This window comes from Diospyros lotus, chromosome 12 (genome assembly GCF_014633365.1).
Source record: "Diospyros lotus cultivar Yz01 chromosome 12, ASM1463336v1, whole genome shotgun sequence".
NCBI classification, from domain to species: domain Eukaryota; kingdom Viridiplantae; phylum Streptophyta; class Magnoliopsida; order Ericales; family Ebenaceae; genus Diospyros; species Diospyros lotus.
Genome location: NC_068349.1, coordinates 6,249,717 through 6,392,771, shown reverse-complemented (window position 1 = coordinate 6,392,771; position 143,055 = coordinate 6,249,717). Strand labels below are relative to the sequence as shown.

At 34.7% G+C, this 143,055-nt stretch overlaps 13 protein-coding genes across 29 annotated transcripts in view; 5 read left to right on the top strand and 8 right to left on the bottom strand.

The window, feature by feature from the left end:
• LOC127787693 (vacuolar protein sorting-associated protein 32 homolog 2-like) overlaps nt 1-12,918 on the top strand; it is a 15,268-nt gene extending 2,350 nt beyond the window's left edge. Inside the window, exons 3-8 of one of the 2 annotated variants that reach the window (XM_052315758.1) lie at nt 2,093-2,192; nt 3,480-3,565; nt 3,641-3,732; nt 11,393-11,507; nt 11,586-11,771; nt 12,602-12,918. In XM_052315758.1, the coding sequence (XP_052171718.1) occupies nt 2,093-2,192; nt 3,480-3,565; nt 3,641-3,732; nt 11,393-11,507; nt 11,586-11,768 (576 nt within the window). In that variant the 3' untranslated portion in view covers nt 11,769-11,771; nt 12,602-12,918. Of the gene's footprint in view, nt 1-2,092; nt 2,193-3,479; nt 3,566-3,640; nt 3,733-11,392; nt 11,508-11,585; nt 11,772-12,596 lie in introns of both variants that reach the window. The other variant, XM_052315759.1, reaches the window with a different exon arrangement.
• A 3,894-nt stretch (nt 12,919-16,812) lies between these two features.
• On the bottom strand, nt 16,813-19,525 carry LOC127814077 (transcription factor MYB36-like). The gene is made up of 3 exons (XM_052355314.1): nt 19,275-19,525; nt 18,193-18,322; nt 16,813-17,970 (listed from the first exon to the last, which is right to left on the bottom strand). The coding sequence occupies exons 1-3, from the start codon at nt 19,408-19,410 to the stop codon at nt 17,358-17,360; spliced, it is 879 nt and encodes a 292-aa protein (XP_052211274.1). The 5' UTR covers nt 19,411-19,525; the 3' UTR covers nt 16,813-17,357.
• A 6,676-nt stretch (nt 19,526-26,201) lies between these two features.
• LOC127814027 (zinc finger CCCH domain-containing protein 20-like) lies at nt 26,202-27,826 on the bottom strand. The gene has a single exon (XM_052355246.1). The coding sequence runs from the start codon at nt 27,631-27,633 to the stop codon at nt 26,572-26,574; it is 1,062 nt and encodes a 353-aa protein (XP_052211206.1). The 5' UTR covers nt 27,634-27,826; the 3' UTR covers nt 26,202-26,571.
• Nucleotides 27,827-48,849: 21,023 nt separating this feature from the next.
• On the bottom strand, nt 48,850-57,409 carry LOC127786810 (inositol oxygenase 1-like). Its single transcript, XM_052314476.1, has 12 exons — nt 57,249-57,409; nt 57,058-57,149; nt 56,020-56,101; nt 54,031-54,112; nt 53,160-53,364; nt 52,105-52,164; nt 51,948-52,000; nt 51,202-51,324; nt 50,843-50,912; nt 49,174-49,252; nt 48,975-49,056; nt 48,850-48,876 (listed from the first exon to the last, which is right to left on the bottom strand). Exons 1-12 carry the CDS (start codon nt 57,407-57,409, stop codon nt 48,850-48,852), a joined length of 1,116 nt encoding a protein of 371 aa, XP_052170436.1.
• Nucleotides 57,410-61,018: 3,609 nt separating this feature from the next.
• LOC127814120 (RNA polymerase sigma factor sigC) lies at nt 61,019-66,546 on the top strand. The gene is given in 8 exon segments (XM_052355385.1): nt 61,019-61,332; nt 63,650-63,810; nt 63,911-64,483; nt 64,571-64,801; nt 65,230-65,370; nt 65,473-65,625; nt 65,627-65,674; nt 65,849-66,546. Coding segments are annotated over 8 exon segments (1,683 nt in total). The 5' UTR covers nt 61,019-61,238; the 3' UTR covers nt 66,131-66,546.
• On the bottom strand, nt 65,848-69,700 carry LOC127814123 (glutamyl-tRNA(Gln) amidotransferase subunit C, chloroplastic/mitochondrial). Of its 5 annotated transcripts, none has more exons than XR_008026285.1 (6): nt 69,263-69,700; nt 69,112-69,152; nt 68,849-68,904; nt 67,801-67,852; nt 67,610-67,711; nt 65,848-66,853 (listed from the first exon to the last, which is right to left on the bottom strand). XR_008026285.1 is itself a non-coding variant. In XM_052355397.1 (6 exons), exons 1-5 carry the CDS (start codon nt 69,497-69,499, stop codon nt 67,620-67,622), a joined length of 462 nt encoding a protein of 153 aa, XP_052211357.1. In that variant the 5' UTR covers nt 69,500-69,697; the 3' UTR covers nt 65,848-66,926; nt 67,610-67,619. The 5 variants fall into 5 exon arrangements, 3 of the variants coding, with proteins under 3 accessions (XP_052211357.1, XP_052211354.1, XP_052211358.1); XM_052355397.1 differs by having other exon boundaries at nt 65,848-66,926; nt 67,610-67,695; nt 69,263-69,697; XM_052355394.1 differs by having other exon boundaries at nt 67,610-67,695; nt 69,263-69,692.
• A 276-nt stretch (nt 69,701-69,976) lies between these two features.
• On the top strand, nt 69,977-79,580 carry LOC127814121 (uncharacterized). Of its 10 annotated transcripts, none has more exons than XR_008026283.1 (9): nt 69,977-70,386; nt 73,084-73,206; nt 75,500-75,529; nt 75,625-75,711; nt 75,836-75,974; nt 76,054-76,182; nt 76,258-76,348; nt 78,143-78,275; nt 79,223-79,371. XR_008026283.1 is itself a non-coding variant. In XM_052355386.1 (8 exons), the coding sequence occupies exons 2-8, from the start codon at nt 73,142-73,144 to the stop codon at nt 79,393-79,395; spliced, it is 714 nt and encodes a 237-aa protein (XP_052211346.1). In that variant the 5' UTR covers nt 69,983-70,386; nt 73,084-73,141; the 3' UTR covers nt 79,396-79,580. The 10 variants fall into 10 exon arrangements, 8 of the variants coding, with proteins under 8 accessions (XP_052211346.1, XP_052211348.1, XP_052211351.1 ...); XR_008026284.1 differs by having other exon boundaries at nt 69,978-70,386; nt 78,149-78,275; XM_052355386.1 differs by lacking the exon at nt 78,143-78,275 and having other exon boundaries at nt 69,983-70,386; nt 79,223-79,580.
• Nucleotides 79,581-80,795: 1,215 nt separating this feature from the next.
• LOC127786993 (serine/threonine-protein kinase Aurora-2-like) lies at nt 80,796-84,424 on the top strand. Its single transcript, XM_052314813.1, has 9 exons — nt 80,796-81,003; nt 81,840-81,956; nt 82,646-82,792; nt 82,899-82,994; nt 83,147-83,242; nt 83,334-83,430; nt 83,657-83,774; nt 83,979-84,051; nt 84,152-84,424. The coding sequence occupies exons 1-9, from the start codon at nt 80,968-80,970 to the stop codon at nt 84,251-84,253; spliced, it is 882 nt and encodes a 293-aa protein (XP_052170773.1). The 5' UTR covers nt 80,796-80,967; the 3' UTR covers nt 84,254-84,424.
• A 1,343-nt stretch (nt 84,425-85,767) lies between these two features.
• On the bottom strand, nt 85,768-103,087 carry LOC127787336 (ATP-dependent 6-phosphofructokinase 6). The gene is made up of 13 exons (XM_052315318.1): nt 102,566-103,087; nt 100,695-100,741; nt 100,545-100,584; nt 100,069-100,131; nt 99,848-99,985; nt 97,843-98,001; nt 97,465-97,518; nt 96,665-96,733; nt 96,293-96,422; nt 95,057-95,322; nt 93,796-93,844; nt 93,469-93,623; nt 85,768-86,181 (listed from the first exon to the last, which is right to left on the bottom strand). The coding sequence occupies exons 1-13, from the start codon at nt 102,665-102,667 to the stop codon at nt 85,996-85,998; spliced, it is 1,458 nt and encodes a 485-aa protein (XP_052171278.1). The 5' UTR covers nt 102,668-103,087; the 3' UTR covers nt 85,768-85,995.
• An 8,271-nt stretch (nt 103,088-111,358) lies between these two features.
• LOC127786650 (profilin-1) lies at nt 111,359-116,513 on the top strand. Its single transcript, XM_052314183.1, has 3 exons — nt 111,359-111,611; nt 114,366-114,503; nt 116,026-116,513. The coding sequence occupies exons 1-3, from the start codon at nt 111,489-111,491 to the stop codon at nt 116,158-116,160; spliced, it is 396 nt and encodes a 131-aa protein (XP_052170143.1). The 5' UTR covers nt 111,359-111,488; the 3' UTR covers nt 116,161-116,513.
• Nucleotides 116,514-117,201: 688 nt separating this feature from the next.
• On the bottom strand, nt 117,202-122,880 carry LOC127786651 (early nodulin-93-like). Of its 2 annotated transcripts, none has more exons than XM_052314185.1 (4): nt 122,658-122,880; nt 122,470-122,531; nt 121,864-121,915; nt 117,202-117,629 (listed from the first exon to the last, which is right to left on the bottom strand). In XM_052314185.1, the coding sequence occupies exons 1-4, from the start codon at nt 122,770-122,772 to the stop codon at nt 117,526-117,528; spliced, it is 333 nt and encodes a 110-aa protein (XP_052170145.1). In that variant the 5' UTR covers nt 122,773-122,880; the 3' UTR covers nt 117,202-117,525. The 2 variants fall into 2 exon arrangements, with proteins under 2 accessions (XP_052170145.1, XP_052170144.1); XM_052314184.1 differs by having other exon boundaries at nt 121,840-121,915; nt 122,658-122,874.
• Nucleotides 122,881-123,501: 621 nt separating this feature from the next.
• Nucleotides 123,502-130,579, bottom strand: LOC127787411 (endoribonuclease YBEY, chloroplastic). 2 transcript variants are annotated; one of them, XM_052315448.1, is made up of 12 exons: nt 130,099-130,579; nt 128,601-128,852; nt 128,402-128,497; nt 127,672-127,874; nt 127,488-127,552; nt 127,302-127,402; nt 127,096-127,188; nt 125,971-126,042; nt 125,450-125,569; nt 125,293-125,343; nt 124,620-124,808; nt 123,502-123,971 (listed from the first exon to the last, which is right to left on the bottom strand). In XM_052315448.1, the coding sequence occupies exons 1-12, from the start codon at nt 130,480-130,482 to the stop codon at nt 123,804-123,806; spliced, it is 1,794 nt and encodes a 597-aa protein (XP_052171408.1). In that variant the 5' UTR covers nt 130,483-130,579; the 3' UTR covers nt 123,502-123,803. The 2 variants fall into 2 exon arrangements, with proteins under 2 accessions (XP_052171408.1, XP_052171409.1); XM_052315449.1 differs by having other exon boundaries at nt 127,488-127,556; nt 127,697-127,874; nt 130,099-130,577.
• Nucleotides 130,580-133,423: 2,844 nt separating this feature from the next.
• LOC127787345 (receptor-like protein kinase HSL1) lies at nt 133,424-137,028 on the bottom strand. Its single transcript, XM_052315339.1, has 2 exons — nt 134,309-137,028; nt 133,424-134,192 (listed from the first exon to the last, which is right to left on the bottom strand). The coding sequence occupies exons 1-2, from the start codon at nt 136,941-136,943 to the stop codon at nt 133,741-133,743; spliced, it is 3,087 nt and encodes a 1,028-aa protein (XP_052171299.1). The 5' UTR covers nt 136,944-137,028; the 3' UTR covers nt 133,424-133,740.
• Between the last annotated feature and the right edge of the window lie 6,027 nt (nt 137,029-143,055).

Genomic DNA, 143,055 nt, shown 5'->3' with positions numbered 1-143,055 from the left:
TCTTAAATTTTGAAAATAAAATTATATATTTATTTAAAATTTTAAAAATATAGTATATCTATATTATAATTAAAAATATAGGATAACATATAGTATATTATTAAGTATATAATTTAATATAAATTATCGCTAAGATATATGTCAGCAATTCATTAATCAAATTTATTGTTTTATTTTAATAGTAGAATTTTATTAAAAAGAGTTAATTTTATTATTTAATGATCAAATTCAATGTATAAAATATCATACAATATTTTTTGTTTTTCAAAATTCCAAAGTAAACGCATTTTCTAGTTATTTGTTTTAAGAAATAGTTTTTCAAAATGACAAAAAAGAACGTGTTTTAAAAAATTTCAAAACAGACACTCAAAACACAAAACTGAAGATGAATTCAAAATTGAAAATTGAAAACTAAAACACGAAAGAGAACGCAACCTTAGTTTCTTTTGCAGTTAATTTCTTCTAACTATAAAATAGATTTGAGGAAAGAAAAAATTATAGCAAAAACACTACAAAAAACAATTAGAGGAAAATAATTAGTTTCTTCTAATTTCTTTTGCAATTAGAAGAAAAAAAAAGTTATTGCAAAACAGTTAGTTTCTTTTAAATTTGCAAAAGAAAATAGAAGAGATAGAAAAAAAATCAGTAGATCACACAATGAAAACATTTGTTTCTTAGCAATTAGTTTCTTCTAAATTTCTACATAAATTAGAAGAAAGAAAAAGAATAGAGTAAAACATACAACTAAAAACAATTACAACATAGAATTAGTTTATTCTAAATTGCAAAAGAAATTAGAAGAAATAAACAAAAATGAAGCAAAATGCAGACATGAGTAGTTCTCTAGCAAGTGCTAGTGGGAGATCCGACAGACCTCCATCTTACACTGCTAGGTTTGTCTCTCACTGATATATACAATAATATGTAATCAAATCAACAAAAAATAAGATCTAAAATGGCAAATGGACAGGAAATAGGGTTTTAATACACTTATATATACAAGGAATGGTGCCTCATGCACCTTGAGCCTTGTGCCTCAAGCATGGCGCTGCGCCTCAGTGGTGATGTTCTATGTGCCTCGTGCCTAGGTGCGGCTCAGACACGCGTTTGACTACTATGGCTGGATGTGTTCAAACTGATCAATGGGCCTTCCAGCGAGTATGCTGTTGTGAAGCCCTTGTGATGGCTTAATCTTCTAAAGGTGACAATATACATACATACATATATATATATATAGGGAGTGTAAAGAAATTCACAAGAGAGATAATAATGGCGGCTTTAGGGAGAAAGAAAGATTACAATGCATCGAAACCCAAAATTATTTGTGTATAAACTTTCAGTTGTCTGTTATAATGATCGTAAAATCATGAATATAAGCTCTCCACGGTACTTAATTTGGCATTTGGGTCTTATAATTTTCATTTGATGCATGCTCCATGAAATGAATCCAATTTGGAGCTGTCTGCTCATGTAAGATATTTAAACCAAAAGGCATGGGTAAGAACAGCTCACATTAAACTGACCAATCCAATCTGAAAATAGATTCTTCTACTTTACAAGTTATGGGAATGTATTTCACAAGTTGAATGGGTATTGGTGTCTTTTCGAATGCCATTTGAAACTTTTCATGAAGGAGTATTCAAGTTATCCAATTACATTAGTCTGCCTTCTCATGCCATTTTCTGTAATTAGGTAGCACATAGCCATCCTCCTTTGTTCTTATGGTACATTTTGTCCAGGACCCAAGTGATATTGATGTGGTCTACTTCTGTTGGTAGAAGCTTTTGTCATCTAGCTTCTTGCTCTATTCATGAAAATATCCAGATAAATTAGGCTACTATTCCTCTCAGTGGGAAAGAGCCACAGGAAATTATGAGATATAATCTCATATTGCTGACTGTTGGCTGTTTGTAGGTAAAATATTTATTAGGAACTGATATACCCTTTTTTTAAAGACATTTCTGAGGGACATATATGTTACTTTTCCATGAAAGACTAAATTATTCCATTTATTCATGTCGGTAGAATGCTTTGATCATCTATGCCTGAAGATATTCATTTTTGCTGAAAATCTCTTTGGCACTGTGTACAGACGCTTGAAATGCTGGAGAAAAAAGAGAAAGTCCTTCTGAAGAAGGCTGCTGCAGAGGTTGAAAAGGCTAAGGAATTTACCCGAGCAAAAAACAAAAGAGGTATGATACTGTAGAAATATTAAATATTTAAGGAACTGCTTTCTGTTTGACATTTCATTTGAGAATGACCATCTGTGATTTTAGGCTCTATTCTCCGTTGGGTTCTCAATTGTTGGTCTTAGTTACACTAATACACCTCTTATCTGCACGGTCTTTTTATTAAGCAAGGAATTTCTATGTTTATGGCAACATGTTCCTTCATATGTTGTAAAATATCAAACATGTGTAATTTTTATGTCTTCTGGCATTTGAACATGTTTTCAGACTTCCTCATGCACTTAAGATATTTTTATATTCTAGGAATGAGATTTTTGCTATTTCATTCTAAATTTTTTTATTTTCCCCAAAAAAAGGTTTGAAAAGTCTATGATGGCCATACTATTATCAGTATGAAAATCTATACATGCATATTTTAATTATTTGATTTGCATTTGAGCTTATTTCTACGTTGAGGAATATTTTAACTAGCTAAAGTAATACTATGATGGCCATGCCATTATCAGTATGAAAAATCTATACATGCATATTTCAGTTAATTGACTTGCATTTGAGCTTATTTCTACGTTGAGGAATATTTTACTTCTTCCTGAGTAAAATTCAAGCTGATCCCACCTCATGGAATAAAGGCTTGTTGTTGCTGTCTTGTTGCCTCTGAGTAAAATTAGAGGTAGATATAGTGTACGGTACATCCTGCAAAAATAGTAATTAGTACAGCAACAATGGAGCTTTTTCCATGCAATAAATAGTTGAAATGTTTCTATGTCAGTAACTTTTGCATGCTTTCCATTTCAGGCCTGCTCTTATCTCTATATGACCTTATCATGAGCACAGCCCGTTTTTGGCTTTATAATGTTATCTTTTGGCATTTAGGTTTTTTATCATGTTCGACAATTAGAAGAAGGAATAAATAAGCTGGAGGATTTTGTTATGTTGCTTCTTTCATTTGAGCATAATTGTTAAAAGTTTTGCTGCAAAGACCATTCTTTGAAGTATTTTTCCTTCACCAAACTTTTATAACACCCTTTGTTGTAATGTTTTGTCATCTTCCACTCTTTCTATTAAGATGAACATAGCACACACAAATAACTGTATCATGCTTTCTCAGCTGCACTCTGAGTGTTTTGAAATTTCTTTACTAGGATAACTTTGAAAGCATGAATGTGCAAACATGACATTTTGGGTTCACTCCTTTTGGATAATAAATGTTAATAAGTTGTACTAGGAAGCCTTATAGCAAGGTTCAATTATTTTGTTATTGAACTTTGTACCTTAATTGCTGTTGTTCAGCGGCAATACAATGCTTAAAGAGGAAGAGACTTTATGAACAGCAAATTGAACAGCTTGGAAACTTCCAATTACGCATCCATGACCAGGTGCTGTTTTCAATGGCTTGCTATCTCATGAAGAACTCTTTTTCTATGATAACCATTCTTGTTTTTTAATTTTAGATGATAATGCTGGAAGGTGCAAAAGCTACCACAGAGACTGTTGATGCTTTGAGAACCGGAGCTTCTGCAATGAAGGCCATGCAGAAGGCGACGTAAGTTGCTTCTTGGTTTTTCATGTTTCTGCCATGGACTTTATTGTTCATCTTTTTGTTTACAATATCTGAATTCAAGTTCATGCTAGAGTGCTGTTTCAAATGTACCACTTTTCATACACTTGTTTTGTTGGACCCGACCCAGCCTTGATGCTCAATCTCATAACATTTTATGAGAAATCACAAGGAATTGTAACTTCTGGACTGTGGGTGTCCAAATTGTTTTGTTTGCATGCAACAAATTCCACCCTATTCTGAACTCCTAGGCTTTCTTGGCAAGCCCAGTATTATCTGCTGAGGTTCCCTTTCACCAACACAAACAATTAATGACATAGTCCTTGTCTTTACGTGTGCCTAGGCCCTTGAATTTTTGTTGCAGCCTTGAACTTTGGAAGCGTAAACCACAACTGTTGACAGTCTACTCCTTTCTGTTGATAGTTTAGAATGCGTAGTCAAGAGTTTTCAGGCACCCTCTTGGTATCTGGCATTTTCACTAAAATTGTGGAGTCTTCACCATTTTTAACTGCGAACTGTCAGCTGTTATCTTTAGGTTGTTGATGGTTTGCTTTCCTTCTCTCAGTTTCTGCTGTATTTTTACATAAACTGTCAACTGTGGAATCAACCTATTGACAATTTGGTTTAGTCCCAGACTGCAGCTACTGAGGCTCTAATTTCCTTATATTCTTGTCTTTTACGGGCAATTCTTCCCCTGCTCTATACCTAGGTATGCACCATGTTAACCTTAAATTCCATAACATGTATTAAGATCAATTAAGACAGCCATTACACATGAACTTTTCATCCTCATGGTTTCATCAAGCCAATTCATAGCCTCAATGAGGAAAATATCATACATGCATATGCATTCTAAACTGAGAGTTTAAAGAAATATACAACACTTTATCAGGGTTTATCTATACAATTCCGACCATATACCAACAACCCAAGGCATATACAGAATATGATCTAACCAACACAAAAGAGCATGATACGTGAGGAGTATAACAAAATGTATATCACATACCAGCATATAATTAATCTGTGCGGTCCAATACAACCACATGAGTTGCAAAGCTCAAAAAGGATGGCCATGCAAATGCCGCACACATCTACAAATGGTCATGCACATATTCATAATGTAACATCATACTGTCATGCAAGTATATAAATCAGTGAGTAGCCTGGGTCTCACAAGAATCTTTGTTGCCCACCTCAGTCCATTCAAAGATTGATTGCACGTAATGCATTATCATCAGTCCACCTTCAACCTCTCAATCCAGCAGGAGATTGGTGACTGGGTTATATATCTGTGCAAGTGCTTTACATGTGTGGTGCCATCACATAATAGCAACAGCAAGATATCTTTACCTCAAGCAAGCATTGGCTGGTTCACGTTGGGTATATCTTATTGTCTTCAGCTCCATCTTTCCTTCCTCTCATTGCTCTTTCACTTCATCAACCTTTGCAGAACCTTTTGAAACATTCACAGTTCTAGTAACCTAAGTTTTTCTCCTTTCTTCCATGAGATTATGTCTCATCAAATTTCAATAGCTTCTCCTGGAAGCCTCTTCACTTGGTTAAGATTAAGCTAATGAGATAGTTTCTAGAAGACTTTAATAAACTTAGTAGTTGCTACCAACAAATATTATTCTGGAAGCTCTGGACTATCAAAATCCCTGTGTTGCATACAGATACATCAACCACCACCACCACATGTCAATCGTAGTCCTACCATATGAGGTTGGCTACATAAATTTTAGCTTATCAATCAATTCTATTTATGGCATTATCTTCTTTGAGGCCTTATAACTCATATTATTCCTATATATCCTCTTCCTCTTCGTATTTTTGGTTCCACCTGTTTTGTTCATCTTTTATCACTAGGAAGGGACAAACTATTACCTTGATCTGTTAAATGTGTCTTCTTGGGATATTCTTGGTTTTAGAAGAGTTATAAGTGTTGTTCCCTCTATCTTAATCAGTATTTCCCTTCTTTTGATGTTACTTTCTTTGAGTCTGGTCTGTTCTTTATTTCTTCTTCCTCATCTCTTGATGATGTTCTTCGTGTTCCTTCTTTTTCTTCTTTGGTTCCTCCTATCTCTTCTCCCATTACTTCCTCTGTTCCTTGTCTTCTCTTGACATATCAGTGTTGTTCTTGGACTTAATTCTATTCCTCTAGATGGTGCGGTTTCTCCACCTCATGTTTCTCCAAATGCTGTAGTTCCTTCAGATGCTTGTCTCCCTACAAGTGCCATTATTCCTTTAGTTTTCGATCTAACTCAGCCTTCTCTAGGTCAAGGTACTGATAAATGTGATACAAAGGTGACTAGTTATGCAGATGTTGATTGGACAGACTGTCCATTTGATAGACGGTCCACTTTTGGTTATTGTGTTTTGGTTGGAGGCAATTTGGTTTATTGGAGGAGTAAAAAGCAGCATGTTGTTCAATGTAGTGTCGAAGTTGAGTGTAGAGCCCTGACATTAGCTACATGTGAGCTGATTTGGTTGAACAACTTCTTAAGGAGCTGCAGTTTAGTGATTTGGGTTCTGTGCAACTTATTTGTAACAATCGGGCTATTCTTCATATTGGCTCTAATCATATTTTTCATGAAAGGACCAAGCATATTGAAATAGACTGTCACTTTGTATGAGGAAAGCTGGTTTTTGGTGAGATTTTGACGCAGCGTGTAGCGCGTGTGTGAAAAAACACACCAAAATAAGCCTTTGAAAGAGCAAACTTCAATGGCCGAAACTTGGCTTTTAAGAAGACGCAAAAACAAGACTGTTTTGCTAAGAAACCCAAATAGGTTGCTGAAATTTAATTGAGAAAAACTTGATTACAAACTCTAGATCCTAGGCATATTTATAGTGTTTGGCTAATCCAAATCCATCTAATATTTGTAAATAAAATTCAATTAGAATTCTAATAGAAATAAATCCTAATCCAACATGAAGTAGAATTCTAAATCAAGTAGAAACATGAAATTGAATCCTAAATCAAGTAGAATTCTAAAACTTAAGAAGTATTAAAATAACATAAAGTAGAATCCTAAACCAAGTAGAATTCTAAAACTTAAGAAGTATTAAAATATTGTTCCAGCGCTACTATTCCGGTGATACTGTTTTGGTTTGGTCGGGTCGGTCTTGGGCCGAGTCTTGATTGGTGACCGCTTCATTCACCTCCACTTGAGAAAAAATTCGACCTCGAATTTTGATCCTGGTAGGACAAATCCACGTCCGGTAAGTACGAAGAGAGATTAGCCACATTGAATGTTTGGAAATACCCATATGATTAGGCAAATCCACAACATAAGCATTATCATTGATTTTCTTTGTAATCTTATAAGGACCATACTTCTTTGGCTTGAGCTTGTTCTGTTGTCCTGCTGGAATCCGTTCCTTCTTTAAGAATATCATGACTTTATCTCCAATCTCAAATACCTTGTGTTTCCTATGCTTGTCACCTGTCGTCTTGTATTTTTTATTTGTGCAACATTTGCTTGACATCTTCCTGAATCGCTTGAACTTTTCTGCTAAGGGAACATGAGCAAAGACATTCCTCCCTGTTAAAGGTTGTATCGAGTATATGGTATAAGAAGAAGATGATGGCAGTAGCAGTGAATGATGTCAGTTTGCTAGAGTTCCTTTTGAAGATTTTAGATAGAAGTTGTAACCTAAATTGTAATTAGTTATAGTTTGGGGGTTAAACTGTAAATATCTATAATATTCATTGGGACATCCACCCACTATTATAAATAGAGGGCAAGGGGTAGCAAATGGAGAGAGAGTTCTCATTTTTCTGTTTGTAACGAGTGCTGATTGTTTCTGAGAGAAAGGCTAGGGCTGTTAGCTTTGTAATCTTGGGGGAAAACAATTGGGGCGCTCGGGAATAGAAGGGAGAGAAGGGCCGCTACTGTACTGATCATTTTCTGGAAATAAAGACTGCTCTCAGGAGGATCTTAGAGGCTGGATGTAGTGCCATTCACATGGCATGAACCGGGATAATCTTGATGTTCTTGTGGATGTGTGGTTTGTGTTTCTTGTTTGGTTTAATTCTGTTTTCTATTTTATTTTCTGTTGATTCTATTAAATCTGTTCCTCAGATCAAATCCGTGAGTGTGTGAGAGTAAGTGTGGTAGAATTTCTATCCAAGAAATTAGTTCCAGCAACCTTAGATATAACACTCCCCTTCTTAGCCATATCTACGTTGGCATGGGTTCAACCATCGCCATGTTTGTTGCCTTCTACCTCCATTGCATTATTACTGTTAGATTGAGGACGTTGAACATTCCATCTTGAGCGCTTCTCTAATTTTGTAGATCTTATCACAAGTCTTTCTCCTCTCATTAGCTTTCTTGATTTTGACTCCTCAATGGCTTCTGAATTCATTTGTAGATTTTTCTTGCCTGGAGAAGCATTCTTTTGTAACTGTTTTGAATAAAGGCTTATTCCATGACTACCAACAGTCTCTCCATCACTTAAGATATTGATGCTTGAATCCTCCTTTGGTCTAAGCACTTGATCAGCTATAGCAGCAGCTATTACAACATTCTTAGTTTCGGAATCTAATTTTAGATTAATATCAAAAGCTGTTGCACTACCCAAGTTAACTAGCTTGGGAGATCCAACACCCCTATCCACAAAGAGACCCATGTGACCATCTTGCTTTTGCAATTGCGAAGGTGAATACGTTCTTATTTCCTTAGATTCAACAATGCCAGAGCTTGAATAAACTGTAGAAGGATTTGCTACCATGACCTCCATCTCCTTTATAGTCGCAAGTCGATCAGAAGAAACGCCACCATCATTGGGTTGCGAAGCAATGCCTGAGCCCTCGGAACTGGAAAATACCCCAGTATGAGTCAATAACCTTGGAGTTTCTGTCATGTTAGCAGCATAAATCAGACCTGAGTTTGTAGACGTTGAGGTTGCTGGGACAACATAATCTTCGAAATCAAGCTTCAAACTCATCAAAAAGCCATTCTTTAGTTTATACTCATCGTTTCCCCAATGGTTGTGTTGCTGCGCATTCCTTCTAACCCCTTTACCATTAGGGTTGGCTATTATACGACCAAGATCATCCTCATCGTCGCTATCATCCATCATTGGTCTTCTAGGATTAATGAGGACAAGATTAATGGCTGGTCTTCCCGGTTTAACATAGCCGGCTTGATTCATGCCATTAGTTCGGTTCGGATTATCCTTAACTCGTTGTAAAACGCCCAGTTGGTTGCGGATTCGCTCCAATTGCTGCTCCATTGTACGAGTTATTTCCCGTTGTTTTTCGATTCCTCTCCAAACCGCGGGCCCCCGATCACTGTCACGAGACTGATTGCTACCGTTACCTTCAAGATTGGCCATCTGATTGGTTGATAAACCGCTCTGATACCACCTAACACAGCGTGTAACGTGTGTGTGAAAAAACACACCAAAATAAACCCTTGAAATAGCAAACTTCAATGGCCGAAGCTTGGCTTTCAAGAAGACGCAAAAACAAGACTGTTTTGCTAAGAAATCCAAATAGGTTGCTGAAATTTAATTGAGAAAAACTTGATTACAAACTATAGATTCTAGGCATATTTATAGTGTTTGGCTAATCCAAATCCATCTAATATTTGTAAATAAAATTCAACTAGAATCCTAATGGAAATAAATCCTAATCCAACATGAAGTAGAATCCTAAATCAAGTAGAAACATGAAATTGAATCTTAAATCAAGTAGAATTCTAAAACTTAAGAAGTATTAAAATAACATAAAGTAGAATCCTAAACCAAGTAGAATTCTAAAACTTAAGAAGTATTAAAATATTGTTCCAACGCTACTATTCCGGTGATACTGTTTCGATTTGGTCGGGACGGCCTTGGGCCGAGTCTTGATTGGTGACCGCATCAGATTTCTACAGCATTTGTTGGGACTATGGATCAGCTGGCTGAGTTGTTTATGAAGGCTCTTCGAGGTTTGAGGATTGACCATATTTGTTTCAAGCTAGGCACATATGATATGTATGTGCCGGCTTGAGGGGGAGTGTTGAGAATTCATATTAGCTTATATTAGGTTTGTTGTATTGACTAGTTCTACATTGTGCTTACAGTACGTAGCTTGTACATAGCAGTTACAATGTTTTGGTTACAAGTACTTGTAATAGCTTAATAGATTTGATTAGTTCTTTTCCATCCCATTTCTCTTTAGCTCTCTTCTTTTTCTGTCAATTCCACATATCAATTTTCAAGAATCTACTATGAAATAAAATGTTTTGGTATATACAGCCTTTAATTTTAACAATCTTAAATTCCAAAACTTTGAAAAAAAAGTTTTATGTAATATAATTAAGATTTTATCACATTTATTTCTTATTGCATGGAATGCACTTTATTTTATGCATGTATCGTAAGATGTATAATCTATTATCTGATGTTTATCCTGAGGGCTATGTCCTAACTATTTTGAAGCATATCATATATAATCTCGTCCTCATCTTGTGTCTGTATTAATTAATGCTTCATAGCTCAAAATTTTGAATAGCTATCTAATTTCTTTAGCGCAAATATATCAAAATTAAACAAGGAACTGACCTCTAAAGAGAACAGAGCCTCCCACTAGGATGGCCCAACTCCAAGAATCCAAAAACATAATCACAAGGGCTGGAATCACTGATTGAACAATAGAAAGCAAGGAAAACCCGGTTCAAATTTATCTAGCCACTTAACAATGTGAAAGTAAATAATTCAGAAGCCTTATCCCTCCTACATTGCACCAAATAACTGCTACTTGACCCTTAAATTATCAGAGGTAAGATCAAAGCTAAGAGTAGAGGTATAAAGAAAGTGTTAGCCTAGATCTCACCTCTTAATATGATCGCCCAACTCTCAAACACACCTGAACAATCTCTTACTCTCTCAACACAAAAGTAAAACAGAAAACATACAAGAATTTAACCAAGAACAGGAAAGAACACAAAATAATTTATCCTGGTTCAGTCTCATATGAGACCTACATCCAGATTGGCTTTGCCCTTAACTTTCTCCACTATCTTTGAATGATGATACATGATTACATGTGCCCTGAACAGCCAACTCTCTCACAGCCCTAAAACCAGGAAGCTATACAGAGTTGAAACCGAAAGAAATACCCTCTTTCACACACAGCACATACTCGCACAAGATAGAATGAATACACAATGAAAAAGCTCTACCAAAGCCTACCTCTCAACCCCTATTTATAAGTTATAGGGGCGGCCCCTAAATGGCGGTTAAAACAAATCCAGTCAGCCTTCTAGACACATACCTTTCTAGAAGAAAATGAACCTTGACATCTCTCTTACATTACAAACCCTTAATCTAGTACAAATGCCTTTTAACAGAAAGAAAACCACTCTGGAGGAGCTTTAGACCTTCACAAAAATTTCTAAGGAAATAACATTCTACCTTTTCAATACAAAGATCACCATGCCAATCATGTGCCAGTTCTTATGACAGCTTTTGTTTTAACCTTTTATGGTGCCTAAACGTTCAACTGCGTTTACTTTCATTTTTGGGAGGTGGTCTCACATCTTTCTAATGTCCTATGTTACTTGAATTATACATCACTCAATGTAATATGTACCCATCTTCTTAGAAATTCCCTTGACCTAAAGATCTCTGATTGCATCTTCTAATGCAGGAATATTGATGATGTGGACAAAACAATGGATGAGATTAATGAGCAGACTGAGAACATGAAACAGATCCAGGAGGCTCTTTCAGCACCCATTGGTGCAGCAGCTGACTTTGATGAGGCATATAACTTTGCAGTTTTTTCATTGAATGCATTTCTTTTTCCAATGAGGATTAATTCTAGAACATCACTGTTGCAGGATGAATTGGAAGCAGAGCTTGAAGAGCTAGAAGGAGCCGAGCTGGAGGAACAGCTTCTCCAGCCTGCCACGACTGCTCCAGTCCATGTTCCAGCAGGCAGGGTACCCATTCGTCCAACTGCTCACAAGAACGTAGCTGAGGAGGATGAGCTTGCTGCATTACAGGCAGAAATGGCACTTTGAAAGGTTAATGCTTATTTCTCATCCTTGAATTTTGACCCCCATGCACAAAGTTCTATGAGAATTTGTAACGCCCTTTTTCTGGGCTACTTCCTGCTATTGGTGATGAGTCAGTTACTGTCACTGAAGCATTTGCAAATCTTGTGGACTGAAAAATAGTTGAGTCTGCAACCCTTGAGCTCATTATTATGCTGGAGTTATATTTTCCATAGAAATGAAGTCTATATAAAACAGGTTGAAAGAAATTCTTAGCTGAAGAATTTATATCTTGTTTATCCAAAATTATAACAGTTGAGGTCACTTTGGTGCATGTAGGATTAAAAAAAGAGATAAATTTTGTTACTGAATTGTTCTGCCTCATAAAGAATGAGAGTAGATTTTACCAATGGATCATGGATTGCAGATTTTCTTAATCTTTTTCTCAGGAACTTTTTCTTTATTTATTTCCTACTATAAGTACAGAAGTAACTACGCTTTATGTCTATCAAAAAAATAAAAACAAAGAAAAGGAAAAAGAAAAACAATTACCCGCAGTTTTAGTATGTCAAGTAATACAATAATCATTATTCATTTCATGCTATCTGTATGCTCACCTACTTGTGTTCATTTAATGTTAAATGTAGTCCTGGTTTGACATATTTCCTAAATTAACTGTCCTCATCAAGTCAAGTGGCTTGATCTCTTGCAGTTTGAGTTGTGTCAAATGGACTTCTAACGTTTTCATGTGTGGAATAGTTCTTAAGGCTGCCTTTACTTTGAAGTATGTTACAGTTAAGATTCATTTGAAGTATTTAGTTTGAAATGAGACTGTCCAATGTTGTTGTCTGTCAGTGCAGTTCTCCATGAAAGGAAGAAGACACTTGTGTAAAGGCTGGATTAATGTATGATCATAGTTGTTTGCTGGGATGCCTCTACCTTGCATGTCCTGGTTTAATCTTCTTTGTGTGCATGCACCAAAGGTACACAATGTATAGGTAATATTCAGTAAATTGGTTTCATCTTAACTGGATAACTGGATTCTACCTCTGGTTTTTGTTGTTTTTTTGCCTTCCTCCAATATCTACATCCTTCCGAAGTGTAAAAGAATTCTCTATACACTAGAAATTCCTTAATAAACCTGGAAGTTCAAGGTGTCGTTCAATTGTGAAACCATGTTAAACGAGGGTTCCTGTTGATATGTTTGTTATAAGGTGGTTGTGTTCAGGTTTATTTGGAACGAAGGTTATCTACGGTCTTTGGAAGTTAGTACTGAGTTGAAAAAGAAAGGAAAATAGTAATTTGAACAATACTTTTGTACAAGAGTTATTTCCAAAATATGATGTGATGGTGTCAAATTTTTGTAAAATACCCAAATTGATTTGGCCAATATTCGAACCCTTTAACGTAGACGTGACAAATTGATGTTAGAACAAAGATAACTCATTTCATAAAAGGCTGGCTTGTTCAGTTTGTGGCTTATTTGGTTTTTATTCCGTACCCAAATTATTCGATGATGTTCGCAATTTTATGGAGCATTAACACCTCTAATCTAAGCTAGGTGTAAAAGAGGACATCATCTTAGTTTATTAAGGTTGGATTTGGTCTCAGCAGGAAAGTTCTATTTTTTTTTCTTTTCTTCTTTTTGGGCACAAGTTCTATTTTGATTTGTGGATAATAGGAGAGGAAGAGTGCTAATCAAGGGATTAAATGTTGCGTTGTTTGCAAGTTTCAACCCCCGCCTCTGTCTCCTTGTGTATTCAAATGCCCTCACCAAACTTGGCGTCATCCGTAGGCATAGGGGGAAAACATTTCAAATGATAGCCATTGACTGGAATAGCATATATTTGACTCTCCATTATGAGCCAAGCAATAAATTTTAAGGAACAAACTCTTTTTTTTCTTGAGTGTGGGGGAATATTTATGTAGTGAGTTTTCATCCTTCTTTATAAACGAAATTGTTATGTTACCTGTATTGACTAACATAACGTTTGCTTGGTGCAAGCAAAATCAGAGGGAGGGCATGGGCCCCACCCCCGTATGCTCTCATTGGATTTGCCCGACGCAGGCAGGAGAACATGCCTCTGTTTATAAATACTATGTTCAAACCTAATCATTAGTCTTAGTCAATTTTGTTTAATTGAAGTTGTCAAGTGACAACTACGGTGGTGGTACTTAAAATAAAAATATGAGAGACTCGTGTGCTTTTGGAAATTCACATTATTTTATGGGATCAATTCTGGAGGCATTTGGTATTTCAATTATTAAAGTACCATTGCATTGAGCAAGTCATAATTATAAGATAGATATAGGAGTTGGGAAGTTCAATCAAATTATATGAAATAAAACAGTACCAACTTGCTTATTATATGTTTATGATTTGCTTATGTAGGCTTGATCTGGGATATCATGGAATGTGACCAGTTGGTTACGTCTTCTGCTTTCTTTCCTTCTTTTCTTTTCTTTTTTTCTTAAATTAACAAGCCTGTATATAGAAAAGTGCCAAAAAAGCTAAAGGAAGGTTCTCAGTCCTAGACTATTAGCTTTGAAAATTTAGGACAATTTATTGAAACAGGGAATAAAGTAGGATGGCAAGCAATTAAGAAAGAAAGAACCCTGTTTAGCCAAATATATTATAACTAAATTCTAAACAGAGTTTAGGGTTTTTCATCCGTCATAACGGTTGATTTATGCTAAACTTGATGGTGGGTTAAGTGTACCTTCTTTTCTCTTGACTAAGTTGTATTTATATTTGTCCCTGCGTCAAGCCTTTCTGTACAATAGGAATGACTTCTATCATAAATAATGAACTTGAAGAATTTAATCCTTCTAGTCGTCCATAGTGTAATAATCAATATAATTGTAGTTGCCGTCACATGGGTATGATGGTTAAATATCTTCAACTTTTTGGGTCCTTAATTGAACTATTTTCACTGTATGCGTAATCTTTTTCGATCAAGTGTACCCTTTCTCTAAGCATTTTATGAATTATATGATCCCTTTAAAGTAAAAAATAAATATTAACAGTTAAAACTAGCTCTGTTATATAGCATAATATATTAGGCAATTAAATATTAACATGTGTAAAATACGACTGTAACTAAAATAAGAATATTACCACAAATGTGCAATCATACATGAAAAAATGGAATTAAAAATAAATTATTTGTAATAAAATTAGTGATAATTTATTAAAAAATAAAAGTGCAAAAATATGATTAATATCGTTCGTACATGTAAGAGAGAGCAGGTGAAATTGAAAAAAAGAAATCGTAAATAGATAAAGATTATCTCACAAAAAAAAGAAAAGAAAAAAAAGTAGAGAAAGATTAACGAAAACTTGGTTTTTGGCATGCCGTGGAATAGAACTTACCTAATAAAATATACAAATTATGCAGTTTGGACTTTGGAGGCAAATTAAAATTTATATAGTTAAGTTACGAACAGAGATAATCGACAACCTAAAATTATAGCTGATTTTAGCTAAACAAGATTAAGATTTGGTGGTGGGTGTTTTTGTTGTAATTATATTCGTTTTAGAGCTTCAGGTCACTAAGAACATAACCTGCATCAATCCAAAAGTCAATTGCGTGGCAAAAAGATATTAGTATGGTGAGAGAGAGGACTGTGTGGTTTTGTATGTACAATCAGGAACCTTGCATTGAAGAGATTGTGAGAAGTGGGCAGTTGATAGTTACATCACATTGCAAGAAGAGGTCTTTGTTCGCACTTATAAGAGCTGATTTTTCTGTTCTCCCATGGAGAAGCTGCCATCGATATTATTGTACTTGCCTTCGTGTTGTCGTCAAGAGGATGCAGTTTTATCTTTTATTTTTCCTTAAAATTAATTAAAGTTTTTCCTTCACGTGCCTAGTGCTTTCTTTCCCTTAGCAATAAAATAAGATTACATTTTGATTCCATAGGTTTCCGCTCGCTAGCTATTGGCTACTCTCTGAGCAATGAAGTTACGAAATTAAATGTCAAGACACTGCATTACTAAATGTACATTAATAGGAAATGTTGAAAGGGCATCTCGTTAAACATGTGAGGCTTCCCACTTTACAAGGGCATATTTTTATGCGATCTTATCTTTGTCCTTTTGCAAAGAGATTACCACCTTAACTTGAACCGGTTCTAGGTCATATTTTTCTAGCATGAATGCTCTGACAACAATGTTTTTGAAAAGTAAAACAATATGTTACTAAAAAGTTTCATATAAACCTCACAACAAGTATGATGCAACAATTACAGTCTATAATTTATAAACTACTTCGACGATTATTAATTTGAGTCATGCTATTTGTATAGAAGATGTGTTACAGAAACACTTGCAGGGCAATGAAAATACCCATTTTGCCCCTGCAATAAATGACCCAAATGCCCAATACCATCTCTCTCTCGCTCTCCCTCTCACACTGTCGGCCCCAGCGGCAAGGCGGTGGAGGTTGTAGCGGCGAGGTGCTGGCGAGAGCAGACGAAGGCAAAGAATGGCGACGGGTGAGGTTGCAGCGGCAAGGGAAGGGGGGAGAGAGAGGGAGAAGGGGATGAACAAAATATATCACGAAATATTGCGATATTGATGTCAAAATATCACGATATTTCACGATATATCATCTCTGTAAGTATTCTGTAAGGATGCTTCTGTACAAATAGTATTTTTTTTTATTAATTTATAGCAAATAAATCAGATCCAAAGGTGTCATTAATTTGATACAGAATTTTGATTGTTTCTTCATTTGTATAACATTCCCCTTTTTGAAAATATCTATCAAATGTCAAATAATTGTCTAAATATGTAGAGGAAATCCTTAACGTATATGACTTCCATATTAATATTATTTCGTGCCCAAAATCTCACCTGGGAGTTGGGACATTGACAATAGAGCTTCATTATATTTCGCATACAATTTCTTGAGATAACTGTGTTATGTCCAAGAGTGATTATCAACATTTGCTTGAGTGTTACCATCTACACACATATCAACAAATAAATGTGGTATAATTAAAAAAATCTACTTAAAATTGGTCCTAATATTCATTTCTTTTAAACACATGAGAATTTTTAACGAGAATATTGTACATTACATGAAGGTTGGTTATACACTTGAAATGAAAGTCTCTTGACATATTGAAAGTTAGAATGGCTTAACTTTTGAATAGGCCCCAATCCCACGCTAGTTTCATGACACTGACCTTCAAGAAACAAACACAACTGCGTGTTGTTTCCCTCACATTCACGTCCCATCATCTTACCCTCTAAAAAGTATACAATATTGCAAGCATGTGCGATGACCACTGCATCTTCCATGAAACCCACATGTGTGTATATATACATATATATATATATATAGAGAGAGAGAGAGAGAGAGAGCCACTCTAAAATGTGCTTCCTAAGTTTGAATGATTTCAATTTGATTTACACAGAACGCACATCAATCTCTCTCTGATTAGAAACCAGAGGTCCAGACCCTAGCTTTCAACAGGCTAGCTAGAATGAGATTTCATTTACATATATGTAGGTAGTAGGTTCCTATGAAGTTTAACACAATAAGCATATATAGATCAACCTCTTAGAAGGCCCTTAATATCAAATCCCTGGTTAGTTAGTAGTTCTCTTCATATATAGAGCCCTCGTGGGTTTGTGTAAGAGGCCCCAATTTCACTTATAGTACTCTCTTGAGACCAAATTCCACTCATAGTATTCTCACAAGGCAGGACTGCAGTGCCAAAATCCATAAAAACCCCATCATTTTCACTGCCTGAAATGCCGGACAATGGCATGTAGTTGCCATCCATGGTGACCGAAAAACCCAAAAAGCTTGTGAGGTCTTCAGATGATGGAGCGCCATGAGTTGTCTTCATGGTTGCTCGAAATCCAGATAAGTCTGCAAGATCTGGAAGAGGGTAGTGGATTTGGTGATGCAAGAAGCTTTGGGTATTAATGGTGCCTAATCCATAAGCAACTGTAGCGCTGGTTACTGATGAAATTGATGGAGAACTAATTTGATCATTTAGCAAGGCTGAAAAAGCCATTGAAGAAGGTGTTGAGTTCTGAAGATTAAGCATGTTGGTGTCAGGGTTTTGGTGGTGGTTGATGGTAGCTGCAGTGTTGGTTTCTGCTGCTGCAGCTGCCATTTGCTTCTTCGTCTTCTTCTTCAGTTTGGTATTCCAGTGATTCTTCACATCGTTGTCTGTTCTTCCTGGTAATTGAGCAGCTATGACAGACCATCTGATCAAAAACCATAAATTAAGCTCAAATAGATTGGTTAAGTATCACTATTAATTTTTTTATACAGAATTCTTCATTAGCAATAATTGTAAGTTATTATGACCAGGTTAAGGTTTCACTTCTTTGTAAAAATATTAAATAATTAGATGTATAATCTTGTATAAATTAAATTTCTATAAAAAAAAATTATATTCCTGCAACATGACAGAAACAGTAACTTGCCTGCTGCCCAATTCACTGTAGAGGGTACAAATGATGTTGTCTTCTTCTTCAGTGAAACCACCATGCTTGATGTCTGGCCTAAGATAATTGAGCCATCTCAGACGACAACTCTTGCCACAGCGCTTCAATCCTGTAATTGCCAACAACCAAATGATTCAGTAATTCGGTCAAGTATTAGAACAAATTAAAAGGAGCAATTTTGAAGTAGAGCCTAGGGCTTTTTTAGCGTGAATTTACTTAAGAAATTGAACGTGCAAATATGTAAAATGAACCATAGGGAAGTGTCCTTTAATTACTATACATGTACAAAACCATCAATTATATATGACCGGATACCAACAGAAATTATGAAGTGAGGGGTGGATACAGATTATACAAGCGTATGAATGTTATTGTTGTTGTTTTTTTTTTTTTCTTTTTTATGGAAGGAAAAACCCAAGTAACAAAAAACATTGAGAATTGACATTTAGAAACATTTTTTGTATATTACAGCTATTTAAGATAATATGATTGATTAGTTCTCTATTTTAAAGTCTTTGAATTGTATGACAGACAATTTAAGGTTTGGAATTTAGGATTCAGACAAAACCCAAATATGAGATTTTAGGTTGTCTTCATCAAAATTACCACCCACGTACTAAACCTTCAACATCAATTACATGACAATGTATATGTATGGGGTAGAATTTGAAATTTGGAAAACCAGAGGTAGGTAGAGGAGAGGAGAAATAGCCAAAAATCAGATTTCTCATATAGAAAGTGCAAAATCTATTAAATATAGGGATCCAAGAAAATTAACTTAAAAGCAACGAAAAATCATTTTTATATTAAAAAAAAAAAAAATCTAATCTGCCAGAAAATGGGTCCTTAGCCGTTGCTCAGAACTGTTGGGAAGAAATATAGAACATAAACAGACAAGCTCCCAAAAGCTAGAATAAAACAAGTTTATTCTCAACAAGCAGGCCTTAAGAGTATAGGTAACAACACATAACACACACACACACACACACACATGTATATATATATATATATAGAGAGAGAGAGAGAGAGAGAGAGAGAGAGAGAGAGAGAGGGAGGTAAACCAGCTTTGCGAGGCAATGCAATCCAATTGCCACCAGTGCCATGCTTCTGAAGGTAGTCTCTGAGAGCAGCATCTTCTTCAGGAGACCAAGGCCCTTTCTTCACCTTAGTCTTGTCACAGCAGGGAGCTCTTCCCATGGCTGCTACCCAACAAAACCAAGGGGGGGAGAGAGAGAGAGTCTTTATAGAGGGAGAGAGAGAGGAAGAAAATTGAGACACGCAAGAGACTGTTAACAATTGATATTCTATGTTCCTAGTTAAGGCAAAGCCAATCTTCTCTCATTGACGGCTGGCTCTTCAACTGTTTAATATATATAGCCCCCTTTGGCCTTTTTGCCCTTTTCCCCCAGTTTTATTATTTACTTGATTTCTTGTTGGTTAAGCATGAACGACCGAGTCTACTCTGATGAAACCATCATGATGCAATATTTTACTGGGTCAATTCTGCTCCACTCTCAATTCATTTACACTGTCAAAACTCTAAATATTTACATTTTTTTTAGTTTCTTTTTTGAGACGTTAATTACAAATGGCAAATAACTTTAATTTGCTTGATGACTGTTTGAATTTTAATTTTTATCACATTTATCATCTTTAACTATTTAAGTTAGATATCCATACACTCAACCTCCAAGATTAATTTATAGGCTCCTTCCATTATGCAGGCCTATATATATATATAATATTCATTTAGTACTAATCCAAACAACCCAAGCACTTCCAAACTCATATTTATCTTAATTATTTACTAATCAAGTTTAAAGGAGCTCATATATATCAAACTAAACAGATGTGTTCACTTGCTCTAAAGATATCCTAAACTATTTCAATCTTTAACTCCTAACAATAATTTGGTATTTACTTCTTAAGCAAAACAAAAAAAAGAAAGAAAGAAAGGTATTTTCTTCTCCAAATTCTGATAACAAAAACACAATTACAAAAATATTAATATTATTATATTATTCAAAGAACATTTTCTATATCAAAATACTGCACAAGAATTAGTGTGTTAGAGGCTTTTAAATTTTAACCATGACATGAGTGACACTGAAATGGGCCCATCATGCGGCCCAGATCAACTGTGCCCAGGCCCAGTTCTTACACTAATTGAGCTTGCAAGCCCAGTAAAGTGGACACTTTCTACAAATAAAATTGCCACCATTATGTGAAAACAGAAAACCCAACAAATAGAATCTTTTAACTAAAAATAATAAAATCACAAGAAATTTCGTGCGAATAACACAATCACATAGAGGGCTATTTATGTCTACATCATGTGATGCATGATAGGTCCAAAGTGGGTCCCACATGAATCCATTATCATATCACATTGTGAATTCAGATTTATATTTGTTATTTTGTTAAAATGGGAAAGATAAGATTATATTAAAATAAAATTATAATATTTTTTAGATTAAAATATAAAATAATTAAAATAAGAATATAAAATATTTTAAATTTTTATCAAATTATTTGTTAAATTTTTAAAAATATACTGGAGAACATATACGTAGTTTTTTCTTTTCTATAAAGATTAAGATAAATTTATCTAGATAAAAAAAATAAATTTATTTAAAAAAATTTAAATAAGAACTCACATAACTTCTTTTTTAAGAAGTGACAAATAAATTTAACAAATATAATAAAAAATACTTTTGATTGAAATATTTTTCATATTTTATTTTTTCCGACCTATATTTTAATTAACAAACTCTAGTTTAATGTAAAATAATTTACAACAAAAATGCTTCTAAGTGTCTACCTCGTATTTTAAAAAATAACAAAAACCCAAAAAAATATACATTAAAGCAATATATTCTAGATATAGTTTGCAAAAATACTTTCAATTACAAAATACTTCTTATAAAATGTAATGACTCAATAAACCTAGTTGCGACTTGAAGACGATTTTTTTTTAGATACCTTAATAATGTGTTAATGTTGATTAATTTAGAAGATAATACACTACATTATTCGTGACTTAATTTTTCTTTTATCCAAAAAAAATAAAATAAAATATTAACGTTAGGATGTTTTTGTTGATACTTTGATTAAAAGAATGAAAAGTCATAATCAAAAAGCATAGTCAAAGTGAACATTGTCTGCAGTTGAAAATGAATGGACAGTAGTTAATATTTGTTGTTAGTCAGCCGCTGATTATGATTGGATTAAATTTATCCTTATCTAATTAATCAAATCATAATCAGCAGCTAACCAATCATATTCATAAACAATTCAAATTCACACACACAACAAGATGGCCCCTCTCCCCTATCCCCTGTGTGAAATGCATCAAAAGTACAAATTCTGTCAAATCCATTCAATCCACAGCCAAATAATCCAACCAAGTTGCTTAATTATTATAACAAATGTTAACAACTGTTTGTGTCTATTATTTGTTTTCTGCATCGCTCTAGTCCACTCACTCCTTTGTTTCTTGGACTTGGGAGTACATGATGAGATGAGACACATAATCAAGCTGGATTCCACATCTTTGTTCGGCTGTCGCTATTATTTAACTATTGTTTTTGGTAAAACCTGGCCAAATCTATCGGAATATCAGTAATTTAAAGATCACCCTGTTGATAGACTAAAGAGTAATTTCATTTCTCATAAAAACCCAGCAAATTTGCCTTAGCTTCATACTGAACAGACTAAAGAGTTTGATCATCATTCTATATCATGAGGCAAAACCTTATATCTGTGATTTACTTTCTTTGATGTAATCAATGGTACGAGTACCAGAAGAAGTGCAAAAATGATCATCTCAAGACATGTTATGTTGCTCGATATGAGCTGTTAAGTTTGGAAGATGTCACCTTCTTATAAATTTATTTGCATCAGACAAATATTATATTATTTAACACAAATAATATAGTATTTTCGCTCATGTATACATAAAATGAGACCAATCTACAAAACTGAAAAATATAACAGTTATGTACTTATATTTTTAAAGGGAATGCCCAACACTTAGTTCTTCTGTTGTTCACTATGAGAGATTAATTAGTGCATGAATTATTTATAGGAGTATGTGTTTGTGTATACATTCACATAGGATGCCCAATTTCGAGATAAAAGATGAAATGGCCTACCACAAGCCCATGACCTCTACTATAGCATTATAAATTCTCATTTTATTGAAATTATGAACTATAAACATCACAAAACTAAGGTGAAATTGCTCTTCATAGTCCATCTCATGTAAAATTCTCCATTAATTTTAAAATTTCAATTTTAGCCCCCACAACCCACTATCTCCTCCAATCACCCTTGATCGCCGTCTCACCTTTATCTTTCTTTCCTGCACCATACACACACAAACACATACATATATATATATATATACACAGGCGATAACCATGGTTGTTGATCCACCGCCATTAACCCCCCCCACACATTCTCGCTCTTCCTCTCTGTACAATGGCCACGAGCCGTAGTAGAGAGAAGAGAGAGAGAGTGGGTCGACTGTCATGACCGACCCATACACATACACACACACATAGTGGTGCGGAAGATCTTCCGCACACATAGGCGATAACCATGGCAGTTGCGACCATCAAAAACCTCCGCACCTCGTGGTGCGGAAGATCCTCAAACCTTCGCACCACAAGGTGCGAAAGTTACTGAAACCTCCGCCCCGACCCCTCCCCACCCCGGTGACGATGGCAACATCGCTGCCTTCATCAGCCGTGATGCCACCATCGTCTCGAGTCGAGGAACGTTGGGTTCCCTGACTGCAACCATGGCTAGGTTCATGATCACGACCATGCATGTGTGTATATATATATAGGTGTATTTGTGTGTGTATATATATATATATATGTGTGTGTGTGGGTCAGCCACTTTTTCTCTTTCTTACTTTCTCTGTGACGACTGTCAGGTGGGTTGATTTTCATGGTCGAATCGTGTGTGTATGTATGTATATATATATATGTGTGTGAGTCGGTCATGGCAGCTGATCTACTATCTCTCTCTCTCTTCTCTTTGCTACAGTTATGGGGTTTAAATTGAAATTTTAAAATTGATGGAGCAATTTATATGGGTGGGCTGTAGATAAAATTTTCCAAATTTAATGTACGAAATTTTGTGATCAGACAAACCCAGTGAACTTTGCTAGTTAGTGGATAGATATGTGGGCAAATAGATAGACCCACCTCGAGGGCCTTGCCTTTCAATTGCCCATAGAGCTGCGGCCGGCTCAGAGCAGACTGGCAGCTTGTTTTAGCTTTTGCTTTCTCTCTTCGTTTCGTTTTTCTTTTGCGGTTCACTTCGTGCTTTACGATTGCAACGTTATTTGTAATTCACAAGCAATACTCGGAAGAAGATGAAGATTTACTCTGGGTTAGGCCTCCTTTGTTTGCGACATTATTTCTTGTTTTTTTCAAAAGATATGATGAACAAAATCATGATTTTTTTTTTCTTGGGAGACGGAATTGGTCGTCACCCGTGGGTTTTGAATGGCCAATTTCCTTGTAAATCATGCACAAGAAATGGCATGGACGAAGGGAAAGGGGCTTCTGCCATCTAAGTTAAGTCATGAAGAAGGATGCACAAGGATAAACCCTAGAAAAGGGTAGAAAGTTTCGGGTAATTTTAAAACTCTAAAGAAGACTTTAAACTAGATAATTGGGCAATAATGTGGTGTATACATGGAAAGACTACTTTAACGGAGTACGATTTTGTTCATCTTATTTAATGGAAATAACTCTTATCAAAAACTAACGACCTGTTCTCTTTTTGTTTTTCTCTTATTCTCCAAGTCTTCCTCTCTCTTCTTCTCTCTCCCTCTTTTCCTCTTTTTCTCCAACCAACCTTATGCCATCACCTCCTCTCGCGCATTGACCACAGAGGTTTTTTCGCGCACCAACTACCTCGCTTTATCGCTGCATCCTCATCTCACAAATTACGAGGCGAGTCAGCAATGAAACAGTAAGATAAAACGACGTGATAGTGAAAAGAAGACAACGAGAGAGTCGATGGTAAGAGAAAAACGACTAGAGAAAGGAAATGAGAGATAGAAGAGAGAGAGGTGAGTAAAAACATCTGAAATGATCTTTTTATCTCTTAAACTAACAAGAGATAAAATTATCCTGTTAAAGGGGATAAACAAATTCGCACTCACTCTAACACATTCTAAATTTCTTAGTTTTTAAATATCTTTTTATCTTTTTAAATTATTATATAAAAATGTAGTAATGGAATACATTAACAATGCAAGGTCAAGGTCCTAAAATGCAAGTAGGGTCTATATATATCTCCACTCTTATTATTTTGTAACAAGTTTTTGTTTTAATAAAATCAAACTTTGTCACTCCAAAAATGATTATCTCTCTCTCTCTCTCTCTCTCAAAAAAAAAAAGATAGCTAACTTGTGAGGAAGAAGACTTGGAATAATTACTAAATGTCACACGTTGGGACCCAAACTAGTTGGGGGGCGTGACAGGGTCCCATCCAAACACCACAATGAGCCGTGGGCACAAGCTAATGATTAGTTTAGATAGTTGGGTGGCTGCCTAAACGAGGTGAAATAAATATTTATTCGCCCAACTAACTATTTGAATTTAATTTTATGTCTCAATCAATCAAATCAAATCAAATGGCAAACAGTTGCTTAATCCAACGGCGGTAAATCCAACCAAGAAATAAATATATGCTGCCTTCTAAGCCAATTTACCTTAATATTTATAAACCTTAAATGATTGAAAGTCGAGGTTGTCGCCGCCTCTGCCTCTGCCACTGCCACTGCCATTGGCCCTGGCCACTCCCCCAGTAAAATCTTGTCCACTGTCTACATCTATCTATCGCTGTTAGAGGCTGCTTGTCTTGTCGTTTTTCAAGATGACGTAAGTAATACTTAAAAGTTACGTAAGTTTTAAAATTAATTAATGTTTATGATGATAATGTATTTAAATAAATATATTTTAAGTTATTATTTATATAATCATGAGTTTAGTTTTAAAACATTAATAAATTATTAAAATGTAAAACAATTAAAATAATTTATTAATAAATAAAATTTATAAAAATAAATTATAAATTATATATAATTATTAAAAAATATATTAATACAATATTTTATATTTATATTTAAATTTAATTTATAAAAAATTAAATATATGTTTAAACAAAATGCCAAGGATAGAGAGGGAATAAGGTGAAAGAGACGGGCTAGGGGCAATTGTCAAAATGGAAGCTGGAGATAACGAAGGAGGAGATGGATCCAACAACAAAGATAATGAGCTAGAGACAATAATATTGTGAGGGAAACTAAAAATGACAACAACAAAACGAGAGTTATATAATGTTTAAGGACAAAGAACTGAAAATATTAAAATTCTTAAAAGATAAAATTATAAAATATTTGATCAACAAAATATATTTATAACAACATTTTGAAAAAAAGATAAAAATAAATTTTCTAAAATATTATTAAAATAATATTTAAACTCGATAACATTTACTCTTTAATTTTTAATAAACATCTAACTAAATAAATTATATAATATTTAAATTTTGCTTACAAGCGGTCAAACCTTTGACCCAAACACCCCGTTAAACTAAACATTTAAATAATATTTATTAATTAAAAAATAAATTAAAAAATAAAATATAAAAAATATTTTTCATTACATTTCTTAAATTTATTTAAAATAAATGATCTAACTTCTGATCTTAAAGTTTTTAGATAAATTTATTTTTTATTTTAAATAAATTATTTTAAATTTTATAAATAAATTATCTTAATATAATGGGCAATTGAGGGAGGGGCAATTTGCATGAATTAATTAATTCAATCAAGGCACAAAGGCAATAAGTTTAAGATAAAAACGCAAACAAAACTTCACCTGGATGTAACGTTCAAGGCAGATGAAGACAACATTTGATTTTGAAGATTACAGCAGATAATAACCATAAGGCGAAGAAGAAGAAGGGAAATATAATAATTACATTAATCACAGGACAACAGATCACACTCTCTCCAGAAAATTAAGACAAGAACATACATACATACATACATACATACATACATAATAATACCAGCGAAAGCAGCAGCCCTATGCTATATATCCAAACTCACTTTCTTAGCAGTTTGGCATTTGTGACGAAACGACCCAAAAGTTAAAACAGGTAGAGATTTAAAAGCCTTAAAAATCATTTCCTTAGCAGCTGGTATTTACATTGATTAATGTGCAATTAATCATATCATAGCATTTTAAGTCTTTTTAATCAATATTCACAAGTCAGTAACCAGATTTAAGAAGGGCTCGACCCGTTTAAACGAAAAGATTCGAATCGTCACTTCACCAGTTCAGCGACCCACCCGATATCCGGACCCGGAGTTACCGAATCGACTCGGCCTAGCGAGTTTTCCTTGCTCAGTTTCGCGTATATCTTCGCGCGGAGGTCCCTTCCGGACTCCACACGTTCCATCGCCGGCTCTTCTTCGCGGGGCGGATCCCAGAGGTCGAACGCGCCGAATCCATTCCGAGTCACCATCCGAGTCGGAGTGGAAGGTAGACTCTTAAACCCAGGGCGCAGACCCGACGGACTTCTAGGCGAACCCATTTGGAAACCCCACCCGGGAGGACTGACGCTCATTCTCGCCTTCCCAATCTGCAGATTCCGCATTGAACCAGCGAGTTCGCTAACGGAGCTCAAACTCAGTGACCCACTTGGGGAAGCGGGTGGCGACTCGGACGGCGACGACGACCCGTTCAGTAAATACGAGTCAAAGCCGAGTCGACTCGGAGACCCGTCGTAGGACTCGTTCATTACCCGGAGCTGGTCGGGAGTGTGGGCAAAAAAGCAGACACGCCGGCGGCAGTTGACGCCATCCTTGCACGGCTGCGTACGATAGCGAGCGGGGTGGAGCCAGCACTCGAATACCCCGTGAGCGAACTCGCACGAGTCGCCCTTCTTGCACTGGCCCTTCCGAAACTCCGGGCATGCGGTGCCGGAGTAGTGCAACTTCCGCGGGTCTCGCCGGCGGGCCTTCTCGCCGGGATGGGCGTACGGACATTCCGTCCAGTCATGTGACCTGGCACGCGTGCACTTCCTCACCTTGAACTCGAACATCCGAAATTGATCGGTCGAGAAGGCGTCCACCGGAATGTCGAAGTCGTCGAAATCGGAGACAATGAAGCCGTCGAAGGCGGTTGTATTTGACGGCAGATAACGGTGGAGCGCCGCGAGGGCATCGAGGTCTCCCTTGGGACTGGTAGCATTGCCGTTAAAGTTGACGGATACGCGATTGGCCGAGAAGGGTGAGGCCATATTGGCCGTTGGATCATCGGTCATGTCCCACGGTGGGGCTTGGACCATCGGATTAAACCGAGAGCTTTCTCCCATCATCATCATCTGCGATGACTAATAATGTGCTCTCTCTCTCTCTCTCTCTCTTCTCTCTCTGCGCCGGAGAACTGATCCAGCGACGGTCTAGATATAAACTCCGTTCTTAACCATGGTTAACTTGATTTAACCATAGTCGGGCAAACCAAAAAAACCTACTGTTTGGGACTCAACGGCAGGTTAAAACTTAAAAGTTAAAAGTGCGTAGAAAGAAAACTAACTTCCGCTTACTGTGACGAAAAATCGCTCACAGTCGTTGAAATTGAACCATCATCATTCCATCACCGTCTCATATAAATGTGGCCAACTAACCAACAGTATTTTGTTTAATACGTAAACAATAATTAAAACTAACTATTCACATGAATGGCCGTTAAGTGATTCTAAGCTGTGGCTTTGTACTTGTTTTATGTTTGTGATTAAATGTGAGTCACCGTTTGATAACAGTCAATTGCATTTTGGACAAATCATTTTGTGTTTCTAAAGAATTTTATTAATTATTTAAGTAATGAATTGTTATGGTTTAATTATATTTATTTATGAAAAATAATGTTCTTTTAAATTGGGTTTTATATCTTGTATTAAAAAATAAAAAAGAAATATCAAAATTTTGTGGTGATCCCTCCCTCCTGGTACAAAACAAGTATTGTAGTTGACGTCACAGGCGGGGACTTTAGCGGTTGGCAGGGTTTAAAAATAAAAGACGAGAGTTTGCTATCCTGCGCATTTGCGACTTGCCATGGTGATGGTGGTGGGGGGAGTTAGTATTATACGGTGAGCTACAGCCTCTGGTTTGTCTCACCAACCAACCGTGAATTATGACAATGTACTAACAAGAAAAAGAAAAGAAAACTGATATTTGAATAATAATAATAATAATAATAATAATAATAATAATAATTTTTATTAACAAAACAATCTAGTAAGACAAAATGTTCAAATTTATAAATAATTTTAACGATATTTGAGGAGTATGATCTTGCGATGAAGGGGGAACAGGCAAATCAACGGTCGGTAGGCGGTCGGCAACGGCGGCGCCGCCTGTACGCGGCAAGATTCTCCGCCGGATTTCGTGAGAAGTCAAGCCCACAAGTGGCAGTAGCAGAGCGTACACTCTACAATAATAGAAAGGCAGGCGGGCAGACGGGAAATAAATTTACCTAGCGACGCCACGTGAGGGAGGCCGCCGGAAATCCGCCTGAGTCGGTCCGCTGGCGGCCCCCCACGCCATCATCTCCTAACATTTGATTAATTTTGTTGATGACGAGGCATGAAATTGGGATTGAAATTGCAATCCAATATTAGAATTAGCCTAATATGTGAATATTTTTATAATTTTAAAATTATAGTTCTTATGCAATTTTCTATTACTCGTGTTTTTAATTTTAACAAAAAAAAATAAATCGTAGATAAAGATTTTATCTTATTATACAAGACAAGGAGTTGAACTCACGATTTATTAATGCGAATTTCAACTTATCGTAATCCAATCACTCAATTTGTACCTTAAAAATAATATTTTTACAATCTTCACAAGTTTTAGGGAAAAGTCTAGAAAGCCTGACGGGCTTACCGATCGGGTTACCAAAAGGAGGCAAAAAGACGAATTTACCTCTGCCCACTTTGCAAAGTAGGCTACTGCTGCTCTCTCCCTGCTCGTTCGTCTCCCTTCCATAGTCGTTGCCTCGTTGCTACCCTTTCCTCGTTGTCACACCTCGCTGCCATGCTGTCGTCTCCTCACTGCCATTGCCACCTCGCCTTGCCAATGGAAGTGAGGTGAAGGCAACGAGGCGATGACGGCATGGCAGCGAGGCGCGACGACAAGGTAAGGGCGGCGGCCATGGAAATGAGACGAGCGAGTACAGAAAGAGCAATAGTGGCCCGCAAGGTAAATTCGTTTTTTTGCCCCCTTTCTATAAGGTACTCGGTAAGCTCGTCGGACTCTGTAGAATGTGTAACGGCCCGCCTCCCGGAGCCCCCGCTAACATAGAGGATCCGTGAGAGGGTCATTACTAAAAATGATATCGAACAATGACGCACCTACAACACACACATAACCCTTTTTGAAATCATAATTTTTCTTTATTACAACATCTCATCATAATCTTTACAAACCATTCATCAGTTGGGCCCACCTGGGCTTACATAACATGCGACAAACTCTGAAAACATTAACCTTATTAGGACACGATGACACCCAGGATCTAGGTTTGGGAGAGCTCTGCACTTGCTACCATGACATGTCAATCTGAACCCAACCTCGATGAACGTACCTGCGATCTCAGGATATGCTGACCTGGAATGATGTAAAACAACATGAGTCGCGAGACTCAGCAAGCTCTAGAAAGAAAGTTACGGGTTTAGGATAGGACTCTTCCCATGACACCCCATGCAATTCATGTCAATGAAATCACGCCATGTCATGAGCTATACGTACCTTACTTCTACATGCATAACATAAAATAAACTGCACATAAGGAACCAGGGGCCCACATAAGTCAAACATTGGCACCCGGGTCCCACATACAAACCTGTTGTAGCCTAACATAGGCTACCATATCATCATTCTCTTAGACCAGCCTTTTCCTGACATGGTCGGCTTTTCCTGACATTCAACTTTTGTCTTTTCCTGATACTTGTTACATACTTTTCCTGATTCCCATCATATTCTCATGTGTTCATCATGTCATACATCACATAATCATATACTTCCGCGATCTTGGTCTTCCCTCGGGCCAACCCCGAGCTAATATCTAAGCCGAGCCGAAGCTCACATGAGTCGGTACTCCCGACACCTGGCACGGTACTCCCGTCCAGAATAACAGTAACATTAGAACCATGCAATGCAACACATAAGAAATGCAAGGGCTTCTGTAGCATAAACGTGATGACAAGGCCCCCATAAACTAAACATCAGGCCCTGCTACGCCCACACATAAGAATTCACGCATGCGACATGCTCTAAATGCATATGCTCATCTAGGGTACCCAAATTGGCTCTTAGACCAACCGGGTCATGCAAATGCTCATACATCCCATCACACACAAAGCATGTCCCCACGTGAATGCAACCCAGCCCATTGAAGCACACACATCATGAAATGCACAAACCAAGGCGGGAATCTGGAGTACCAGCTCTTCTGGCCGTCTAGCGCTTATCGTAACAACCGATGACTGGCGCCCATACATCCAGCCATCAACTGCCACGACCCACGATCAACAGTCAGTGGCTTTGTACCCATACCCTTAGACACACTTACTGACATTATTAACTTTATATCTTCCCAGCTTAACTTTACATAACATTTCTCCATAACTCATAACCCTTCATGTACATAACCACATAACATCGTAATACCATTCTTATTACTTTTCATTCACATAAAGTCATCTCAACATACATAATAAACTCTTTAACACATTTTCTTAATTCTAACCATAACCAATTTCTCTAAGAACCTAACCCCAACGGGTTCGGCATCATTCCCAAGGAAAGCGGAGCGATACGAAGCTCCGTGACGGTTGAAATAAAAGACGCCATGACATCATTACTTAGCTTATCCCATTAACAATAAACTTATTAATAAAATAAAAGTCGTAAAATGGTTACTACGCGGATTATTATTATTTATGCGTAGAACCGAGTCAAGGTGAGGGAGGGTTTAGAGTAGAAGAAACCTCAAAGACTTTCAAGGGAAATAAATAACGCGAAGAGAGGGTTAGGAGCTTGCCTGAAAATGGTTGATTTCAGCCTCTCTTGTGCTCCCGATGCGAATTAAATCACTTCCTAACAAATAACACATCCGGAACGTAAATTAATTATTTCTAATCGCGCAAAATTTATAATTTACACATATCATGCTTCTACAAATTTTTACCCACGTACCTGATCACTTCCAATGCCAAAAATTCTAAAATCCTTTTATTTTTCCTTATTTCCTTTTCTTTCCTCTCTTTTCTTCCTTTCCTTCCTTTTCTTCTTCTTCTTCTTCCTTTCTTCTCCTCCTCCCCGCGCCCGCTGCTCCCTGCTCGCGCTACTTCTTCCTCTTTCTTTCCTTCTTCTCCTCCCTTTCTTCTTTCCTTTCTTCTTCTTCTTCTTCCTCTTCCTCTTCTTCTTCTTCTTCTTCTTTCTTTCCTTCCCCGCGCGCTGCTCTTCCCACTTTACTGCCCAAGCTTATCTCATTGCACTCAACTCAATGGCATTAAAGCCATAAAAAGACATGGCCAAGACAAGGCCACGCCATGCATACACACATATAAATATATATATATATATAGTAAGCAATTAATTTAATTTAAGTTAATTTGATTTACTTTCTTATTATTACTATTATTATTATTATTGTTATTACTATATTTTATTTTATTATTTTCATAACTACTTTCAATTAATTTAGTTAATCACCTTAATTTCCTTTTTTTTTAAATATCATAAATAAATATTTCTCAAAATTCCTAAATATTCCAAGATATCCACAATATCCAAATTAATTATTTTTACTTGTCTCCAAATTTTTGAGATGCTACATTTCTCCCCTCCTTATTAGAATTTCGTCCTCGAAATTCGCGCTCACATCAACTCCTCAAGACACACTCGTAACTCTCATGAAATTACTCAACATCACTTCTGGAACATTCCATATCATCATTTTCCAGTATCTCACTGGGCATCTTGCGTCACTAAATCATCCTCAAGGTCTCGCTTTTTTTTTTTTTTTGTACCGAGTCAACTATCAACCTCAATTTTCCCACAGCACTAATGACTTCCAAATCGTCTTATTACTCACTTCAACTATAAGGTTGACCCTAATTTGGCTAGCACCATTATACACCTTGCCCACCGAATTCCCATTTGGGAGTCCTTATTGACCGCAAATTCCCTTAGGAGGGTTCTAATATCAAACTTTTGCTTATTGGCTCACATAACACTTCCTATTATAGCTTTCTACTGGCAATCATTTTTGCTACCATGAAACCACCCAAGCACATCCTTAACAATCTATAACCATTTATCATGCATCTAGCCTCTCACTTATATCATATCTTCCATCAGGGCCGCAAGCTAACACTAATAGGGGCGCAAACGCCAAGATCAACCTAGACGTTGAGTACGTACCTTGAGTGGGGTTTATTCCTACCATTTACTCGTGGCTAACCTCAACATCTACAAAATCTTGACCCGAGTCACTAGCCTTCCATCACGCGTTGCAACATTTAATTCCTAAACACCCATGAATCGCCAAACTCGCAACGATGGCAACTGGAAATCTATACCTTGCATTTCTAGCACCTCTGGCCCTCAAGCCGGTAATTTTCTTTCCTTAACATTCATTTCCTTATGTAGCAACCATACTAAGAAGTCCAGATTATAACTAATCGCACCTCGAATACCATTCTAGCCATACGACCCATGACACGCGCCTAACTCTACCCGATCATTCTATGTGTGCAGAGTCACCTCCCTTAAACTTAACTTGCTCTGATACCAAACTGTAACGGCCCGCCTCCCGGAGCCCCCGCTAACATAGAGGATCCGTGAGAGGGTCATTACTAAAAATGATATCGAACAATGACGCACCTACAACACACACATAACCCTTTTTGAAATCATAATTTTTCTTTATTACAACATCTCATCATAATCTTTACAAACCATTCATCAGTTGGGCCCACCTGGGCTTACATAACATGCGACAAACTCTGAAAACATTAACCTTATTAGGACACGATGACACCCAGGATCTAGGTTTGGGAGAGCTCTGCACTTGCTACCATGACATGTCAATCTGAACCCAACCTCGATGAACGTACCTGCGATCTCAGGATATGCTGACCTGGAATGATGTAAAACAACATGAGTCGCGAGACTCAGCAAGCTCTAGAAAGAAAGTTACGGGTTTAGGATAGGACTCTTCCCATGACACCCCATGCAATTCATGTCAATGAAATCACGCCATGTCATGAGCTATACGTACCTTACTTCTACATGCATAACATAAAATAAACTGCACATAAGGAACCAGGGGCCCACATAAGTCAAACATTGGCACCCGGGTCCCACATACAAACCTGTTGTAGCCTAACATAGGCTACCATATCATCATTCTCTTAGACCAGCCTTTTCCTGACATGGTCGGCTTTTCCTGACATTCAACTTTTGTCTTTTCCTGATACTTGTTACATACTTTTCCTGATTCCCATCATATTCTCATGTGTTCATCATGTCATACATCACATAATCATATACTTCCGCGATCTTGGTCTTCCCTCGGGCCAACCCCGAGCTAATATCTAAGCCGAGCCGAAGCTCACATGAGTCGGTACTCCCGACACCTGGCACGGTACTCCCGTCCAGAATAACAGTAACATTAGAACCATGCAATGCAACACATAAGAAATGCAAGGGCTTCTGTAGCATAAACGTGATGACAAGGCCCCCATAAACCAAACATCAGGCCCTGCTACGCCCACACATAAGAATTCACGCATGCGACATGCTCTAAATGCATATGCTCATCTAGGGTACCCAAATTGGCTCTTAGACCAACCGGGTCATGCAAATGCTCATACATCCCATCACACACAAAGCATGTCCCCACGTGAATGCAACCCAGCCCATTGAAGCACACACATCATGAAATGCACAAACCAAGGCGGGAATCTGGAGTACCAGCTCTTCTGGCCGTCTAGCGCTTATCGTAACAACCGATGACTGGCGCCCATACATCCAGCCATCAACTGCCACGACCCACGATCAACAGTCAGTGGCTTTGTACCCATACCCTTAGACACACTTACTGACATTATTAACTTTATATCTTCCCAGCTTAACTTTACATAACATTTCTCCATAACTCATAACCCTTCATGTACATAACCACATAACATCGTAATACCATTCTTATTACTTTTCATTCACATAAAGTCATCTCAACATACATAATAAACTCTTTAACACATTTTCTTAATTCTAACCATAACCAATTTCTCTAAGAACCTAACCCCAACGGGTTCGGCATCATTCCCAAGGAAAGCGGAGCGATACGAAGCTCCGTGACGGTTGAAATAAAAGACGCCATGACATCATTACTTAGCTTATCCCATTAACAATAAACTTATTAATAAAATAAAAGTCGTAAAATGGTTACTACGCGGATTATTATTATTTATGCGTAGAACCGAGTCAAGGTGAGGGAGGGTTTAGAGTAGAAGAAACCTCAAAGACTTTCAAGGGAAATAAATAACGCGAAGAGAGGGTTAGGAGCTTGCCTGAAAATGGTTGATTTCAGCCTCTCTTGTGCTCCCGATGCGAATTAAATCACTTCCTAACAAATAACACATCCGGAACGTAAATTAATTATTTCTAATCGCGCAAAATTTATAATTTACACATATCATGCTTCTACAAATTTTTACCCACGTACCTGATCACTTCCAATGCCAAAAATTCTAAAATCCTTTTATTTTTCCTTATTTCCTTTTCTTTCCTCTCTTTTCTTCCTTTCCTTCCTTTTCTTCTTCTTCTTCTTCCTTTCTTCTCCTCCTCCCCGCGCCCGCTGCTCCCTGCTCGCGCTACTTCTTCCTCTTTCTTTCCTTCTTCTCCTCCCTTTCTTCTTTCCTTTCTTCTTCTTCTTCTTCCTCTTCCTCTTCTTCTTCTTCTTCTTCTTTCTTTCCTTCCCCGCGCGCTGCTCTTCCCACTTTACTGCCCAAGCTTATCTCATTGCACTCAACTCAATGGCATTAAAGCCATAAAAAGACATGGCCAAGACAAGGCCACGCCATGCATACACACATATAAATATATATATATATATAGTAAGCAATTAATTTAATTTAAGTTAATTTGATTTACTTTCTTATTATTACTATTATTATTATTATTGTTATTACTATATTTTATTTTATTATTTTCATAACTACTTTCAATTAATTTAGTTAATCACCTTAATTTCCTTTTTTTTTAAATATCATAAATAAATATTTCTCAAAATTCCTAAATATTCCAAGATATCCACAATATCCAAATTAATTATTTTTACTTGTCTCCAAATTTTTGAGATGCTACATTTCTCCCCTCCTTATTAGAATTTCGTCCTCGAAATTCGCGCTCACATCAACTCCTCAAGACACACTCGTAACTCTCATGAAATTACTCAACATCACTTCTGGAACATTCCATATCATCATTTTCCAGTATCTCACTGGGCATCTTGCGTCACTAAATCATCCTCAAGGTCTCGCTTTTTTTTTTTTTTGTACCGAGTCAACTATCAACCTCAATTTTCCCACAGCACTAATGACTTCCAAATCGTCTTATTACTCACTTCAACTATAAGGTTGACCCTAATTTGGCTAGCACCATTATACACCTTGCCCACCGAATTCCCATTTGGGAGTCCTTATTGACCGCAAATTCCCTTAGGAGGGTTCTAATATCAAACTTTTGCTTATTGGCTCACATAACACTTCCTATTATAGCTTTCTACTGGCAATCATTTTTGCTACCATGAAACCACCCAAGCACATCCTTAACAATCTATAACCATTTATCATGCATCTAGCCTCTCACTTATATCATATCTTCCATCAGGGCCGCAAGCTAACACTAATAGGGGCGCAAACGCCAAGATCAACCTAGACGTTGAGTACGTACCTTGAGTGGGGTTTATTCCTACCATTTACTCGTGGCTAACCTCAACATCTACAAAATCTTGACCCGAGTCACTAGCCTTCCATCACGCGTTGCAACATTTAATTCCTAAACACCCATGAATCGCCAAACTCGCAACGATGGCAACTGGAAATCTATACCTTGCATTTCTAGCACCTCTGGCCCTCAAGCCGGTAATTTTCTTTCCTTAACATTCATTTCCTTATGTAGCAACCATACTAAGAAGTCCAGATTATAACTAATCGCACCTCGAATACCATTCTAGCCATACGACCCATGACACGCGCCTAACTCTACCCGATCATTCTATGTGTGCAGAGTCACCTCCCTTAAACTTAACTTGCTCTGATACCAAACTGTAACGGCCCGCCTCCCGGAGCCCCCGCTAACATAGAGGATCCGTGAGAGGGTCATTACTAAAAATGATATCGAACAATGACGCACCTACAACACACACATAACCCTTTTTGAAATCATAATTTTTCTTTATTACAACATCTCATCATAATCTTTACAAACCATTCATCAGTTGGGCCCACCTGGGCTTACATAACATGCGACAAACTCTGAAAACATTAACCTTATTAGGACACGATGACACCCAGGATCTAGGTTTGGGAGAGCTCTGCACTTGCTACCATGACATGTCAATCTGAACCCAACCTCGATGAACGTACCTGCGATCTCAGGATATGCTGACCTGGAATGATGTAAAACAACATGAGTCGCGAGACTCAGCAAGCTCTAGAAAGAAAGTTACGGGTTTAGGATAGGACTCTTCCCATGACACCCCATGCAATTCATGTCAATGAAATCACGCCATGTCATGAGCTATACGTACCTTACTTCTACATGCATAACATAAAATAAACTGCACATAAGGAACCAGGGGCCCACATAAGTCAAACATTGGCACCCGGGTCCCACATACAAACCTGTTGTAGCCTAACATAGGCTACCATATCATCATTCTCTTAGACCAGCCTTTTCCTGACATGGTCGGCTTTTCCTGACATTCAACTTTTGTCTTTTCCTGATACTTGTTACATACTTTTCCTGATTCCCATCATATTCTCATGTGTTCATCATGTCATACATCACATAATCATATACTTCCGCGATCTTGGTCTTCCCTCGGGCCAACCCCGAGCTAATATCTAAGCCGAGCCGAAGCTCACATGAGTCGGTACTCCCGACACCTGGCACGGTACTCCCGTCCAGAATAACAGTAACATTAGAACCATGCAATGCAACACATAAGAAATGCAAGGGCTTCTGTAGCATAAACGTGATGACAAGGCCCCCATAAACCAAACATCAGGCCCTGCTACGCCCACACATAAGAATTCACGCATGCGACATGCTCTAAATGCATATGCTCATCTAGGGTACCCAAATTGGCTCTTAGACCAACCGGGTCATGCAAATGCTCATACATCCCATCACACACAAAGCATGTCCCCACGTGAATGCAACCCAGCCCATTGAAGCACACACATCATGAAATGCACAAACCAAGGCGGGAATCTGGAGTACCAGCTCTTCTGGCCGTCTAGCGCTTATCGTAACAACCGATGACTGGCGCCCATACATCCAGCCATCAACTGCCACGACCCACGATCAACAGTCAGTGGCTTTGTACCCATACCCTTAGACACACTTACTGACATTATTAACTTTATATCTTCCCAGCTTAACTTTACATAACATTTCTCCATAACTCATAACCCTTCATGTACATAACCACATAACATCGTAATACCATTCTTATTACTTTTCATTCACATAAAGTCATCTCAACATACATAATAAACTCTTTAACACATTTTCTTAATTCTAACCATAACCAATTTCTCTAAGAACCTAACCCCAACGGGTTCGGCATCATTCCCAAGGAAAGCGGAGCGATACGAAGCTCCGTGACGGTTGAAATAAAAGACGCCATGACATCATTACTTAGCTTATCCCATTAACAATAAACTTATTAATAAAATAAAAGTCGTAAAATGGTTACTACGCGGATTATTATTATTTATGCGTAGAACCGAGTCAAGGTGAGGGAGGGTTTAGAGTAGAAGAAACCTCAAAGACTTTCAAGGGAAATAAATAACGCGAAGAGAGGGTTAGGAGCTTGCCTGAAAATGGTTGATTTCAGCCTCTCTTGTGCTCCCGATGCGAATTAAATCACTTCCTAACAAATAACACATCCGGAACGTAAATTAATTATTTCTAATCGCGCAAAATTTATAATTTACACATATCATGCTTCTACAAATTTTTACCCACGTACCTGATCACTTCCAATGCCAAAAATTCTAAAATCCTTTTATTTTTCCTTATTTCCTTTTCTTTCCTCTCTTTTCTTCCTTTCCTTCCTTTTCTTCTTCTTCTTCTTCCTTTCTTCTCCTCCTCCCCGCGCCCGCTGCTCCCTGCTCGCGCTACTTCTTCCTCTTTCTTTCCTTCTTCTCCTCCCTTTCTTCTTTCCTTTCTTCTTCTTCTTCTTCCTCTTCCTCTTCTTCTTCTTCTTCTTCTTTCTTTCCTTCCCCGCGCGCTGCTCTTCCCACTTTACTGCCCAAGCTTATCTCATTGCACTCAACTCAATGGCATTAAAGCCATAAAAAGACATGGCCAAGACAAGGCCACGCCATGCATACACACATATAAATATATATATATATATAGTAAGCAATTAATTTAATTTAAGTTAATTTGATTTACTTTCTTATTATTACTATTATTATTATTATTGTTATTACTATATTTTATTTTATTATTTTCATAACTACTTTCAATTAATTTAGTTAATCACCTTAATTTCCTTTTTTTTTAAATATCATAAATAAATATTTCTCAAAATTCCTAAATATTCCAAGATATCCACAATATCCAAATTAATTATTTTTACTTGTCTCCAAATTTTTGAGATGCTACATTTCTCCCCTCCTTATTAGAATTTCGTCCTCGAAATTCGCGCTCACATCAACTCCTCAAGACACACTCGTAACTCTCATGAAATTACTCAACATCACTTCTGGAACATTCCATATCATCATTTTCCAGTATCTCACTGGGCATCTTGCGTCACTAAATCATCCTCAAGGTCTCGCTTTTTTTTTTTTTTGTACCGAGTCAACTATCAACCTCAATTTTCCCACAGCACTAATGACTTCCAAATCGTCTTATTACTCACTTCAACTATAAGGTTGACCCTAATTTGGCTAGCACCATTATACACCTTGCCCACCGAATTCCCATTTGGGAGTCCTTATTGACCGCAAATTCCCTTAGGAGGGTTCTAATATCAAACTTTTGCTTATTGGCTCACATAACACTTCCTATTATAGCTTTCTACTGGCAATCATTTTTGCTACCATGAAACCACCCAAGCACATCCTTAACAATCTATAACCATTTATCATGCATCTAGCCTCTCACTTATATCATATCTTCCATCAGGGCCGCAAGCTAACACTAATAGGGGCGCAAACGCCAAGATCAACCTAGACGTTGAGTACGTACCTTGAGTGGGGTTTATTCCTACCATTTACTCGTGGCTAACCTCAACATCTACAAAATCTTGACCCGAGTCACTAGCCTTCCATCACGCGTTGCAACATTTAATTCCTAAACACCCATGAATCGCCAAACTCGCAACGATGGCAACTGGAAATCTATACCTTGCATTTCTAGCACCTCTGGCCCTCAAGCCGGTAATTTTCTTTCCTTAACATTCATTTCCTTATGTAGCAACCATACTAAGAAGTCCAGATTATAACTAATCGCACCTCGAATACCATTCTAGCCATACGACCCATGACACGCGCCTAACTCTACCCGATCATTCTATGTGTGCAGAGTCACCTCCCTTAAACTTAACTTGCTCTGATACCAAACTGTAACGGCCCGCCTCCCGGAGCCCCCGCTAACATAGAGGATCCGTGAGAGGGTCATTACTAAAAATGATATCGAACAATGACGCACCTACAACACACACATAACCCTTTTTGAAATCATAATTTTTCTTTATTACAACATCTCATCATAATCTTTACAAACCATTCATCAGTTGGGCCCACCTGGGCTTACATAACATGCGACAAACTCTGAAAACATTAACCTTATTAGGACACGATGACACCCAGGATCTAGGTTTGGGAGAGCTCTGCACTTGCTACCATGACATGTCAATCTGAACCCAACCTCGATGAACGTACCTGCGATCTCAGGATATGCTGACCTGGAATGATGTAAAACAACATGAGTCGCGAGACTCAGCAAGCTCTAGAAAGAAAGTTACGGGTTTAGGATAGGACTCTTCCCATGACACCCCATGCAATTCATGTCAATGAAATCACGCCATGTCATGAGCTATACGTACCTTACTTCTACATGCATAACATAAAATAAACTGCACATAAGGAACCAGGGGCCCACATAAGTCAAACATTGGCACCCGGGTCCCACATACAAACCTGTTGTAGCCTAACATAGGCTACCATATCATCATTCTCTTAGACCAGCCTTTTCCTGACATGGTCGGCTTTTCCTGACATTCAACTTTTGTCTTTTCCTGATACTTGTTACATACTTTTCCTGATTCCCATCATATTCTCATGTGTTCATCATGTCATACATCACATAATCATATACTTCCGCGATCTTGGTCTTCCCTCGGGCCAACCCCGAGCTAATATCTAAGCCGAGCCGAAGCTCACATGAGTCGGTACTCCCGACACCTGGCACGGTACTCCCGTCCAGAATAACAGTAACATTAGAACCATGCAATGCAACACATAAGAAATGCAAGGGCTTCTGTAGCATAAACGTGATGACAAGGCCCCCATAAACCAAACATCAGGCCCTGCTACGCCCACACATAAGAATTCACGCATGCGACATGCTCTAAATGCATATGCTCATCTAGGGTACCCAAATTGGCTCTTAGACCAACCGGGTCATGCAAATGCTCATACATCCCATCACACACAAAGCATGTCCCCACGTGAATGCAACCCAGCCCATTGAAGCACACACATCATGAAATGCACAAACCAAGGCGGGAATCTGGAGTACCAGCTCTTCTGGCCGTCTAGCGCTTATCGTAACAACCGATGACTGGCGCCCATACATCCAGCCATCAACTGCCACGACCCACGATCAACAGTCAGTGGCTTTGTACCCATACCCTTAGACACACTTACTGACATTATTAACTTTATATCTTCCCAGCTTAACTTTACATAACATTTCTCCATAACTCATAACCCTTCATGTACATAACCACATAACATCGTAATACCATTCTTATTACTTTTCATTCACATAAAGTCATCTCAACATACATAATAAACTCTTTAACACATTTTCTTAATTCTAACCATAACCAATTTCTCTAAGAACCTAACCCCAACGGGTTCGGCATCATTCCCAAGGAAAGCGGAGCGATACGAAGCTCCGTGACGGTTGAAATAAAAGACGCCATGACATCATTACTTAGCTTATCCCATTAACAATAAACTTATTAATAAAATAAAAGTCGTAAAATGGTTACTACGCGGATTATTATTATTTATGCGTAGAACCGAGTCAAGGTGAGGGAGGGTTTAGAGTAGAAGAAACCTCAAAGACTTTCAAGGGAAATAAATAACGCGAAGAGAGGGTTAGGAGCTTGCCTGAAAATGGTTGATTTCAGCCTCTCTTGTGCTCCCGATGCGAATTAAATCACTTCCTAACAAATAACACATCCGGAACGTAAATTAATTATTTCTAATCGCGCAAAATTTATAATTTACACATATCATGCTTCTACAAATTTTTACCCACGTACCTGATCACTTCCAATGCCAAAAATTCTAAAATCCTTTTATTTTTCCTTATTTCCTTTTCTTTCCTCTCTTTTCTTCCTTTCCTTCCTTTTCTTCTTCTTCTTCTTCCTTTCTTCTCCTCCTCCCCGCGCCCGCTGCTCCCTGCTCGCGCTACTTCTTCCTCTTTCTTTCCTTCTTCTCCTCCCTTTCTTCTTTCCTTTCTTCTTCTTCTTCTTCCTCTTCCTCTTCTTCTTCTTCTTCTTCTTTCTTTCCTTCCCCGCGCGCTGCTCTTCCCACTTTACTGCCCAAGCTTATCTCATTGCACTCAACTCAATGGCATTAAAGCCATAAAAAGACATGGCCAAGACAAGGCCACGCCATGCATACACACATATAAATATATATATATATATAGTAAGCAATTAATTTAATTTAAGTTAATTTGATTTACTTTCTTATTATTACTATTATTATTATTATTGTTATTACTATATTTTATTTTATTATTTTCATAACTACTTTCAATTAATTTAGTTAATCACCTTAATTTCCTTTTTTTTTAAATATCATAAATAAATATTTCTCAAAATTCCTAAATATTCCAAGATATCCACAATATCCAAATTAATTATTTTTACTTGTCTCCAAATTTTTGAGATGCTACAGAATGACTCCAAGTTTTAGAGCATTGTTTGACATTACTATATTAAATTTATGTAATTTTATTACATCGCTCGAACATTCTATTTACATTTTTATACTTTTACTACTATTATTTGTTAACAAATAGTGTTTAATAATTAAACACTAAATTATTTTTCTTTAAAAGTAATTTCTGTAAAATTACTCTTTCACAAAATTGATTCTTACAACAATATCTGTTGTGGGGTACTTTAAAAAAAATTAAACCAAGATTCAAGAAAGTGTCAAGGGAGGCCGAAGACTTAGAAGACCCTGAAGAGTCTTTTGCTCAGAAGTGTCTCGATAAATCTGAAGAGTCTTCGAGGGTAGCATTGTCCTTAAGCCTAAAGACTCATCCCATAGAGTCTTTTGGGCATAAGTTACTCGATGACTTTGAAGAGTTGTTAGGGAAAAACTCATTGAAATGTCCTTAAATGTTTCATCCCGAAGACTCTCCTTGAAGAGTCTTCGAAACCAACCGCTCAATCCTGAAGAGTCTTCGAAAAAGTCTTATCCGAATGATTTTATTCAGAGCATCCCATCCTCGAAAGTACTTTCAAGCCCTCTGAGCTCTTTCGCAGACTTTTCACCCGAAGAATCAATCCAACCCGAGTATGCTATATGTCTTGCCTTGTCACGTGACCTAGATATGGAAGTCTATAAATGCTTTATGGGTTTGTGCCCTCAAGATCGAGATCTAACACCCAAAAACCAAAACTTAACATTTCAGATCCAAACCCATCCAAAGACACGTTCGGAGACACTCACCCAAAAGCCTTACACAACCCACATTCATTATGCATCATGGTATCATTTGACTTTGGCATTATAGAGCTTGCGCAAGAGAGTTTCTCGCGTGCCTTTTAACTGTTCTTATATCACAGACTCATCCAGAGACATCAAGACGTAGCACTTCGCGGAGACTCCTTAACTCTCTCGAAATCGACCCATCCGAAGACTTATTTAGCTGAAGAGTCATAATCTTTGGGGAACCAACCTCTTGAAGACTCTTGGACCCATTAACTATCCGAAGACTCAAGGCATCATTCTACTTTTCATGGATAGCGAATCAAGCCTAACCCTATCATCTTTACTCTCCTGAATAACAAATTGAGCTATTTTTTTAGCGAGCACTTGCTAATGCCTCTTGTTAGCATAGACTTTACTCCTAACTTTCTCGTTGGACTTTGCTAAACTATTTTTTAAGATATAAATTTTAATTGTTATATACCAACAACAAGAATACCAAACAGTTAGTTAGCCAATATTTCACTTTTTTCCTCTTATGGTATGTTTGATAGCATGAAAATTTCATAAAAAATGTTTTATTTAAGAAATTGGATTCCATCTTTATTTTTTAACACACTATATTTTTCATAGAATTAAATTTCATGGTACAACTATTAAAACATCATTTAACTTCTTATCCATAGAAAATTCCATCTAAGCGAGGTAATTTTTGTTTTTCATGTAACTTGAAAAATATTTTTTTTTCTAATTAAATACTATTAAGCAAACCCTTAAATACTTTTAAAATTATTTGTTTCTTACCTGTCGTTGCGATTGTGGTATTTATATTTAGTGTTTTAAATTTAAAAATAAGATATAATAAATATTTTATCTCCATGAATATAAATATAAATTCTTTAAAATTTTTTAAGATTTAAGTGTTTTAAACTTTGGGATACCATAAAAATACAATAAGATAATGCTAACTGGAGTAATATTTAAAATATATAATAATGCGCCTTGAATAATTTTATTTATTAATAATATATAATATAATAATTATTAATTAATAAAAATATTTTAGAATTACATTAATCTTTAATATGTAGAATTTTTCTATTCATTAACCACGCAATAATAATAATACAGGTAAAGTATGGAGTCTACAGAGCTGTCCGTACAATCACGTGGGAAGGTGGGGGCGTGAGGCGTGCGGGTGTAGGACAAGTGGCATCCCAGCATGTGAGTGCCCCCTATCTGCACGTGCTCCCTGGCAAATGGATATGTTTCGTTTCGAATCCCTTTGACTCTCTCTCCCCTTTGATTTCTTTTCTTTTTGTTTCAAGTTTGCCACGTCTTCAAAGTTATCCTCATCCACGCAGGAGGAACCCCTCTGCCGTGACTTGCTCACACAGAGAAGAATGTTATGAGCACTGTTATAGTGACAATTAGAATAATAGAATTGTGATCTTGCTCGTGTCGTGTCGGATAACCTAATAATTGCCCAATATAGATTATTTGAGAGAGGAAGTGTGAGTCTCATAAGAGATACTGGAACTCACACACCATTCTCTTATAATTCGCGTTGAGTACCATAAATATTATTTGATACGAACAACATATTAATTATGTGATATGTTAAATTTTAATTAATTTATTAAATATTAAAAATAAATTTAAAAGAACTCGAATAAGAATTTTGTTTCAAAAAGTTGTATTCTTATGAAGTTTTATTAATGACTAATTTTATAATTATAAATTATTTCGATGATTTCTTAATAAGTGAATATAAAAAATTATATTCCCATATATATATATTTTGGGTTCAAAAAATTATATTTTAAAACCATGAAAACTAACTACCAAACACCCTTAATCTTTTAAAGTAAAGATGTGAAATTATTGTTTTTTTGTTCTTTTTGAAAGAAAAAAGCTGGTCACAAACTGACCTTCAAACTGCATAGGCTTATCTGCATGTCATAGGCATCCAAGTTCACTGAATATCTGAATTGGCCGATTGAATAGGACATGTTGGTTGCTTGGATGCATCCTCTCTACCAAACTCATTCAAATCATACACAATTTTTGGATCCATTGTTGATGCAAACATCTAAAAGCATAAAATTTAAAACTCAAAAGAGAAAATCAACCTTGAGATCGAATAAGATGTTTGGTAAAAATTACGTCTCATCAGAAGGTAACGTTTTCACCTAAAAATAGGGTTTTGGTCCATCCTACTACTCTTAATATATATAGTTAGCTTATAATTACAATAATAATATAATTCCAAGACAATAATCGAACTGCTATATATATCAACACCACTACTTAATTATATATGAATGGGTAAGCTTTTTAATTGGCAATAACTATTGTCGGTTGATAGGTGTTGGCTGTGGAGGGTGGAACCAATTATTCTGCCGAGTTACTATGCTTGATACTATATATGGAAGGGCCTGTTTGGATGCAGGCACATATACCATCCTCGTACCCTAATTCCCGGAGCAACCAATGTTGCCGTGAAGGGGGACAGTGTGGAAGAACAAGAACAGTGTGTGTGTGTATATATATATATATATATATATTGAAAAATTAATGTATGTAATATCACTTCATGAGTACTTGATTTGAGCCTGCAGCTGCTGGTCCACTCTATTTTGTTGTGCACCGCAAAGTGGGCCACCGTGACTCAGGCTGGTTATGGATAAGAGCGCGGGCATTGCAATGCATTCATCCTCAAGTTACCACACAAGAGTCAAATTACGAGTCATTTTAGATGAATTATTATATAACACTACCTAAATGAATTGACCAGTGTACTAGTTTAAGAGAAGATAAGATTAAAGAACTAAAGAACTCATTCTATTCATTTTTTGAGTCATTATAAAATTAGAAATAATTCTAAAAAAAAATAAACACCTCAATAATTTTAAAAAACTGCTTAAAATTTAAAGTTTGACTCGAAAAGAAAGATAAATCGTGTTTTAATATGTTTTGAACCAAATTTTACTGAAGCTTTACGTAATATTTGGTGGATTGATTTTGATTTCACTATTTATATTTTCAATATAATGTAAGGATTTCTTATTATCTGAACTATATCGTCAAATAAAAATTTCATGTTCATGGAAAATAAATGTAAAGCCCTTATTGAAGGTGTTCTCACTTATCATTTATTTTAGATACTAGATATTATTTAGATTTATTAAAATCTCTTTATCTGCTTACATTTTTCTCGCAATTTAGTTTCCCGTCAATGGTATCTGAAGTTTAACAATACCATCACTTATTTTGGCTTTCTGAAAAATACCATTGATCAGTATGTATATATATATATATATGTAAATCAACGGGAGCAAATTTATTTTACTGATTCTGTATGTTGATATTCTAGTTACTCCTAATGATTTTGGTTTGTTACATGAAATAAAAAAAATATCTCTCTCAGAATTTTGAAATAAAAGATATGAGAGAGACAACCTATGTGATAGGAATAAAAATATTCTATGATAGATCGCAAATATTGTTAGAGTTGTCTCAAAAAGCATATATTAATAAAATTCTATAGAAATTCAAGATGAATAAGTGCTCAATAGGGATAGTCCCAATTCATAAGGAAGACAAATTTAATCTTATGCAATGCCCGAAAAATGAATTGAAACAAGAGCAAATGTAAAATTTATGCATTTGTAATTGGGGAGCCTAATATATACTCAAACTTGCACCAAACAAGACATTAGCTTTGTTGTTGGAGTTCTAAGCATGCATCAAAATAATCCAGACTTTGATCACTTAAAAGTTGCAAATAAGTCCTCAAATACTTGCAAGAAACAAAAAATCATATATTCACTTATAGAAAATCCAATCATATTAAGGTGGTTAGATATTCAGATTCAAATTTTGCTGAATGTGTTGATACTAGAAAATATGCATTTGGCTATCTGCTCCTATTAGTTGGATGAGCAATTTCATGAAAAAGTGCAAAACAATCTTTCATCGTTATATCCACTATGGAAGCTGAGTTTGTGGTTTACTTTGAGGCCACCATTCTTGACTTATGGCTGTGAAATTTTATTCTAGGACTTCGGATTGTCAACAATATTACCAAACTGTTGAGAATTTATTGTGATAACTCTACAACAATATTCTTCTCTAAAAACAATAAGTATTCAAAGTGTGTTAAACATAATAAAATAAAATACTTGACTGTTAAAGAAAAAGTTCAGAAACAAAGAGTGTCTATAGAGTACATCAATACTAATCTTATTATCATAGATCTTATGATAAAAGGACTATTACCCAAAATATTTAATGAACATGTTGAAATAATGGGTATTTTGGACGTCATTAGAGATAATGTAATTTGACTCTATTAAAGTTTATATATTTGACACTTTGACTCATTTAGTTGTTTCTGATATTTTATGTTTTCTATTTACATACATAACTCTTTTAGAATAATGTTGATAGAAATAGTCTTACAAGAAAGTTATTAAAGTTGGACCATTATGATTATTTTCATTGAAAGTCATGTTAAGTTCAAAGTTACTGCTGTGATACATGGAAAGGACTGTATTTGAAAAAACTGACACAATTGTCATGACCTATATTAATATTTTAACTTAATAATGGCATAACGATAGCCAAACTAAAGAGAATTTTAAGTATGATTCTTTGTGCACATTTCGTTCATCTTATTAAATTATAAAGGTAATATCATATGAGTTAAGTGAAAAAATGTAAAAATTATCTTATAATTCAAATGATAATTGATATAAAATATCTCATCAAATAAATCAGTGGAATAGTGTAAGAATTATCTTGTGACTTACAAGATAATTGAAATAAATATTTTATCAGATATGATGACGTTTATTTGATGAAATAATCAAATCAATTATCATATATGATGATATTAATTTGATGGGATAATCAAATAATTTAATAAGATAATAGATTAATTAAAAATTTAATTTAACTTAAAAATATGAATAACTCTTAAAAAGTCTTGATAAGAGATTATTTATATTATTATAAATAACGGTATAATCATTTTTCTATCCAACACAAAAAATTAAATTACAAATATATTTTTACGTTCATCGTTAAGGTTGGTGTGAAGGGGAAAAAATCAAGTTCCGAGCATTTCGTCTATAATCAACAATCCTTTTATAGCTAAAAGTTCTGATAAATTTAATTACGTATTTATTTATTGCATTACATAATTTATATAATTTTCTATAATTTATAGGCATAACGTTATCGCATAACGTATAATGCTTGTTGTAGAAGCAATATTATGGATGACATGGAAAAGCCCCCTACAGATATCTTCCATTGTCACCATCTGAGTTTGGCAGGGAAGTACTGCAAGGGAAGATCAAAAGAAATTGGGAAAGTGTCAGAGACAACTAATTTCAGGCAAATTAATTATTTAAGAACAAAAAACGTTATAATATTTGGACCTTTCGAATAAGAGAAAGATAGTAAGGTTTGACTTTTTCTACGTCAACTCTGACCTTGCTCTTGCTATAGAGATCATACTTACTGCATCAAGTTTATGGATTCAAGTCAAGTATCAATGGCAGACAAAAATCTTATATATATAGATTTGATTGAATGAATTAATTGATATTTGGAGAGGGCCGCAAAGGGCGATCTTACTTGAAGATTTTCAGCCACATGAGATTATATTCGTCTTCGTCATTCATAAGATAGGAGTAAGCGCCATTCCTGTGCAATGCTGCAGCATAGAAGATAGCATTAAGAACAATATATTATCCTTCCTACTCTTGGTGGCTCGCTTCATAGTAATGCGATTTTGTAATTTTTTCCACAATTTAAGTTTAAATTTTTAAACAAAATACACAAATCACCCCTCCAAAATATTAAATGACTTTTTTATTAATAAAAAAACCACATCATTGCTTAAACTTTGTTATACTAAGGCTTAATTTGGCTAGACTTTTTTTTTAACAGCATTTAAGTTGGGTAGTGTTTAAATTGTGTAATAGCATTTAAATTATGTAACGTTTAAACTAATAATGTATTTGAAAAAAAAATATTTTTAAGCTATTAATTAATAGTTATATGTTTAGTTTGAAATAACTGATAAGTTATCAGAATATGATAAAAAAATAAAATAGATATATTATTAAATAATATAAAAAATATTTATTTTAAATAAAATTAATTATAAATTATTGTTATATAAATGTATATATATATGTTAAAATTAAATAAAAATATATTAATATGTGTATATATATGTTAAAATTATTGTTATATATATATATATATACAGAGAGATTGAGGAGGAGAGGATGAACTGACCACAATGGCAGATCTTGGGGGCGACGACAAACTGTTGGGGTGATTGGCGAGATGAGGGCAATGGAATGGGAAGATGGTAGACGCTGGGGGTGATAGGCCAGAAAGCTGGGGCAATGGCAAACAACGAGGGCGACGGTGATGGCTGAAAAACTGAGGGCGATGGTGGACGATAGTTGGAAAAATTAGTGGCGACAATAGCAGGTGAGAGGTGTAGGGTTGAAGAAGATGAGCAATTGCTGAAAATAATTGAAAAGATTGAGGGCAAAATAGATATTTACTTGGTCAACTCAATTTAATTAGTAGCAATTTTTGGTAGATGAAAACTTTTGTAAAAAGTTGATATATGAGCGTTTAAGCTTCATTTGTTAAATCCAAACATTTAAATAAATAAATTGAGTAACTTAAAATTACTAACTTGGGGAAATAATTTTCTTGTTTTCTTTAAAAAAGTTATTAAGTAAAGAGCGGGGACTCTTCAGAATCCCTCTTCTTTTCTCTCTTTCTTTTAAAATTATAAAAATTAATATTATAATTTTTTTCTTCCTTTTTATTTTCTTTTTTAACTCTCAAACTAGGGAAAGAAATTCTTTTCCTTTCCTCATTAAAACAGTTAAACCCAAAAATTATAACTGCTTTTCCTTCCCCTCATTCCCTTCCCCCTTCTTTTCTTTTATAATTCTTTCCATTCCACCCCCACCCACCCTCACAAACATAACCTAAGATTCAAAAATTTGATATTGCAGGGGAATTTTTGTCTTAGAAAGTGACATTTACAATAAATTTATAAACTACTGTAATATTTAACTATTTTCTTTTTTAACTAGTGAAAATAAATAAAAAATTCTTGTTGTATTATTGGGCATGAAAAATCTAGTTGTCTCGTACGTGTTCTTTGTTTTACAATAATCCATTAATTCTTATCCATTCGTACACAAAAATTTTACCAAAATAGTAAATCTATATATTATATGATAACGGAAGTAGTGATTAGCTGGCTTACAGTAAAAAGAGTGGAATCTGACAATGAAAAGCCCCGCCGGTGGTAGAGTTGACTTGTTTTCCTTCATCACCTGCCCAAAATGTTCATCACTGTTAGAAATTTTATACAGAAAAGCAGTGAATTTTTACCAAACTCAATGTTGCCAAAAAATAAAAATAAAAATCAAATAGTTTTCTTTGCGCCAAGGATTGCATATCAAATTACAGATCGTCTATGCACTTTTTGCAATAGCGTGAATTTTTGTTATGTATTTTTTACTTTTCATATATATATACGAAAATAGCACGAATTTTTAGAATATGAGTATTTTGTAAATAATAATTAATAAAATATAATCATTTTATTTTATTTTTTGTTACCGTGTACATGTACTCGTCATGGCCCCAGGCCATGACCACATTCTCAAGCCCACAGTTCTGGGTGTATTCTCCGAGCTTTGTGCTGTAAACTGGATGTTTGAAATCTGGGTTCTCCTCAAAGTACTGCATCAAAAAGGGCATGAATTAATGTTAACGAAGGCCACTTGTCTTAAAGGAAAATATGTTGATTAAATTTTTATGATGTTTAAATAACAACACATATGTAAAGTATTTTACACCAAAAACAAAAAAAAGCCACTAACGAAATAAATTTGGATAAGTAATTTCTTTAACATGAAAACTTACAAAAAATTTCTTTCTTTCCATTAAAACACTATTACATACATACATATATGGCTAACCATCAAAAAGTGTTTTCTATAGTCATATAACGGAAAATACATTTTAAAAAAATAATTTACGTGCAAATAAAATATTGAAAAATAAGATGAAAAATCTATTTATTATTAAAACAAATGAAGTCTTAATTACAATTAGCATCTCCTTAGTTTATTTACATTGAGGTTAATTACCAATAAAAAAATATTTTTATAAATTTACACAGAATATATAATAAAATGATACAATAGTTATATTTTTTGTAATTGTAAATATAATTATTTATTTTTCTATTGTGATTAAATAAAGAGAAAGAAGTCGCATCTATCTGTATTTTATATATTTTGATAAAATTTGTATTAATTTGTTAATGAATAGAATTTGGTTTTTGAGGAAAATTAGGGTACTTTGTAATAGACAATGGATTCATCAAATGCGCATCCAAGAGGGTAGGTATCACCTGCAAAAAGACCACGAAAGGGAAGCGGTCACAAAATCAATCAGTGCCGCTTATGGACTTCCATAGTGATCTTACGATGATGATCGGATGGCATAGAAACTTACCGACAACGCACCATTGTGGCTCTGCCCCAAACTTCGGGTGCAGCAGAACTTTTCCCAGATCTAGAGGCCACAAAATTTCGTTTAGTACGGACCACGTAGTCTGTCAATTCACTTCGGTGCATGCATACAGAAATAATATGCAGGATAATTATAGAAATTTATTTAAGCTTTGTTAAAATATTTGTTTTTTTATTAAATGTACTGTAATTTTACAGAGATGTATTTGGACTTTTAACATAGCAAAAACTTGAAAAAATTCAGAAATTTACATAAATATTCAACACCCTTCAAAATGGTGGAGAAAAAATCTTGTTATAATTATTAAGTCTAAAAGAAAATTTATTTGTGTGATTTTAATTTTGGGTATAAAAAGTAAACTATAAAGGTAGTTTTAGAACCGTTTTAAGTAGAAGAAAAATGTCACTATAAGCTAAAAAATAATTGTAGAGACTAAACTAAAATATGTGAAAAAATTCTAAAAATGACGTTAACTCAAATATCCTCTTAGAGCTCTTAGATAAATACTGAGAGAAAGAATAATTAGGGCCTAAACTTTAGTATGTCTTTGTTAAGTTTAAATCTAATACAATTTCAATACAGTTTTATAAAGTGGCTATAAATTCAATATTATGAAAATTTTGAAATATATTTTTATAATTTATTATCTCTAATATTTAAGATAATGTCATTGTTGATTTTACATTTAAGTTTGACAGCCTTTTATGTACATAAATTTTACTTATACATAAAATAAAACTATCCCTAATAAAAAAAAAAAAAACTGCTTTTTCATAGTGAAAATTTTATAAAAATGTTATTGTATGAAATATTAGGCTCTTCCTTCATTTTCAAAAAAATAAAAAACATTTTATAGTTTTCAACTTTAATTTTATAATTAAAGATATTTTAATATTTTATGTTTTAAAAAGTCATAGTATTCATTTTCAAAAAAAATAGAAATTTTTTAATTCATAATATAAAATTAAAAAACTGAATTTTTAATTAAAGATTTAACTATTTTAAAAAATTAAAATTGAGCAATGCTTGGTACGTACCGTGGACAAGTGCAGTGAGATGCAGCCAATCTTGGTTGGGGTAGTCCTTTCTGATGGCCTCGGCGGACTGAAGAAGATGCTGGATTTGGGGCTCGTCGAGATCCGGGTCACTCTGGTCCACGAATTCGTTCAACAGTTCACAACACTCCCAGATGCCCATCTCAACCTTGTTCAGCTTCCCAAACTCTTCCTTCTTCTCCTTCACCTGTATTATATATATACATATATATATATATGAGAATATATTATTAATATTAATTAATTAAAATAATAAATTTATATTAAAATAAGATTTGAATACTTTTGGACTAAGATATAAAAATATCAAGATAAGATTGAAAATAATTTTAAGATTTTTATCATATTTTTTTATTTTTTTAAAATACATTGAGAAATATATAGGTTATTTTTTTTACCTATAAGATTCAAAATAAATTTATTTGAAGGGATAGATAAATTTATTTTAATAATTCAAGATAATTAAGAAATATATAGATAATTTTCTTTTATTTATAAGGTTCAAGATAAATTTATCTGAAGAGAAAAAAATTAATTTATCTTAACAATTCAAAATAAGAATTCAAGTGATTATTTTTTAAGAATTATTAGCTAAATTTAACAAATATAGTAAAAAATATTTTTTTTGAAATACTTTTCAAACCTCACTCTTTTTAACCAATATCTTGATTAACAAACACTACTTGATAAAATTAGTTTATCGAGTCCTATATACAACATTGGGAAAACATAATTTGGGCCTATCACCTAATTTTCCAATATGGGTATAATTCATTAATCCATTTTACATTATAATACAATTCCAATTAATTAATGTAAATCCACCATAATTAACTTAACAGCTGAAACTTACAAATTTGTATGTCTGGTTGAGGTGGTTAGTTTTGTAGAAATTCTCTACACCTGCTCTTCTCTCACTCTCATTGTCATAGTCCCTGGAGATAATACAATTAATAATTAAATTGTACAAACTTAAAATTGTTTCAACAATGTTCAAACACTAACAATATATCTGTAAATCTTAGATTTTGCACACACAAAAAAAAAGTTCAACTCATAAGTCATGAAGTATTCAAACAATATTTTCGATGATAGTTTTATCATTAAATATTTTCGATAGATATAATATTTTATGTGTTATACAATCTATTATAAATATTATACAGTTAATATTAGCGTTTAGTTTTGATTCTTTGCAACACAAATCGAAACTGAATCCTAAGTTGTATTTACAGACCAAATATTTTTTTAAATAATTCACCTAAAACTAAAAAAAAAAATAGTTAATTTATTTTTTTTAAATATTTAAATCAAATTATGCACGCCTCTCAATAAGAACCAAGATGAGAAGGGTATTAACTAATTTGAGGATAAGGAAAGGACTTGGGAATGAATCATGGGTCCAAAGACAAACCCATCTGTTGTTACTCAATGAATATTAATCAATCATATTGTTGTATATAAAGAATTGAGATAACAATTTTACTTATATATTATATTCCTAGAAAAAAAAAAGAAATTTTACAATTTGACTCATTAATTATTATAAATTGAGAAGAAAAATGTTCGTTAAATAGAATGAAGTACAACATAATTTTTTTATACCAAATTCTCAAATAATTCTCAAATAAATAAAGTGACTTATTCACAAGTCATAACCATGCTGCCATGCATTAGAAATAAAAAACAAATAATGTGATCATAACTACAACAATGTTTCGTTTTAACTCTGGTCCAAGTATACAAAAACTCTGCACAAATATTATTTTTAAAGATATATTTTTGGTACTTTGTGCAGAGCATAAGCTTTCAGGAGAGTGTCACCTGTAGGCGTGTGTAATTAGCAATTTGGATTGGTTGTAATTTGAAGACGGGACCAAATTAAAAAAATAATAGTTTAAACTATAACTTTATTAGCTGAAGTAATTGAAATAACCACTCTTAACAGTAAATTTTATAACCAGAGATTCTTTGTAAATAAACTAAGTTGTAGGGATATTTTTTTAAAATATTATATATTTGTGTGTAGTGTTAAAACAAAATGGAAATATAAAAATTCAAGTTTTTGTATAACAGAACTTTAACTACGCTAAATTAACCAAAACTAATCTAACAACTTGCCTTAAAATGTACATCGTACACATCAAACTCACTCAATGGAGGTAAGGCACTAGTTAATGCAAAAAGATAAGAAGAGGCAAGCGAGGTAAAAATTTCTCTAGTCAGGAAGTATCATTAAGGATTGATTAAATAGTATAAATGGTAATTTAACTTTGCATTAAAATATAAAAAGATTGCTAAATTTTAACTTATAATAAAAAAATTATTGAATTTCAATTTAGTATAAAATTTCATGTTACCGTTATTTATCTTTAAAAAATGCTAACGGGATGTTAATGTAGCTAACAATGTAAATGACTAAACAATACAAATGATCACTGAATTTTATATAAAAATATAAAAATATCACTAAATTTTACATTAAAATACAAAAAATATCAGCATTTCATTAACCTCTTTTAAAGACAATTGATAGTAATTATTATAGAATTGTATACTAAATTGAAATTCAATCACCTTCTTATATCTTAGTGTAAAGTTGAGTGACTATTTATGTTATTTAACCTTACAAACTCAATGTCATTATTAAATTTTTATAGTAAAAAGTTATTTTTAAACTTTTACATAAACTGATTATCAATACCGATGAGTATCTACTACCTGATAAAGGTTCAGGGAGAGAAGAACAAGGGATTATAATTTAAACCCATCCCATAACCAGTCTTATTTCCATTTTCATTCCCATTTCAAGAAAGACAGAGATTGAAAATTATTGAATGACCTGAAAGAGTGACCAAATGAGTTGTAGTGTGGGGCAATAAAATGCTGGCCCTCCTTGTTTCCAAGTTCGCTTTTAACTTGTTCTGAAATGACAAAAATAAAGTATTAACAGAGAAATTGAAAGCAAAAATCCTTTTATGATACCAAGCATCATGCCAACTTCAAGTACTTTTAGGCAAAGTTTTTTTTTTTCTTTTTAAGAACCCATATTTATGGATTAAGTAAATTTATTGAACAAATATATTATAATAACAAACTACTCGCGTCAAGTAACAAATATAACTTCGTATGTGAAGCTACTCTAAAATAATTTAAAACCGCATAAAACCAAAACACCTCTGCATGTTTCATATCAACTCATAATATATATATTTTTTTATTTTTTAAACACAATCCCATCTCAAACCGATTTTTACTAGCTGAAAGATGCTTTGGATGGAAGTGCATGTGATATACCCGTATATTTTAGCAAATTCTCGAAGATGTCTTATGCTTTATCGACAACATTGTAAAAAATTTATTATTGATTATAGTTTAAATTATTGATTCTTAATTTATGGATAAAATAAATTTAAAAAGTAATTTTGACAAACTAGTGATTGAAAATTAAAATAGTATAGACAATAATGCTGAAAACCAACTTTTCCTGCAACAACAGTACACAAAAAACTAATTTTATAAATATAAAATAATTAACATCTTGCATGATAACAGTATACAAATACAAAATATAAAAAAATTATTTAGAATATTTATGTAGGTCATAATTGATTATGTATGTTGAAAAAAAAAAAAACTATCAGCATAGTTTATGCTTGTAAAAGATAAAAAAATATAAAGAAAAGAAATAACAGTACTATCCTGATGACATCTCATGTGTAGAACAATTTCTTATTGATTAAGGACGTCATTTTCAAATTTCTATTTTCACAAGCACAACAAAGAGTTGCAGAAGAGTAAAGATCCATCCCGTTCATAAATTTCAGAAAGTATAGTAAAAGTTGTGTAACTGGACTGCAGAACAAGAGCTTGGTGTTACCTCGGGGGAGAAAGCAGGAGTTGTAAGATGATGATCGGTTCCCCGAACACGATGACAAGCCTTTGTGCTCTTGATTTATATTCAGAATCAATCTGCTGACTCACAATTGACGAAAAAACAGAGGTTAATAACACCACTATATAGTAGTATCCTCCACCTGTTTGCAAAGTTGATTTCACGGATTCTATTACCTGATAGCGCCATCGCCGTCGACTTTGAGATTCGGACAATAACTCTTTCTGAACTTGCAAGCGGTATTATTCATTCCGGCGCCATTCTTACCGCATATAAGATCGTTGGAAGGAAAATGATCGGCTGGCCGGAATGCTTGGCTGCCGGAGGCATAGGTCATCGTATTCTGATAGGTTGTCAACAAATTAACTAGACCTGCAACGAATCGAAGTCGGTTTTAAATGCGATCAGTATTACGTATTTGCGATTGCTTTCTTCGGGCGGGTGAGGGGCGTGATAATCGGCGTGAGCACGAATTGCGCGCATGTACGATGCGTTTATACACATCACTCTGCTCTGCTGCATTGCTTCATGTAATTTGAGAGACATCAGTCGAATTCCGTGTTATCGTGCTTTACATCATTTTTTGGCCACAACTACTTTATTTACATAGGAAAAAAGAAACGACTACAATTTACTAATTAATTTTAAATAATAATAAATAATTATGTTATTATAATTTAATTAAAAATAAAAATACTAAACTTAGCTTTAAGTAAAAAAAAAAAAATCTTTGAGAGGAAAAAATAAAAAAAGTGAAAAAATATAACTATTAAGCCAAAAAGAAAATTCTATCTTTTGAAATTCGAAGCATATATATGGTGTTTGAAAATTTAATGAAAAATCTTACTTATAGAGAAAAAAAAGTAAGAAAATTTAAAGAATTATGTATTTAAAAATTTAATCAAAAACTGTATTTATTGATAAAAATAAAAAAAATAAATTTAATTTTTTAGAGATTGCTTTTTTCTTTTATGATTTAAAAATAATTTGAGACTAATTTATTTTTGTAATTCAAAGATGAATTAAGGCCAAATTTACATTTTTATCTCTATTATTTCACTTTTTTTTTTTTGTGTGGCCACTTAATTTTTTCGTTATTTCGATTATACTCATTAATTTATATTTTTGAGTTAATTTAATCCTTATACATTGATTTTTTTTCTTATAGTAATTCAAAAATTTTATTATTTTGATTATACCTCTAAATCTACATTTTTGAGTTAATTTAACATTTATACTTTAACATAAATAGAGTATAACATGTAGTTTATCATCTCACTTTATTTTTTTATTTTTCTTACACATAAAAATACATAAATTAAATTGATTCAAAAATACAGATTTATGAGTGTAATCGAAACAATAAAAAGTTCAGATTGGCTTAAGAAAAAAATGTTGAAGTACAAAAATTAAATTGATTCAAAAATTAGATTCATAAGTATTAATATTTTAGGTGATTCAAAATGTATTTGATTATTGCATTTTATATTTGCAAATGGGTTTCATGTGAATTTGCATTTCACTTATATTTGCATCTCATTTGGTTATTAGCTGTATATACATTATGTTGGATACATGTATTGGTGGGCCGAGTTTTATTAGCAGCCCAGCCCAAGCTTGCATTTGGCCCATCTCTATTGCTTGGCCCAAGTCTCCAGCGCCCAAGTATATAAGGGCTTGTTTGCTATCTCTCTCGTTTGAAACCCTAAATTTGTAATTGACAAACTCATCGTGAATCCTCTCTGTTCTTGGCAAGAATCGACTTCAGGTATATGTATATCTCAGTGCAAATCGCCTATGGCCTGTGAGATTGGTTGGTAAGAAGCTTGTTTCGTTTTTGTTACTCGTTCTGAGATCGAGTTGTATTTTCATTGTATTTTGCATATGTTTTGATTCTGATAGCTTTGTTTCTTGAGGGATTCAAATGTAATCTTGGTTGTGTAATCACCTATACATTTCTAGTGGATTGACTAGAGGCAGAGTCTTTGCCATAAGTAGAATCTTTCGATGCGAACACGTATATTCTGAGTTTTTTATTTTTTGTTGTGTGCGTGTGTTGCAGTGTTGCATTTTTTGATTTTGTTCGATTATTCGTTTTGGATCTTGGTACTGTCGAATTTGGTTGTGTGTTTAGTTCACAAATTTCTCAAAAATAAGTATAATCAAAATAATAAAAAATTCAAATGACTACACCAAAAAAAGGTGAAAATTTAAGAGCAACAATATGATTTTAACAATAAATTAAATTTTACTTTGGTTATGAACTAACTTGTGTTTGCACTTATTTAGAGATAATTAAAATTTTAGTTGACTTTAGAGATAGATTAAGGTTAGTAATTATATTTTTTTACTTTTTTTTCTATTTTTCTCTCTTAAACTAATTATCAATTTGCTTCACTTTCCTCTACTTATTAAAGGTACGTTTGGTATTTTTATTTTTTATTAATTTGTAATAGTAGAATTATTTGTAATTGTTTGACATTAATTTGGGCATTATGGTTATTTTCTTCTTTCGATATGTAAATTTAATTTTTTAAGCCAAAAAATGATGGTAAAAGAGTTCACCAGTCAAAAATAAAAGTACACAAGGATTAAAGGTTATAAGTTATAAATTTTGAAAAAAATTAATGAATTTAGCTTTTATGAGCCGATGTACCGCATGATTAGTTTCAATGCATTTGTTTTTAGGGTAAAGCTAACTCTTACTCTAAAGCAATGATTAGGCTGTAATAATTATATATATATTTTAGATAATGTATATTTATTATTATTTTTACATAATTTTATTAGTTGATAATAAATATATAATGTTTTAAAATACTTAATCAATCAGTATAATTTTTTTAAAAATAAAAAATATAAATTATTTAAAAATAATATAAAATTGTATATATTTTTATAATATACGTCATTATAAATTTAAAAATATACCATAGTACCATCTAATATTGAAATTGTATTATATCAATAACAAATTTAGTTCTTTATTTAATATGGCAAAGACAACTATGTAATAGATGGTAGGAATAGAAAATATGGAACATTTTACTTGTTTATCTATTTTGAATTTAATTCAAATGAAATTCATTTTAAATTATATTTAATTAATTAAGATAGAGAAATTTATATTTAATTATAGAAACATATATAAATTTTGTTAGAATATATATTTTTATTAATTTTTTTAACTTAACATAAATACATTTAAAATTTAAATTTACCTGATAGAAGTTTTTGCAAAAGTAATTGATACACTATCTAATAATTAAATGAAGTGTTGATAAAATAACATGTAAATTTATTCAAAAAGTTTTAAATATTAAAAAATCGATCATGAATATTCTCATATTCTCTCATTTTCTTTAATAATAATTTTTTTTTTCAACAATAATGATTTTTTCCCTCCATTTATCTCTTATTGGGTTGTAGACTTAGCAATAGCAAATTCAACCATTATAGATTTTTTTATTTGTCTTCTTTCATATCTTTTTATCTCTTTCTTTGTTTTTTCCTCTTTTTCACGAAAGATTAATGATAGTTTGTCACCATCAATCAACCATAGCATATTGTAGACAATTTAATTTTAATTAAAAACTTAATGATGCTAGGTTTTAGCAATCTCACTCCAATTGTCATTATTTTTTTTATTTTAATATTTAGGAAAGGATAGGAAAAGAAATGCTAGAGAGAAGAAAGAAAAAAAGAGTGTAAAATTGTAATATTGCATTTTTATAAGATGAGGGGGATTATTGTAATTTCTCAAGAGATGATCCAAATTTTACCTAACCGCGGGGGAGATGGTGTAATTTATACAAAATACTACAATCATACTGGTAATATATAATTTTTTAAGCGTATAGTTGTCCGTTTTTCTTCTTCGTGAGCAAATGAACGTTTTTTCTTTTTCTTTTTCCTTTTATAATTTATGGGTTTAATTGACGAGAGATATTTTGAGTGTGTGGAAATGGAGGGAGGAAGCTTTGGAGCTGGATTGATTGCTTAGAGCACAAGAGTGAAAGGGTTTTTGACCCTTTCTTTGAGATGGGGAACCAGTGGTAGAGAGATGACAACTGAAATACATCCAATTGCCTTCATCTTCCTCTTCACTCTCCTGTTTCCACCCTTCTCCGACATTTGATGGGCACTGTTGTTTGCCAAGAAACACAATGGTCATGGGTTTCAAGTTAAATCTCAAATTGGGCCCTCCATTTAAGTCCCCTTTCCTCACCAATTCCTCGCCTCGGCCTTCTTCATGCTCGTGTAAGTCCATCAGTACTTGGGTTCACTGAACTAACCGTTAATTCATCTGTATATTGCTTTCTTAGTTCACGTAGTTGTTGCGTACCTATTTACTGAAACAGTTGATTTCAAATTCCTGGGTTTTGTTCTGCAAGCGACCTTCATGATTTGAAGGAAAAAAAGCTCGGATCAATTGTGATCCTAGGATGTTCTTTGCAATTATCAGTTCTTGATGCTTAATGGTTGCTTTCGTATTAAATTGAGCCTATCCATGTGAGTAGATAATACTCGAGAAATCTATTTACTCCTGTGGGAAGACCTATATTTGTAAGATACCTGAGTAAATTTGATCTGCTCTAGATGAATTTGCTTGGAGTTGATTTCTTAATTCCAGATGTAGAGCTTCAGTTGTCATGTTAAGCTCTCATGGTAAATTTGTTTCAATTGGAGTCTTCATTTTTCCTTTGTTAATTGTCAGATTAGCAGTAGAGCTGAATTTTATTTTTTTTTTTAACTTTTTTGAATTTCAGTAACATCTGTCAGAAGTCATCAACATAGGAAATTTTAGTCTCTTGCCAAAATATTTCCACTAATGTGGCGAACTGTGTTTTTTCTTGATCATACATTATATTTATACACTAAGATCTAATGCCATTTCTTTTCTCGCTATTCAGTTGTGCATCCTATTTGATCATACATTATATTCTTGCACAAACAACAACTACTAGCAGAATCAAGCTTAGAATTGGATATCCCAGGGTAATGCTTGTCAAATTAAACTCGGTGAATGGACAGACCACAGCCATTCATGGGGTTCCACCATCACAATGATGCTATTAGATCCTAGAAAAGGGTACCATCAGGATCTCTTTTATGCCCATGTTTAACACTTTCCACTTTCCACATCTATAATGAAATAGTAAGGCTAAAATAATCTTGGATGTTCTAATATTGTTGGGCCAGCATAAAACTTGTCGGATCAAATATCACAAATTCTAGAAAAATGAATTGTTATTGCTTTAAGACAGTGTTCTTTTTCCTTTAAGAAATCAGGGTTTTTCAGTTCTAAAATACACACGTCATTCTTTTAGTCTTTGTACTTGCTACTTATTCTCATGTAGTATAAGAACATTGATCACTTCAAAGAATTGATTGCTAAATGCTGTTTTTTTTTCCTATAAGCAAGTTTCATTGTCAGAAGGGAAATTGCTTAGACCAATAATTGTACTTGAAGAAACAATTTTGATGCAATGATAATTGCTTCAAATTGTCAGTTCTCGATGTTTAATAGTTGCTTTAACCTTTAGAGGTGCATCCGTCCATGTTGTTAGATAACACCCTAGATCCATTTTCCCCCTGGGAAGGTCTATACTTGTTATTTTTTAAGATATTCACTTTTAATATATAATTGAGACGAGCCTATTAAACTGCTTCAGACATACTGAATTTGCTTGGAGATGATTCCTTAATTCCAGAAGTAGATTTCTAATTTTCAGGTTCAACGCAAATGGTGAACTTGTTTCAGATGTAGCCTTGCTTTGTTCATGTCTAAATGGTTCCTTTGTTTAATCGTCAGAGTAAGAGTGGAGGTCCATTTTTTTCAAATTATTCAAATTTCAATAAGATTTTTCAGAAATTCATCAACATTGGAAATTGTAGTCGCTTACCTAAATATGTGGAATAATGTTGTGAAACATGTTGGTTCTTGATCTGAACTGTCATTTATTTCTTCATATTCAATTTGAGCATCCTATTTGATTATACATCTGTTCTTGCATAACAAGAATTACAGAATTAGCAAAATGAAGCTTAGAATTTGACTTCCAAGATTATACTTACCAATATAACAATGGTTTTGATGGAGAGACTACAACCATTTATGGGTTTTTGCTAGCAATATTTTTTTTTTTTTTTACATATTTTGCTATATCCTATGAAAACTTAGAATTTTATATATTTAAGAATTCAGGGTTAGAATTTGTTGATTTTATCTGCATGTATTTTAGTTTTGTTAGGACTTTTAGTATATTATGTGATAGAAATCAATATATAATGCATTATAATTTGGGAGTTTTATTAAGCCTATAAATTTATTTAATTGGTGTAATATGAGATTTTGAGTATGAATGAAAGTTGACTATTTGGAAGGGCTGGAGCAATCTCTTCTTCTTCTTCTTCCTTCTTCTTCTCTGCTGCTTCCCTGTTCTGCCTCCCTCGTATGTCTTTTCTTCTCCTGCTAGGTTCCCTTCTTTGTGTTGGATTTCTTTTGTCCTATTATCCTATATGGTAGACTTGATGCTGACGTCTTCTCTGATATTTGATGTATTATTTCATACAGCTAGAGGTAAGGAGACTTCATATGAGTCAGCAAGGCTGTCTTTGGCATTTGTTATTAGCGGACAGAGTGAGAATTCACATAACGATCCTTTGAGAGCACATAAATATTCATCTGCTCTACAAACCTTAGAGAATGATTACTCAGACAAGGAAGAAGCAAAGGTTCTTCTAAAATCTTCATATTCTTGAAGTAATCATCATTCCATTATGATCTTTTTTTTTATCATCAAATGCATGCTTACTGTTATTTCTGATCATTCAGATGAATATTGACAAGACGGCCCATAGCTGCATACAGATGCTTGATGATAACATCCAGATGACAACTGTAGAGGATAAATCGTCATTTCTTACAAGCTTGCAAGCAAGCAAGGCATCAGCATCACCTTTTGGTTTATTGATGGAAAATCTTGATATGTTGGAGGCAACATTTTCTGATTCAGATGTGGGAAGGCTGGAAAGGGATATTTTGACGCAACTAGAAAGGCTTGGAGCTCTAAATTTGTTCCTTACCTGTCTATCCAGGACCCTTGAGTCCTCACCCTTTTTTGATTTGTCTGACATTCCAACTCAGATTATTAAAGAGCCTCAAATGAATGGCAATGCAGATGTTCACATGGGTAAGGTTATTGTTCGCTCTGGAAAGAAGGAAGGAAGAAAATCAAGAAGAAAGAGAACTTCAAGAAGAGCTTCTGGACAGGCATTGCCACCATCAATATCTAGTCAAAAGGATTTTCATCAAGCTGATATCTCCTCTATAAAAGGACGATCAAACTTGAAAAGTAGAAGAGCTACTATTGCTAGGAATGAAGCTGAAATGTCAAGGGGTGTTAAGGTTATGACCTGTTTCTGATAAGTGGCACTCATACTCTTTTGTGTTTCTTCAGCAATGATTCTGACTTATCCATCTTTTATATCACAGTTGGTTGAGAACTTGGAAAGAATCAGAATGGTACTAGAAGAAGAAACTGGACAAACAGCTAGCTCGAGTAACTGGGCAGAAGCTGCTGGAGTAGATGTGAAGGTGTTGCATCAGCAGCTGCATTTTGGTTGGTATTGTAGGGATGAGCTTCTGAGAAGTGCAAGGTCCCTAGTTTTATACCTTGCACGAAACTACAGGGGACTTGGAGTGGCCCATGAAGATTTAATTCAGGTCGGTTACATGTCCTTCTATGAGTTTGTTTTTCTTTCTATGGAGCTCACTGTGGCTGCATATTCTGACAAGGAGATGCCTTCATAGGATTTTGTTTCTGCCAAATAAACTATTAGTTTTCTCCTGTAAATGACTAACTTCCTCACTTCAACTTCCCGGTTATATATAGGGTTTTCCTTCTTTTTGTTTTTGTTTTCCATGTTTGGAAGGAAGGGAACAGGGTGCTTGGTTGATATCAGTCAATGGTATCTTACTTTGATTTTTTTCTATGTAATTCTGTACTTAGAGGAATGATGCGTCATGTGATTGATTAGGACAAAAAAAAGGATGGAAAGAAAATATATAGAAGTATTGGTGTATGCTCAGTAGTTTCCCAATTGCTCATACCTCATATCCGAGCTTTGTTCATCATGATTTATCTTTCACAGGCAGGAAATTTAGGTGTCCTGCAAGGTGCAGTAAGGTTTGATCACACCAAGGGTTATAAATTCTCAACTTATGTTCAGTACTGGATAAGGAAATCGATGTCAGCATTGGTGGCGCAGCATTCAAGGGGAATTAGGATTCCGGTAACTCTTCTTCTATCAGGTTCCTTCTTGATTTAAATTATTTCTTTGTAAATTTAGCTTGAGCTTGGCCCCTTCATTGCTTTCCCGTTCGAATTTATGCAGTTCACTTTAAGCAAGGCAATAAATCAGATACAGAAAGCTCGAAAGACCCTAAACAGCCGCCATGGTAGATACCCAGATGACGATGAAATTGCAAGGTTAACTGGATTGTCCTTGGCCAAGATAACTTCAGCAAGCAAATGCCTGAGAGTTGTGGGGTTCTATTGATCAGAAAATGGGGCATTCAATCAGTGCTAAGTTTTTGGTATGGCAAATGTTCAGATCTGCTTTAGCTTAGTTTAGTAGTACATTATTCACAATTGCTCTATTGCTCTTGAGTTTTATACTTCCTTTTGTTGCTCATGGAAAAAGACTTGGTGAGAGTCCTTGAAGACATGAGTTTGTTAAACTTAGCAGGCAGTTGTGTTGGCTAATGCAGGAGTTTACACCAGATGCATCGATAAAGAGCCCTGAAGAAACTGTTTTGAGGCAACATATGATAAAAGACATTTATGATCTGGTGAACAACCTGGATCTGAGAGAGAGGCAAGTCCTGGCCCTGAGGTTCGGGCTCGGCGACCATCATCGCAAGTCGCTCGAGGAGATTGGCAGGCTTTTCGGTGTGAGCAAGGAGTGGATAAGGAGGATGGAGCTCAGAGCTCTGTCAAAACTAAGGCATGAAAATTCCCAGAAAAGTTTGAGCCACTATTTGTACTTGTAGATGCGGATTAATCCCAACAGGGCTATGGCCAGAGCTTTTAGAGTTGTGCTTGGAGCCTTCATTCTTGTCGACTTCTTAATTTGGAGTAAGGCCAGATGAATCTGTGAAGCAGAAACTGAAGAGTAGAATCATTTTGGTGATCTCCGAGGAAAACTCAAACTCATGAGCAGCATCTGATGATCAGCGTTGATGCTTATGCGTAGAATTCCAAATAGTGATCCAACTCCACACCAACATTTGTATAATCTTTTCCTTTTTAGTTTTCACATATCCTTTAGTTTTCCCTTCCAAAGATGCTGTGTTTTCTTCTCCCTTCCCCTCTCCTTTCTTGTATTTATTTAACTACAAATCACTTTGGCAAGTGTTTTTGTTTTTAATATGTAATCATCAATAAGCTCCATCATCCTGTATGGAAATTCTGTATAGCAAATGGCATATTTTTATGTTTGCCCAGGCAGCTTAATCAGCAGCAGTAGCCCCATAGAACATGCATACTAACATCCATTGTCAAGCCAAAAAATCATAGTTTCTTTCTAGAAATTATTGACTGTTCGTTGTTGTCCAGCCAAATTTTGCTCATTTCTTTGAAAATTAAAAGCAGTACATGATCCAAATCCATCCCACTAAAACAAGTTTCTTTTCCTTTATCTTGCTGTCTCTCAATGTTCCTCACAGCCAAGCTTTAGTGTCTTGCTCCTATTTCCTCTTTAACTTCGGCATAACCTGGCGAATGGTGGGAAGGATCAGTAACTCGTTAACTGCAATCTTATGCAGGCTGTTGATCTACAAATTTAATCTGCAGGATAGGGTCATTATTGATTGAGCAATTGATACAATCGGAACCAAAGTCAATGTAAGCATATTTGGCTTCTTGCATATTGGTTATCTTGGAAAGTAATCAGCAATTCAGCAGGTTGATGCTGCCTCATCACAAGTCTCATAAAATTGGATCCATCAACAAATTCAAACTTCACCAACCATGAATCCCCATGACTTGCAGGTAAAAAAAAGACTATGTGCACAACAGCCAGAGAGCCACATCAAATTTAGAAAAATGAAGCAATCCATTCTTTCATTTTCTCGGTCAATCCACAGTGTCCTGATCCCTTTTAGACAAGATCGATACTGGGAGTACGCAAGATCGAATGCAAACTATATGCATTGGGTAAATTCAGGGAAAGTTGAATGTTAGATGCCAATTACTTGAGCCCGATACCAGAGCCACTAAACCACCATGTGGATTCTGTAAAACAATTTCATGCTATATTTCTATGGAATGTACAACTGTCCAGCAAATTCAGATCTACAATATAATCATTCCTAATATGATTCCTTTTTCGCGCTGTTTCTGAAAATAAGAGGAACCAAAGCAAAATATGCTGCCCAAATGTGAAAAGAACAAAACAACTCAAATTAATTTCATGTCGTTTCCACATACAGAACTACTGCCCAAAAAGCATGAGGCAAAATGAAAGTTACCTGAACAATACTATTCCTTGTTCAATACTTTGGGAACTTTGATAAATGGCTCCTCATAGCTTGGAATGGAAGCTACCATGGCCTCCCTATGAAGGAAGAAAGCTGAAATTAGATTGATCAAATTCCTGGAACTGTATCAATATCACAATGTAAAAGTACAATCAAGAAAGTACGGTTCAAAACCCTTTTACCTGTTCTCAAATGTTTCAGGCACATCACCGCGTAAATTTTCACTTTCAGTATCTACATCCAGCAGAGAAGTTCAGTGCCACACATCAACAAAATAGCTTACATGTAAAACATCATCAAGATGCATATCAAATATGGTTGCTTGTTCATGTGTATAAACCAAATTAGAGAGACATTTCACAATCATTGAATGAACTAGAAACACAAAAATGTATTAACCCCCCCCCCCCCCTTTTTTTTCTTTTTGGTATGAAAAGTAACAAAAAAAAAAAGAACCTGGTAACATACGAGTGTAGTTGAGATAAAAATGTTACAGTGGATGTGCAGCCACAAAGAAAAAATAAAATAAAATAAGAGATCATATGTAATAAGCTTGGAACGGTTCCTGTTGAAGATAAGATGAGAAAATTATGATTAAGATAGTCGGACACGTGAAAAAGAGACCGATAGAAGCAACAGCGGGGTGAGTGGATGAAATGCAGGAAATTTGTAGTAAAAAAAGGGAAAGGCAAACCAGACAAAACTTGGTAGGAAACTGTTAGACATAACATGGCATATGGTAGCCTTATAGAAGATATGGCTACAGATAGAGATGATAGGAGATCTAAAATTCATATATCCAGGTAGTGAGATTAAGGCCTGTGATTATTTCTTGCTTGAGGTAAGAGGAAACATCAACTTGAGGCACGGACCACACGCATAAGGACAATGAGACCACAAGACTGCCACATGCATTGTTGTATTGCCACTCATGCCTCATTTCAACACTTTGACGTCAACAACAAAAAAATTCTTTATGGTTCCTACCTTCAAGAAAGTAGAACCAGCAAGTAGATGTTATCCTATCATGATAATCAAGCAACTTAATTGGTCTCTTTATTTGTTTTCTTAAAGAAAAAAATATCAAAAAAAAAAAAAGAGTTCAAAAGCATATCTTATGGATTTAGCCAATTTTCTATGCATGTGTCACGCAGAGCAAGTGGATCGCATGATCATTATTCATCAGGCAATGACAACAAAGCACAGACTAAATCCAACTTTCACATCCACCTGCCCTGATCGCTGGCTGAATACTCTCGAGATCAACTGCCTGAAGTTGTCCAAACCTGTTATGAAGCAAAATGCAAAGCAGAAAAACATAAGAACATAGAAGTTCACTGTCATCAAAATCACACAACAACCCAAAATTCTCTAAACTCTAGCGGTAAAGGGCATCTTTCAGAACAGGTGGCATTACTGTGGCAAAGTAATGCCTCGCACGGAAACAGAAATCTAAAACAATTAAGACAACAAAATAAACTATAGAGAGATACCAGTCTACCACTTGTTGAATTTTGGGAGCAAATTCTTCAATCTGCAAATCAAAAGTACGAAATAAAATCATATCCGTAAACAGTTAGCGAAGACAGATATACGAATAAAGCAATGAATTCTACGGAACATCAAAATAGGTTTTCTCCGTACTTCCTCTGGAGTCAGAGAGATGCGAGCGATTTCAGCCAAACGAGGCAAATCAGGCGGCGGAAGCCCAGACCTGGCCGAGTAGCTTCGGACGCTCCTCTTCTGCGCAATCCGCGCTCCAGTGAACAATCCGGAAGTGAGATTGAGGTCTGTTGGCGTTGTTGCTGTTGCTCCTAGAAGAACCAAAGCTCTGCTTCCCATTCTAATGGCTGGCGAGAAACCTGTGAATCCACAAGCCATTTTCCCCCCTACTCCTTAGTCAGGAACTGACACGGGGGGGCAAAATCATCGAGCTTTTTGGTGCTCTGCGTGCCTGAAGAGAGCGACGGGGAGACCAGAGGAGAGATGGAGACGGGTGCGCTGCAATGTGGCTGGGTTTTGAATGGGCAGGGATTGGATATTGTATGTTCACCGAGATTACTTTAGATTAAAAATGATTGCTTGGTTCTAAGGCTTAGGAATTTAATTTAGCTCGTCCAGTATTGTATTGTTGCTGCATTTCGGATCACAATTTAACAAAAACAAATATTGTTATCAATTTTATCGTTGTTGTTTAGTGTTATTATTATCAGGGGCGGATCTGCCCAGCAACAAAAATTAAATTTGTAGAGTAAATTTTTTGATTATTTAGTATTAACCTAGCCCAAACAGTCCAGCCCACCCTAATTTTGTCCAGCCCAGCCCAGCCCACTTGCCTTCAAACCTTTCTCATCTAACTTCCTCTCTCGACCTCGCTCTCGCTCACGGCTCACCCTCGCTGCCTCTCGGTCTCTGCCTGCTCTTCTCTTGCTCGTCCGCTCGCGCTTGCCCTTGCCCTCGCCCTCGCTGGCTCTCTCTTGCTGTCGCTCGGGCTCGGCCCCTCTTGCTCTCGCTCGCCCTCGCTGCCTCTCGCCCTCCGGTTCTCGCTGCCTTTCTCTTGCTCTCGCTCTCGCTCTCGCTCGCCCTCGTTGCCTCTCGCCCTCGCTCTCTGCCTGACTGCCTCTCTCTTGCTCTCGCTCGCCCTCGCCCCCACGCTCGCTCGGCCATTCGGCCTCGCCCTCTTGCTCGTTGCCCTGCCTCTGATTCAGGTCTTCGTTTTACCTCCCCCCCCCCCCCCAAACTTCCAGATTTGATTCATTCGAGCCCAGGTATGTTTTCTCTTCTTTCAATTCTTTGATTCTCTCGATGGACAGCTAAATCTAGATAGTTTTTCTATTTTTCGCCCATATTTTTTTTACTTGTTTATGCTTGATTTGTTGTTGAAATCGCTGCCTTTTTTCAGCAAGTTTTAAGTAAGTGATTTTGTGCTAACTTTGTGCCTGCTTGCCTATTTGATTACTGCATTTAGTTAGGAACTTAGGAATTGGCATGGCTGGAAGCCTGGAATTTGTTATTGTGAATCTGTTATTGAATATTTGAATTGAATATTTGAATGGACCATACTTTTGCCTTCTCTTATTTAAACTCTAGAAATACAGTTGGCCTTGCATTTGCCTCAAATCTTGAGTTAAATATTTTAATTATTCGGTTATTTATTTAAAAATAACATAAAAAGTACATTAAAAATTAAAAAAAGAAAAAATAACAGTCCGCCTAGGCGCTAGGCCCTAGTCTGGCGTCCCACTAGCGCCTAGCGCCTTTTAGAACACTAAGTATTGGAGAGCTTGAGTCTGGAAATAGAGCCAATCAAATAGGTAATTTGCAATGCGTTGGAGTTCTCATTATGATTATGTAAAAAGCATGATAGGCATTCACTCTGCAACTTGCAAGGTGCTTGAATATCTTAAAGTTCATTTTCCAAAAGTAAGTTCTTGAGCTAAAGTTCGTGGCGCTTATAGATACTTTGCATGTTTTGAATTTGTGTTCAATTTGCTTTTAATGCACAAAATTATGAGAATAACAAACATTCTTTGTCAAGCCCTTCAGAAAAAATCACTAAATATTTTGGCTGCTATGAGATATGTTTCTACTGCAAAACTTATCTTTCAAGAACTAAGAGAAGAAGGTTGGGAAGCGTTTCTTTAGGAAGTAAAAGGTTTTTGTTCAAGACACAACTTTCACATACCGAATCTAGATTCTTCATATCTGGTTGATCGTTGTAGTGATGAGATTACAATTGAGCACCATTATCATTTCAATGTTTTCAATGAAGCAATAGATTTCGTATTGATGGAGTTAAATACACGATTTAATAATAAGTCAATAGAACTCCTTTCTCTCAGTGTGGTTTTGGATCCCAAAAATTCATTTAAATCATTCAATAGTGATGATATTTGTATGTTTGCAAAGTAGTTCTATCCTAAAGATTTTAGCAGTCAAGATATTTGTGCTTTAAAATATGAGTTGCGGTATTATGTTCATGATGTGATTCCTGAACAAAGATTTCAAGTATCTACACTTATTGAATTGTGCCAGGAGTTGACCAACAATGGAATGTCAGATACATACATTATGATAACTAGATTGATTCGTCTTGTATTGACATTACCTGTTTTTACTGCAACTACTGAGCAAGCATTTTCATTAAAGACAACACTTCGTAACAAAATGGAGGATGACTTCCTTGCTGATTGTATGACACTCTACATTGAAAGAGAACTTGCTCTCACAATAAATGTAGACTCTATTGTAGATGAATTTTTGGTTTCAAAATCTCGTCAAGTACAAGTTTAATAAAAATTGGTTGTATTGACTCCTTGGTTACATAAGAATTTTATTACATTTAACTTTTTAAATTTCAGCCCCCTAACCTAAATTCCTGGATCCGCCCCTAATCCCCTAATTATTGTTGATGTAAATGTAAATTGCATTTTTTATTTTTGAGATTTTAGCCATAAAATAGAGCAGAATAAATATCTTTGAATTATCAAAAATGTCAGTAATCTCCTTTAACTTTATTAACTATGCATTTGGGTTGGATGGAGATTGACACGTGACACAAACATGATGTGGACACTAAAAACAATAAAAATTAAAATATGAGACACGATAATTTATATATATTATGTTATTATTATTTATATATAATTGTAAAAAAAATATAATTCATAAATTCTATTTTTATACAATTATGTAAATAATTAAAATAGTTATAACAAATTTATTATTAAACCTTCACGATGATACAAAATATAAATTATTTTTAAAAATTCTCTCAACTTTGGTTAAATTTTTTTAAAAAGTTTCATGTCATGTTCATAAGTATCTAATACACCTGTTTAGAGTGTCAGGCAAACATGTCTATAGTTTTTTTTTATTTTTAATAAAATCACTGGTTAAACACACCAAAAATGGCCATGAGAAATAATTAAATTTTTGCAAATGCCTGCCGTACCATCTTTGTTTGTGTTTGTGCCCTTAGGCCCCTCACCCTGTGGGGTAAGAGATCAGACCAGAGCATTGTCCAAATTAAGAAAATACAAAAAGATGAGACTTGGGGATGTTTTACAGGGCATATTGTAGGTAGGACAACATTCAAAAGCAGTTCTTCTCTCTCACTCTCTGTGTTGCAGCTGCTGGCTTCTCCAACAACAACATTTCTTCTTCTTCTTCTTCTTCTGCGATGGTGTTGTGCTTTTTTCAGATTCATTCGTTTTGATTATTACCATTCTTTGTTGTCTTTGTTTTCATGGATTACAAATTTATTCTTTATTTATTTTTCATTTTGCTCTTCTTTTTGAATTAATTTTAATACCAATCAGTATAATTCTTTATATATACCTTGTTCCAGATATAATTATATTTTTCTCTTCAATTGATATGGATTTAGAGACGGAAATATTTTCGTCTCTACACAAGATTGGGCTTTAATCCCAATTTCTTTCTTCCCTCTCCATTTATCTCAGCTGTTTTTCTCGCTGCTAGTCGCCGTCGTCTTGCCGCCTCCCTCGCATCCACCATCCCATGCTGTCGCCACCATCGCCGCCTCCGCCATCCGCCGCCGTTAGCACTGCCGTCCTTTTTTGCAGGTATATTTTCCTTCCAATTCTATCTATCTTCATGCTAAACTTTGGTCTGCCAATTCTCTGATTCCATGTTTCTACTTTAACTAGTGTTGATTTTGTTATTTGAAGTGCTATATATATATATATATTTCCCTGGCATGTTTCTCATTTTTGTTTATTTTGAGCCCTTAATTATCTGGATTAGCAAATGATTTTTAGCCGCGAACTCTGCTGATTGAGAAAAGCCCTAGGTTGGGAACTGCCCACCTGTTTCTCTGTTTGCTTGTCTGGAAAGTTTGGAAAAAGAATGGGAAATTGAATTTTTAGATTTGTTTTCTCTCAACACGTCTGTTTTCTTGACTTTGTGCAGTGAGGACGCTCCTTTAATATTATGTTACTTTACTTTTTTTCATAATTGGCCTTATTAGTTTTGAATTAGGGAATATGCTATTCTTTAAACGGTGTGACATATGTGAACATGTTAGTTGTGGAGAGTTTCCAATATATTAATTTTATCATGTTTTCATTTCAAAATTATTTGATCAAAATGTCATTTTTTGCTTTATTATTTTGTGAACTGTCTTTATTCTTGTTAAAATATATTTATGTTTAATTTTTTTTTATTGTGGGTAGTACATTGGTTTTGTGTGTGAATTTTGATAGCATCAGTACGTTTGCTCTTTAATTTTGTGATTGAGCCTTGATAGCAATAGTATGTTTGCTCCTTTGTGAATGGAAGCTCAAGAGTTCAAATTGTGGAGATAGCCTCTTTACAATGCAAGAGGAATGTCCTACCAAAATGATCCCTTCCCAACCTTTACAAAGCTAGTAACCTTATGGAATGAGGAGGCCACTTTTTAATATTTTATTAATTTCTTTTTTTTAATCTGTCTTATTAGTGTTGAATTAAAATGCATACTATTCTTTAAACGTTGTGATTTATGTTTTGAGATTCTTTTATTTTTTAATATATTAATTTTATCTTGTTTTTATATCAAAATTATTTGGCCAAAAGGTCACAGTTTGGGTTTCTTAATTTCTTCAACTGTCTATATTGCTTGTAAATTATGTTTTAAGTTTTTAGTGTTGTTAATATGTTTGGCTTATTGGTCAAGCCTCTAGTAACCTAGGTTCCAGATGAATGCATAGAAGGGTTTCAAAAACATCATGGTCTAGGGAAAAATAAACCAGTTCAGGAAGGTGAAATAATGCACAAGCTGTAACACAACATTCATGCTAGTTGTGGGAAATTATTGACAATGATTGGTTGCATTCTTCTCAATTTAATATTGGTGAATCAGAACATTTATGCATAAATACGATCAGGGTTGAGAAGGCAATCCAATTGATTGGCAGCCAAAAGATTTATGAGTTAGGATTAATGCGCTCTATCTTGGATTTCTGTTTCATTATCTGGTTCTTTCTGTTAACTTTCTGGTGCTTCCCCTCTATCTGTCTCAAGATCTGTTTGGCCATTTGGTGCTGCCTCTTACTTTCCCGTGCTTCCATTTTTTAAATCCCAAAGATGATTTTAGGTTTTTGATAAAAAAATATTATTATTAAGGATGAAATAGTTGCTATGAGGATAATTTATTGCTTCCTTTCTGTTTGCAGCTTCAGAAATTCTGAAAGCATAACGAGTAATTAGCAAGTTTGGCTGTATTTGTTTACATCTAAGTGCCTAGTTTTGGTTTAATTTCACGCTTTGGGTTTTTACATTTTCAGGCTTTCTTGTCATGTAATAGTTTCTTTGTTTGGTAAAATGGAAGTTTGTGAACAATTTAACAAGGTTAGGCAAGACAATGAGAAAAAAAATCTTATGTTTGGAGCAAAGGAGGTGAAACAATAAAACTCTTGGTTTATGTTATATGTTATTCCAAATTTATAATATTATTTTATTGTATGTATCATATTGTTTTTATGCATAGATAGGAATCAAGTGTTTAAAATGCAAAGGAGGTGTATTTAGACTCTCACTTTTGGTTAGTGGTTCCATAGTTGCTTAGGTTATGAGCTCAATTGACAAACCTGGATTATTTAGCAGCAATGATCAAATAATTTATACAAGCCTTTGTTTGATGTATGTATGACAGAGTGCTTTCTTGTCCTTCACTCTATATTATGATGTGTATGAGTAATTTGTGGAATTTATGCACTCATGGTCATCTTGTTCACGTGGGATTAATAAACATGCATCAGTTATCTGAACTGAACAGATTAGCATTGAAATTTGGATGAAAATATGGATATTATGTAGGGCTTTCTTTTTCTGAGATTTTGTTTTGTTTTTTTTTTCTCTTATTTTTCTATGAACTAGAGCAAAATCCGTTGACTTGTTGCCAAGCAGGTGAGCAACAAATGAAGGTGCAAGCCTAACTAACTTGAATGTCGTTTTGGGTTCCTGGGCAAAGATTCATCTGCACAAGGTTTGCATTTTACCAGGATGATACTCGCATGTTTACAGGACTTGTTGATCCTGCTAAGTATTCTCAATTTCATGAGTGGCCTATCATTCTGTCATGGGGATGCGTAAGTAGACCTGGAAGTTCTTGGGTTTGCTTTTAGAATCTCCTTTAGACTGAAATATCTTTATTTACCAGCCTTGTTTCCTTTATGAACTAAGGGATAATCATGTTGCTGTACCATTTGACAGGATTGATACCAAAGTTTTGAATGTTGGGAAGGAGCTGTGGATGGAAACTCTAGCATTACAGATGGGTTCTCGCCTTTACCAACTAGAGGGTCTTAACCCACATATGTGGTATGAAGTGAAGATATCATATCCAGCTTCTGTATGTATGGTGCAACTTCTCCTAGTTGATTTCTCAACAATTATTGTGAAAATTTACCTAATTATTTTGGAGGTAGCAGATTCCATCAAGCTTTTCTCTACTACTGACAAGAGGTAATTCAAGCTTAGAGCAGAACTCAAAAAGAAAATTGCTCAATACGGAAAAGTTAATCATCAAGACTGAAAATCTTGACTTGGTGAATAAACAGGTTTGATAAGATATCATAATGCCTAATAATTTTATCTATTTGTTTTGAGGAGATTGTGACTGAGATTTTGATCAGGGTGGAATTTATGTCCTGGTGACTGTGAAGCCAGAGGGGGTTGTTGCAATGCCACATGGACAGGAGAGACAAGAAGTCATTTTCAACATTGGTAACTTTTTTTATTTCTTTGCTAATAATAGCATGGTATCATCGTAGCTGGTGCAGCTTATGGTGCCAGATTACTTTTATATCTACTTTCATAATATCTCCTATATATGCATTTTGAAAAATGAAATATTCAGTGAACAATTGTTTAATCCAATAAGTTAGAGGTTCTTATTTTTCTTCTTTTATGAGTTATCTTTGGTGTCATTTGGAATATGTTGGCATGGAGCTTTATATTCTATTCTCATTTAATGTTTAATCTATATGCACAGAGAAGAAGTTGGTATGTTGTAATCTAGCAGCTTCCCATTCCTGGATTGGATCCTTAAGTGGTAAAGAAATGACTGAAAGCAAACTCATCTACTAATGACTCTTTGGTAGAGCTTTTTCTTTTAGTTCTCAATTTTTATTTTTAAAACTTTAGAAACAAAAAATAGAAAATAGTTTTGGTTGTTTTCCATCATCATCACAAACATCAATCCCACCAAGTGGGTTTTGGCTACCCCTCTACATGAATCCAGCTCTCTAATCTTTGTATAGAGCATTGAAACATCTGACAATTTTTATGTTTGTTGTCAACTATTTTTGGAAAAATGAACACTCCCAAAAATCTGTTTTCACTTTCCCATTTCATCCCCACCACCCCTGCAGTCCCCACATCCCAACATAGTGACTTCCAAAACACCCCCAGCACACCTGATTTCCCTTCTTCCTTGGCCGGCACAGCTGAAGATCTCCACTGACCTTCCCCACTGGCTCCACTCAAGAAAAAGGAGAGAAGAGAAAAGAAAAAGAAGAAGAACACCTGACAGTCTGGGCTTATCAAATGAAAAAGAATTGACAAAGATGTCAAAATTGTACTAGGTCTAGGGAATTTTTTATTTTTTTCAATATTAAATGAACTGTTACATATATTTAACCACTAGATAAAACAAACTAAATTTTTATGAAAACTATATTCAAATTTTATTTTCAAAATAAGAAAACATGTTCAGTTTTCAGATTTTGAACAAAAACTGAACACAAAAAATAAAAAATAATAAAAAACAAACTGAAAAATGAAATCAGGATACTGGAATTTTTGTTAAATGGCCCCTTAGTTGAATGTTGGAGGCAGTGCTGCATATCAAGATGTTCTAGGCTTCTGCTGCTAAGTGGCTTATTTACAGTTTTCACCTACTTATCCATTTGAGAAAATAAATATAGGAGTATAAGTTTTTTGTTGGGGCAAACAGATGTTTGCTGTGTGTATCAAAAACTTGCATTACATGATCTGTAACAATATAAAGCTTCTCAAAAATTAAAAAAGAAAGTTGACAGCACAATGATTTTCAAGGAGCAGAAACCTTATTTTCAAACATTGCTTGTAACATCATGTATTCTGTCTACAGATATAATTGGAAGTTATTTTTGCTATAGTGCTGTATGTAGGACCATCAGCTGTAAAATCATATTTGATATTTTGATTATCTAAATAATGATCCAAAGATACAGGGAAAATTTTCACGTTACTGTTCAGAACTGCTAAGTTGCTCAGTGCCTAGAAATAGTCTTTCACAAAAGCTCCTTAGGTTTATAATGGCAACATGATAGTAATGCAGTTTGCACTTTTGAGTCCTAGTTCTGATCACACTGACAATAGTCATTTGGTTACAGTGTCTGTCAGGTATGCACTCTTATCTGGTCATGAGAACAATTACAAAATCCTATTGTTTATTGTGTAAAAGTTGCTTAGCAATTTGAATTTTCAATACAAGCAATCGATAATGACCCTAAGTCGGAATGCACTTTATGTAAGGATCAGGCAATGAAAGTTGTTAGCCCCAGATTTATCAGTCTGATGGACCAAAAGCCACAAGGTTGCTTCACCTAATGCTGTTATTGCAACATGGGAAATATAGTGGATGGCCATTTGTATGAAGGCTTTACAAGTTAGTAGACTATGTTTATGTATTTTAAGCATTCCTGTTCCTCCATTCTCTTCTGCTTAAGAAAGTATGTGGAATTGGAAAATGAAATTGTTGGTTATATGTTATATCTAATACATTATTCAATTCTTTTCGTTTGGAGTTGTCAAGTTAAATAGAGAAGGATCCGTGTAGCTTACTTGTATCCTTTGCAAGAACAATGGCTGTAATTTGGAAACCAATAGAGCTCTACTGAGAGCTCATTTCCTGGGAATGTCAAGATTTGGTTTCATTCGTATGTTTCGTAGAAATGCAAGCTTGTTAAGCTAGATATATTCTAAAATAATAACTTTAGATATTTATTAATTGGAAGATAACTTTTCTGGCCCCGCAGTTAGTGATCACTGCTCGAGTCATATGATATAATTCCACCTAAAATATCCGAGCTGAGACCTGATCTCTTTTATATTATGGAAAAGTTAGAAAACCAGAAAAGAAAAGAGTATTCCTTGATTTTTTGGGTCTACACCAGCACCATGCTACGAAACTTGTTTCAACCACTCTGTAAGGGTTAATGAATCTGTCGTAGAAAGTGTAAACTAACTACATCAATTGCAGTTTGAAGGGGGTTTCTTAAATTGCCACCCTTTCGAAGTTTTATGTAATTGTGTTCCAATGGATGATGAATTACACACCCCCATTTAAGAGTCTAGCGAATGATTCATAGGGTACTGATGTCTCGTTGCTTGCTGTGTGTAGGTTTTATTAATGAATTAAAGGGCATATATTGTGGCTTATATAACTGTACTCCAGCCTCGCATTGCTTTGTACATGTTTCTGATGATATTTTCGTACCCACTCCCTTCATATTTTTTTTTTTCCTGAACATTCACTTTGTCAGAGAATTGCCACTCTCTTCTCGTCCACATGCGTTCAAATTTCTAACAAAAAAATGCTTGTTTTCATGGCAGTTTGCGACGAACTACTCTTGGGCATTCCTCGATATTCCTGGTGGGTTGTAATTCTGGTATTGCTCTGCTTGGGTTTGGCTCTGGCAATCCCGTACTTTCTTCCATCGCGTCTGCTAATAACGAAGAAGAGCCCGCAATCAACAAGTTGCTGCAGTATCTCCAAGGATGCATGAAACCGCAGGTGCTTTGTGCCATTTGGTCCACCATCTCGATATAGTATGAACTTTTATTTATAATTTTATTTTATAAATCGTAAATATTGATGAATTATACTATATTGCTGGTTAACATGAAATTCGTGACCTTATTGTACCTATTAGTCGTTACAAAATATATCACATTCCTTAGTTATTGCTAATTTACGGGTAACATGCAATAATATTGGTTAAGTTTGGGGTGGGGTTACGGGTTGAATTTTTCCATCTCTATGCTTTCATGTCTTGTGTAATAGAAGTTTTTGTGGTACTCTCTCTATTTACACATTTATTTTATTTTTGATTGAATTCATAATATATATAAGCATTTTTATCTTATTTTTAGTTTTTAAATAATTCTATTCATTGATTAAATGGTTCAAACTACGATATATTTATTATTATTTAACTTATTATCTTTATTATTATTACAAAAATGTTATTTGAATATGGAATATTAGCACTTTATATCACACTCAATAGTGATGTGTCATATATTCACAAAACGTACAACACATTACTGTTGAGTGTCACTCAATAGTGTCTAAATAGTATTTTTATAACTATTAATTAGAATAATTTTTCAAGAGGTTATATGTGATTTTAACTATTTGCACGAAAAATTTTATGATTTTAAAATGGTTCTAAAGACTTTTATAGTTTAACTTTTTTGGACACTCCTCTTCCAAACACGACACTATTATTTAAATATTAATTAAGATAAGTTTAACAAAATAAAAATTCAAAAATAATAAAAAAATGACCGTTCATAAAAATGATGAATTTCAACTCAAAAAAGTCACCATCTCTGATGATATGAGTTTTGAAACCCATTCCCAAAATCTTTTAAGGTTTTCAAATCTAAATATTTTTAATGAAAGATAAATATTAAAATTATTGAAAAAAAAAAAGAAGAAGTCAGTAACTACAAATCTATTGTTGCAAAGCTAGCGATAAGTTGCAATTGATGATATATTTTTACTTTTATTAGATCTAACTTTAATTTAATTTAATTAGAATCCAAATAATATTATTTATAATGAATAAAGTGTTAAACAAAAATATGATAATAAACTTTAAAATTAATAATTTTAATCACAAAGGGTCTCTGTCAAATAAACGAGAGTTAAGAGGGATAATTTTGCGCTATTAACTATATTTGTAGATACTTAATGATATTGTTGTACATGAAAATTCTTAAATAAAATTTGAATTTAAATGCCTTTTCCCTTCTAACTTTTCTAGATGTTCCATGAAGAGTCAACACCGGGACGGCTCAAGATTCCAAAACAAACGCTCCCCCTCCTCCTACAAATCAAATAAGATAAAAATAATAATAATATAGGAAGCTAACTTTCGACTGGTCCACGTGTCGGCCCGTACAGATCCGACCGTTGTGAGACCATTCTTCCCCCTCTCTCTCTCTCTCTGCACCCACCCTTCATTTGCACTTTCCAATTCAAACCAACTCCGTTTTACCGTTCCCCTTCTCCTTCTCTACGAATTGTTTTTCTCCCTTTTACATTCTTTCTCTCTCTCTCTCTCTCTACAATGGGGATCGAAGCGGAGACGCGGCCGGAAGAGAAGGTAAGGCAGAAGAAAACGATCTTTCTTAGTTAGGGTTTGAATTCTAGGGTTTTTTTCTTTCTTTGATTTTGTGTCTGTTTCTGATTCTATTTGTGCTCGTTTTCTTAGCAAAGATGACTTGTTTCGATGAACCTATCCTCCTGCCATATTTGGAGGAAATTGGTTTTCTCATCGTAGGGTTTGGTTTCAGGGGGAATTTCGGGAAAGGACCGGAGATTCTCTTTTTCTTGAATATTAGATTGTTTATTAATCGAGACCTCAACGTGGAACAAAGTGTTAAGCTCCTTGTTTTCCTTGTTTTATTAATCTAGATTGCCGTCCTTTTCTCGTGGTGTTTCCAAGCAACCAACACTTACGATTAATATTTCTGCCTGTCCGTCTTTCTTTCTTTCTCTTCTTCGGAAGGTGAAGATATTTGTGCATTGCATTATATTTAAACTGCAATTGCATGGGTTTTGGAATAGAGTGGTGACATTGGAGCTTGTGAAATGAGCATACGAGCCACCAGTTTTTCTGCTTTATTTATCGGTACCAGATAGGCAAGTCCACAATCTTTTTTGTTTTAGACACAAAAGACTTATAACGAAGAAATTAGTTATAGCTTTGAATGTCATACTCCCTTTCGCAGAGTTCCACTTGGAGGCAGGAAGAAATGTATGTAAATCGATGGTGGATTTCTAGAATACGCAGAAAAGTTAGAAGTGACTCCAAAGGACCAGTTAACATAAGTAGTTATAGGTGTATCTGTATTTTTTATGCTTTAGCAGGCTATATTACTACTTGGTCATTGGTCCTCTGAGTGTGGTAATGTACTTAACTGTGGCTTCCTTCCGCAGGCTTCTTCAGAGGTAACTGCAGCAGAAAAAAGAAGGTGGACTCTTAATGACTTTGACATTGGAAAGCCTCTTGGAAGGGGGAAATTCGGGCATGTCTATCTAGCAAGAGAAAAGAGGGTCAGTGATGAAGACTTTATTTGCTAATAATGTTGGCCGCAAAACTTCTGTCTATTAATTTTCTAAACTAGTGATCTTGATTTATTTTCTAGTAAAATTAGCTTTGCTAAATCCTTGTATATAACTTTATGGTTGAAATCCTTTTGTGTTAGTTGAATATGCACTGATTTATCATATTGGTACATAATTAATCCCATCAGATTTGCAGTTGGGAAACAGGTCCACTTGACCCCAACTAGATGCAATTTTGTTTGTTTCTATACCTTGCTGCTTGCCCAATCTAGATGCAATTTTGAGCCTAGCTCGGAGAAAACTAAAAGAAGAAGAAGAAAAAAAAAAGATTTGGAGTTTTATTTAAATTTCTACTTTTAGGGGGAAATCTTGATTTAAGTGTTATTAGATGCAGTTTTGATAGTTTCTCTACCTTGATGCTTTCCTATCTCATGAGAATAAGTTTTTATTTTTTCTATTCATCACTTGGAGACAATTATTTCTTCTTATCCTCAGCAAACAGAAGAAGAAAACAAAAATTTGAAGTTTTACTGCTACTTTTAAATGGAAATCATGATTTAAAGTGTTATTCTGAATTTTGCTTGCATCCAAACTCCAAAGAGCATTGCTGACTGTTTTATTAAGGCTATAAATGTTAATCTGATTGGCAACTAAAATTATGTTTTATTTGGGAACAGAGCAACCATATTGTGGCCCTGAAAGTGCTCTTCAAGAGCCAGCTGAAGCAGTCTCAGGTAGAGCATCAGCTTCGTCGTGAAGTAGAAATCCAGAGCCATCTAAGACAGCCCAACATTCTACGCCTTTATGGATACTTCTACGATCAGGTATGGTTGATGAGGTCATCGACTCATCGTATCCTATAGCTTCCACATAGTTTAATTTTCAACTTTACACAGCCACCTGACTATTCCTTTGGACCACATTCTGCAGAAAAGAGTTTATTTGATATTGGAATATGCAGCGAAGGGTGAACTGTACAAGGAACTGCAAAGGTGTAAATACTTCACTGAAAGACGTGCTGCAACTGTAAGAACTCGGTGTTTTTATGGCATACTGTGTCATAAATTTGGGGGGATCTTTACACCCTATGAGGCCTTAGGCAACTTTAGTGACAATTTTGATTCTATTTTAGAAAACTGATCTAGGTTGTTGATTTGTGAACTGATCATGTTGAACAGTATGTAGCATCATTAGCTCGAGCGCTTATATATTGTCACGGAAAGCATGTAATACACAGAGATATTAAGCCTGAAAATCTTTTGGTTGGTGCACAGGTAATAACCTACATTTAGTGTTATAACTTACTTGATTCGTTCAAGCATACTATGCAATGTAGGGTCTAAATTATTGGGTTCTCTTTGTCAGGGTGAACTCAAAATTGCAGATTTTGGCTGGTCCGTACACACATTCAACCGTAGGAGAACCATGTGTGGTACACTGGATTACCTCCCACCTGAGATGGGTATGTTCATATAACAAAGGATGGGAATGTTTAAACTATTTGCCTTTTCTTTTTTCTTTGATTTAGTGGGTTACAGTTTCCAATGTTTTTACTTTTGTGTACTTGGAGAAATTGATTTTATTTTTAAATAACTTTATTGAAAAAATTTTGAACAATTCATGTGAAATGCAACCAAAGCATGTGAAATCCATGACTGACGGGTCGATAATTTATCTCCTTGCTGCAGTGGAGAGCGTTGAGCATGATGCCGGTGTCGACATATGGAGCCTTGGTGTTCTTTGCTACGAGTTTCTTTACGGGGTTCCTCCTTTTGAAGCCAAAGAACACTCGGACACGTATAGAAGGTAAACAAACAACCTAAAATGCAAAGTGGATAAATAAGATAAAGATAGCAAACAACCTAAATCTAATCAAATAATTTCCTTAATTTTTTCCGCTCTTTTTGCTCGATTCAAGTTCATCTTATTATATTCTGAACAGCAATTAATATAAGTTTATGTTCACTTTATGCTCAACTTTGGGGCTTGTTTGATTGTTGTTGGTAACAGGATTGTGCAAGTGGATTTGAAGTTCCCTCTGAAGCCTATGGTCTCTTCAGCTGCAAAGGATCTCATCAGTCAGGTTCTAGTCACTCTTTAAGCTTTTTTTTTTTTTTTTTTAAATTTTTACGTCGATAGTTTCCTAAGCTATAACTGTTACGAGTTGTTGTTTTCAATGACAGATGCTTGTCAAGGATTCTTCACAAAGACTGGCATTGCACAAGGTTCTTGAGCATCCTTGGATTGTCCAGAACGCCGATCCCTCTGGCGTCTATAGGTGTTGATTTTTCAGAATGTGGATTAATATCGGTATCAAATGTCATATGGACAAGTAGGATGGCAATATCCTTAGTACCCTAATTCCTAATGTATCTATCATAACCACCTCTGTTCTGGATGACCAAAAGAAACCCATATGTAGTTTTTCATCATCAATTCTTGTCCTGATTCCTTCACTTCGTGGAATAATTCTAGGTTTCCCCCCCCAAGAGACAACCCACCAAGTTAATCTGTGTGGAGTTTCATCCTTGTTATTTCTGTTAAATTTTTCTTCAAATAACGAATCTAAATTATGAATAATTAATCCCAGACGTGATTTGTTTGTTTTTAATAAAAATACACAAGAATAATCTATTGAGCTATCTTAGCCAGCAAGATAAAATTATGATCTCAAGAGCCCACAACAAATGGACGATTCTTGAAGAATATACCCACACTAAATAACTCATAATTGTACAAATTTCCTTTTAAGGATACTAATTTATTTTCATAAAAAATTTCAACACTAGAGACGACTCTACATTATTTTTTAAAACTCTTGTAATGTGAATAACTAACTCTTAGTTTTATAAGTAATACTACTTACACATTCAAATTGGCATGTTAACATTTTATTAATCAATTATCAATATATTTTTTATTTAAATAATTTAATGAGGGGTGTATCGGTAATTGACTAATGAGATATCAATTTAGATGTGTAAGTAACATTACTCTAGCTCTATATCACTAACGCTTGCAGATTCAATAGCACAGTGCTATTTAGTTGTGAAAAAATAGTTAATTTTTCAAAAACTTAAATAAAAAATAAAAAAACTTGTTCAAATGAGAATAAAGTTTTTCAATTAAAAAACAAAATGAAAAAAAATCAAAATTTCCAGTTTTCTAACTTTACACAGGAAATGGGAAAACACAAAAAAGTGTGTTTTCCAAAATTGTCCATTTGGAAAATGGGGATTTCTCAATCTGTCCTCATTTCTCTCACCATTGCTACTCTTCGCTCTCCTTCTCCGACTGTTCTTCCCTCATGCATAGATGGAGAAGTTCAATTCGATCTCCAGTTGTTTATTATCCCTTTGTTTCTTCCCTGTATTTATTGGCTAGTCAGTGAATATTGCAACTCGAGCAATGTATGTTGCAATTCAAGCTATCCCCTTCGGCCAGTGCTGAAGCGGAGGACCCTAGAAAAGATTCTTCTTATATTCGGAAAAAATTGATAGAATTTTGCTCACACGGGAAGCTATGTTATTGTCATCATGTAAAATGAGTTTGTTGCAGCAACCCAAAAACATAATGATCTTCCCCATAAAATTGTGGCTTTTGAATTCTGTTGTGCTCTGCTATTGCCTGGTACACAGATTTTTGAATTTATGGTTGAAAGATGATCATTTCCAACATGTTTTCTAATTTCTTAGTAGAAAAAATTTCCTATATGGCATTTTATCCGGAAAAGGAAAATGGGAGATAAAAGTGAAAAATTAGAAAATGTTTTCTGCAATTAAAGAGGGATAGTAGAGACTGCAAAATTATTCTTAGCATATATAGATCAGATTTTGTTTGACAAGATTACAGTTAGTACCAAAAGAGTCCCAACTGAGCCGAAAAAAAGAAATAATACAACAGATTGAAAGGTGTTTCGATCATAATCCAATGAATTCTCTATTCATGGGTTACTGATGAAATAGGAAGCAGTGAAATATTTTTGTGAGGGTGGTTCGATCAATTCATGTAATGCTGGTATAAGTCTTTAGCTACCTGTTTTGACTTCATCTTGACTATTCTCCCCACTCAACAGCCCAGTTGGAGGCAATTCCTCCTTTTCGGCTTCAAGAATCTCTTTGGGGCCTAAAAAGCTCGGCTGGTTGGTCGAAGAGAGGAGCCTTGCCCACATCCTGTCGGTTATCACAACCTTGTTTTGTCTCTCTGTGACACGCTGCACAAATAATGACCACATCTATCAAGCCTTAATCTCACTGATTAGTGTCGGCTACATGAGCATCTAGTGAGACACTGCATGTTCAAAACAAATAAATAACTGGACACAAAATCTGTCAACTGGCATGTTATAGTAACTCCATGATGTAGATAAGTAACAGAACCTTCATGGATGTAAGCCTTGGCACGAATTGAAGAAATGCACAAAAGGAAAAAAGAAGACGGGGGAGGGACCAGGGGATATTCTCGTGCAAATTAAGGAAAAGTAATGTAACAGAAACGCAAAAAACTGGTCGAAGTTCTTGTCTACTACATTCCCCTGTTGAGTGAGAATGAGTGTCGACTAAAGTCTACATGTAATGCTCTCCATTCTTGTGTAGTATTGCCTTCCACCACCGCCAAACCATACCATGGTGTCAAATTGAGTTTAGTCATTGATATCAATTTTATTTTCTAAATTGCAAATTGAATAGAAGAACGTGTTGCCAAAATTCACCAATAATCTCACGAGTAGCTACGTGATGCTGGTTACAGAACTTAAAAAGTAAATAGTGATTAGGATGAAGCATACCTAGTTACGAGACTTAAAAAGCAAACAGTAAAAAAGTGCAACAGAGTGATACTCACATACCGCAGCAACATGATTGTGTCGTCCAACAGTAATGGTATAATCACCACAATTCCATTTAGTTCTAATTTTGTACTTCTTCCAAGACTAAAATTTTTTCTGCGAGGAAAGTAAGCCAGTCCCACAACAACAGGGGGTTTTAATATATGTCGCTAATTCCATGTGCAGTTAGTGTACAAAAGTAAATAGACTTCAACTACCTTATAAAAGAGAATAATAGTTTTGGTCACAAAAGATGATATAAAAGGACCAACTGGGTTGCCCTTAGAAGCTATACTAAATGAAAATACAACAACTACATATCCAGCCTTTATCCCAATACAACAACTACATATCTAGCCTTAATCCCACTATGTGGGGTCGGCTACATGAATTCTAAACTTCCATGTATTTATATCTTTTGTCATATTTTTATTTAGGTCCATACACTTCATATCAAACTTTAATGTCTCTTCCAAAGTCTTTTTGGGTCTACCTCTACCTCTTTTTTTGACTAGTTGTTTCATTTCATCAACTCTCCCCACAGGAGCGTCTTTTGGTCTCTTTCTCATATGACCAAACCATATTAGTCTAGTCTCTCTCATATTCTCCTCGATTGACACTATTCCTATCTTATTATGAATAACCTTATTTCTAATTTTATCTTTTTTTGTATGGCCCCACATCTATCTTAACATCCTCATCTCCGCTACGCTCGTCCTTTGCTCATGCTAGTATTTAACTGCCCAACATTCTGAGCCATACAACAAGACTGGTCTTATAGCTGTCCTATAGAATTTTCATTTTACTTTTAATGGGATTTTACCATCACATAACACCCTCGATGCATTTCTCTATTTTAGCCAACCTACCTTAATTCTATGCGCGACATTCTCGTGAATTTCTCCATCTTTTTGAATCACTGATCCCAAATATCGAAATTGGTCTTTTCTTCGTAAGATTTGGTCTTTCAATTTTATTATAACATCCTCCACTCTTGCATTCTTACTAAATTTACATTCCATATATTATGTTTTCCTTCTACTTAAAGCCATTGTTTGGGAATCAATACTGGTGCTCTATATCTCTCAAAAAATGTTGGTATATCAACTCAAAAGAACAATTTTCTGATGCAAAAAAAAAAAAAAGCAAGAAATATATTACAGCATGTTCTTGCCAATAACAAGATGGGAAATCAAAAAGAAGAAACAAGCCACATGACTTGTCATGGTTGGAAGTCTTTGGTTGGTAAATGCAATCATGAGACTGATAACTACAAAAGACCATTAAAAGATATGAGAGCTTCTCCTTAACCCATAAATATACTTTTAAGAACAATCAGAACCACAGATCTGCAGTTGGAAACTTGGAATACATCTATTGACATCAATGGATGAGTTAAACCCACAAAGCCTCCATTCTAAAATCTCAACCTCAGATCTTGGCTAAATAGACATATCTGGGCACTCTTGGTGGCAGACAACTTTTAGTGTCAGAACCAGAGTGTTGCTGCTGAAGCTCATCTTGTTCGTGATGTTAAATGAAGCACTCCTTTTAAGTGGCTCAGCTATTCAAGTGAATGGAGAGAATGAGGGGGGCAGCATGTTTGGGTTACGAGGGAAGTTAATATGGCTGTCACAGAAAGTCTGTTTGGTGCGCATATCTACTTATGGTCAACGCTGTGTGTTGTGTACCTAGGGTTTAGAAAGGAATTTGGGAGAAATCGGGAAAGATGGAACAGCAAGATAGGGAGAATCAGAGCAGAAAGACAGAGATAACAGACAGAATTAAGAGGTAACATAAGATCAAGAAAGAGAGAACAGAGAATTGGGAGGGAAAAATAGAGAAATCAGAGAGGAAATTGAGAGAGAATTGTTGAGCGGGAAACCTGAGATTCAATTACTCTTTGGGCCAGAGTCCGTATCTCAAAATCAAATCCAGATATAAATGGATCCAGAACTTCAATAAAAGTAACCTCACTGAATTCAAGCCCAATATAGCCACCTCCTGCAATAGCTACCCAATCAAGATTGCTAGTACTCACAGTCTAAGGATCTAGTATGGTGCCAAAACCTGTCAATATGTCCACGCCAAGTGCCTTTAATGAATTCAGCCACTCCGTCATAGTTAGCAATTGAAACATACAAACCTAAAGCCTTCAAATGACGATCATTTTAAAATTCACTCATCCGACCAGTTACCACAAGAAAAGCTAGTGATGGAACACAATCTTTGTTTACATATGTTCCCCTCATCTCATCATCTTCGATGTTGGCTATTTTGAGCCCAAAGGATTGTCTAGCTAAATCCTCAGTTGCAATGGAAAAATTCTGAACAGGCAGACTGTCTTCCTCTAGTCTTGGGACCTCATCATCCTTATGAGCAGTTTCCTTAGAACCAATATAAGATTGTTCCAATCTGGATTGCCCGATCAGAACTTCTTTGACTGTATGTGGAGCGTCAAAGACTTGATCCAACCTAGAATGGTTGTCACAAGCATCACCACTCATAGCTCTGACATGTGTCATAACCAGCCTATCTAATGAATCAATGCTTTGATCCAAATCCGATTGTTCCTCGGTTTTCGGTTAGTCCGAAATCTGAGGAAGGACTTCGGCACCAATATCCGCACAGATGGATGGTCCTTCAGTCAGGATTGCCTGCTCCGACGCTAATTCATTAGCATATTTTCCTTTCTGTTTGCCAGCATATTCCAAAGGTTCACCTTCAACAAGTCTCTCCTCCAAAAATTCTCTATTACAGTCGTTCAATCCTGATGATTGATTGTTTGAATCAATCAACTCTTGATTAGAACTTCCGAGATAGTCATCTGAAACATCTCCTCCCGACTTATCGAAGAATTCAGCTAGAACACTGACCTGATACATCTTAGACAACATCACCACAAAATTCTGCATCTGCTCGTGTATCACACTGCCTACTTCCTCGCACATTTGACTAATTGCATTATCAAACTTCTTTTCCATCACCTCGATTTGATACTGCTTTGCTAGGACCGCTTATGATTAACTGAGAATCAACCGAAACCACAACAAGAATCGTCAGGCAGTCTAAGAATTCGCCACTTGATAATTGCTGCTGGCTCGGCTTCACCGAACCACTGTTATGATTCGTCTCTGAAAGTGAGCCTAGTCCTCACCTTCAACAACCTGAACTCACCTCTGAGACTGCTCTAGGAGTTGTTGGAATCCACAATCGGAATTGCCTACGCAGCTTCCTGAATCACCTCCTGCTACTTGATCAGTTCCCAGAATTGCTTGCTCTGTATCGCCTCCAAAGGATCAGAATTACAGAATTACGGAATCTGAAGTTGGATCGGAATCTGCGTCGCCTTCAATGTCTCAAGTCGGATTGGATTACGGAATCTACTTCGCCTACAATTTTGAGCCGAGAATTGCTAAGGTTTGACGGAATCGCAGCCAAGAACTGTTGGTTTTGATACCAATTTCAATTTGTTATGTACTTAGGGTTATCATAGGGCTTAGAATGGAATTTGGAAGAAATCGGGAAAGATAGAACAGAAAGATAGGGAGAATTATAGCAGAAAGAGAAAGATAACAGATAGAATTAAGAAGTGATAGAGAGAGAGAGAACAGAGAATTGGGAGGGAATCATAGAGAAATCAGAGAGGAAATTGAGAGAATTGTTGAGTGGGAAACCTGAGATTCAATTATCATTCAAAACATCATACATTCTCTAACTACCTTACCCTATTTATAAGCTGTAAACTGAGGGTACAACACTACAACAGCCTAAAATACAACCAAAAGAGAAATACATATAATACCGATTACTAATCTATCCGTGACATTGTGATACAAGGACCGTAGAATGGTATAAAGAGAATGAAAGGGAGGTCTACATACCACCAGATAAATCCCACATTTTTAACATTTTGGAGCATTTGATATAGTTTTCGCGAAACACAGGCCAAAATCCTTCCAAATTACTAAAATCGTCTTTTCAAACATTTTGAAGATGTTTTTTGAAAAATGAAAATAGAGAACTGCCAAACAAACATGTCTGATTTTTCCTATAGAAGGAAGATATGAAACAAACCTTCAAGTTTAGAAGTGTAACAAGTATATTGATAATAAAAGTTGGGGACTGAAAAGTATGGGATGGTTAAGAAACTATGAAGAAAATGAAGATAGAAAAAGGCGTAAGACAGAAAGGCAAATTGAAATTCGGAAACATATAGTCAATGAACTGGGTGTATAGACAATGTACTGGGTATATCGTTAACTAATTTTTCTAAAAAAAAAAAGGGAACCAAGTCAATTTTGAAAAAACCAAAAAAGATTTGAAAGCAAGACAACTATGTCAATAACTATCAGCTTGCTTGTGTCTAGAATGTCCCCTACAATTGAAATGTTTTCCAACAGATAAATGAGAAGATAGACACAGAAAATAATCATTCTATCTTGATTCTATGAGTGACATCCTCAATAATCTCCTTTTCTTTTTAATCAATTGATCCAAAATATCTAAACTATCCTTTTAATCCTCAAATCTCACAACAATATCATCCACACTTCTATTTTTATTGAACTTATATTCCATATATATTTTTTCTAACCTGCTTAACTTGATATCTTTGAATTCTAAGGTGTTCATCCATACTGCAAGCTTCACACTTTCCTTTGCCTCATCTATTAAGACAATATTGTCTATAAATAACACACACCAAGGCTAGATTGGCCTTATTTTGCACATGTTAGTGCTTTATTGCCCAACATTTCATGCCATACAACAAAGTTGGTCTTATAGTTGTATGACTTCTGAGTTTTAAAGAGATTTTATGACACCATAAAACATTGAAAGTACTCAGCCATTTTAACCATCTTGTGTTAATTTTGCGAGTAACGTCCTCAATAATATCCATATTTTTTAACAATTGATCTAAGAACTGAGATATCTGGATCGATCCTTGATTGGGATGACTTGATCTTCATATGTTATACACTAATAATTTACTAAATTAGCATTCCATATTTTCAGCTTTCGATTTGATTAACTTGAAGCCTTTAGATTCTAAAGTATCCCTCTGTGCCTTGAGCTTAACATCCACACCTTTTTTCATATCATCTATCCAGGCAATGTCATCTGCAAGTAATATAGACATATGTATCTCCTTTTGGATGTGTTTTTGATGCAGAACCCAAAACAAAAACACAAGAGAAAACCCAATTACTCAAAATCAATTCTCAAATTCAATATCAATAATCAAAGTCTGCTTAATGATACACCTCTAAAGGATTTATATAACTAGAGATCCTATCTAATTAGGAAATATATCAAAGATCAAAATCCTATTCTAATAAGCATCCTACATCTTGGAAATATAATCTGTCTGAGAGTAATTAGGAAAGAAATAAGTCGTTATAAAACTAATTAGGAAAGGAATAAACAAAAATATTCTAACGCAAATAACAAAATATATTAATAATATCTTCTAAATATTTCCTATCTCGTCCCCCATCAGTTTTCATCCATCACTACAGAAAAAAGAGTCAAAAGCTCAATCATGTAAACCAGTTGTAATTGAAAAAGTTTTCAGTATCTTCTCCACGAGTCCTAACATATGTTATTGTTCAAAGAACATGTCTTTAATATCCTACATATAAGCAATTCAAACCCTCTGCTTCTCTAAAACCTTCCTTAAGACTTCTATGAGAATTTTGTCATAAACTTTTTCCCAAAAAAAAAATGTTAACAAAAATGTCCATCTATTTTAAAATATCTATTCATAAAGAATTAAATTTCAAAATTAAGAAACTGAGAGGAGCAATTAATAGGTTTAAATCCAAATGTTTTTACTTTATCACCGGCTTGAAAATTATTGTCTTCAACCTGCAGTGCTTAAGTTTGCATCTAAACAAGGACCATGCAAGGCTCTGTCAAGCCCTGGGCTGGGCAATTGTGGGAATTCGGGTTGAATTCCAAGAAAGAAGATAGGAATTTAGGAAGAAACAGATAGAATAAGGAAAGGAAGAAAGAGAGAATGAGAGAAAGTCAAGAGAGAGTACTGAGAGTGAAGAATTTCTTATTATTCCCGATGATGATTCACCTAGCAACCATAACAGCCACTCTAACAATGTAACAGCACAGCTAACTAACATAACAGCAAAACAATAAGCTGTTGCACAGTTAGCTAACCCCTAACCTCCTAACCCCCCAGCTAGTTAACAACTAACGGCTACTACCGGCCCCTTTACTGATTTACCCTTAGGGTCGTGACAGGCTCAATTTTCAGAAATGTGTCTAGTTCTAAAACATTGACAAAATAATAAGATGGTGTAAAGGCATGCCCAACTACACACTTTTCAGAAGTGTAGATGGTAGTACAGAAAACAGTTCACAAGTTGATATCACTGAAGACTTTTAGCCATCTGTTTCTAATTGGATATTACTTAATGGCAAACATCATCAAGGCATTAGCCTGTAATCACATTTTATTTGGGAGGTGGATTCTAGTTATGCAGCCATATAGGGATGTAACATCTACTACACCCTTTTTTACTCGGACAAGTATATCTACCATACCCTTCAATCCCAATTTTTCTCTTGAGTGAAAATAATAGTCTCACATACAATACCCGCTACTATTAACATAGTGTAATCATATAACTCACTGTAGGATCTCAAGAAACTTACATTGAAAGGAATATAAGTGTGCCTGCCATTAACAAGCCCGCTTGTGAAGCCTGTATACCCTGCCATAGCTCCATGAACAGCACTTTGAGCAAGGAGTGTGCAATACACATTGTCAGATGCATTGCTTGGAATAGCCCGAATCATGTACGTAGGATCTGCAAAACAATTTGATTAGGTCAAAGGCTATAGGCATTTTTCTAAACCTTTTTGAACTTTTACTTGTCCTGCAGATGCTAGGAAGAAAACCATGCAATTCTGTTAATTAATTTCTCCAATAAATACAAGAAGAAACACAAAAAGCAAGAAAGGAACTAAGAAAATACTGACCTATATATTTAAGAGTGATATCCACCTTCCGAACTTTGGAGAAATGATGCTACAAAATGGAAAAAAAAAAAAAAAAACAGTAAGCTACCTGGTAAGTATCTCTGGTTACACTACTGCCTGGGATCATAGTCCTGGGCTGCGAATATAGTAGAAGATAAGAGGCTTTGTTGTATCAGTCAACAGAATATGCATGAAACCAATATCAAAATAGATAGGCTTGGCAATTTTGAACCAAAATGCAAGGCCTCACTTTACCCCTAACAGGAAGCATAATGGGATTTATTTTAATAGTTAGGCAGGTTATGGGGAAAAAGAGTGCAACTCAAGGCAAGCTTGAGACAAATAGAATTTAGGCCTGAAACCAACCCCCATTATCTAATATTTAAATACCCACTACACATGCCCCCCAAGGCCGAGCCGTGTGGCTCAAGGGTGGAACTTAAGTGCTTGCCGGCCACCCCCCAACCAATTGTGCACGGGTTTGATTCATTGGGTGTGCGGCCTCCCGCGATTTACCTCCTCTGCTGGAATCAAGGGGTTGAGCGGCAGGGGCGCCCGTGATGGAGCGTCATCCAAAAAAAAAAATACCCACTACACATGATATGACAAAAAACTATCCTTATTTTCTGTAAGAAATATTGTCTGATTTGTTTCCCTAACTCTTCTTCGGGAAAGTATAATGTATATTTCATATTTCAACATGGGTCTTCTATTTTGTCAGTTCTATGCAAGTTTTTGTGTCAAGCCACTCAACCCAAGTCCTTAACTTGGGGGAAAGGGTTAAAGATTAGGATGTCGGATCCGTCACAGGTATAATGATAAATGGTTCAACCAGGAGGTTTAGGGAGGTATAAATTATCTTAGTAGGATTAGGATATCACTGAGCTAAACCCATCCAAAATCCACCCTTTTGCCAACCCTAACAGATCTAACTATTAAATTGCTGTTGGGTTAGTATCTACTGTGAAAAGGCTCCATCAAGAAGAATTCTTCCTAAAATCCCCTGGAAAATCATCTTAGATAAAACAAAAAGATAATGAATATCGCAGAACAACCTTCATCAATAAATAAATAATCTATAGAAAAACATGAATTTCTTTAAAATTCCCAAATAACAAATTCTAAATGTAGATGAGCATGTCAAATGTACACTTATGGAGATAAAGAATGAGTGCAATTAGAAGCTACAAATAAAGTGAGAGTTAACAAGTGACAGGATGATGAGAAGCATAGGGAAAGCAAATCAGATTATACCAAGTACCTTGATTTGATGAGAAATCCACAAGCCAACGTCTCTGAGTAGCTTGTTCCCAGAAGCATCTTTCTGGTCCCCAGACTGCAAGCTCTCTGAAAGAAGCTCCTGCCCTGCTCCCTCAGCTATTACAATAACCATGTGCCCATTTTCTTTGAGCCGTTTTTCCATGAACTCAAAAAGCCCACCCTTGCCTTCAAGATAGAAGGGTGATTCTGGAATCAAACAACAGTCCACATCTCGGCTGGCAAGTGTAGCATACATTGCAATGAAGCCTGCACAAAAAAAAAAAAAAAAAAAAAAGAATACTGAAGAACAATTAGGTAGTGCTAGCAAAGATAAAGTCAAAAGGAAAAGCATAGATGAAACTATTATGTAATTAAGGTTCAATATAGAAAAAAAAACATATACTCAAGTCTTTACAAGATTTTCATCTTATCTTCCTTAAAAGTGATAGAAGAAGAAATCTTCTGTTCATTTATTTTGACTTCTTATAGTCAAACAATTTTTATTGACTAAGTAAAAGTGTATAACAACACTAACACTTAAAACACTTTTATCAACCAAGAGTGTACAAACAACAACAATCACAAATCTTAATCCCACTAGGTGGGGTCAGCTACATAAATTCTAAACCTTTAGCCATCTCTATCCATGATCATATCCTCTATAAGGCCATTATATCCCAATTTGTATAAGTGCTTCCCAAATCCCAACAGGTTTAACCAAGTAAAAGTGAATTGTATGTGTGAGTATATTCAATCAATGAGCTATTTTGCATGTTTAAACATGCTTTTGCACTAGCAAAATGCACAGGTAAGGACTAAATGATGAACTGAAGGAACTTGAAAAATGAAAATATTGAATTGTTGACAACCACCTCAAGCTATTAGTGACAGGGTAACTTTATCTTCATTTCTTTTGTATAATTTATATTCTCAGCAGTTCCCATCAGGTTACCAACCTCTCCTCCATAACTGGTCAAACAAGTCCAAGTACTGTAATTAGAAGGTTGATTGGGCTGTTCAATCACATGACCTATCGCCTAATCAGTAACATGTTGAATTGCTGACCCTCATTTCACCCAAGCTCTTAAACTACTAGAAAAAGATAAAACTGTCTTCATATAATAATTTATATTTCAACAGAAAATTTACTTAAGAAAGGCTTTTGTCGGTAAAATGGAAGCAAAGCTATTAACTCCATGCAATTATGACCATTGAACCATATGGAAATTAATTTTACCACTGTAGCGACCCATTAGCTTCACAACGCCAATGCCATTCTCAGCACTTCCAGCTTCAACATGTGCAGCATTGATTGCTCGTTGAGCCTCCTCAACAGCAGTATCAAAACCAAATGACTTGTCGATGACCTAGATGAAAACAATATCAAATGCAAAAGCCATTATATAATATTATACAAAGGCTCTAGAAACACTGAAAATTCATTCTCATTCAGAAACAACAGCAGTGCAAAAGCCAAAGGCCTTTTCTATAACTTTATCTATTGAAGAACTCCAATGTGAAAGCATTTAGTGTTAAAAATTGCTTTTTTGATAATGACGGATATTATATGTTGTTCAGGAAAACTATGCTTATACAAAAGACAAAATACCGGAATGTCATTGTCAATTGTTTTTGGAATTCCAGCAACTACTACTTTGAGACCACGTCGTCTAATCTCCTGCATGAGGAAAATGAACACAAATGTCAATCAATTGGAATTAGAAAAGGGAAAGTAAGATGGAAACATGAAACTTGCAGTCTTAGAAGGCAGCTTAAGAAAGCTCAAGCTTATGGTTAGGTAGGGAAGGAATATCTGGATGATTATCTTCCTTTATAGCCATTGGAAATTGCAAAGGTAGAAGTGTCCTAGGGAAGGATGCCTCCTGGAATTTTTACCTTTACCATAGGACTGACATAAGGAGAAGACATTGAATGGTTAGACTCTTCCAGTGAGGTTGTAGGGCATGAATCAACAGCAGATGACAAATAGATTGGTAAAACAACAAAGAATGCCAGTTAAATCTATTGAAGACATAACCAGCAAGTTAAATTTTGAAAATGATCAAAGTAAATGAAGCAATGCACAATTTCTATTGATGATTGCAAAGAGATTGTCATACACTGTGTATACACAAGTCAACACTGCTAGAGTAAATTTAAAAGCTTGACAAAGGGGTATTATACTATGGGATGCCCAAATAGATGGATAAAGTCCTTCAAAATGCATCATATTAATGAGGTCTATCTTGATGAATCCATTATACAAATTCTGCCAGCTGAGTACAGAAATATTGATGCATTGCAAGAAGTTCTGGAACCCCAAGAAATTACCACTTACAATGTTCGTGAAACTGGAAAGTAAATTGCATTTGGGTCCTATTATACAGAAATAAAAATAAAAAGACAAACCTCGTAGATGGCAGCAGCTCCTTTTTGTGTTCCATCCCCTCCAATTATATAAACCTAACAATTCAAATCCATTTATCACATTTAGTACAGGGGTAATGTTAGTAACAGAATTACTTAGTCATGGTCAATATTAAGAAACACTGTGTAAATGCCTTTGTTTTTTGTTTTTTGGTTTTTAATAATCTCTCATCATAAGTAGTTTTTTTAGGTTGTTCTTGCTCAGGGTTCACCCAGTTGCAGCATCTTTTTCATTATTCATTTTGTTATCAATCAGAAAAAGAGAAAAACAAACAAACCAACGAACATTTCTTCAAAGAAGTTTTTTTTTATTTTTTTGTTAATTCTTCAAAGAAGATTCTTTACATAAAACTTCCATACCTGGTTAATCCCACGGTCTTGAATGCTATCAACTATCTTTGAGGTATCATGACCTCCTCGTGACGTCCCAATAATTGTACCACCACGTTTATGAATGTCATTTACAACCTTTGGTGTCAAGGGAACAGTATTCCGTGAATAGAAACCCCTATATCCCCCCTAGAAATAACAGGAGGAAAAAATTATTAGTTGGTCAGACCATTAAATTATGAAGAACAGAATCTCAACTTATGCTAACAGAATCAAAAGAGTAAAAAATACCAATATTTCTATCCACTGGCAAGTAGCAATAAAGAATGAGGATTTTATAGTGTGCACTGTTTTGAGACATAGGCATGGCATGGTTGAATACATTTAGAGGCATTACCAAAAGTATAATCCTGTATAAACCTGAGGCTTAGGGGGTGCAGAGACATACCTGGGCTGGTGCAACAGTTGACCAGGTGATGACCTTACCTACAGCTTAATTGCAGAAATAGACCTACCCTCAACAAATTCCCAAGTTTTTACCATTAAACTTAGCTATAGCCAGTACTCTTCTAAACATGTTTATGGCTTGTTACAAACTGATATCAGTGGTATCCTTCACACTGAGAAATTCAGGAACCAGTAAAACATGAAGGGTTGAGCAACCAAGGTTCCAATTTCACCCTTCAGGTAATACTCATGAACTTAAAAAGATCCAAAGAAGAAAACATCACTAATTTAAACCAAATCCAAATGTTATACATTCAACCCAAGTATCATCTCTGATGTCAAGATAAGATCAATACAACAAATTCTTAAATCCTTTGGCTTGTAGGTTCAACCTGCTATCAGCCAACAGTAACCATCATCATGACCACAATGGCACATGTTTGTAAATTGGAAAATAAGAATATTAACTGGAAAATAAACTACTTATTTTAATAATGAAGCACGATTTTGTGTGTTACATATTTCACAACAGTAGACCCAGCATAGGAGAAACCAACATCATGATTGTAAATAATGAAGCCACTATCCATCATTTTGCGGCAATGCCAATTTGAATCAACAAACTATCTGTTGAGGCGTAACCCTGTCTAGAATTCATGTAGCCGACCCCACATAGTGGGATAAAGGCTGGATATGTTGTTGTTGTTGTTGCCAATTTGAATCAACAAACTAGCTGCAACATGTTTCAAGTTTCAACAAACAAACAACACAATTGTTCCGCAAGTGCAAGTGAACACATTCATCAGAAAAAAGAGTAATCTTCACGCCTTGCATAATAGAAAAGTAACCTTATTTATTTGTTAAATAGTTAGTGATGGGGAATGCTGTGCATGTTGAAAATTAACCACATTTTTTAAGGCAGTGGTGTTTGACATAATAAATGGATGTTATACTTTTAGGATGGTTAAAAGCAAAAGCTGGAAAGCCAAGTTGTCATATTGCATCAAATAACATTTTGGTGCGCTATACTTCTGCAACCAAAATATTCTTGGCAGCTACAAAGTTCTTTTATAGCTACAATTTTTCTGCTACATACAAGAAACATATTTTACACAAATATTATGCATTTAGATAAATGCAAGGAGAAGGATGCATACAAATACAACCCTCCCCTGGCCCTCTCAAAGAGGGAAGGCTCGTCAACAGGGGCACCCTTTATAATGCATTTAGATAGCCTGAATATGTGGCACATTTTTCTTTTTTTCTTCTTTTAATAGGCATTATATGCTATATTCGCTAACAATTGTTATACAGATCAATTTCTACAAACTTAAAAGCAAATTTTCATTGGTGAAAAATAAAAGCGCATGAACAAGGGAACTTACAAAGCACACAAAATGAAGACATCAGAAGAGCAATTATAAAGTTGTTCAAATGGGGAGGTGAAATAGGCAACCGAATGGGCTAAATTACACTCTTGCCTCTGCCTCAAAAACTGAGCCATGACACTTTTATCACACCCCAAAATAAATTCTGAAAAAAAAAAAAGTAAATGAATATAGAGGCTATATGTGACTGATTCACTCACCTCTATCCCGAGGACTTTGTTGACACCATACATGTGACAAAGGCCGCACACAATTTCCCTGATCACAGTGTTCAGCCCAGGGCATAATCCACCACATGTTACAATACAAGCATGCACCTCATCTGAATTAAAATACACCTGACAAACATTGAACAGTTTTTCTAAGCAAAGCTGTATATTGAATTTGTTATTGTGTAGCAGCACCAAATGACACAGAATACCTTTTGACGAGGTCCAGCTCGTCGAAAATGTATTCCTCGTGGACTATCCTTGTGAACAACAATCTGTTACAAAATAAGACAAACACAGGTGTAGCAATGGCATAGAACTCAAGACCATTTCTATGTTAGGTTCTCTCAGATTCCACTTACCAAAAAGTGTATATATATATATGCTCTCTCCCTCTCTCTACATACACGCTCACACATCTCATGCACATGCAAAAACATGTATACAAGCATGAATCTGGACATAGCATGCAAATTGCAAATATTTTAATTCTTCCATGATGCATATCTTCACTAATACCCATTTGGATTCATAAGCTTTTCTTCAGACCCACCTTGCTCTCTCTTGGGTGCATAGGCATTAGATAGGAAGATAAGTGAATGGACGGAATTCAACTAAAATTCAACCAATGAAACTTAATTAACAAATAATGTCAGCGAAACCAAACAAGTCAGAGAGCAGAGCTGACCTTTTGGGCTACAGTATCATCCATGTCAACAAAATATTGCCTGTAACCAAAGGTAATGCGAGAACTCATCAATTTTAATCATCCTTTAAGATGACAAGCAATTGTTGTTGATGACAGGCTTCGAGTTCAAGAAAAGTAAAGGCAACTTACTTAACAACTGAGTATGCTGCATTGAACCTCAATGGATTGGGATAGGTCTGTCATTCAACCAAGCACAGAAAAACAAACATAACAAATGTGACTCAATTTGGATAGCAGAGGCACATAATGAAAAAGTAAATATATATTGGTATTAATCATTCATAATTATTCTGCAAAGTTACACACAGAAGCCAAAAATAAATTATAACTTATCAAGGTGATTAAGTTGGATTTCACATCAAATACTAACTTGGCCTTTTTTCATGTTGGGGTGGGATTCATAATTATGTTAAAGTGGGTATTATCAACTTGATCAAGTTTGCTGACAGCCAGCAATGGAGGTCCAATTTGAGAATGGAGATTACCTGGACTTCCCACATGATGTGGCAAGATTCTAGTAGGATGAAATTAAAAGATGCTTGATGATGAATAGTTCCCTCATTTGAACTTATGAAGGGAACTACCATGTGGGAAAGAGTGTTACAGAAGCATCCATTTTAGAATCCCCACCTTAAGAAGCAGAGACACTTATGAGTTATGATGTCCAATTTGACACTCTTTAAACAGCACTCACATATGTCAATATGCATATAAATCATCTACACACTCTTTGAACACATTTATATGCGCCAAATCTCTGAGCATTTCTAAACTAGGTACACCCGAAACATATCGTATCTTTAAGAAAATAATATGAGCTCCAGTTATAAAATGAAAATAATGTGAATTTTGTATACGCATATCCCTTCTCTCTTGGAAGATAAATTTACTGATTCTTAAATCCAGAATTGTTAATTTTCATTAATAATGTTCATTTTTTTTTCCTAATCATAAGATGAAGTTCTTCCAATATCTAAAATCTTGAAAAAAATGTCCTTTTTTTAAAGATTTTACTGAGAAAAAAAAAAAAGAAATAAGGTTGACTTTTTTTCTATTTTGAAAGATATAAGTTTATAAAAATATTTTCCTCTATTATTTTTTTCCATATCCATGTTTGTCATGTCTTACTCCTTATTTATTAGAAAATTGATGTGTTGACATGTATATGTCATGCCTACTCTAAATATTCATCCTTCTTAGGCCCCACGGTCCCCATCCCTTTTAGCCACTTATATGCTTATGGTTGCATGTACTCATGTATCTAGAACTCATTTAAATGTGGGTACAAAGTCACTTTTTCTTTAGCATTTTGCTTTATGGAATTTTTATATCTTTCAATTAAAAGCGTCCAGCTGTGCAACCTTACGCCTGTTGCACCACATTTGCAAGATGTTATATTCTATAAAAAGAAATATCCCGTAGTTCATGATGAACTGGTAAGGTTCTTCACATGCTCCCTCCTAAATCATAAGACATATGTAGCTCTAGATTTTAAAACCAGAGGGCAAATCCATTTCTGTCCAAAAGCAAAATCCTATTTCTTCTGCAACACTGTAAATGCCAAGCAAATAGGTTATTCTTCAGCAAACGGCTGCAGCATCGTTAACAATGCATCAAATTAACAACTAGCATAAACGACTAAACGAGGCACACATTTTGACAATATAAGCACATTAACTCAAGGTCTATTTCCCGTCGCTCCCATATCAACTGCAGTAGCATTTTACGGAAGATCTACGTTTTGCATACTCGTATATTAGAACGTTCGCTCAATCCAAATAAACGATCTAATATAAATCCAAACGGTTTGCTAAAATACGCTCCCGCACATAACATTCGCACCCGTAAACAACACTACATGAATCATCAACAATCGATGAGAGCTCAAGGTGGCAGTGAACAACACTACATGAATCAAATTTCATATACAAATCAAAAATCAAATCAACGCACATGCATGTATATATATGTATATACAGAGAAAGAAAAGAAGAGAGTACAGGGAGATCGGGAATGTAATCGCTCAAGTGAGGAACGTCTTCGAGAATGTATCCGGCGTCGCCGTTGACAACTTTCATCTTGGAAATGCTTTCCGTCCCCATCAGTCCTCAGCCTCAAAGCTCAACTCCACAAAGATATACAGAGCAGCGTAAGCAAGAAGCGATTGATTCCGATTTTTGAAGCGGAAATGCAGTGAGCAAGCTGGGGCAGGCGATTGATTATCAGGCTTAGGTCTTGGGAGCGCTGTATGTGTAGGTGAATGTGGAATGCGATGATCATTCACATGCGAAATGTGGAGCGTGCTGTCCGTGATGATCGGTAACTTTAGGCAGTGAAAAGGGAAGGGTGGAGAGAGAGAGAGTCAGATCCGATGTTTTCTGGAGATTGAAATTGAAATCTATGGCTGTCGGATGCTATTCTACGCCACACCGGGGCGCAAAAACCGGTGGCGCCACTGTGCTGTTCCTGGTTTGCCTTAGTTTGGGCAGCCAGTGGCGCGAAGGAATGGAAAAAAGCGAAAAGTTCTCTCCTCTTGCCTCGGAAAAATTAAGTACTTTATGCGACTAATTTGAGGATTTTTACATATATATTTTGATATGTAATTTGGCAAAAATATGGAATTTTATGGTTAATTAAGCTATGTAATATCGAATACTTGTTAGGAAGTGCATGATTTGACCCGGCCGTTAATTCAAATCGGGTCACTTCAAAACACGTGTTTAGTTGATAATAAAAAAAATAGAATCACATGTTAATATTATAATTAATGTCATAATACAATTTTACCCCCTAATGTTATCCAAAATTAATATAGACCCCATCCATCCCCATCATCTGTCATCCATTGCCACCATCTGCCGCTGCTGTTACGCCACCGTCATTCAATTAATAAATATAATAATTTACTTAATCATATAAAATTATATATATTTTTTTAACTCAAAAGCTTGTATTTTTCATTTCGTTTCATCAAAATTCTTCCATACTTTAAATAAAAAATTTCCATCGCCCAAATCACATCAATTTAAGGCGAATTCACCCATTCTTTAAATACTATTTTGGTTTGTAAATTTTGAGAAAATAAAATTGTTTACAGCTAGGTTTTGATTTACTTTCACCAAAAGAAAATCAAAACCAAACTATAATATATTTTATATAATATTTATCATATATTTTATTATATTATTATAATTAGGGATGTTCACGTTACGATTTAACTAATTTAAGCCATTTTTAATATGCCAAACCATATGTACAGTTTTTTTGTTATTCCAAACCGCACGATCTGATTTGATTCGCGTAAATCATACCAGACTGCACCACATTTTGTAATGCAATTCAATTCGATAAAAGTTTAAAATTCACAGTACAACCACATGTTCATGACATAAAAATAATACAAAAATTCACAACATAATTCATGATAAGCAAGCATGCTCCAATTTCAATTTCACCAATAAAGATTTACAATATTTGTTGTCAAAGTAGACTTATTTATAATATTAAAGGGAACTATAAAGTTTGAAAATTAAAATATTATAGTTAATATAAATAAAATAATAAACATGTTTGATGAGTTAATAAAAATTTATTAGATTAAACTGAAAGTTTAGGCTGCGTTCTTTTTACTTTTTAATTTTTAATTTTGAGTTTTGAATTCATTTTCAGTTTTCTGTTTTGATAGTCTATTTTTAGAAAATTGAAAACGTGTTCTCTTTATCATTTTGAAAAATTATTTTTCAAAACAAAAAATTAGAAAACGCGTTCTCTTTGAAATTTTGAAAATAAATTTTTAATGTTATTTTATTCAATAAATTTGAGTATTCAGTAAATTATAAATATTTAATTTTAATATATTATTAAAAATATATATACATTTTAAAATTAATAAATTTTGTAATATTTTTTCTCATTATAATAATAAAATATGAATAAATAAATGTGTTTTGAATTTAGAGTTTGTTTTTGATGAAAACACTCAAAACAGCTTTTTGTTGTTTTGAGTTTTCTTTACAATTTTTTTTTTGTTTTCAAAAATACATTTTTAAAAACAATAAAGAGAACACGTTTTTATTATTTTAGAAAATCGAAAACTAAAAATGACTTGAAAACAGCAAAGAGAACGCAACCTTAAGGTTTTATTTTTTTAATTTTTATATATTGTGGTGAGATGCGGGCGGTTTGGTTAAAAATCGAACATTTTTTTTATCAAATTACAAATCGCATGATTTGTGAATTTCTCAAACTATTCCCCTAAAAAAACCTCGCAATGCGATGCGGTGCGATCGATTTTCAAGATTTAGTAATTTTTTTAAACATCCCTAATTATAATTATAGTTTGTGAAATACATATATAAGTAAATAAATACAAAAATTAAATGAAGGTGAATCAGTGGTTGACATTGACAGTTGCAATCTAATTTTTTTATTTTTGGATAAAATTTAAATTAAGTTAAAATTTGGTATAGTGGTAAAATTAATTTAATTATAATTTAAATCTCATAAAATTGAGTATAATCAATAAATAAACTTGCTAGAATGTATAGCGAAGAGGTTATAAACAATTTGTAAAGATTTATTTTGAAGGATTTGACAGAGTATATAGTTAATATTACTTATATATAGGTTGTTTAAGACTTATTATCAAGCAAAAAAAAACTTGCGTCTTATGATTTATATAGATTAAATATTGATATATTTTTAGTTATAATTATATATAAATATGTTATATTGGTGTTACTTTTTTTTTATGCATAAATAAACTCACTAAATATTAATGTTGGTAATAGGGCGAGACGAAGAGGCCCTGTCCTTGATCTCGAACCTCAACCCTGCCCTTTATCTCGTAGTATTTGAGTTTTCGCTCCACCCCCACTCTAACGAGAAACAAGGCGAGATTGGGGTGCCCCAAACTTCATCCCCCGTTAAATTAAATGTCTCGTTGAATTAAATGCATTCAAATGGTACTTATGCCTATATTCTTTAATTGTGAATTTCTATACTTAGTTAATTTGACATGATGTTAATTAGGAATCTATTTACATCCCTTTGTTGGTTTCTATTATGTTAAAAATGGTTTAGATAAGTTTCTGAAATTGTTTAGAAGTTAGAGATTATGCATGTGTCAATAGAAAATGACATTTTGGAATTATCCTTATAAACAATAGTTCATACATTCAAAATGATTTTTTTACTTAATTAATAGAATATATAATATTTGTATATTCATATATCTATTTTTATCTATAGAAAAATATATAGAATAGATAATATTTTTGTATATTTTTATGTTTAATAAAAATAAATAAGATATTTATATTATAACTATAATGTATATAGAGAGAGAGAGAGAGAAATTATTAGAACAAGGTAGGATAAGGACACTATAAATATCATCCTCACTTTCTTTTTTCCACGATTGAAAATTAAATAAGAATTCCTTAAATCCGACCCCAGTCAAATAGTCTTTGACCTCGTGGGATAAAATGATACGAGTCCGGATTATTTTGTCAATTCATATCATTTTGCTAACACTATAAAATATATTTAAACTAAATAAAGAATAAGTAGATGATATTATGGACTTGAATATCAAATTTTTGTTGTGAAATATATTAAATGAATTATTTTTTAAGAAAATTATTGAGCACGTTACTCATAAAATTAAAATAAGAACATTTTATATAATCATAAATTTTGTTAAAATTGGGAAGAAATTTTGTAGTCAACAATTATAAATCCATTTTTGTTATCTATCTCATAATGTGGAACATTTAAATAACAACACATGCAAAGTATATATATGAATTTAAATAAGATGAGAATGATATATGATACAGAGCTCATGCATGACTATTGAACATAAGATATGTGAGAGACAAATGGTTTATATATGTAAAAACAATAAGATTGTATCCTCTTTGTAAGGGTAATTATTAAAATGGGGAAGATGACTTGATGTGAAATAAAATTTGACGGTTGGGATTAGTTATTAAGGTTTGGATTGATGCGAGTACAACTATAAAAAAAGGGCAAGATTGATCCTCTCAATATAGTCTTTGACATTCAAATTAGTATAAACTGATTGATAAAGGTGTAGTGAACACTTATCATTGAAATGAATGGTTTATCCGTGAAAATTTTAATTTTTATATAAGTGAAATGAGTTGGAATATTTGAAATTATCTATAAGATTTTCAAACTCAACTATCTTGGATTCATGGAGGATTTATCAAAATGAATTGAGATGATATCGAGCTTTATTAATAGAGTTTGGATTTTTTATAGATAAAGTGAGTCAAAATATTCAGAAGTTATTTTTGAGGTTCGTGAGCTCAATTATCTTAAATTGACAAAGAATTTACCTAGTCAAATGAAGATAAGGCAGGATTTTTGTAATATCCCAAATTTTTTAAAGAGCTCAAGAGTAATTTTAACATGGGTCATAAGTAAAATTATCAAAAGATTAAAGACTTAAGTATAATTTCGTACAGTTACAAGTACCGAATCAACTGTGAGGAATGTTCCAAAGTGTAATTGTCTAAGAAAATAAATATGATCTCAACGAACGTCCTGAGATAGGATTTATGGTGTTAAAATAAATAAAAATTGAGACGATTTTAGGTACAGATAAAATACAACTTTGATTCAGACTGAAAAATTGAATTATCGTAGAAGACTTCCGAAAAAAAAACAGAACCTTGAGGGGGCTCCGGTTTCATGTAAGGATAAACTCTGGAATGATTTTGGAACGAAACAAAGGTCCGGTGAGGGCGCAAGCAGCTTTGTTTCCTAAAAGTTTGACTTCTGAAATAGTATATTGAAAATATTTTGTTTTACATAATAAAAGTTTGACTCAATTATTTTTGTATCAGCCGTAATATTTTTATAATTAACCATATTTTTTAAAACTTTGCAAAATGATATATTTGATTTGTTTCTATTTAGTCAATCAATATCTCTATATAATTGACTAATTTGAAACAGTGTATTATATTGAGAGTTTAGTACATTTAAAATACAATGTTTAATCTAGTCTCTTTTCTTTTGTTAAAATACAATGTTTAAAATCTTCAAACTTGTATTTTTTTTTTTTTATGCTTATCCTCGAACTTAAAAAAAAAAAAAATTATATATCACATATCAAATCAACAAAGAATGTAAATCTGCATCTCTGTTATTCTCATAATATCTATTTGAAATGCACTACAATTATAACATTTATTAAAATGAGTAAGATAAGATTATATGAAGATAAAATTCAAATACTCTCTGAACTAAAATATGGAATTGTCAATATAAGCGTGGGATGCATTCTAAAATTTTTATCAAACTATTTTTTAAATTTTTTGAAATATACTTGAGGACATATGTGCTATTTTTTTTATCTGTAAGATCCAAAATATGTTTATTTGGAGGGAATAGATAAACATATTTAAAAAATGCCAAATAAGAAGTCACGTGACTTTTTTTTTAAGGGTCATCAGATAAATTTAACAAATATATTGGAAAGGATAAAAGTCTGGAATATTTTTATATCTTAGTTTTTTTGATTTTTTTTAGTCTATATTTTGATTAACAAATATGACTTTTGTGTATAATTTGTATCTCATTTAAGTGATGTTTATTTTACTTGCCTCAAATTTATATTTTTTGTGTAAGAGATTTTGTAGCTCCTAACAAAGACTAAGAAAATTTATTTTTGATATTTAGTGGAACCCTCAATCTTTGGCTCTGGAGATAATGTAAGTTTTAGTAAGCCAAACCACTGTAAAACTTATTGTGTTGTGGTTGACCTTTGCTTAACTTTAATTACTTTATTTGTCTTGAAAAATCAAGCTAAAAATGTTAAACTCTTATTAAAAAAATTTCTATAATTTTTTTTAAGCCTTTTTATAAGTTTAAAAGTCTAATTTACCCCCTCTTGGGCATTTTCAGAGCAACATTGATCAGGCCAACTCAGTTTTTAAATGGTTTTATTAGTATATTTTTAAAATACTTTTCAATTTCACTTTAAACATTATTTTATATTTGAATCTTCAAAAATTTCAAATGCTACATCTACGTAACAATGAAGTTAAAACGTTAAATAATTTAAATTACGAGACTAAAAGCTTATTAAATTGAAAAAAAAATCCATATTAATATTATATATGTATATATATTAATATTATATTATCTAAAATTTTAAACATTGATAATTTTATATACACATTTATATGTTATATTATATCGGCATCGATATTACAAATAACCATATTTATATAATTTTTTGTTACATCTTTTAATTTTTAAACTTATTAATCTCATATTTTTATAATTTATTCTCATACTAATAATCTCTGGTTATATTAAATAATTTATATAATTTTTAGAGTGTTAAACCATATTAAGTACTAAAATTGCAATATCAATATAATTTTTAAAAAATCAAAATTTGTTGGAGCACAACAAAGGCCGAAGGAGGCCATGAGCGGCAAACTGGCTACAAGCCCAGAACTATTGGGCTTTGCTCCACCTAGTATTAGCTCATGTACAACTGAGTCTAACCCCACGGGGTTGTCCTAGTAGTCTGTTTGGGGAGATGGGCTAACCTCTAGCGCAGTTGTTGGTGAATCAGAGTGAAGTTAAAATTTCTCATCATGAAAAGGGATACCGTGACGGGACATCCGCAAAGAGACGTTATCCTAAGTACAACTAAGTCAAATTCAGTTGTTATAATAATTGGTCAAGCCAAAACCCAACCCATGATGAGTGGAGTTAAACAACCTACAAATGACCTAACTCGTTTAACTTCTCCTTATCGCAACGATCTAACACTACTTTTATTAACAATTAATTATGTGTCCTAACATAAGTTAGCTATCAAATAAATGATATGTTGATGTCAATTTAATAGATTGTGAGTTTGATCTTTGTCTTGTACAGTAAAACGAATCATCATATTTATAATTTATCTTTTCTAATATAATCAAGAGTACAAAGTTCAGAAATCACGGAAGAACGACAAACTCAACAATCAATTATATGTGCATGTATTTGTGTGTGTCTTGATAAAGACCACCTTCTTGTGTCATATTCTCAAAAGATATATTTTTGTAAAATGTCATTTGTAAGAATTACTCTTATACCTTATATTGCACTGAATTATTTTGTATTTTTTAATTAAAATTAAACATACAATTATAACTTATAAACCCTGTGTTAATCACAACCTAATTAAAATCATTTAACCTAAATTAACATTTCCCCCTTTTTAATCTTCTATTTAGGAATACAAATAAAAGTTATCAATTGAATTTCATGAAATTCAATTAGGCTAAATTAAATTTCATCAAAATTGGTGAAATTTAGAAATAAATTAGATAAATTGAGAATAAAATTTATTTATGAATAAAAATATCCTTATTTTCTCTCTCCACCCATTTCCACTTTTCATCTTTATTGCCGTCACTAACACAGACACTAATATCACCCCTCCCCACCACTCTGACGTCTCTACTAGAGATTGCAAACCAAGTCATTTCAAGTATAATTTTATTTTAATTAATTATTTTATTTTATATTTAATTTTATTTAAATTATTAAATATAATATATTAAGTTAATTTCTAATTTTAGAATTAATTTTGAAATTTAATATATATGTTCAAAATATAAAAATCTCTCTATATATATTTTCTTTTTTTATAATAATTTTTTCTTTATTTTAACAAGCAAGGTTGTTAAAATCGGGATTTTAAGTGGGATCGACAAAGGGTCTATAAAATCGTATCGTAAAATCGAATCGTAAAATCGTAAGATTTTAGAAATAATTAAAAATACCCTTTAATTTTTGTAAATATATGTTTATAATAACACAATTTTGTAGAAAATGAATTAATATCATTTAATAACCTAATTATTCCTTATTATAATTCAAAAGATGATATTTCCAAAATATAGCTCAAAAACTAGCAGGTTGGTATAGGCAATTTAAAGGAAAAATATAGGTAATTTAGAGGTAAAATATAGCTTAAAATTCTTTAGAGGATACTTCCAACGTCTTCCATTAGATTTAGATTGCAATTTTTTCTTGATTTAACATTGATTAAATAAAGTAATATCCCGATTTGGAGTTAGGTGGTCCATTAATTAATTACTTGTTTGTCTTGATTTACTTATGCAATCAATGTTAAATCAAGTTCCAATTTAGAGGCAAAATATAACAATCATTGCATAAGTTTCAATGTCAGATGCTATGTGACATTGAGACGTTGGAAGCATTCTCTAAATTACAACTTAAATCAATGGAGGTCTTTGAATCGTAAAATCGTTTGGGGATCTCTGAAACGTAAAATCGTAAAATCGTACATGTAAAATCGAGATTTTATAGGATTTTATCCCAAATTAGATTTTACATGGGATTTGAATCGTTTGGGGGTCTTCGAATCGTAAAATCGTACGCATAAAATCGGGATTTTAACAACAATGTTAACAAGATTATTATATCAAGGTATTTCAAGAAATAAGAAAAAATAAAAATTTAATTTTAAATCCATTATAGACATAAGTTCTTAAAATTTCTTTAAAATTTATATTTTAAATTAATAATTATTTTCCAAATAAATTTTACATAAAATTCATTACAAATAAATTTTAAATTTTAAAATTCATTCGTTTAAACAGAGCCTTAGAAAAAACAAAAACAAAAAGAGAGAAAAAAAGGAGGAGGAAGAAAGCGTGTTCTATTGTCTGAGGAGTGGACCCACACGCAATAGAGCCAACTACTTGTAATAATCTTCCAGTGCTTTGGGGTGTGTGCGTGTGTGTATCCATCAGAGCTTATTTTTAACGCAATCTGTTCGATCTTTAAGGAAGAGAAGAAGAAGAAGAGGGAGAGATTTGAACGCAGAGAGCAGAGAGCAGAGAGCAGAGAGCAGAGATGTCGTGGCAAACATATGTGGATGAGCACTTGATGTGCGATATTGAAGGCAACCACCTCGCCGCCGCCGCCATCATCGGCCAAGACGGCAGCGTTTGGGCCCAAAGCGCCACTTTCCCTCAGGTGAAAGAATTTTTTATCCCATCTTTGATCTGATTCATCGAGCCGTTTGGTTTTCATCTTTGACTTGGAGTCAAGTACTTGTACTAATTGATTATTGTTTTCTATCCTTGATGATTACCGGTGATCCGGGCTTGTTTCGAGCCGATTCGGGTTGTTTTGGTTGGGGCTTTTCAACTTCTGAATGCAACAGAAGCAAAACCTTGTCAAATACGCCTAGGCTAGGAAAATTCATAAAGCTTTGTTGGCGAGAGAGTGACTAATGGAATGGAACAGAAGGAGCAAAGTGGAATTTAATATATATTTTTTCTTTGTTTGAAAGAGTTCTAAATTACTTTCCTGAGTTTTCTCGCGTCTAGGAGAGTAGCGGTACTAGCGGAGGTGGATGGAACGGGAAAATATTGAAGCAAAAAAATAGCTGTTATCCCCTCTTGGTAAAGACATGGAGTTTTGTTAAATTAAGGACAAATTAAAGTTTTATAAAATTAGAATATACAAGGTTAAATTTTCAATAAAAAAGTAAAAAAAATTATCAATATCTATTCCATCCATTATTATTCCCCAATTTAAATGAGACAAAAATAGGGTTGAATTTTTATTCTATTATTTTTTTTTTTCCTAAATGGGGATGAACCCCTTCCCACTCATTTTCATTCCATCTCCCCCAAGCACACTATAAAGAATTTACTTGATTTGGTGAAATTGTCTAAATGTATGGGGGGAGGGTCATAAGTGAGTTTGCAAGCATCTTGGTTTAAAGACTTAGGCTAAACTTGTATTGGATGTGTGTACAAAGGTATTTGAACAATAATGCATTTAGTAAGGATTGGAGGAAAATGCCTGTCTTGATGATGCTAGGTTTTAGGAAGGTTTGCAGAATTGAAGCCAAAATGGAGTTATAGACATGACAATCAAACATGGCACGATCCACCAGCATTGAATGGAGGGGTATCAATGTTGGGTTGGGCATACCTCATGTGGAGGGATTGTCATCCACAAAGAATCAATGCACCACGTAACCCCACTAACTCATTAAGCCTTAATCTCAGTAGACTTGATTAGATATATGGATTCTAGCTTGTCAATTATCTCTATCCATAATCATATCTTGTATAAGGTCATTATATCATATGTCATGCATAAGGGTTTCCTATCAAGTATTCTAATTTGGAGATTGATCTCATCAAGTGCCAGATATGAATGGTTTATGAATTGTTTACAGGACTACTTACTTCCCTAAAGTTCACTTTTGACTTACCAAGAAAGTTTACTGAAGGAACTGACCTACACATCTCTCTCTCTCTCTCTCAAATACAAATGCCAAGAAAGGGATTTCTTGGATAAGTGAAAAATTGCTAAAAAATTCCTTTCATTTTATTTTAAGGCCTTTATCCTACAACTAGTCTCAGTCCTCCAGCCTATCGAAACTCATGTTTTTATTAACCAACAACTTGTTGGCACTAAAAAAAGAAAACAAGGTTACTCAATCCACTAGTGCAACTGAAGGAATTACATCTTCTGAACAAGAACAAGAAAGAGCTCATAACCGCTTCTTGTGAACAGCTCTCCTCAACGGAAGGCGCATGGTTTTCTCTTCTCTTTTGCTAAAAATTTCTTTTATCCACTCTCTTTATAGGTGCATTTATTGGCGTTCTTATATGTCCAAACAATTATAAATGTGTTTTGCACATCTTATCTTCAAAAGGCACCACTCCAACTTTATTATGAATAACGTGATTTCAAATTTTGTTTTTTTCTTGAATGGATCCACCAACATGCCATGTAATTATTCTTCAAAAATTTAGAGACGAATAATGATTTAAAGTAATGCACAATGATCTACATCAGCTTGTGAAAAAATTCAAAGAAAAAAGAAAAGAAAAGATAGTGATGTTATAGTGACCTGTCTTTAGTCATATTACATAAAATAATCACTGTTCACAATTTTATTACTGTCCCTTCACTGATAAATTTGGAGAAATTGCATGTTGTGTATTACTTTTCATCAGTACTTATGATTATGCAATGGGTCCCAATCAAGTGTGAAAGTAGAGGTGCCTAGTACCTTGGTGTCTTATTTGATTTTAGCAATTAAATTTTCCTTAGTTTTTGCTCATTCATGCACTTTATTTGCAAAATTGTATATTGGAATTGAGATTTCGGGGGGTTCTACCATTTGTACGCATATGCATAGTGCATACCCATATACAATCGTGTATTGGAATTGGGATTTCCGGAGGTTCTATCATTTGTACGTATATCATACCCATATATAGAGATTAGTTACGTAATGAAAATGGATACGAGCTTATTTTGGGAATTTGAAGGGCGTAAATTGAGGAGGCTGATGATGCTTGTTTTTCATGTTATGCTGTATGTTTGTTTTGTTTATATGACCTATCATGGCATGAAGAATCTGTTAGGTTACCTCCTATTGGGTAATAGCTTTCTATTTTTATGGTCAAAGGAATTAATAGGAGAGGAGAAATTGGTCAACTTAAAATGGCACAGGCATGCGGACACGCTGACACACTTGAGTGCAAAGTCTTTTCATTTAGGTTTGCAAATGCATTGCCTTCCTCTTGACACTGCCAAAGAAATGTATGATCTTACTGCATCTTCCTCACTGTTATTGTAATGACTGCCCCATATGTTGGTTGTAGAAAGAAGAGAGGAGGGGGCAATGAGAGTGAGATGATGGGTCTTTACGGATTCGTTTCTTACCTACATGTCTTGATTATTTGATTGCTTTTGCAGTTTAAGCCTGAAGAAATAACTGCTATTATGAATGACTTTTCTGAACCCGGGTCACTTGCACCAACCGGCTTATACCTTGGTGGGACAAAGTATATGGTGATCCAAGGTGAGCCAGGCGCTGTTATAAGAGGAAAAAAGGTATGGCTCCATTGAATTGAACATATTATTGGACATCTTTCTCAATCTCTTCTTAATCCATGTTTGATTACTCCTCTTTAGAGTTTTATAGTATGACTGGTTAGTTCATCTTTCCATAATTTTCACAATTCTGAACATATCCTTTATTCTTATGGTGGGCACTGCAGTTCCCTTTCTTCACTCGTTAGGCATCCTCTTTGAACCAAGGATCACATTAAATAATTTTGTTAATTATAAAATGATTTATTTTCTCATGTACTTTTATGCTGCTATCACAATATTATCTAGTTTAACCACTTTTACCATTTTTCCATAGCTTGCTTTATTTTGTTCAGGCAGATAGGTCTTTAGAATATATAATTGTTATTTGTTTGAAATTACTAAGATGTCCTGGCGTAATATTTGCCACATTCATTGAATAGTTTCAAAAATATTCTTTTCATCTCTCTTTGATTGTCCCCCCATTTACCAACACCTTTTGATTTTTGTCTTTTATTTACTTGGCTCAAATCCCTTATTTTTCTGTTTCTTACTTTAGCTAGTTTTTTTTATATATATATATATATATATAATTTCCTATCTTTTGTCTCAAATTGGTGGTATAAATTTTTGTAAGCTTTTTACTTCATCGGCTATCCTTATAATCCATGCAATATAATGATTCTTTTGTCTCTTAAGAGAGTAGTCTATTTGATTGGTTGATAAGTTATTTTTACACATGATCAAATGTTCATTCTGCTTCTAGAACATACCATCGGCTATGATGACTTTTCCTACATTATTTCTTTCTCCAAAGCCGTAACCTCCACTTACATCTCTATACCCATTTATTTATCCCTACACGCATAATCATTAAACGACCTCCTGTAATGATCTTTTCTCCTGTGAAAAATTGTTGTTCCTAACACATTATCATGGAGGGAATGTTAGGATTCAAAACCCTCAATATAGGGTTCAGTAGGTTCTAAAATGTGTTACCAACAGTTTCCATTCTCAATAGGCTGGCTAAATAGGGTCATCTTCTTGTTTCTGTCCTTTATGTAATTGTGTTTTTTACATGTTCTTGCCCACATGTTTTGGTCTTTAGTGCCATTACCATGTTCAACTCGCAACACGTTTTTGTATTCTGTGATTGAATTATTCTTTTTTAGTTTACCTTTTTTTGAGGGTTGGGGGGGTGGGATGGTATTATTAATTTTTATAAACCACTCTTGAGTATTCATATTTCAGCACATTTGAGCAGATCTCACATAACTGGAAAACCTTTGGAATAAGAAACATGGTTGGCCATACAGCTGCTTATAGTCTCCAACATAGCAGTTGTACGAGTGAAGAAACTCCTGAAGTCAATATTTAACCACCTATTGTAGCAGCTGTAAATATTTCTTGTTCAAAATATTTATGTTTCACAGCTATTGCCTTGAAATACTGGCAGTACAGTTCACTACGATACCGGTATTTATATGTTTTTCAACTTCAACTTATGAACAGAGTTAGTATAGTTGATTTCCCCTCCTTTCAGGGCCCTGGTGGTGCTACTGTCAAGAAGACCAATCAGGCTCTGATAATTGGAATATACGACGAACCAATGACCCCTGGCCAGTGCAACATGATTGTGGAAAGGCTGGGCGATTATCTGATTGACCAGGGTCTGTAGTAGTTGCATTCTTATGTACACCTTTTTCTTTTTGTTTTGGACGTCTTCCCTTTTTTTTTGGTGCTGGGGTTTTAGCTTTTTTCTTTCTTTCTTGGTTCATGTTTACTTGCAAACCTTTCCCCCTGAGTCCCCCACATCTCTTCAGGGGTTTGTATTCGGCCACCTGAAGTTGGAATTGTGGCATTGTGGTGGCATCTATATATTTCACCAGTAATGGAGAATGTGTCTGGATTGCTGCTTGGAAGAATATGGTCTTCTTCCTTTATACAAAGCTATTTGGCATTGTAAACACTTCCGAGAGGTTGCATGTTGATTTTGATTATACTGTTTAATAAGATTTGTGTTTCCCCTAAGATCAACATCTGAGTGATTTAATTATCTTTTCCATGGCTGATTGTGGATCTGAAAGCATTTCTCTTTTCCTCTTTGATGCCAAAAACACATTTTCTGTCTCTTTTACTAACTCATTCTACAGTGCAAGAAGAATATTGTTTTCTGTGATTAATCAACTGCAGCTTAGCATAACAACTTGAAGAAATTATCCCAATCCCTTGATCAGTTAGGTGCCGAAATGATTTTGCCTGCAAAACTAGGATATATGATCCATCGATCTTGGTGTAGGTTATGAGTTTGAGATCTGAAATTTGCAATTTCTATTGAAGCTCAAGCCAAAAGAATTAATGGAAAGTACAAATGAAACGAGAAGAAAAAGAAACTACTTTTTCTGGAAGGGGTCATATTCTTTTCAAAAACATAAAAATTGATACCTGAATACTGGAAGTTTTGTCAAATGGCTCGATAACAACAGTGCAATGACCACTAACCTGCAAAATAACTTCACTAAGGAACACAATTTTGTTTGGCAAAACAGAACAAAGAAGAGCAATTTTTGAAAGACGGGCCTCCAAATTTGGATTCTTTTTGTTTCAAATCATAACATTCCCTTGAAGAGGAGGATATCTTCCAAATACTCCCCTTTAAAATTGTCTGCTTAAATAAACTTCTAGAGCAATTTCACTTTCATTGTCAAAACTCAAAGCAGACGAAAATAAGACAGCACACTTAATAATACAGGAGCCGAATGTTTACATTAGCAAAGATAAATTTTGCGCAGCCTCATATCTACACCTCAGTACTGCAGCAAAATTGGAGCAAGAGATGTATGCATGTGCCAAATAGTTAAACCAACACAAGTAACTTATAAATAGTACCGGCAGTAACTGCAACATGCAGTTGTTTACAAACATGAAGGGGTAAGACATGTATGGAGTTGTGGTGGCAGTATATCAGAGCCAGACTCAGCCTGATCTTGTCATATCCTCCTCACACAGCCTTGACAGCAGTAATGGAATACTTGGAAAAAGTTCAGTCTGATTTCACATATTGCGCCAATTTCTCGTATTGTGCATTCCTTCTTGCACATTCCAAGATGGTTTTGTCCACAGTAATGAAATATGCAGCAATAGTTGCTGTCCGTCAACAGAGAAAAGCAATAATCAATTTTTTTAAAAATTTGGGAGCAAATACATGAGTAAACATCAGATATATGCAAACGAATAAATTTCTGTGTGTTGAAGGTAGTTAACAGGAGCATCTGATAAAGATATGCTTGCAGGATCACAATACTAATCAATATGTCAGATGAGTTGTTTTTTTTTATTTAAACCTATTTACAAAAATTTTACAAACTAAAACCTTAATCAAACTTATTCTCAAAATAAAACTCTCATGTCGCATCAAAGCCACCTCATCATCCACCACACCTGAAAATATCAAGGAAATTCTGTAAACCGCCAACGTGGTCTTCGGATTTTGGGCAGAAACAGCAATTGTGATTGCAGCCAAGAGCAAAAACCAAAATTGTGGTTTTTGCCATTGAACAAAAATCACAATTGTGGTTTTAGGCAAAAATATAAACCAAAATTGTGCCTTTTGCCGTTGAGCAAAAGCCATGCTTGTGGTTTAGCAGTTTTGTTCAGCAGAAATCACCTTTTATATCTTTTCTGATGAATAGAGAGAGCTACTAGTTTGGGGAATAAGTTTGGTTGAAGTTTTATATTGTAATTTTTTTTTATTTAAACAAGCTTAAGTTTTGAAAAAACTCTGTGTTAGAGCCACTCTTTAAATTTGTGAGATAGTCATGTTGAACGCTTGATACTGGGACTAGGATATGGGACAGCCAACATATTTAGTTAGACACCTGCAGAGCAAATATGTTCAAGTAAAAAGTACACAATATATATCTGTATGTATATGGATGAGACTTTCATTCAATGTAGAAGCCTACATTAGTTTTTAAAATATGAAACAGGGTTGTACTTTTTTTTTGATATTCCATTGTCAGGAACCCTCATGTTCTATAAAGGGATTCCTTATTCATTTTTGTATAGCAGTTGTATGCAGTTGTACCTTCAAGCTGCTGCTTGAATTGTACCTTGTGGTTGGCTTGGTGCAAACGTCAAGTTGCAACTGGCCTTAGTATATAACACTAACCCAGCTAATGAGAGGCATCAAGAATTTCCATACAATTTCAGATTTCTCTCTCTCAATTACTCTCCTTTCCGCACCTTCTTTCTCTCTCGCTCCCTCCTGTTCTTCTTACCTCCCTCCATTCTTCCCTCATTTCTCACCCAAATTCTGTTCTGATTCTCATCAATTGTAGAGAATTGGTCCATCAGGTTCAAGACCCAAACAAAGTGGTATCATAGCCAGTGGTCCTTCGGCCATTGGACAATGATTGAGGTGATATTAAGGCAGCTAGGGCAGATCCGAAGCAGCAGGGATCGCGATCAGAGTCACTGTAATTCAGGCGCAACTTAGCAGAGATTCAGTGGAGCCAATTCATAGGCAGCGTCTACAGTTCTAGGCGACCCATAGGGGCAAGCTCCGAAGCAGAATTCATGAGATTTCCAAGCGGCTGGTCTTGGTAGTTGAATTCGATAGAAGTGATATCGTGAGGCTGTTCCTCTGCCGTTAATCGAAACAGTGCTGAGCGATATCTGGCGAGCTAGATTAGAGCCAAGATATTGCCGGAAATTGACTCTCTTGAGTCCTCAGGAGACTGCAACAGAGCAGTTCCTTGGCCTTCGACTCCTTCTGCTCCAGTTAATCGAGGTCTGAATATAAAGCGAAGCAGATCCAGATCTCAGCGGATTCCGTTTGAGGCGGAATTAGGTTGGCTGAACTTGAAGCCGCTATAGAGGCGGACTAAGTTTACCAGACCGAAGTCAGGTTGCCAAGGAGACCCTTAGAAGCTGTTAATCAAGAAGCTGTTACAGAGGAGAATTTGCAAGGATTTGAACTGAGAAGATGGATACAGGAATTGCGAATACTTTGGACAGAATTGACAGCAAATTGAAAGGCTATCAAGTAAGTTTGATGAATTTTTTATGATGTTTTCTAAGAAGAATCAGGTCAGTATACCAGTGGATCTTTATTCAAGATCCATTGCAGAACCGATTCCAGCTCCTGCTGGAATCTTACCTAAGACCTCTGCTCTGCAAGAAGTTGAAGAATTACTTGCTCTAGATCAGGAAATTCAGGATGAAAAGAAAGGAATTACAATTGTTGGAGACGCCAATTTTTACATCTTCGAAAGAGAAATTTGCTGAAAATGCGCCTATGGTAGATGACGGTAAACAGGAAGAAAAATATGCTTTAAAGGCGCTAGAGTCTGTAAATGTTGAAGGTGAACCTCTGGGAATAGGTACTTCTCCAATACCTGAACACAACGCAAAACTAGTATTTTAGAATCCACCAGATAGAGTCAGAGAGGAGGAAAAAGAAGTTAAAAGATTTGCTGTTGGGAACAAGACTTTTGCTGCTTTGATTGTTCGTATTCCTGTCGGTCAGCTGCAGCATCAAATCAGGTTTTGGACTACAGAGAAGTTAGAATTTCTTTCTATTACTGGTGATGATAGGGTTGGAGGTATGACAAGTCAATTGGAACTACCTTCAAATCCAGTAAGGAATAAGTGGATGGCTGAATTTCATGTTGCAACAAGGCATAGCACTGTAGCTTTTGGACAATTTTTGTTTGAATACTTGAAGCACGTCTACATTTCTCAATTGTGGCATCTGCAAGATATTATAGATATCATGGTAACTGACGATGCAGTAGATTTGGTGCAAGTGGATAAACTAAGTGTGACTCCTGAGCCCGTTGACAACAAGAGAAGGAACTTATGAGTGAAGAGGAATCAGCCTAGAAGGAGAAAGAAAGAAAGATAAATCTAATAGAGAAGGCAGTGATTGGATGAGGAATAGTGGATGAGGAATAGTGGCTAGTCATTAGGAAGCTGGAAAAGAAGAAACAAAAATGACTGATATTGGGAAGCTGGAAGTCTACTAATAAAGGAAGTCATTGTATTTCTTGAGGGCAAGAAATTTTAAGGGGGGTTTTTTCCAGGAACCCTCATGTTCTACAAAGGGATTCCTTATTCATTTTTGTATAGTAGTTGCATGCAGTTGTACCTTCAAGCTGCTGCTTGAATTGCACCTTGTAGTTGGCTTGGTGCCAATGTCAAGTTGCAACTGCCCTTAGTATATAAACACTAACCCAGCCAATGAGAGGTATCAAGAATTTCCATACAATTTCAGATCTCTCTCTCTCTCTCAATTCCTCTCCCTCCCGAACCTTCTTTCTCTCTCGCTCCCTCCTGTTATTCTCACCTCCCTCCATTCTTCTCTCATTTCTCACCCAAATTCAATTATGATTCTCATCAATTGAAGAGGATTGGTCCATCAGGTTCAAGACCCTGACATCCATAATCACTAAGTGATTTGAAGATTGAGAGCCCCTTCCATGGAGCCTTTTCTGCTTGGATGAAATCCCATGGTTCCATTCTTTTTTATCAGTAATTCATAAAAGAGGAATCAAATTATAATGCATTGGTGGTTTGTCTACAAGTTGAGTGCCAAATCAGTGAATTATTTACTTCTCTATTGCCAAGTGGCTCAAAGGTGTGCATGGATAATCTCTCCTCCTTTTCCTAACACAAAGGAATGGACTTATGAAAGTTTGAGGCACCATTCAGTTCCTTATATGAAGGGAGCTGTCTTCATTTTCTTGTTTTTATGATAAAAGATTGGTATTATTTTTGTTCATTTTCTTGATGCCAGCCTATGATTAGAGATATATAGATCTTTTGCTTTTGAGTCTCTTTTGAAGGGAGTTTACCCTGCTTTGTTGGTTCTCTTTTACCATTATTCTCTCTATAAGAAAAATATGAATTAAATATGTCTGGCATATGGTGCTTCTCAGCATAGAATTAGATGCATCCAACACTTGGAGGCATACCAGAGTTGCAACATACATAGATTGAAACCTGATAAATATGACCATCCACCCAAATAAAAAATACTACTATAAAACAAACGAAAGTGCCCCCCCCCCCCCCCCCACACACACACACACACACATTTTACTGTTATTTCCAGTTTTCTGTCATCACTTTCACATTTTGAAAAAAAGGATTCAAAAAATGAACACACAATTTTTGTGTTTTTCATACTCATGTGTTTGTGGAACCAGTAATACACAACAAACAAGATTAAAATATCTCCCAAAAACTTACTCTTCGGTGCATAATTGCATGAGAAAAGGATAAACAAAAAACATTCTAAGTTAAAAAAAAAAATAACAATGCTAAGTAAGAGAAATGTAATCTCCTAACATACCAGCTGATATGATGAGAGCTTGACCTGTGTAGTTAAGGTTTGCCTTTGCCCAAGGAACCACACGAACAGCAACCAACTGTCCATATGCAAGTCAAATAGCAGGTCAGAAAGAATATATTACCTCCCCCATTTACCATTAAGTCATCATATCTATCAGGAAAGGGGCTGGAAAACACAAAATAAGTCCAACAGAGCCGGGGATCAAGGCTTCTTGGGGCTTCTAAGTTCTAACATATAAACATGGAACTTGAGAAAGGAAAGCTGAGGCAAAATAATGCATATATCAAAATATATGCATAAACAGTCCATATGCGTTTAATTATGGAATGAAAGAAACATCTTTGGGACATGTATGCAAATGCAAGCAACTAGTCTCCATCCCAAATATTCTGTACAGGTAGTTCCTATCGAGTCCCCTTTTCACGAGTATGAACCCTATCCAAATTGGTAATCTCCACTACTTGCGGCTTCAATTTGTACTAATCTCGTTACTGAAGAGGTATTTCTAAAAATTGGCATTGTGCCAAACCAAAAAAATAAAAAAATAAATAAAGTTGTTGTCAATATATTCAGCGATTATCCATTCAATGAGTGAGGAGGAGGAAAGTGGTAGTAACAGAGATCACATACAGTAGGGACCGCAGTGGCCACGCACGTGATAGAAGCTGCCTTCGCTCCAGCACGAACTCCCTCTGCCAATTTCACAAACAGCGGGCAATTTCAAAACTATAATCCTCCTAGATGAATCAAGGCATGCTTTTAGAAAATTTTAGGTTTTCTGGTGGAGAAGAACAAGCGGAAAAACGTGAGAAGCAAACCTTCAGTGCATTTGCGAGCGTTCAGAACCCTCTGTTGTTCTTCGTGTGGAGAGGCGATCAACAGAGAACTCCTTCGGTTCGCCAACAGATCCCTCATCGTCGATGGAATTCCCATTGCGATCTCTGATTTCCGACGCTTTGTTTGTCCAAAAACTTGAGGAATTAATAGAAAAAGAATATAAATTAAAAAATGAGAGACCTGTTTAGCATTAGCATTGCAGGGAATGATTATTTATATTGGTTCGTGGGGTGTTTAAAAAATAAAATAAAAACAATTATGAGAGTATTTAAATATTAAAAAGTAAGTATAAGTCAGTTAAATACATTTTTTTCTATAAGTGCAATAAAATAGATTAATTGTATCTTAATTATTTTCCTCTAATATTATCTTATTATTATTTAACATCTTCAGTTAGTAATATTTTTAAAGATAAATTATACTACTTCTCAGATATAATTAAAACGTACCCATTTCACTCTCTCATGGAACTCACCAGAGGGGGATTCAATAATAATTTGTTTTAATTGGGTTTTATCTTTTGTTTATTTATTTACTTTTTTATAATTTAAGAAGAGAGTAGAAAGTGGGGAGAACATTTTAAAAAAAAAATAATAAAAAGGTTAATTCCAAAGATCTGTAATATTTTTAAAAACATAAAAATAGTCAATATAATTTAATTGAATCTAAAAAATTATATGTAAATTTACCCAATTTTAACTTAAATAATAATAATAATAATAATAATAATAATAATAATAATAATAATAATAATAATAAACTCTTTTATAATGACAAAATGTAAAATACCCAGATAAAATTGCGGATTCATGGAGGAAATGACAATTAAAATCGCGAACTTAATAGTCACAAATTATATTATTTAAAAAAAAATGTTGACTTCACAGATAAAATCAGAATAATATTATATATATATATATATATATATAAAATCTCGAAGATAATTGCAGAGAGAAACTTTGCTTTCTCCATGGCCATTTGCTGCGTGAGAAGCTTTGCTTTGTCTACTGCTAATAAATTTGGTATTGCATTGAATGTGGTGGGTGATAGGTGGGAGTTGGTGGTCTTGTCTCCTTGTCTCCGCTGCTGCTGCTTCACTCACATCACATGTCCGAAGATTCTCTGATTCAGAATGCGTAACGATAGATGGCATCGGCTGCTCCATCTTCGTCGTTGCTGGCACCGATCACGTTCGCCACCGCTTTGGCCTTGTCCGATCCGTTGCTCAGAGCCACGCCCAGAGATGCCAACTCCAGCATTTCCACGTCATTTTCACCGTCGCCGATGGCCATTATCTGTGACAAATAAAGCGATATAGTTTCCATAAAAAAGAAGATGAGCTGAAAAGAAGGGCAAGGATTGCTGGAAGTTGAATAGAATTGAATTGAAAGCAAACACAGACAGGTAGGTTTTGAAAAGAAATACAGGCTCAGCGTCTAATCTGTTCATTCCTAAAAAACTAACCATTATTCAGCTCAAAATTCACTAATTTGGCCTGGTAATCCATAAGATGAGCAAAAACTAAAACATCAAAGACAGGCACAGTTTGAAACTTGAATTTACGTGATCTTCATTCGACATCTTTCCATCAGTTGGCTGCCAAAAAACGTGTCAAGATTGGACCCCCACACAACATACCAAACCTAACCTTAGATCTATTAGGTACAACCTAGGCCAGTACAGTGGGTGCAGCATCCTCTTCCATAAAAAGCAACAGGTGCAATAATTCAGTTTCTCTTATGCTTTTCAAGAACACCAAATTTGACGAGAGAGAGAGAGAGGTTTCAGCATTAAGTTAGATTCCATAGATAATCCTGTACAAAAAGTATAACAAATCACGTGTAGCAAATACTTGAGTCAAGATTACAGTTTCTGAGACGAACACATTTTACTTGCAACAACCAAATGGGCACACAGTGAGGAAAAAGTTTGTTGGCACCTACCTCGTTCGCAGTTACACCCAAATGATCAAGTAGCATTCTTACTCCAATCCCTTTTGATGTTCCAGAGGGGACAATTTCAAGCATATCAGGCACAGCTTGCACCACAGAAGCATGATCTCCTGTTGCTTCTGACCAGTAAGGCCGAAGAGTAGCAGCCACTCCCTCGGCAGTGTCCAAGAAGACCAGCTTCTGTGTATTTTAAGGATCAGGTGTCAGAAATGAAACCAGGATAGCTATTTAGTAAATTAGTGTCTTCATTCATAATTAACATGACAACAAAGTGGAATAGAAGGTCTAAAATAATGTTTGCCTCCACAAGATAATAGACATACATATTACCCATACCAGGCACTTGCAACCAAAAAATACACACACACACACACACACACACACACATTCAATAGAAAGATAATACTCTTAGAAGGAATTTAGTCATTACCAAGCAGAAGACCATTATTGACAGAGACGACACTAAGTAATTAGTCATTAATTAGAAGCAATATGACCAACAGTACATGTCAATTGCCACATGCTCAAAATGAAATGTGTGCATGTGCACACTCTTGGGTATTTGTTACACTTGTAAACAAGAGAACAACAGCTTAAAATGTTTATCTTACGCATGCCAAGTCTTTGGCTCAAAACAAGAAAACTGACACTTTCAACAGCTTACCTGTATGTCAAAACCAGCTAAGAGGTACTCAATTGAAGGCATGATCTCCGCCTGACAAAAAGCTTTGCGTGAACAATGTATAAAAACAACCACTTAGGTGCTCTCTGAAAAAAATTACAAGCTGTAAACAAAATAAAGTAAAAAGTGAATTAGGTACCTTTGGCTCGTGATATATGGTATGAAGTGACTCCACGAGAGGGTGTTCAAATAGTGTTAAGCAATGATCCCCGCTGAACGCAATAAGTGGGACTTTATGCTCCAAGGAGTAGAGAAATGCCTGCAATACAGATGAATAGGATCTTTAGACTTGTCCACGTGCTTGGTTAAGGAACATAGCGTTTCTTCTCTGAATTTTCTTCCTATGTTTTCCTGAATAAGGTACAGGGCTCTTCATAAATTATGTGTTTATATTAAAACTTATTACAGCTTTTGAAAAATTAATCAGTTACAAACATAGATAACCTGCTTAACAAAATGGCCAATAACAAAAGGGAAAAATCTATTTGGAAAATAAAAGTTTGCATAAGTTATATAAGAAACTAATCACTATCTATTGGCAACTAACGGACAAATCCTTTTCCTAAAATTCAAATATAAAATCTTAGCAACAGATACTGTTGAAGAAGCTATAAGCCTGGAAATCTAGAGAATTCATATATATAATACAAAAGGTGTTACCTCCCTGCAGACACTAGGATCTAGATTCCTTCTCAGGATTTCACGGCCATGTCTACCATAAACAAGCAATCCCTGGAAACAATTAATATAAACGACAATAAGACAGCATGTGGTACATATAATCAACAGCTTGAGCCTGATCAAAACAAGATAGAAAGTGCTAAAAAATATGGGGGCAGGAAATGTACAAGATCAAGGGGAATCGTTGTTTCTTTGAAATTTCCATGAAAGGACATTTTAGTTGTTAGATTCTTGAGATGTCAGGTTTCTATTATGCATGCCATGTATCTAGTACCTGCTAACCACATATTATGCTTCATCAAATACGAGTTGCATTACAAATATGGAATCGATTCAAGCTTCCAGTTGCACAAAAATATTTTCGGATCATTGAGATGCCCTCACATAATCACAGAGATGTAGACCCTGGGTTGAATTCTCTAAACCAAGGAGATTATGTGATGGAAACGCATGTCAATCAATAGGTGGTGGTTCTCCAATCAATTAAAGCCTTTTCACTCCAGGGAAAAGCAACATTTGTTTGGCTGTACTACATACATTTAAGACTTAATTGTTAAATACCAGCATTTTGTAATTGTCTCATCTACTGCAGGTGCCATTTTAAATTAAGCGGACTAAACTAGCTACCACAACCAGGTCCAGTCAATCCTGTTTTAAAAAGCTAACAGTCCCTGACTAAAGAAAAGATCATTTATTGTCGAGGGTTTAATTCTGGAATGGTGTAAATATATCCTTCAGGGGAAGGGAGTGTTTAACTGCGAAGCTGCAAGACCACCTTGTTTTCTTAAATTTTTCCAAGCTAGAGAAAAGGAAGCAGAATACATTTTTATTTCTTTCTCAGTTTGATAATTCTCTTCAGTTTGCCTGCCCACATCAGAACCACCTATATAAACTTTACAACAAACATCCCAAGGAGAACCTAAACCTTCGCTGTTACCAACCTGCTCATACCAACAGAAGTGTTTATGCGTACCTAACCTCAACAGCTTATCAGAATGCTAGATTATGAATTGCACATATGGTTCCAGACCAACATAGAACATGCATTATTTATCCATGCCCAATATTCCAAAATATGGTCAGAATAAAGGAGAAGCACAAAACCTGTAAGAAGACTCCGGGGGAAAATTCTGAAACAATGCCATCCTTTCCAGCTAAATCTACCATCTGAAGGATACTTATAACAGCTGGACGAGCCTGATCCCAAAATTGAATAATCATAAAGAAAATAAATATAGACCAAGAAGCAAAATCCAACAGAAGAAAAAATCATCATAACCAGCTAAAAAGAAGAGTAAATATGTCCTTACCTTACCAGTGGCTATCACAACTTTGACACCCCTTGACAAGGCCTCTCTCAAAGCTTTTGCAGTTGTTAAAGTAATTTGGCTTTTGCTGTTCAGTAGTGTGCCTTGTATTTGAATAAGAAATTACCATAAACAAATGAAATTTAAAAATAAACAAATACCAACTAAAGACATTGGAATGTAACTTACCATCCATATCACAGAAAATATAGCTAAACTTTGGTTTGTAAAATCGCAAACTTCCTGTTTTCTTCCTGTCTTTTAACAATTCATTTGTAAGATTCTCTACCTGAATCGTGCATATAAGCAAATATAGCTTCAAATGGGGCAAATTATATTATTTCCAACACAAAGATCTAAAGAAGGTTGCAACCTTAGAAATGATACAAAGAAATTACCATCTGGTTTGTCCATAAGAAGACCTTCATTGGTTTCAGCATCATAAGCACTCTGAATTAATCCTTTCCCCTTCCAGCCAAGGCTCTTTAAAAGAAATTCCTCCTCCTTCTCCATTTCTGTTTCAGCCTCATCACTGATCTCATGATCAAATCCCAGGAGATGTAACAAACCATGTACCTGCAACAATTACAGTTGTTCATCTAGACTATCTTTAGAGATAAAAACTTAGAAAAGAATAGTAAAACTTCTGCGGTGCTGAACTTCTTTTTGTTTCATTCTACATTAAATTGTGCAATCAATCTTCTAGATGAACGACCAAAGCAAATTTTCCCACTTGATCAAGGACATATTGATTCACCATACAGCACTTCAGCTCAAACATATGCAATAAAGATTCCAGTTTGTATGTACTAAAGATTATACAGCACCCCAGAACAAAGATTACAGAAAACTTCCATTACTGTTGGGTTTGTTCATTCCATATGATTAAATTATCTCAAACTTCCTTCTTGCCACCTTAATATCTTCTCAGTTGGGAGATCAGCAAGAGGTAAAGAGTACTAAATTTCAAACCACCAAATGACTGAATGGAATTGAAGCAAAGAGACAGTACCAACTATGTCAAGACAACTAGATCTATACAAGAAAAAGATAGCATTGGAATTTCATCATGGATATATCAAGCCAGATATTGTTGAACCAACCAAGAGAATGCGTATCTCATCAAGGAGAGTGTGCCCTCTTTCCTCTGCTTGTCTTGCAGCTGTCTCAACAGAAATAACAATGTCACCTAACATGAGCTGCAAAAAAAAAGGGGGAAAAGAAGAAAAATTAGCCAGAAAAAGGAAATAACAGAGGTAATGGCATTAGATCTGGAATCGTAAAGGTATTGGATTCTCTTACAATTGGAAGCTTAAGTTCTGGGATATGTTGAGACATGGAAAGAACATCTGTAGCATGGTCCTCATCCCTCCACTCCTTATTCAGTTTGCAAATGAAATCATCATTGCAAAGAAGTACTGATAACTCAACAGCTTCAAAACAACCAACGTCATTTACAGCAGGATCTCTTGTTTTGTACACTGAATCTTTTATACCATCAAATGCTAACTTCATTGCCATTGGAACATTTAGACGGAGCATTTCAGCAATATTCTGCAAAATGCGTGAAATAATAAGTACAAAAATAAAATTCTTGAATACCCAATGAAGAGTGGACTATTACAGCTAAGAGTAAACTGTTCTAACAATGAGCATACCAAACTAAAAGCTTAAAGTAAATGCCTTGGTTATCCAACTCAGTTACAACCACTACCATTAGGTGGATATAATTATAAGAAGCAGAACAGAAAAATGAAGGCAAGTTATGAAAATGATTTTCAATGATTCCAGAAAATATTTTTTAACTACCTTTTAATTTGATTTGCCCAGAAGGGCATTATCTGCTTTCCCAGACCACAAAATCTACCCAAAAAACAAAACCAAAAGAAAACACTGTTTCTGAACTTGTTTGACTCCCTAATTGAGGAATTTTATGCAGAAACGGATGATTGCTGTGTTAATGACAGTTCCTTGTCTTATTGAAGGTACAGTCTGCGGATATTGGGACTGATGGCCAACATTGACACGGCATCACCTGAGCTATTTCTTTCAAGAGAAATAGGATTAACATTCTTTTTTCCCCTTCCTCTTTCAGTGTTTCACTTTGATCGGCTAAGTTGAGTCAAGGAGAAATAGTAATCTCTCCAAATATCCTGCTTGATTTCTTAGTTGCTGAATAACACTCTCTTTGCTGATACTGACTTGCAAATTCAAATTAGCACAAGATAAAGAACAAAGGAAACAGAAGCTTTTAAACTTGTTTGCAGACTCCAAACCTTAATTAGCAACAATATATTTGCTTAAAATCATCCACCATTATCCCTTATCCTACATATCATTTCGCACATTTTCTTGTGCCTAACAAATGTGCATTTTAATTTATTCCCTCAAAAACTGTCATTTTAGATAACATGAGCTACAGAACTCGAACTCAAACCCTCTTCTTCTTTTTTTTTTTTTGGGGGGGGGGGGGGGGTGTTGGAATTGCCTTTATGCGGGACATGGTCCCCTAAATTCTGTTTCCTATATTCCCCAAATTCAGATTTTTCTAGCAATCCATTCAGAATGGTATTAACAGGCGACAGGCAAAAATCTTAAATGTTCGCGTGATCATAAGTCATAACACCAACCAGAACAGGCAAGTACACAAACTTGGCGGCTTTCTGAACGAATTTGTTTCCCATTCTTTTGTTTCCGAATTTACAAGAAGAAAATACACTGCCTAATAGCCGCCTTGCAACAGAGAAAATACACCGCAGCCGCAAAAAAATTGCATACAGAGACAGAGAGAAGGAGATACCAGAATCTCAGGATCGTCGGGCAACTGCTCCTCAATGCAAATCTTGACATTGAGTTCCAACTCCTTCTCCTTGCTCTTCGCCGGCCGCCGCCGCCGCCGCTGCACCTTCCTATATGCTCTCTGCGACGCGAAAACCTTCGGGTACTCTCCCGAAACTACCTCATTTCTGCAACGAAAAGTACGGAACCTCCAACCGAATACCGAAGAGTACGAGCGGGAGAACGAGACCTGGGAACGAACTGAAACGGGACAGGGAGTCGAATACGAACGAGATCCGTAGGCGTCGAGGAGGGAGGAGGTACAGACGGCGCGTGAAAGGACACGCGCCGCCATGGCGTCGGCGGGGAGGGTGGCGCGGAGGAGAGGCGAGAGGCGAGGGAGCATTCAGATTGTAGGGAGAGGAAAACGGCGTGGGGTTCGGTTTTGTTATCTGATCGGTAGGTGAAGGTATTTTGGTGACTGTCGAGATGCGAAAGCGACGGCGCCAGGGAAAGAGCGCAATCTTCACTGTGAATCGCTCTCCAAGTAATTATAATTTTTAAAACAATTAACAATTACCATTTACAAAGTGTTAGGAGAACAATCGATGGAATGAAACGGTTTGGAGACTTCGTTTTCGCGTTTTCGATATATATTTCTTTCATTTTGAAAATGGTTAAGAATATTTTTTGAACCATTTTAATAAATTTAAAAATATTTCATGAGGCATTTTATAATAAAATAAACTTTTAAAAACACTTTTATGATGTTGAATGTCAAATTTCATCTCTAATCAAATAATATATTAGATTATTACTCTCACTCAATCATCCTTATTTCAGTTGATCAATTTTCATGCCTGTTATAATCCTAAATCTAATTTATTTGAAGTCTAAATCAAAGTTCGATTGAATCAGTGAATTTTTCATATCGTCTCCAATCATCCATTTTTTGTTGACATCGTTCCCTTGCAAGCTAGTTGCTTAGTGTTTGATGTCGTCATCAATTGAGTTGTTCAGTATTCGGTGTGATTGTCTGCTCGGTGCTCGCTTCCCTTTCACCATTGATTGTTCAATCTTCGTGTTGTTGTAGATTCAGTTGTTGGTCAATGCTTTGCTCGTCTGCTAGGTTGTTCAATGTGATTACTTACTTTTTACTTGTCTGTTAATTACTCGATACGTGTTTAGTGTCACCGTCAATTCACACTTTCACAACTTCAATTACTCGATTGTTCATGTTTATGCTAGGTGATGTTCTCATTTTCATTTAAAAAACTGCATTACTTAAATCTGATTCATCCATGGTATGAGACCCCTGAGGTCAAATGACAAAGCAAGAAGACTCCCGTGAGAATCAAACTTTTCATCTCCCAAACAAAGACAGCTCTTTAACGCCACTAGTTATGGCCCAATGGCCCAATGGTGGATCATAAAGAGCCATTCATGTTCATTCAAAGTGAAATTATCCCAATAGGGTAGAATGGACTGTGGCCCATGGGCCCAATGTAGCCCATTAAGCTTCCTGCGAGCATAGCAGTAAGAACTAGACATAGCCCATTGGGCTTGGTCGGCCAAGCCACGTTGTTTATTCAAGCTCAATAATGATGCAACAGCGCTAATGTATTATAGGATCATCCATAAAGGTTTAGGTTAAGCTAGTTAGGGTTAATTAACTCTAATCCATAAAATTCAGCAGCTTTTGACCATCTTAATCTATTTAAAACCCCAATCAAATCTTAACCAAAGTTTTGTAAAAGTAGACATTTTACAACTCAAACAATACTCTAATTGAGAATTTAAAAAATATTCATCTAAAAATCAACTCGACTTTAGCTAACTAACGACCCGAAATCCATTATAACCTTCAATGAATGCAAACTATTTTTGTGACTTTTTCAACTATCCTTGAATTAACCGTTAGAACTTTTCTCAAGTTTCAATAAAAGATGGTTTTAAACTCTATTTAACCTACGATTTGATTCTATATTTAACACATCATTTGATTTTTAAAATTTGGTGCAAATAAACATCTGATTTTTAGGGACCTATTTGTTTTTTTTTTTTTTTTCAATTTTTTCTCAAGCATGTAAGTTGACTAAAGCACCCATGGGAGTGGCATTTCTATTTTTTTTAAAATTAATCTACATGATTTTTTTAGTCAAAAACATATTTTTTTCCCAAAGTTTGAAGGAATTAAAAAGGCCATAGAAGTGGTTTGGGATGTTAGGGCGAGTAAAATTTTTGTTTAACCAAAATAACATAATCAAACTCTCCAAAATTGTCGGTTCAATTCGGTTTAAGTTAAGGGTTAGTTCAATTCAGTTTTCAAGTTTGGTAATTTCGGTTATTTCAGTTTGATTTGATTTTTATATTAAAAAAATTAAAATAATCAAACAGATTGAAATATTAAAAATAAAGTCTTTTTTTTATTTTTCAGTTTTTTATTGTTTTGATTGGTTTAGGATTTTTCATATATATTTTTTAATTTGTTTAGGTTACATATTTATTTAATTGATTTGATTCGATTTATATATATATATAATTATTTAAATTTTAATATTTTAATCAATTCAATAACATATTAGTCATTGCTGAAAGTGGAAGCGAATGCCTCAGGCTCATGCTCATGGCGGTTAGGGAACTTTGTTCACACTTACCAAATGGTATTTGGGATATGTTACCAACTCCTATGGATTTCTATAAAATAATTTGAGCCTCCAAAACTTACTTTATTGTTTTAAGTTTTCTTAAAGTTCGTCATTTTGAACTGAAATTTCCTACTCATGTTTTTTTTTTTTTTTTTTCTCACCATGAAAATTTTCAAAAGAACTAAAATTACTTTTCAAACTTTTATGCTACTTTTGCATATTTTTCCAACTCTTCCATCTCCCGAGCACTCTCACATTTGTTCTTACACTAACTTTTCAAGAAAAAAAGTGCAACAATTAGACACGTTTACAGTAAACATTAATTTAATAATATTTTTGGACAGACTTTTCACACACTTTTTCCTTTTTCCAAAATTTTTCTCTAAAAAATTAGAGACTTGAAGCCCTAAGACCCGGATTAACACTTTTTGTAAGCATTCAAGTTTGAATTTTGGTTCATTTACTATTATTTTAAAGCATTTTTTTCTCAATTCCAAGCTCATCCTGACACTCTTAGAATAAGTAGTTGCACATTCCAGAGCTTATGTGGCAAAATGGAATTACCTTTGAAGGTGGTCACCATGGCTATTGGCAGACCACATAAGAATGGTATGTGACATTATCATGATCACTCATTCAGTCTTTTAGACAAAACACTACAAAATTCTATCAACTAGACATTGCATTTCAGGCCAAAAATTCCATTTCAAAATCTATGTACATGAAAATTCATTTTGATTTTTGAATCATCTGGCAACTTGTAGCTCCAAAAATGCTAGGACCCCAACATAGAACTACCCAACTCTTCCATCTTTACATTTATCATCGCTTAGCAACACACACTCAAAATATAAAACATATCATAAACAAACTCTCTTAAGCAGATGATTTGATTATCATTTATATATCCCATGTTAGCCAGTGAAGAAAACAAAATCGCCCTCTAGCATTCAGTTTGGCAAAGCTCTCTTGTGCCAGCAGGCGAGCTGATTAAACTGGTAACATCTCTATATGCATCAAGCAGGACTGCAAGCTAAACTATCATCGTCTTCATCTGAAAACTTCTTGCTAACATTGTAGCTTGAAAGATACTTGGAATTGCTGAGGAGGGGGGCAACATCGTGCTCGCGCCCGTCCTTCTTCCCTTTACAGCTATCGAGAGGGGCACATTGACCAAGAATCTGCAGAACCTCCCTCATGGTAGGTCTAGAAGAAGGTAGTGTGCTTGTGCATATAAGGCCGAGTTTGAACACTGCAGTCATGGCTTCCAGGTAAAATGGTGCCATGATCTCCTCATCCAAGACATCAGAAATGGACTTTCCTTCTTGATATTGATGCCACGCCCATTCTGCGAGGCTCCTTTGCTCATCTCCATCGTTGGGCCCTCTTCCAGTGACTAGTTCCAGAAGCACAACTCCGAAGCCATAGACATCGATCTTATGATTCACCTTTGTGGAATAAGCATACTCTGCGATGGAAGCAACTTAATTCTTAGCTCAATAATCATTTTCATTTTAAGTTTATAAGTAACGACAAAGAATGTGAAAGAATTGACTTCAAGGATAGATGATGAACTGCTATTACCTGGAGCCATGTAGCCTATTGAACCGGCAAGTGTGGACATGGTGTTGGGCTCCCCTGGCTTGGCTAAGATCCTGGCCAGGCCAAAATCAGCTATCCTTGCTTTGAACTCAGAGTCCAAGAGGATGTTACTCGACTTCACATCTCGATGAACGATGGGTGGAGAGCAGTCGTGGTGCATGTAACACAGGCCTGCTGCAGCTCCGATGGCAATCTGCAGCCTTGTAGGCCAATCCAACACGACTTGCCCTGTCAAGCTAGAAAGCGATGAGTTCCTCCTCTTCTTCCCGTGTAGCCACTTATCAAGGCTCTGATTCTCCATGTACTCATAGACAAGCAGCTTCGAGTCCTCACTCGAAATGTAACACAGCAGCTTCACTATATTTGAATGCTTAATGGTACCCAGTATCTCAACCTCTGCAAGAAATTCTTTCTCCAGCTTCTTGTCTAAGTTTCTGTTGTCCCAAATCCTCTTGACAGCGACATGGTCGCCTGAATGATTGACAGTGATTCGGTATATCTTCCCTGACCCTCCACTGCCAATCAAGTTGTTTTCTGTCAAGCTTGCCAGAATTGTTGCCTTCTGGAAATCCAACCTCTTGAATGAGGTGAGTTTCCACCCCGCAAGCTCACGTTTGAGCTTCTTCCTCCGGTAATCTCTGACCATGATGAAGGTCAATAAAACAGTAACCAAGGAGAGAAGCACTGCCAATGCTAGAACTATGGCAAGAACTGATGATGACAAGCCGCTGGACTTCCGGGATTTGGCAGAACACGATTGGAGGTTTGAAATTGGGTTGTTGGCGCAAAGATTCGAATTGTTCAAGAAACTGTTTTCAAAGGCTAAGTTATCGAACTCATCCGGGATTTCTCCAGTGAGTTGGTTAGAAGACAAATTTAAAGTGGTGAGCTTGAGATGGCCTAACTCGGGTGGAATTTGACCTGAAAATTGGTTTTGAGACAAGTTCAAATCGGTAAGGCTGGCCAAAGAAGCGATGGCTGCTGGGATTTGGCCATATATCTTATTCCCAGCAAGATTCAGAGTACTTAAGTATTTCCATGAAACTATTGTTGTTGGCAGTTCGCCAGTAATGGAATTACCATCAAGCATCAGAATGATGAGCTGAGGAAGGCTCGTTAACTCCATCGGGATCTCACCCGATAACTGATTATTGCTCGCTTTGAACACGACCAGGCTCACCCAAGAAGAGACCCCAAGAGGAATCTTACCCGAAAACCTGTTGTCACTGATCTCCAACCGCGACAAGTTCCTTCCTAATACGCCTGGAAGTTCGCCGGAAAAGGAGTTTCCACTTAGCATCAAGCTTGACAAGTTCGATACTTGCCAGAGCCCTAATGGAACCTCCCCTGATAAGTTATTGCCGTACAGCTGAACTGTTACCAAACTGTCACAATTTCCCAGTGATTTAGGCACTTCCCCACTGAGATTGTTGGTGAAAGCAACCACACCGAGTAAGGCCCGTCCAGCGCATAAGTTTCCCGGCAAGTTTCCGGTAAACTGGTTGTCGGAAACCTCAAAAGCTACCAGCTGGGAATGAAGGCCTAACTCTGACGGCAAAGTGCCATTCAACCTGTTCGTGAATACCCTAAAAACCTTCAGTGTTGGAATTAGGCCGATGCTTGCCGGCACTTCACCAGATAATTGATTTGTATTCAAATTGAAGAACTCCAGTTGCTGCAACTTCCCGAGATCCTCCGGAATTGAACCGATCAGATTGTTCATTGACAAGTCGAATTGTGTCAAGTTCAAAGACTCAATCGGAGTTGGAATTTCACCGGAAATTTTGTTCTTGTACACATACACAATTCTCAAATTCTTCAACTGGAACAGGCCTTCTGGAAGTGAACCGCTTAGGTTATTGATAGAGAGATCTAAGTGCTCAAGAGAGGATAAATTTGTGAAACTTTCAGGTATTGGGCCGATCAAATTGGTATCAGCCATCCACAAATACTTCAACTTGTTCAACTTCCCAAACTCCGGCGGTATTCTCGACGGCAAAAATTCGTTAAAAGGCATAGTCAGAATCTCCAAATTGGACAAGTCTCCGATCTCCGCCGGAAAGGTGCCGTTGAAGAGGTTCTGGTAGAGATGCAATTTCTGCAGCTCCGGCAAACGGCCGATCGCCGGCGGAATGTCTCCAGTGAAGTTATTTGCCCCTAGGTCCATGTACCGGAGCGACGACATCTGATCAACATCAGCCGGAATGGGTCCCACGAAGCAGTTCTGCGAGAGGTCTAGGTATTGGAGCTTGGAGCAATGGTACAGAACCTTAGGGAAGCTTCCGGGGATGCAATTGTAGGCCAGGTCGAGAACGGTGAGATTCTCGAGGTCGCAGATAGCCGACGGGATCGTCTCGATTATGTTCTTGTCCCGGATGATTATTCCGGTTACGGCGCCGGCGGTGCAATTGATTCCCTGCCACTGCGAGTCGCATGGCGAAGAGGAACCGTTCCACGACTCCGTCCCGGGGGGGTTCCCCCACTGCTGCTTGATGTTCAACAGAGCAGCCCGGTCGGCCTCCGGAGACTGTGTAATTACGTTGAAGGGCAAGAGGGTTAGGAAGAAGGAGAGGAAAATGTGACGGAATTTTGGGGACATTAAGGGTAAAACCGACATTTTGAAACGTTCCCGTTGGGTTGGTTTCTACCCGTTTCGCCGGGAAATGAAGGCTGACCGTCAAAAATGGTGAGCTACCAAAATGTACTAAGGGGGTGTGTGTCTTATATATTGAACGTTGCAAAAGGACCCCGGAATTAGGAATAATTACGTTCCGCGCCACCTGAAGGTGACGTGAAGGTTCGTTAGTCAACTCAGAACTGTCCGTCTAAGCTTTGACTATAAGAAAGAAAGTCACATGCGGACGATCATATTATAAGAAAGGCCGTCTTAAGGTGCACTGGCGGCTCCTTTGTTTTTATCTTATCCACTTCTAGAAGCCAAAATTGCATTTTCTCGCTCCTTTGTTTCTTTTTTTCCAATTAAGGATAATAATTTTACATCTTAATATATAAGTTTATTACTCCATCTTATTTAGAAACATTCTTATTATTTTATCTTTTATTTATTTTTAATATTCAATTTTATTATTTAAATATCAAATTATTATATTTTTGTGACACGAATAATAACTCTTTATAAAGTTATTCTTTTATATTTATTTTTATGTTATCATTCACGTGAATGTAAGTAATTTTAATTTAAGTATTAAAGAGTTCTTTTGTTGAATATTTCTTAAAATAATTTACTTAAATAGCTGGCCAAAAATTTAATTAGTCCGTCACAAAAAATATATAGCTAAATATTAATAATAATTGTAAAAGAATATGATTATGTTATTTTAATTAAAAAAATGCATAAGAATATGATTTTGCAGTACTCCGTATCAGAGCGCACCATGCTTTTGCCGTGGGGATGAGTAGGCTGTTGGCTGAACAATATTTATACTTGTACGGTAAGGGATAGAGACTTGGGTGGGCCTACCTTTCTAGAAGCCTTTAGCCGATCTCTGTCCGTTGTGATGGTGACGTGGCCTACGGCTTGATCTCAGCCGTTGGTTAATCACTGCGGGATTATGTAACTCATTAGGACGACGATCCCGGATCGTTTGGCTTTTACTCGATATATACGCTTAGCATTTACTAGTTTAATTGTCAGTTGCCCTGCGGAGCCAGACGGACCATTTCAGAGAGCTTTCAGTGAGCAACGCCTCCAGTTTTAGCAAAATTATCGAGACCTCTTATCAGCGGCAGATCTAGAAACGGATCTGGGGGAGAGCAGACCCAGATCCATAGGTTATTTCAACTGTTCTTCCTTTAAATGGGTTAGATCTACAAGGCAGATCTGAGGGGGCTTCCCTTGCTCTTATGGGAATCCTCTGCTGGGATTGAAGCAGATTTTATTTAAAAAATATTATTAAATAAACAATAAAAATAAGATTTTATAATTATGAAGCTTCTTTATAGGAAGCCTTTGAATACTTTTGTTTATAATTGGATACAGAGCGATGTCTATCTGAATCAAACATCCTATAACATTATATATGGTGTCAGCTTATTTTTGAAGAGAAACAAAATGTAATTTACAAGAAAAGGCGGGGAGTAATTGCCATTTGGTTAAAATAAGAGTCGTCTTGCAGTTGGCATCTGAATAACATAGTAATTTTTTATTCAAAATTTTTAATTTCATTTCCACGTACCATCTAATAATTACAAATTATATTGATAAGTAATTTCTTTTAACTTACACTTTACGTAAAAATTTATGTAAAATTAAAATTTATATATCATTAACCATTTTAAAAATAATTTTTAGGGTAAATTGCACTAAATCCCTTTTGATTAAAGTCATTTGCAAGAAAACCCCTTATGTTTTAAAAATATTTGTTGAGGTCCTACTGTATTATTTTTATTTCATTAATATATATTTCTTTATTTCATAAAGGGGCGTTTGTTAAAATGAGAAAGATAAGGTGGTATCAAGATAAGATTGTGATGCTTTCCAGATCAAGATATGGAATGATCAAAATAAGGTCGGGAAGCATTCCAAGATTTCTATCAGACTGTTTGTTAATTTTTTTTAGAATCTATTGATAATTGTATTTTTCTTTCCATATGTTTGTTAATACATATGATAAGTACCAAGATAAGATTTTTTTTTTATCAAAATATCCCTATTATCAAATTTATGATTAAAATAGTATTTTATGATTAATATGAATTGTAAAAAAAATTAAGATTAAAATTAAAAATAATATTTTATTTTTCAAATTCATGTCCAAAAATAAATTTAAAAAAAGTTAAATAAAATATATATAGAGAGAGAAATTTAAATTTTAAAAATCAATGAAATGAATAATGTCATTTAAATTTTAAAAATTGTCAAAATATATAATAATTTAAAAATATATTAAAAAATATTAATTATAAAAGTTAAATAAATAATTTTTTTTAATAAATTTAAATATTTAAAATGCACTAAATGGCATTAATTATCTAAAAATAGGCAGATAAGTAATTCAACCTTATCTTGAAAGAGCAAGATAAATTTATCTGAGGAAGAAGGTCGGATAAATTTATCTTGAAAGGGGGAGATAAGAGGTCACGTGAGGCTTTTTTCAGAAATGATCAAATAAGATTAACAAACACGTTGAAAATACCAAACATCCGAGATGCTTCTCATATCTAACATTTTCTCCCTCTTATCTTGATTAACAAACACCTCCTAAAAATAAACGTTATCTCCAACTATGTCCAAGCATTGAATGGTGAGCCCCTCTCCTTTCCAATTCTATTCCTGAATCTAGTTTTCAAAACATTAGTATAAATTAGTCTGAAACAATTTAAAGGAGTGACTAATGTAATTTTCAAAATTAAAGGTACTCCTTGTCATTAAATCATACCTCCAGGATCAGCCGCCTAATTTACCCTACTTCTTAGATTGCATTCAAAGTCTTGCTGTTTGTTGTTGACTTGACTAATTGTCGACTGTCGTTGTCCCCCCCCCCACCCCGCTCCTTTCCCTGTCGAAAGACATTGTGTTTGAAACCTTGAATGCTATGACTATTCCACATGATTTGGATTCTAGACGCATACTCAAATCCAACCCACAAATAGTAAATACAATACGACAGGGCAGATAAGCATTAAGAAACACAAAATTGCCAATTGCCGTATGAGGGAGATAAGATGTATAAAGGAATGTTCGTAGCAAACCCTAATCAAAGAGGCTAACACAATGGTAAGTAAAAAAATAATAATGGATCTGTTTCCTCTCAAAACCAACAAAGAAAACAAATTAACAAGCAAAAGTATGGGTCCCTTTTCAACTTTTCAATGGTGGGTGAACTAAAAAGATCCATTTTGAAAAGTAAGTATGAATCTAGAAAGTGGAAACCCACTAGAAGTATCTGTCGTTGTGAAGCTGAATCAGCAAAGGTTTCATTCAATGCACATGCGTTGGGTAGGGTTGGAAAAGTAAAGAAGATGCTTCTAATTAGATCACAATGTCCATTTATTTCCTATTTATGTTGTTTAATAATATTCAAAAAAGTCACATTAACGTCAATTTATAATTAAAAAATTACTAAATTTTAATTTAATATATAATTTTATAATTACCGTCAAATTTTATTAAAAGATATTAACGAAATGCTGACATTTTTATATTTTAATATAAGATTTAATAATTTTTTAATATTTTTATATAAAATTTAGTGACTATTTATACTATTTAGCTGTCTACATTATTAGTCACATCAACATCTCGTTACTCTTTTTTAATGGTAACTGACAATAATTATGAAATTGTATATTAAATTAAAATTTAATGATCTTTTTGTACCTTAGTATAAAATTCAATGATTATTTATGCTATTTAATCAATATTAAAAAAAATTCATAAGAAACTTTGTTACCAAACAATGCAAGTCATTAATATTGAATAAATAATCATTAAAATAACTTATATTTAAAAAAATGTTAAAATTTATGTCTATTATGGGCCAATAAAGAATCGCTTTTTCGTTATTCTGCCTTGTGCGACTAGACTAAGTAGAAGAAAGGAGCTGATCAATAAAAAAAAAAATTAGAAAGAGGAAGAGGACACTAAAACGTGGCATTAAAACGTTGTCAAGTAGTGGGTTGTAAAGAAAAAACGATGTTCTCACATAAAGCATAATGCTATAAGCAAAAGCCAACCTATGATTAATTTATAAGTATGACTGAACTATACTTAGAGCCGGCTCAACGACATTAGAGATCATAGGTGAAAAAAAAATTTGAGGCTTTTTTTGAGAGTATTAATTTTTTATAAAAAATAAAAAAATATACATTTTTACAAGAAAAAATATGCATAATTAATTGAAAGAAATTGTATTTTGATCCCCTTAAAAATTATATATGAATGGTCCCAAGAATAAAAAATATACAACATTAATTATATTATATATTCTATTTTTGTTTTTTATCATCCATAAGCAAACCTATTCAACTTTAAGATCATATATAATGCTATATATTTTTGTCCTTAAATGCTAGCTAATAACTACCTCCCAAATTTGCTACACCAAATGGCAATGAGTATGTAAAAATATAAAGCAAAAATACTAAAAATTGGATAACATCTAATTAAAACAGGAAACACCCAAAATTGAAAACTTCTCCATTCATTCTCACTAGTGTGAAACCTGTGCAATGCACGGAAGAAGTAATTAAAATAGATTTATAAATTTAAGAATAAAAAATTAAACTCATTTTAAATAATCATAACATAATCGATAAATATATATATTTTTATTTTAATACTTAATTTTTTATCAAAATTTAAGTTTAATTAATTATTCACTACTTAATATGCTAATAGAGAACATTTTTAAATCAATATACCGTCATTCAATGTACTAAAGAATAATTAACACATTAAGGAGATTATCACATTTTTTCGCTTGTCATTTTACAAGATTCTTGGCATTTAACATTATCTTTGTCAATAATCTCTCCAATTATATCTTTAATAAAAATAAAAAAATTATATAATCAACTTTCTACTTATCAAATAATTAATGTTCCTCAAATTCAACTATACTTAAAATATTAGCAAATGACTTAAAGATAAAATTTTGCATTAAAAAACTTTTATCCATAGCATCTACAATGATAATATTTGATATTAAATTTAGTTTGTACTTGTGACTTGTAGTCTTATATTTCATATTGTTGTATCTAAGTATAAAATTGGACATAAAACATAATTGTCCATCACAAATCAATATTTTGAAATATCAAACCAACTAATGCTTGATTGTTGCATGAATCCTTTTATCCTATAAATTTGATGGCAAAATCTATATAAATAATTAATAATAAATTTATTAGGAAAAAAAAATATGTTCATCCATGAAAATCATCTCAATGAGAATGTTATAAATTTTTAACCTATCTTCAAAGCATAAAATCTCCCAAAGTCTCACAACTCGAACATTTAACGTCCATATTTTGAAAAGTTACTTTAAAAAGACTTTTATTAAATTATACAACATTATATAAAATGAAAAATCTTGACATGAACTTCCTATTTATACACAAAAGCTATTACATTTGAATAATAAATCATTAAATATTTACATTAAATTAAATGTAGTGATTAATTAATTATTAAAGTAAAATAATTTATTATATTATATATTTATTTACAAATTATAATTATAAATATAAATTAAAACTCCTAAACATAAGGAAGTGAGAGTTTTTCAATGTTAATTAAAAGTTCTCTTAAAATTTTTAATTTATGCAATGATAACAAAACATTGAAAATATGGATTTTAACTTATTTTTCTTTCACAATGCATTAATTTTCTTCCATGGTATTGAAAATATGATATATTAAATCTTAATTAGTATTGAAAAATCCAAGCATTATTCTTGAATATGTGATATCTTAAATCTTAATTAGCATTGAAAAACTCATGCATTAAATTAAAGGTAATGATTAATTAATTATTAAAGTAAAACTATTTATTATATTATATATTTATTTATAAATTTATAATAAATATAAATATAAATTAAAACTCCTAAATGTGAGGAAGCATTGGTTTTCCAATGCTAATTAAAAATTCTCTTAAATTTTTTAATTTTTGATCTTAAAATTTAATTTTTGCAATAATAACAAAACTTTAAAAATATAAATTTTCTTCCATCGTCTTGAAAATGTAATATCTTACATCCTAATT

What these genes read in the sequence shown, in the direction of transcription:
- LOC127786650 (XM_052314183.1), top strand. Translation starts at nt 111,489, where the DNA reads ATGTCGTGGCAAACATATGTGGATGAGCACTTGATGTGCGATATTGAA. An exon ending in AAAGCGCCACTTTCCCTCAG is followed by an intron (nt 111,612 to 114,365) that starts GTGAAAGAATTT and finishes TTGCTTTTGCAG; the next exon opens with TTTAAGCCTGAAGAAATAAC. An exon ending in CTGTTATAAGAGGAAAAAAG is followed by an intron (nt 114,504 to 116,025) that starts GTATGGCTCCAT and finishes CCCTCCTTTCAG; the next exon opens with GGCCCTGGTGGTGCTACTGT.
- LOC127787345 (XM_052315339.1), bottom strand. Translation starts at nt 136,943, where the DNA reads ATGTCGGTTTTACCCTTAATGTCCCCAAAATTCCGTCACATTTTCCTC. An exon ending in AATAGGCTACATGGCTCCAG is followed by an intron (nt 134,193 to 134,308) that starts GTAATAGCAGTT and finishes CTTCCATCGCAG; the next exon opens with AGTATGCTTATTCCACAAAG.
- LOC127814123 (XM_052355397.1), bottom strand. Translation starts at nt 69,499, where the DNA reads ATGGCTTGTGGATTCACAGGTTTCTCGCCAGCCATTAGAATGGGAAGC. An exon ending in ATTCAACAAGTGGTAGACTG is followed by an intron (nt 68,905 to 69,111) that starts GTATCTCTCTAT and finishes GCTTCATAACAG; the next exon opens with GTTTGGACAACTTCAGGCAG. An exon ending in TCAGCCAGCGATCAGGGCAG is followed by an intron (nt 67,853 to 68,848) that starts GTGGATGTGAAA and finishes TGCTGGATGTAG; the next exon opens with ATACTGAAAGTGAAAATTTA.
- LOC127814077 (XM_052355314.1), bottom strand. Translation starts at nt 19,410, where the DNA reads ATGGGAAGAGCTCCCTGCTGTGACAAGACTAAGGTGAAGAAAGGGCCT. An exon ending in TGCATTGCCTCGCAAAGCTG is followed by an intron (nt 18,323 to 19,274) that starts GTTTACCTCCCT and finishes TGGCAATTACAG; the next exon opens with GATTGAAGCGCTGTGGCAAG. An exon ending in TACAGTGAATTGGGCAGCAG is followed by an intron (nt 17,971 to 18,192) that starts GCAAGTTACTGT and finishes GTTTTTGATCAG; the next exon opens with ATGGTCTGTCATAGCTGCTC.
- LOC127786993 (XM_052314813.1), top strand. Translation starts at nt 80,968, where the DNA reads ATGGGGATCGAAGCGGAGACGCGGCCGGAAGAGAAG. An exon ending in CTGAAAGACGTGCTGCAACT is followed by an intron (nt 82,995 to 83,146) that starts GTAAGAACTCGG and finishes CATGTTGAACAG; the next exon opens with TATGTAGCATCATTAGCTCG. An exon ending in ATCTTTTGGTTGGTGCACAG is followed by an intron (nt 83,243 to 83,333) that starts GTAATAACCTAC and finishes TCTCTTTGTCAG; the next exon opens with GGTGAACTCAAAATTGCAGA.
- LOC127814027 (XM_052355246.1), bottom strand. Translation starts at nt 27,633, where the DNA reads ATGATGATGATGGGAGAAAGCTCTCGGTTTAATCCGATGGTCCAAGCC.
- LOC127787411 (XM_052315448.1), bottom strand. Translation starts at nt 130,482, where the DNA reads ATGCTCCCTCGCCTCTCGCCTCTCCTCCGCGCCACCCTCCCCGCCGAC. An exon ending in TTCTTTGTATCATTTCTAAG is followed by an intron (nt 127,553 to 127,671) that starts GTTGCAACCTTC and finishes GTTAAAAGACAG; the next exon opens with GAAGAAAACAGGAAGTTTGC. An exon ending in TATTTTCTGTGATATGGATG is followed by an intron (nt 127,403 to 127,487) that starts GTAAGTTACATT and finishes TTCAAATACAAG; the next exon opens with GCACACTACTGAACAGCAAA.
- LOC127787336 (XM_052315318.1), bottom strand. Translation starts at nt 102,667, where the DNA reads ATGGGGACGGAAAGCATTTCCAAGATGAAAGTTGTCAACGGCGACGCC. An exon ending in GCAGCATACTCAGTTGTTAA is followed by an intron (nt 100,585 to 100,694) that starts GTAAGTTGCCTT and finishes CTTTGGTTACAG; the next exon opens with GCAATATTTTGTTGACATGG. An exon ending in AAGACCGTGGGATTAACCAG is followed by an intron (nt 97,519 to 97,842) that starts GTATGGAAGTTT and finishes TTGAATTGTTAG; the next exon opens with GTTTATATAATTGGAGGGGA.
- LOC127786651 (XM_052314184.1), bottom strand. Translation starts at nt 122,772, where the DNA reads ATGGGAATTCCATCGACGATGAGGGATCTGTTGGCGAACCGAAGGAGT. An exon ending in TGGCCACTGCGGTCCCTACT is followed by an intron (nt 121,916 to 122,469) that starts GTATGTGATCTC and finishes GCATATGGACAG; the next exon opens with TTGGTTGCTGTTCGTGTGGT. An exon ending in AGCTCTCATCATATCAGCTG is followed by an intron (nt 117,630 to 121,839) that starts GTATGTTAGGAG and finishes GTTGACGGACAG; the next exon opens with CAACTATTGCTGCATATTTC.
- LOC127814121 (XM_052355386.1), top strand. Translation starts at nt 73,142, where the DNA reads ATGCTGTCGCCACCATCGCCGCCTCCGCCATCCGCCGCCGTTAGCACT. An exon ending in TCATTCTGTCATGGGGATGC is followed by an intron (nt 75,712 to 75,835) that starts GTAAGTAGACCT and finishes ACCATTTGACAG; the next exon opens with GATTGATACCAAAGTTTTGA. An exon ending in AGATATCATATCCAGCTTCT is followed by an intron (nt 75,975 to 76,053) that starts GTATGTATGGTG and finishes TGGAGGTAGCAG; the next exon opens with ATTCCATCAAGCTTTTCTCT.
- LOC127786810 (XM_052314476.1), bottom strand. Translation starts at nt 57,409, where the DNA reads ATGACCTATGCCTCCGGCAGCCAAGCATTCCGGCCAGCCGATCATTTT. An exon ending in TCATTTGGTCACTCTTTCAG is followed by an intron (nt 54,113 to 56,019) that starts GTCATTCAATAA and finishes TATTATCTCCAG; the next exon opens with GGACTATGACAATGAGAGTG. An exon ending in ATGTGGCTGAAAATCTTCAA is followed by an intron (nt 49,057 to 49,173) that starts GTAAGATCGCCC and finishes AACTTGATGCAG; the next exon opens with TAAGTATGATCTCTATAGCA.